Consider the following 144,179-nt stretch of genomic DNA (forward strand, 5'->3'; position numbering starts at 1 on the left):
AGCGATATTAAAAAATGGAAAAACAAAGTGTTACATATTGGGTGAAGATGGAGCTGGAGACATGAGGGCAGTAACAGGTAAAAGGGACAACAGAGGTTGACATGCCACTATTGCCTAGTAGAATGATCAGGGTAGTTTGCAGCAACCTAGAGCTTACACAGGTACAGACCTCACCTCCAAACATGTGCCCAGTCTTGTGATCTCCTTAACCCAAGGCTATGAAATGGACTTTCTGGACTATATGTCCTTGAAGAACCACTGAAGTCTGTGTTATCACTAGAGGTCATGTTGGTTGTCTTTGTTCCATGCTGCTGCCCCAGGTTATGATGAAGTCAGAGTTCCATGTGAACATATACAGTCTGTGTTGCTGTCTGATGCCTTGGTGATGTCATTGGGCTTTACTGCATTGGGTTGGAGGGCGTGAGGGGAGATCATGTTGATATGAGTAACATATAATGTGAAAAACCATATTGACATCCAAGGTCTCTGCTGCCCCTAAGGGACATGATTGGGTCAATGGTACAGATATGGCCAGAGCCATCTTGATGTCTGTGATCCATGTTATCACCCAAGACCATGTGTATGTCTGGGGTCTGTGCTGTCATGGGTTCATGCATGCCTGAAGCCATGTTGATGTATGCTGCCATGTTGCTAGGGGCATAATGTTACAAGTGGTATCGCTGCCATCTGATGTTGATATCTGTGATAAGGGCAATGTCTGGGTGTATCGACCTTCTACAGTTACACTCATGTTTATGGTCTGTGCTGTCACAAGAAACCACATGGAAGGCCACAACCTGTACTCCCACTAATTTAAAAAACAAGAAAGCAACCTTTGCAGTGATAATATTGACTATAGATGCAAAGTTAAGAGGGAAATGACAAGCTACCCACACCTCCACCCCAAGCCCCTGGAAAGAGAAACAACTTAAACAGGAAGCCATCAAAGAGAACTCTTTAAAAGTGTGACAAAGATACTAAAGAATAGATTGCCACAATCGATGACTTCTGGAATAGGTATGGGAGTAACATTACACAAATCTATTTAAGGGCAGGCCACTGAGAATTTGACCATGCTCCAGTGAATATATAGATGACACAAATTGGGCTTGGGTTTTTTTTTTTTTTTTCTATTTTTCTCTTTTCTTTCATATTTTTAAATTTTATTTTTATTTATTGTGGTGGGGTGGGGTAGGTAATAAAGGGGAGGAAAGGAATCTGGAAAGACTGAGAGTGAAGGTGATCAGGGTACAAAATGTGAAGATCCTATCTTAGGGTTTCATTGCTGTGAAGAGACACCATGACCACAGCAATTCTTGTAAAGAGCAGCATTTTGGGGAAGCTGGCTTACCAATTCAGAGGTTTAGTTCATTATTATCATGGAAGAAAAAAAATTGTGGCATACAGGTAGACATAGTGCTGGAGGAGCTAAGAGCTCTACACCTTGATCTGAAGGCAGCAGAATGAGACTATCTGGATGTAACGAGCATGTAAGAACTCAAAACCCACCTCCACAGCGGCACACTTCCCCTATAAGGCCATACCTTCTCTAATGAAGCCACAACTCCAATAGTGCCACCTCCCTATAGCCAAGTATTCAAATATATGACTTTATGGGAGGCAGGGAGAAGATACCCATTGAAACCATCACATTCCCAAAGAAGTAATAAAATATTATGTTGGAAAGAAGTTGATTATTAGTATCACTTTTAAAACTTCCTTTTCTGTACATGAATCGCTGCTATAATTTGTTTTTGTTATCCAGTGTTTCCTAATCATTAAAAAGTTAATTACATTTTTAAAAAGAAAATAAATATGTCAGCAAATATTAATTTTGTGAAAATGAATTGAATTATATCTCTTCATGAATCTGTTTTTTTCATAGCATCTCTACAATGTTCTGATTCTAAAGCATTCCTATGTAAACTAACAATAATTACATGATTCTTAGTTACTGTATATTTCATTACATTTAATTTGTCATCTTAGGTGTGAATGTTTACATGGTAGTAAGTTTTTGTACTTAACTATGTCTACACAAGATGTATTTTTGTTTGTGTTTATGAAGTATTTAAAACTAAAACATAAAATATATTTAAATTTTTATTTTAAATGTTTAAATTGTTGCTTATGGTAATTATATTCTACAAAGTTTCCATGAATAATGAATAAGCCAAATCCAAGCCTTCATGCTTTCACTCTTAAGGAAAATATAGGATTGTATTTCTGAGAGGCTCTGGTCACAGTTACATAAACTAACTCATACATGGGTATGCATACGGACACACACACACACACACACACACAATTTGTTTCTTATTGGGTTTTGATGGTGGTTGTGTTAGTACTGCTGTTGGTGCTGGTGGTGGTGGTATGGTGGTGATGGTGGTGGTAGTGTTTTTAAAGGCATTGTTTGTCCTTAACAATGAAAAGCAAGAAACACTCTACTTCATTCCTAGATTTTGCTGATCTAACACATCTGTTTATAAGGCACATCCCAGTATCCTTGTGCTTAGGAACATTGGACATCACTTTTTTTCTCCATTAATTTATTTATTCACATTACATCCTGACCACAGTTGAACCTCTTCTCCCAGTTCCCCCTCATAGAGTTCCTCCCTCATACCCTTCTCTTCTAAGAAGGTGGAGTGTTCCTTTTACCGACCCTGGCACATCAAGTCACAACAGGTCTGGGAAGAACATCTCTCACAGAGGTTAGGCAAGGCAGCCTGGTTAGGGGAACAAGATACACAGGCAGGTAGCAGACTGAGGAACACTTCTAGCTCTTGTTGTTGGGAGACCCTCATGAAAATCAAGCTGCTCTGCTACATATCTGTGAGGAGAGGAAATAGGTGCAGTTCATGTATGTTCTTTGGTCTGTGGTTCTGGGAGCCCTTCAGAGTCCAGGTTAGTTTGACTATATTGGTCTTCCTGCAGAGTTTCTATTCTCACCTAATCCCTAAATACTCCCACTAACTCTTCCAAAAGATTCCCTGAGCTCCATCTAATGTTTGGCTGTGGATCTCTTCATCTATTTCAGTCAGCTCCTGGGTGGATCCTCTTTGAGGTCAGTTATGCTAGCCTTCTGTCTGTAAGCAAAACTCGATCATTAATAGTGTTGGGGATTGGTTCTTGCTCCATGGGCTGCCATGCTACCTGTCAAGCACACTGCACATTTTACTTGGCTTGTTTAGTTATTTTGTAACTTCTTGAGTTTTTTTAATATATTTTTTAAATTAGCCCTGTGTCAAATGAGGGTTGGTAAAGATCTTTTCCTAATCTGTAGGCTGACATTTTTTTTCAATTGACATTGTTCTTTGACTTACAGAAGCTTTTCAGTTTCATGAAATCCCATTTTTTATTTGGATATTTTATTTATTTACATTTCAAATGTTATCCCCTTTACCAGTTTCCCCTATGCAAATCCCATGTTCCACCCTCCTTCCCCTGCTTCTATGAGGGTGCATCACTACCCAACTGCCCACCCATTCCCACCTCACCTCCCTGGCATTCACCTACAAATTGTTGATATTAGTGTCTGAGCTAGTAGTGATCTGTTCAGGAAGTTTTCTCCTATAGTAATATGTTCAAATCTATTCCCCACTTTCTCTTCAATCAGGTAGAATGTATCTGGGTTTACATTGAATTCTTTGATCCACTTAAACTAGAGTTTCCTGTAGAGTGATAAATATAGATCTATTTATATTCTTATAAATCCAGATATCCAGTTAGACTAGCACCATTTGTTGAATATGTTTTCTGTTTTCCATTGTATCATTTTGGCTTTTTGTCAAAAATCAAGAGTCTATAGATATGTAAATTTACTGTTAGGCCTTTGATCTAATTCCACAATGAATCTGTCAGCATCTTTACCAATACCATACATCTTTTATTATTTTTGCTCTGTATTACAGCTTAAATTCATGGGTGGTAATACCTCCAGAATTTTTTTGAATAGTACAGGATTGTTTTAGCTATTCTTGGTTTTTTGTCTTTCCATATAAAGTTGAGAATTGTCCTGTCATGAACTATTAAAGATATGTTGAGATTTAATGGGGATTGCATTGAATCTGTAGATTGCTAAAGATGGTCATTTTTACTATGTTAATCCTACTAATCCATGAGCATGGGAAATATTCCCATCTTCTGAGATCTTCAGTTTCTTTCTTAAGAGATTTGAATTTCTTGTCCTATTAACCAAGATCTTTCACTTCCTTGGTTAATATTATCTAAGTTCTTTATATTACTTGAGGCTAATCTGAAAGGTGTTGTTCCCTTGATTTCTTTCTCAGCCCATTTATCATTTGTATCAAAGAGGACTACTGATTTGTTGAGTTAATTTTGTAATCAACTCCTTTGCTGAAGGTGTTTATCAGCTGTAGCATTTCCTAGGTAGAATTTTGGGCTCAATAATGCATAATATCATAGCATTTTACCTTTCCAATTTATACCTCCTTAATCTCCCTTAGTTGTTTTACTGCTCTAGCTAGGACTTTAAATTATATTCAAGAGAAGTGGTGAAAGTGGACTGGCATGCTTTGTCTCTGATTTTCATGGAAGTGCATTAAGTTTCTCACCAATTAATTTGATGTTGGCTATTGGTTTGATATATGTTTTAGATTGTTTAGGTATGTACCTTGTATCCCTGATCTCCCAAAAACTTTTAACATAAAAGTGTGTTATATTTTCTCAAGGGACTCTAAGAGAGCACAAGTGTCAGTCCAAGCTGCTATACCCAGAAAAACTCTCAATCACCATAGATGGAAAGACTAAGATATTCCAAGACAAAACAAAATTTATACAATATCTGACCACAAACCCAGTACTACAGCGAATTATAGGTGGAAAACCCAATACAATGAAGGAAACTACATCCTAGTAAAACCAAGAAAATACCTAAGCAAGAAAACCAAAAGAAGAAAGAAACACAGGTACAATTCTACCTCTGAAAGCAAAAATAGCAGGAAACAGCAACCACTATTACTTAATATCTGTTAACATAAATGGACTCAACTCCCCAATAAAAAGACATAGGCTATCAGACTGGATACATAAACAAAACCCAGCATTTTGCTGCATACAGGAAACTCATCTCAGAGACAAAGACAGAGTAAAATGTTGGGAAAAAACTTCCAAGCAAATGGCTCCAAGAAGCAAGCTGGACTGTCCATTCTAATATCAAATAAAGTAGATTTTCAGCCAAAAGTTATCAAAAAAAATAAGGAAGGACACTTTTTACTCATTACAGGGGAAATTTGTCAGGAGGAGCTCTCAATCCTTAACTTATAAGCTCCAAATACAAAAGCATTTATATTCATAAAAAAAACCCTACTAAAGCTCAAAAATTACACTGCACACCACACAAGAATAGTGGGAGACCTCAATACCCCACTCTTACCAATGGAAAGATCATGGAAACATAAACATAAAAGGACACAGAAAAAATAAAAGAGGTTATGAACCAACTGGAATTACTAGATATCTACAAAACATATCATCCTAAAAAGAAAGAATACACCTTCTTCTCAGCACCTCACGAATCTTCTTGAAAATTGACCAGATAATTGGTCACAAAACGACTCTCAATAAATATAAGAAGTTTGAAATACTCCCATGCATCTTTATATATCACCATGGTCTATGGCTGCTCTTCAATAACTACAAAGACAACACAAAGCTCATATGCACATGGAAACTAAACAATGCTCTATTAAACAATAGCAGAGTCAAAGAAGAAATAAAGAAAGAAATTAAGGATTTTCTAGAAATCAATGAAAACAAAAACACAACATACCCAAAACTATGGGATCCAAGGTAACCAGTACTGAGAGCAAAACTCATAGTTCTGAGTGCTTCCAAAAAGAAACTGGAGAGAGCATACACTAGCAACTTGATAGCACAGTTCAAAGCTCTAAAACAATAGGAAGCAGATACACTGAAGAGGAGTAGACTGCAAGAAAAAACCAAGCTTAGGGCAGAAATAAACCAAATAGAAACAAAAAGAACCATTCAAAGAATCAACAAAACCAAGAGCTGGTTCTATGAGAAATTTAAGAAAGACTGATAAACGGTTAGCCAGACTAACTAGAGATCAAAGAGAGAGTATCCAAATTAACAAAATCAGAAATGAAAGTGGAGACATAATAACTGAAACTGAGAAAATTCAAGAAATCATCAGATCCTAATACAAAAGCCTACACTAAACTAAGCTGGAAAATCTTGAAAAAAGAGATGAATTCCAAGAAAGATACCAGATGCTAAAGTTAAACCAGGACCAGGTAAACCTTCTAAATAATCGCATAACACCTAAAGAAATATAAGCAGTCATCAAAAGCCTCCCAATCAAAAAAAAGTCCAGGTCCAGATGGGTTCAGTGCAGCATTCTATCAGACATTTATTGACAACCTACTACCTGATTTTTGACAAAGGAGCTGTAAACATTCAATGGAAAAAGGACAGCCTATTCAACAAATGGTGCTGGTCCAACTGGCACTCAGCATTCAGAAGAATGAAAATAGATTCTTTCTTATCTCCTTGTACAAAGCTCAAGTGTAAGTGGATCAAAGATCTTTACATTAAACCAGATACACTGAAACGATTAGAGGAGAAAGTAGGGAAAACCTTAGAACACATAGGCACAGGAGAAAATTTTGCTGAACAAAACACCAATGGCTCATGCTCTAAGGTCAAAGATTAACAAATGGGACTTAATGAGATTTCAAAGTTTCTTTAAGGCTAAGGACATTGTTAAGAAAACAAAATGGCAGCCAACAGAATGGAAAAGATCTTTACCAACTCCACATCAGATAGAGGCCTAATATCCAAGGTATACAAAGAACTCAAAAACTAGACACCAGAGAATCAAACAACCCTATTAGATAATGGGGTACCAAGCTAAACAAAAAGTTCTCAATTGAGAAATATCGAATGGCTGAGAAACATCTGAGGAAGTGCTCAATATCCTTAGCCATCAGGGAAATGCAAATCAAAACAACTTTGATATTCTACCTCACACCAGTCAGATTGGCCAAGATCCAAAACACAGATGACGACAGATTTTAGCAAGGTTGCAGAGAAAGAGGAACACTTCTCCACTGTTGGTGGGTTTGTAAACTGATGCAACCACTCTGGAAATCAGTCTGGCAATACCTCAGAAAATTGGACATAGTACTACCTTAAGACCCAGCTATTCCACTTCTGGGCATATACCCCAGAGACACTTTAATATACAACAAAGATACATGCACCACAATGTTCATAGCAGCTCTATTTATAATAGCCAGAAGCTGGAAAGAACCCAGATGTCCTTCAGTAGATGAATGGATACAAAAATTGTGGTACATTTACACAATGAAATACTACTCAGCTACCAGAAACAATGACTTAACCAAATTTTTAAGAAAATGGCTGCATCTAGAGAATATCATCCTGAGTGAGATAACCCAATCACAAAAGAACAGACATAATATGCAGTCACTGATAGTGGGATGCTAACCCCAGTGTCTTGCACTGCCCCTGAAACATCTCACAGACTGTGTGAAGTCCAAGAAAAAAAAAGAAAACAAAACAAAACAAAAGAAAAATAAAGTTTTGCTCAATCCTTACCCACCAAGAACACATTGACAAATTCCAGGTTACACTCTGTATTACATGTACTGTTTGCTCATTGTAAAAAAAATAAAAAATCTTTACCCACCAAGAGAACTTTGACTATTTCCAGGTTACATATTGTTTTACATGTACTTTATGCTCATTGTATCTAGTAAGATCTTAATCACACTATCAAACCTTTAAAAAAATAAAAACCAAGTACTGACAAAAATGTATTGTATACTTTTATGCAAAATGCCTAAAATCTGTACATTTATCTTTGTTTTTTCAAATAAAGTTGTAAAAAAAAAGCACTAGACTCCAAGTTATTTATTTGATTTTGTCAAAAATAGCTAATAATGAGAAATCTCTTTTTGAAAATCTCGTTGTTTTCCTTAGCAATTAGTCTAAATGAATACTTCTTATTTTTAATGATACTGTTCTATTATTTATATTTAACACAGATCACTTCTGTTACTAATAATCAATTTTATTTATTACTGATGTATTAATTATCAATTAAAACACAATGACAATATTATGGTTGAATCTTTAAGGGATTGGTACTGAATACTATATTATTAATTGCTTATAAGCATGTCCATAACTGTAAAGTTAGTAGAAAGATCACTTATGCTAATTTAGTACAACACATGACAAGGAAGGAACCTGAAGGCATGCAGTAAACTGGTTCTTTTATTAGTTAGAAAAATGAGAGTGTTTGGCTGTTGGTTTTGTGAGCCTTGATTTTAACTGAGAACAGTAGTGTAATATGTACAACTAATACTTTTAATTTTAAATATAATTGATCATATCATTATTTCTTGTAGACTCAATAGAAAAAAAAAATAGATTAGATTAATTATACAATGCATGTGAAAGAAAATAATATGTAATTATCAGAATGCCTGAAGTTGTTGAATCATGCATGAATGTCACTTCTGTTATATTTTAATGGATATATATTGAAGAACATGTAAGGGAAGATTTAACCTGGAAATAGTCAAAGTTTTCTTGGTGTATAAAAATTAAGCATAATGATTTTTCATTTTCTTTTTTTTGGTCTTTGTTTTTCTTGAGCTTCATATAATCTGTGAGTTGTTTTACATGTACTTTATGCTCATTGTAACTAGTAAGATTTTAATGCATACTATCAAACCTTTTAAAAACATCAAGTACTGACAAAAATGTATTAATACACTTTTATGCAAAAATGCTTAAAATCTGTACATTTATCTTTGTTTTTTAAAATAAAGTTGTTCAATTTAATAAAAAACTCATACACATATTTTCATCTTTTTCCCTGAAATTGTGATTAATAAGGTACAAGTATTAATAGTAAGCTAGAGGTCAGTTTCAATAGGAGACTAGAGATTTTTTTCTTCTCATTTTCTTTGTATTATCACATGTGAGTAACTTTTTTGATACTAAAGCATCTTTTAATTCTCACTAGTTTTTAAAGGTTGGGGCAGAAAACTTTAATGCTGTACTAAGTGTGGTTTTCTTGGAGCTGTAACAACTGTAATGCTTAGGAGGCCCATTTTCAGACACTCAATAAAGAGACAGTTTTAAAATACAGCTTTTTTAATACTATAGCTTGAACTGTTTATCATACATTTTTTTGCAGTAAAATAGAAGTCATATTTCAATAATTTATGACTCAAAACACTGAGAATTTTATCTTCTTTAACAGGTTTCAATAAAGTTAGACAAACTTTAAAAAAAGGGAGTAGATGGAAGGAAACAATCAAACTCAGGACTGAAATCAATAAATTAGAAACAATATAAAGAATCAACAAAAGCAAGAGTTTGTTCTTTGAGAAAATGAACAAAATAGTCAAACCCTTAGCCAAACTAACTGAAAGGCTGAGAGACAGTATCCAAGTTTACAAGATTAGAAGTGAAAAGGGAGACATAGCAATAGACACTGAGGAAATTCAAAGAATCATTATAGCTGACTTCAAAAGCCTATACTCCATAAAATTAGAAAATCTAAATGAAATGAATGATTTTCTAGATAGATACTACTTACAAAGGTTAAACCAAGATCTGGTAAACTATCTAAATAATCCTATAACCCCTAAGCAATTAGGGCAGTTATTAAAAGTCTCAAAATAAGTAATAAAAATTAACCCAGGGCCAGATACTTTTAGTGCATAATTCTACCACACTTTCAAAAAAGCCACTATTCATCAAACTACTGCACATAATAGAACCTGAAGGAACATTGCCAAACTCATTATATGAGGCTCCAGTCATCCTGATACCTAAAAAAACACAACGTCTCAAAAGGAGAATTTCAGAACAATTTCCCTTGTGACAATTGATACAAAAATAATATATAAAAATCTCACAAATTGAATACAAGAACACATCAAAGACTTTATCCACTATGATCAAATAGGCTTTATCCTAGGAATAAAAGTTGGTTCAAAATATTAAAGGCTGTCAATGTAATATATCATATAAATAAAGCAAATGAAAAAACCAACATGATCTTTCTTTTAGATGCTGACATGTCCCTTAACATAAATTTTTAACCACTTTATTTTAAAAAACAATGATAAATGTACAAATTGTAAGCATTTTTGCATAAAAGTATACGAATACATTTTTGTCAGTGCTTGGTTTTTTTTTTTAAAGGTTTGATAGTGTGCATTAAGATCTTACTTGTTACAATGAGCATAAAGTACATGTAAAACTGGATGTAACCTGGAATTAATCAAAGTTTTCTTGGTGTGTAAGGATTAAGCATAATGGTTTTTTCTTTTCTTTTTTTTTTTTTCTTTTCTTGAACTTTATATAGTCTGTGAGTTGTTTCTGGGGTGTTCAGAGCTTTTTGAGGTTAGTATCCAAATATCAGTGACTGCATATTTTGTCTCTTCTTTTGTGACTCGATTATCTCACTCAGGATGATATTCTCTAGATGCAGCCATTTTCTTAAGAGTTTCGTAAGGTCATTGTTTCTGATAGCTGAGTAGTACTCCATTGTGTAAAGGTACTACAATTTTTGCTACATTTTACATTCATCTACTGAAGGACATCTGGGTTCTTTCCAGCTTCTGGCTATTTTAAATAGAGCTGCTATGAACATTGTGGTGCATGTGTCTTTGTTGTATAATGGAGTGTCTCTGGGGTATATGGCCAGAAGTAAAATAACTGGATCTTCAGGTAGTACTATGTCCAATTTTCTGAGGAACTGCCAGACTAATTTCCAGATTGATTGTACCAGTTTACAACCCCACCAACAGTGAACAAGGGTTTGTCTTTCTTCACATCCTCGCAAGCATGTGCTGTCATCTGAGTTTGGGTCTTGGCCAATCTGACTGGTGTGAGTTGGAATCTCAGGGTTGATTTGATTTGCATTTCCCTGATGGCTAATGATATCGAGCGCTTCCTTGGATGCTTCTCAGCCATTCGATATTTCTCAATTGAGAACTTTTTGTTTAGTTCTGTACCCCATTTTTAATAGGGTTGTTTGGTTCCCTGGTGTCTAGCTTCTTAAGTTCTTTGTATAACTTGGATATTAGGCCTCTATCAGATGTGGGGTTGGCAAGGATCTTTTCCCACTCTGTTAGTTGCCATTTTGTTTTCTTGGCAGTGTCCTCCTTAGCCTTATATAAACTTTGCAATCTCATTAAGTCCCATTTGTTAATCTTTGACCTTAGAGCATGAGCCATTGGTGTTCTGTTTAGCAAATTTTCTCCTGTACCTATGTGTTCTAAGGCTTTCCCTACTTTTTCCTCTAATAGTTTCAGTGTATCTGGTTTAATGTGGAGATCTTTGATTCATTTGAACTTGAACTTTGTACAAGGAGATAAGAAAGAATCTATTTTCATTCTTCTGCATGCTAAGTGCCAGTTGGAAGAACACTATTTGTTGAATAGGCAGTCATTTTTCCATTGAATGTTTACAGCTCCTTTGTCAAAAATCAGGTGACCATATATGTGAGGGCTCATTTCTGGATCTTCTATTCTATTCCATTGATCCACATGCCTATTTCTATACCAGTACCATGCAGTTTTCAGCAGAATTGCCTTGTAATATAGCTTGAGGTCAGGGATAGTGATTCCTGCAGATGTTTTCTTGTTGTTGAGGATGGATTTCGCTATTCTAGGTCTTTGGTTGTTCCATATGAAATTGCACATTGATCTTTCCAACTCAGTGAAGAACTGGGTTGGAATTTTGATGGGGACTGCATTGAATCTGTAGATTGCTTTTTGTAAAATGGCCATTTTTAAAATGTTGATCCTTCCAATCCATGAGCATGGGAGATCTTTCCATTTTCTGAGATTTACCCCCATTTGCTTCTTTAGAGGTTTGAAGTTCTTGTCATACAGGTCCTTTACTTGCTTAATTAGAGTCACACCAAAGTATTTCATAGTTTTTGTGACTATTGTGAAGGGTACCTTTTCCCTAATTTCTTTCTCCACATGTTTGTCCATTGAGTATAGGAAGGCTACTGATTTGTTTGAGTTGATTTTATATCCAGCCACTTTGCTGAACTTGTTTATCAGCTGTAGGAGTTCACTGGTGGAATTTGTGGGGTCACTTAAGTACACTATCATGTCATCTGCAAAGAGGGATGTTTTTATCTCATCCTTTCCGATTTGTATCTCCTTGATCTCCTATTGCTGTCTAAGTGCTCCAGCCAGGACTTCCAGTACCATGTTGAATAGGTCGGGGGAGAGTGGGCAACCTTGTCGAATCCCTGATTTTAGTGGGATTGCTTCAAGTTTCCCACTGTTAAGTTTGATGTTGGCTGGTGGTTTGCTGTATATTGCTTTTATTATGTTTAGGTATGGGCCTTGGCTTCCTGTTCTTTCCAGGACTTTTAACATAAAGGTGTGTTGAATTTTGTCAAATGCTTTCTCAGCATCTAGGGATATGACCATGTGGTTGTTTTCTTTGATTTTGTTTGTATGGTGGATTACATTGATGGATTTCCATATATTAAACCATCTCTGCATCCCAGTGATAAAGCCTACTTGATCATGGTGAATGATCATTTTGATGTGTTCTTGGATTTGGTTTGCAAGGATTTTGTTGAGTATTTTTGCATCAGTGTTCATAAGTGAGATTGGTCTGAAGTTCTCTTTCCTTGTAGGGCCTTTGGTGGTTTAGGCATGAGGGTTATTGTAGCCTCAAAAAATTAGTTAGGTAGTATTCCATCTGATTCTATCTTGTGGAATAGTTTGGAGAGTATTGGTGTTATGTCCCTAATAAATGTCTGATAAAATTCTGCACTGAACCTGTCTGGACCTGGAATTTTTTTTTTTTTTTTTTTTTTTTTTTTTTTTTTTTTTTTTTTTTTTGGTTGTGAGACTTTTGATGACTTCTTCTATTACTTTCGGTGTTATGGGATTATTTAGATGGTTTACATGGTCCTGGTTTAACTTTAGAATCTTATATCTGTCTAGGAATTTGTCCATTTCCTCCCGATTTTCCAACTTTGTGGAGTATAGGTTTTTGTAGTAGGATCTGATGATTTCTTGAATTTCATCAGTTTCAGTTGTTATGTCTGCACTTTCCTTTCTGATTTTGTTGAATTGTATAGTCTCTCTTTGCCCTCTAGTTAGTCTGGCTAGGGGTTTATCAATCTTGTTGATTTTCTCAAAGAACCAGCTCTTGGTTTTTTTGATTTTTTCAATGGTTCTTTTTGTTTCTATTTGGTCTATTTCTGCCATAATTTTGATTATTTCTTGCCTTCTACTCTTCTTGGGTGTATCTGCTTCCTTTTGTTCTAGGGCTTTTAGCTGTGCTGTCAAGTTGCTGATGTATGCTCTCTCCAGTTTCTTTTTGGATGCACTTAGGGCAATGAGTTTTCCTCTCAGTACTGCTTTCATTGAATGCCATAGGTTTGGGTATGTTGTGTTTTCATTTTCATTGAATTCTAGAAAATCCTTAATTTCTTTCTTTATTTCTTCTTTGACCCTGCTATGGTTTAACAGAGCGTTGTCTAGTTTCCATGTGTATGTGGGCTTTTAGTTGTGTTTGTTGTTGTTAAAGACCAGCCATAGACCATGGTGATCTGAGAGGATGCATGGGAGTATTTCCATCTTCTCATATCGATTGAGGATCATTCTGTGTCCAATTATGTGGTTAATTTTCGAGAAGGTGCCATGGAGTGATGAGAAGAAGGTGTATTCTTTTGCTTTAGGAAGATATGTTCTGTAGATATTTATTAATTCCAGTTGGTTCAAAATCTCTGCTAGTTTTACAGTGTCCTTGTTCAGTTTCTGTTTCCATGATCTGTCCATTGGAGAGAGTGAGGTATTAAAGTCTCCCACTATTATTGTGTGGGGTGAAATGTATTTTTTGAGCTTTATTAGGGTTTCTTTTATGAATGTGGGTGCTTTTTTATTTGGAGCATATATGTTAAGGATTGAGAGTTCCTCCTGAGAGATTTTCCCGGTAATGAGTAAAAAGTCTCCTTCCTTATCTTTTTTGATAACTTTTGGTTGGAAATTTACTTTATTCGAATTAGAATAGCCACTCCAGCTTGCTTCTTAGGGCTGTTTGCTTGGAAGTTTTTATCCCAACCTTTTACTCTGAGATAGTGTCTGTCTTTGTCTCTGAGATGAGTTTCCTGTATGCAGCAAAAGGCTGGATTTTGTTTATGTATCCATTCTGATAGCCTATGTCTCTTTCTTGGGGAGTTGAGTCCATTTATGTTAATAGATATCAAGGAATAGTTGTTTCTGTTTCCTGCCATTATTGCTTTTGTGGGTTGAGTTTTGTCTGTGTCTTTTTCTTCTTTTGGTTTTCTTGCCTAGGAGTTTTCTTGTTTTTATTAGGATGTATTTCCCCTCATTGTATTGGGATTTCCACCTATAATTCATTGTAGTGCTGGATTTGTGGTCAGATATTGTGTAAATTTAGATTTGTCTTGAAATATCTTCATCTCTCCATCTATGGTGATTGATAGCTTTGCTGGGTATAGCAGCTTGGGCTGGCACTTGTGCTCTCTTAGGGTCTGCATGATGTCTGTCCAGGCTCTTCTAGCTTTCATAGTCTCTGTTGAGAAATCGGGTGTGATTCTGATTGGTCTGCCTTTATATGTTACCTGACCTTTTTCCCTTACTGCTTTTAGTATTCTTTCTTTGCTTTGGGCACTTGGTGTTTTGACTATTATGTGTAGGGAGGTATTTCTTTTCTGGTCCAACCTATTTGGAGTTCTGGAGGCTTCTTTTATGCTCGTGGTCATCTCATTCTTAAGGGTAGGGATGTTTTCTTCCAATATTTTGTTGAAGATATTTACTGTGCCTCTTAGTTGATACTCTTCTCCCTCTTCTATTCCTATTGTCCTTAGGTTCGGTCTTCTCATTGTGTCCAGGATATCCTGGACATTTTGGGTTAGGAGCTTTTTGTTATTTGCATCTTCTCTGGCTGTTTTGTCTATGTTTACAATGTTGTCTTCTGCCCCCGAGATTCTCTCTTCCATCTCTTCTAGTCTATTGGAAATGCTTGCTTCTGTGACTCTTGATTTCTTTTTTAGGTGTTCTACCTCTAGGGTTGTCTTTTTTAGTTTTTTCTTTATTGTGTCAATTTCCGTTTTAAATTCCCTCTTCCATTCCTTCATCTCTTTGGTTCTGTTTTCCTCTAGTTCTTTGAGTTCTTTGAGTGATTTTCTTGTTTTTTTTTAAGCTTCTTATTCTTTTTGTTTTTCCTCCTGTTCTTGTTTAAGTATCTCTATCAGCGTCTTGGGTTATGATTTCAGGTCTGCATCTTCTTTTTTGGAGTGTTTGGCATTCCAATGTTGGCTGTTATGGGAGAGCTGTGTTCTGGTTTTGCCAGGTTGTCTTGGTTTCTTTGGGATATACTCTTTTGCTTTCCTCTTGCCATCTTGTTGTCAGTGATATGTTCTTGCCTTTCCCTTGTATCTGGTCTGTGTCCCTGGATATCTACTGGTCCAGGTGGCTGATGGGCCAAGCCCTGTTCTGCGCCCCAATGTCACTGGGTGGAAACAGAGGATCCAATCTGTGTCTCTGGTCCCTGGATCAGGCAGAGCAGGGGCGTGCTTTCCGTGCGCACTCCACAGAGATCTCTCTGCTTCCTGGCACTGTATGAGTTTTAATAGACATTTCTAGAGGGGGCTTTCTGTTGTTAAATACTCTCCTAAGTTTCAGACTCTTATTGTTAATCACAAGGATTAAAGCCAGGAGCACTCACATGCTAAGGAATCCCCTAACTGCTGTGCCCCTTACCTAGTCCTTTATGTTTCTGTTTTGAAGGAGATTCACAAGGTCCTTAGACTGGTCTTGAACTTTTGGTCCTCTTGCTTCAGCTTTCCAAGTCGCTGGGATCACTGGCTTGGGTGAAACCTTTATTAAAGCCTATCCTAAGGGGCTTTTGAAAATGGGAAGAAGTAATTTGATGGTCCCAATCTCAGCTTCCATGCCAAGGCAATGTTTGAGCTTTCATCCCATTCTTTACTGTCCTCCCCACTGAGGATATTGAGGAGCTCTGTATAACAAAATAAATGCTTATTTTGTTTTAAACTTTCAGTGAGACATTTGCATCTTTTGAGAATGTGTTTAGTAGGCACTCCTCAAGTCCAAGTCCTGATAGTGTCTTGACACATAAAGCACAGGAGCAGGTGGCATCCCCAGGTCCATTTAAGGCTGACTTTTGTGCCAACTCTACTGAAAATATAAAAAGCAAATCCTGTCCCTAATTTAGAGCAAGGCTATACAGACTGTAGCAAAACCTCACTGATAGACATGAAAACTTAACATGTAGAAAATCATGTCTGTCCCCATGAAGATCACCAACTACTTGAAAAGTCAATTTTGACACTCTCCCTAAAAGTGTGGTATCCAGCTGACAGTTTAATCAGATTGTGTCTGTTGCTCAGGTGTACAGTTTTTGACTTAGTAACAGAAAATCATGCTAATAAGACTAGAATTAAAGGTATTCTTTGGATTCTGTCTTTTAATATTGCAGAGGAAAACCAGAAGTGGCTTCAAGTACAACAGAGATGCTGATGAGACCTTGCCTAATGTTCTCCAGCATCAATTGTTTGATATTCTGTGAGCTGTGTACATGAGTCTCACCCCACTCACTGTTTTTGTGCCAGTTTTCCACAGCCGCCTCTTCCAGCATCATAGTCCTCCTGATACTCATCCCGAACCTGACCCCCAGACCGTCCACGACCATACTGCCTGCTCTCCTTAAAGCCTGCATCCCAGTCTGTCTGTATGATCCTGTCATCCAGACGCGTTCCGTTTATGTACCCACATTGCATTCTCTGCATCTGCTCTTGAATAGTATTCCACAACACAGAATCCACACGCTGTTTTCTTCATTTTATCCAGACCCATGATGATCTTCTTTATATCACCACTTTTGCTGAAGAGTTCATAAATCTGTTCTTCGGTTTTATAAAAGGAAAGATTTCCAACATACAATGTACAGCTTTTCTTCAGTAACTTCTCTTGTTCTTCATTGTCACCCCAGAAGTGCTGGTCCCAGTACTCCCTGAGTTCCACGTAGGAGTCGCTGCGTAGCGCCTTCAGTAGGCCACCCAACATGATGCAGAAGCACAAGCCACGATGCGGCCACGGCCGGGAGGACCTTTTGGGTGTGTTTGCTTCTTTTTTTCTAGAATTTTTAGATGTGTTGATAAGCTGCAAGTATGGAATCTCTCTAATTTCTTTATGAAGGCACTTACCCTATAAATTTGGATATGTTTTACCCTTATTCCCATTATAGTCTAGAAAGTTTTTAATTTTTTTATTTCTTCTTTGACCCAGTAGCATTGAATAGAGAGTCCTTTAGTTTCAATGAGTTTTTAGGCTTTCTGTTCTTAAAATCCAGCTTTAATTCGTGGTGATCTGATAAGATGCAAGGGGTTATTTTAATCTTCTTTTATCTGTTGAGGCTTGGTTTGTAACTGAGTATATGATTTTTTTTTTTTTTTTTTTGTATGTTTGGGTGGAATGTTCTGTAGATATATCTGTTAGGTCAAAATGATTCATAATGTCTTCTAGTTTCATTATTTTTCTTTTTAGTTTCTGTTTTGATGATCTGTCCATTGGTGAGAGAGGAGTGTTGAATTCTCCCACTATTATTCTTTGAGGCTTGATGTTTAATTTAAGCTATCATGGTGTTTCTTTTATGAATGTGGATGCCCTTTCATTTGGGGCATAAATGTTTAGAATTAAGACATCATCTTGGTTAATTTTTCCTTTGATGAATATGAAATGTCTTTCTCCATCTCTTTTGATTACTTTTGGTTCAAACTCTATTTTATTAGATATTGAAATGTCTACCCCAGCTTGTTTCTTGTTTCCAAGCTGTTTGCTTAGAAAACACTTTCACAAACCTTTATCTAAGATAGTGTTTATCCTTATTACTAAAGTGTGCTTTTTACATGCAGCAGAATGATGGATCTTGTTTATGCATTCATTATGTAATCTGCTGGGTTTTTTTTTTTTTTTAATGGGAATGGAGTTTACTGATGTTTAAATATATTAAATACTAGTGGTTATTACTTCCTGTTATTTGATATTGGTGGTATTTGTGGATGCATGTATGCTTGCATGTTTCTCTTCTTTTGTTCTTATTTACAGTGTGAAACTATTTCTTATGTTTTATTAGTTATAGTTACTTTCCTTGTGTTGCAGTTTTCCTTCTAGTATCTTCTGTAGGTCTGGACTAATGGAAGAAACTAGTTACATTTAATTTTTTTATGGAATATCTTGTTTTCTCCATCTATGGTGACTGTTTTGCTGAATATAGTAGTATCAGGCAATGCCTGTGGTCTCTTAGGGTCTGCAAAACATCTGCCTAGATCCTTCTGGATTTTAGACTCTGTTAGAAAGTCAAATGTAACTCTTCATTTATATATACTTTACCTTTTACCCTTACAACTTTTAATATTCTTTACTTCTACTTTACATTTAGTAATTTGAGTATTTTGTGCTGGTAGGACAATTTTTGTTCAATCTAATTGGTGTTCTCTAAGCTTCTTCTAAATTCACAGGCATCTTTCTTTAGGTTGGGGAAATTGTCATCTATGACGTTGTTGAGAATATTTTGGGAGCTTTTGTGCTGCAAATCTTCTTCTTCTATCCCAGTTATTCTTAGATTTGTTTTTTCATACTGTCCCAAATTTCCTGGATGTTTTGTTTTGAAACACCTTAGATTTGGCATTTTCTTTGACTGATGTTTCAATTTATTTTATTGTATCTTCCATGCCTGAGATTGTCTCTTCCACCTTTTGTATTCTGTTGGTGTATAGCTCCTGTTCTCTTTCCTAGGTTTTCCATCTTCAAGATTGCCTTGGTTTGTGTTTTCTTTATTGCTTCTATTTTCTTTTTTTTTTCTTGGTCTTATTAATTTCCTTCACCTGTTTGATTCTATTTTCCTGTATTTCTTCAAGGGGCTATTTATTTATTCTTTAATGGTCACTATCCTTTTTATAAGATTAGATTTAAGGTCATTTTCTTGCTGCTTAAGTGTGTTAGTATATCCCAGATTTGCTATAGTAAGATAGCTGGGTTCTGGTGGCACCATTATTGCCCTAGCTTTTGTTTATTGTGTTCTTATAATAGCCTTTAGTCATCTGATTTTGCCTGGTGTTGGATGGCCTGGCAATTACAAATAGAGTTGCTAGTCCCTGATGACAGCAGGCCTCTAGTGTCTTAGGTGGCAGCTGGCCTCCAGGGGACTCAGAGGTGTGGCCCAGAAAATGGAGTGCAGTTCCAGGATTGTAAGTAGAGGCATTGAAGAAAACATGGAGTGTAGACCTCAGTGTTGCTGTTGTTGCTGGGGGACCCCAATGGAACTCCTTAATGATAGAGCTGCTCCCAAGTATGCAATGGCACAGGATTTTTGGTGTGTCTATTACCTTTGAGCCACAGTTCTATAAGTAATCCCCAATAAACCCTTTGGTTTTCCAAAATGGACTTCAATGAAATTTCCTTTGATATAAGTAGGCATTTCATTATGTCTGCCAAAGAAATGCCATGCAAGCTAGCAACAAATTAGCATTAGGGAGTAAGTAAATTTACAAATACATAGTTTATGGTTTATGAGGATTACTTATATTTTAAAATTATTTCTAGAAAATGTGTAAGTCATAACTGAAATATAGTGCTGTGAAAAGTTTAAAACATAGGAAAGAAATTTTTTCTCTTAATTTATCACTAAAGAAAATAACTAGAGTGTTAAATGAATTTTCACTACTTTTTTTAGAATCCTTAATATTAAGACCAGCAACTACATGTGTGTTCTGGTAAGTTGCATACCATCTCATTCTCATTAGCTATCTTCCAACTAAAATCTAAACACTTTATTTACCTTCCCAAAGAAATGTTTCCTTAAAAACTGTGCAAAGTGACTTTTAACATAGTAAATTTGAAATTATCTGGTCATTCTAAGAATAAAACTCAGGCAAATCAGCACAACAATCTCAATGCACTATACAATTTTGTCATCGGTGACTTCTCACTCATTTTAATTGGGCTGTATATTTAGTATTACAATCTGGCACATTTAAATTTAACATTACATTTGCTCTTATGCTATTTTAACAGGCACATTTAAGATTGGTTCATGGTTGTAGAATCTACTGCTAAGACATATTGAAGATGATGTCTTGTCAGATGGAAGAAGATAATAGATTTTTCATTTTGACACTTGTTTCGAGTTGCCCCAACACAAGCATATCTAGATTTTCTTTAGAGAATAGGGTTTGCTACTGTAATTTCTCTTTTTATCCTGTATGTTTTACTTACATACTGAATTATTTACAAGACTGACACCTGATTAAACCACATTTGGTATAAAGTATTACTTCCAGGAGCCAACTAAGAAGTAGTAAAACTGTTCCTGTGACTGCTGTAAAAAATGATATTGTTGTATCTAAAAGAAAATCAATCTACCTCATTTCACTATAATTGTGACTTAACAAGCAGGTTCCAGCAAAGTAGAATGTCAAGCTGACCTTCCACTGGGCTCCCTGGCTCTAAGAAAAATAGGAAAAGGTAACCAGCTTTGATTTCAACATAAAGTCCAGGCAAGATAGGAAAGAGCCAGGATACATTAGATACAAGTAGATTATTAGGTCAGAAATGTCTAAAATGCAGGTGAAGCATTATTTCAAGTGTAACCTGCCTTTTGAGTTAAAGATGTGCTTAAGATGCCTACCTTGGTAATTACCTAGAGAGATGCTTTTGTAACTTGACTGGTCATTTATTCTTAAAATTATGAACTAGTTGGCTTTTATAACTCTGCTTTAAAATGGCAAAATAATTTTACTTGGCCATGGAAAGAGACATCATTGATTTACTCTGCAATATTTCAGACTAGTGCCAAATTTCTTATGCATTTAAAATAGCTCTCAGACCTTTCATTTATAAGATAAATCTAAATTAAATATAGGATGATCAGGTATGATTTCTTTTCATTTGAAGATTTTATAATAAGAAAGGCACACCTTCTAATAGAAGATGACCATGTGCTACAGTTTGAAATCATCTTACTGGATATTCTGCTAATGCCTTTTATTATATTATAAAAATTTGATAAGTCTGGCTTCCCTTTTCTTTTCCAAGCATGTGATCTTATAAAGAAAGCTTATGTGATTGCAGTGTATGATTTAAAAAAATATCAAAGATATTCAAAGGTGTATCCAATTGATAAGAAATTTTTAAATAAATTCTTTCCTGTTTCACAATTTGCACAGAAAAACAAAGCTTATCTGCCTGCTTTGCAGTGGAAGACTTTCTAACACCATCTCAATATGATGAAAACATAATTATGCTCCCCACAAAGGATCATCAAATAGCTGGCCTCTGTAAAGTCATTGAGATAATATAAAGGTAATAAGTATGTGTTCACATATAACTCATTGTAAAATCATTAGAGCAGTTATTCCCAGTAATATTGTGAGCTTTGGTTCTGGGAGTAGAATTTGCCAAAGAATTAAAAGAAAAAAAGACAAAAGAAATGTTCTCTGAGTACCTACTCTCATAAAGGCCTGATTTTTCTATCATTTTGTTTCATGCATCCTGAAGCTTCAGAAATTGCTGAATTACCTCACTGAATAGTTCTTATAGTAGTCAAAACAAAATTTAATATAAAATGATAAGAAGAGATGTATAATACAAACCCACAGTTTATAACATTTTTCCACAAGGCTACTCAAGAGATCCCTTTGTACATATACTGTGTTTCTCTTCCTTCTTTGTCTCCACTGGTACATTTCAACAAGAATGATTAAAACATGCCTACAGGACTACTGAGTGTTCCAACCTTTGATTGTTTTCAACCCATTTATGGACAGAGCCAGCCCTTATGGACTTTTACCAAACCAAGAACACCAGTTTCAGAACTCACTGCTTCCTTGTTTAATTTAGCTAGAATCTGTTTTTCTTCAAGATTGTTTAACAGGTCCACCAAGTCACAGGCAGAGTGCCAATTTCTGCCTTGGGATCTTGGCTTCTATTCCATTCCCTAAGCCTGGGAGAATGATAGAGAAAGTAGCTTTAAATACTTGCTTCATTTTTTAAAAAAGAAACAATACAAATTGTAATAAAATAATTGCTTTTTATTTACTTATTAATTATGAATCACAGAAACAGGCTGACAGTGAATATAAATCTAAATAGTCAAATAGTAAAAGTGTCACATGAATGCTGACTTGCAATATATATGTAAGTTTATATCACTTCAAATAGTAACCAAAAACTATATAAGGACACAGTCCATGAAAAAGATTTTCAGCAGAGGATAATTTGTGAGATTTAATCTCTTTCAAAGGCATCATAATGATGAATTACAGATTAAAAAGAACACAGATCTAAGTGGAATTTATTTGGTTCCATTTCAACATGCTTTTTTTTCTCCTAACAGACTGTCTTTCAAATTGGATGAGAACTGAAAATTTAACCAAAATCAAGCTTCCAAGCAAAGTCTACTTAACTTAAATGTTATCCTAGCTTTGATCTAAGAACTTCAACTTTTATTTAACATTTTAAAAGAATTTCATATACATATATAATGTGATTTGATCAAATCCATTCCCTAACTTTTCTGTCTTAGTTAGGTTTGCCATTGTTATAAAGAGATACCATGACCAAGGCATCTCTTATAAAGAAAAGCATTTAATTGCGGCTGTCTTACAGTTATAGTCTATTAACATCACGGCAGGAAGCATAACAGCAAGCAGGCAGACAGGCTGGAGAAATTCTACATCTTGATCCAAAGGCAACCAGGAAGTAACTCTCATTCTAGGTAGGATGGAGTCTAAGCATTGGAGCCTCAAACCCCAACCCCACAGTGACACACTTCCTCCAACAAGGCCATACCTACTCCAACAATGCCACGGGTTCCTACCCATTTTTCCCCCTCCCCACCACCACTTTTTCCTCATAACTTAATGGAATTCCTCTGTTTTGTTTGTTTGTTGTAAGGTACTGAATCCACTAAGTATTCCTGTACATACATTGTATGGACCATCTACTGGAGCACATGTAACTTCTCTGAAAATGTATTACTGAAGAAAAATGATTTTTCCTCCCACAGCATCCATCAGTTGCTAATAGCTCACCAGCTAGCCTTCCCTGATCCATGATGAGATTTTTTGCTGACTTAATCTTGTGTAGATCTTGTCTATTCAGTTATTACTGCTGTGAGTTCATGTGTCCCAGGGCCCTGTCATACTCTCAAGTATTGTTCCATGCAAACATTACCTCTTACTCTTAAAGTATTTCTCTCTCCTCATTCTGGTTGATTAATGAGTCTTGGGGCAGTGGGTGTGATATAGATATCTACGTTAGAGCTAAGCATTCCATGGCATTTTATTTTCTGCTAACTGATCAGTTTGGGTCTCAGTGTTAATACAGCTACTGTACATAGAAACATCCTTGATAAATATTGGGAGATGTCTTAATCTACATGTTTAAATATGAGAATTAAAGAAGAGTTTATTACTATGTTCATAGCAAAATAGTATTATCTTATTCACTGGGGCCTATGACATAGCCATCAATGAGTTTTAAGCCTACTTACTGGTGACAGAGTTTCTTCTTTTGCAGGAGGCTTTGAATCCAACCAAGAAGTGATTAGATAGTCTTATAGCACCCATACTACTGTTGAAAAGGGAAAATGTGGGATCCAACTGTCCAACAACTTCAAAAGAGGTAACCTATACCTAAAATTCAGCTTTCTTTCTTTCTTTCTTTTTTTTTTTTTTTTTTTTTTTTTTTTTTTTTTTTTTGATGGCTTATATTGGAGACAGTTTTCTTCCACTAGCATAACTTCACTTAAACTAATTTATATGTCTGCCTATCTATCTATCTGTATGTATGTATGTATGTATGTATGTATTATGTATTACGTATTTTTATAGCAGTAAATATTAGAAGTGGTGAATCATTCCATGCACCATGCCACACTACCCCCAGCTACTCTCTGTCCCCAGCAGCGGCAGCCCTATTGGCTAGTCTCTGCTCTTGGCAATCTCTTTACTGCATACCCTGCTCAAATTCCTAGTATCTGTCCCCTCTGGTTAGAGTCACAATCCCCAGTAACCTGGTAAAATCAAAACTCCTAAAGCTTGTAATTTAATAATCAGATTTATATCAGTAGATTCTCAACTCACAAAACAGCCTCTTTTTTCTGCTTCTCTTCTTCCTCTCTCCAACTAGGAAGTACCACTACTCCTTGCCCATTGGTCCCCTGAAATCTTTTTCAATGCTCAGTCACAGGCCTTGCCTGATCTTGATCCTGCCCTCATCTGCACATAGACATCAACCACACATTTAGTAAGTTATTACAGTAGATTTTCATGTGATGTTTTCAAATGTCTATAATTTTAGCTATTATTCCCCACATTTCCTTCTCTACCTTGCCCAGTCATTCTACTCCCCCAATCTAATCCTTTCTCTTCTATCACTCCCCTTTCCTCTTTTCACACCACTTACATCCTTACATTTTCTTAATCCCAAACTAGTTCCAACTTTTTTATGGGTACTGAAATTTATACCAACATATCTAAATATTCAAATATAATTTTCAAATATGAAAAAGAATATGCTGCATTTTTCTGTCTGGACCTGGGTTACCTAAAAGTAGTTTTAATTTGCATTTCCCAAACATCTAAGAATATTGAACATACTTAAAAAATATTTCCCAGCCATCTGTATATACTCTTTTGAGAACTCTCCATTTATTTAGGCACATAGCCTCTGCCACAGAATCTAGCCTTATCCTTTGTGGCAACTCCTTTATTCTGATTCCATTATCATTCAGTTAACTAAAGAGAAAACAGAAGTCAAGAGAACTACCTAAGAAATTAAGCAATCTGTTATTATGTTAACAGGTAGAAGCTTGTCAGTACAAAAGAACTTGTGTCTGATGTGATAATATTGTCCAATTCTGGATCAATTACTGTTTTTAATGTGCTGTTCTGTTTGGCCTTGTTTTAAACCAAAACAATTTTACTTCTCCTGAAGCTATTAGTTAAAAATATTAAGGAATCCAGTACTAAAAGAGCTTCTATACAGCTAAGGAGACGATTGAGGGAAGAAAGTGCCCACAGAATATGAGACAATCTTTGTCAGCTATACATTTGACAGTGGTTTAATAGTCAAAATTTTAAAAAATAGTCAAGAAAACAACTTGATTTAAAAAATAGGCTAAGGATCTAAACAGAAAGTTCTTCATGAAAGAAATAAAAATGGTCTAAAATTCTTAAAAAATCATCATCTGCATCAATTAAAATACCAATGTTCTGTCTCTCTGTTTATCTGTCTCTCCGTCTTTGTCTCTTCCTCACCCCCTCTCTCTGAGTGTATGTGTGTGTGTGTGTGTGTGTGTGTGTGTGTTGTGTGTATTTTAGTGGTTACTATTACAATTTCCTCCAGTTTTCTCCTAGGACTTTAACTCTTTTATTTTCCTAAAACATCACCTCTAACCAGAGTTTAGAATAAAAGCTAGGCTTTTGAAAACTATGATCAGTTAGGTTTACCTACCACTCCCAAATATGCAAATTAAATAGATAAGTAATAGGGGAAAGCAGAGAGAAGAGCTTTATTCTATTTGGTCATACTGGGCAGAATAAATAAGGTATTTAATAAGCTCCTGTCTATTTTCACAGCATGCTGGTATGACCTATAAGTTTAAACTGAGGAAAAACTGAGGCAAAGATAATTAAGTAAATATAGTTAAGATGGTTAAGATGTGGTCTCAGTGATTGCTATATCAGATCAGGTTTCTTTAAGGTGGTCAGAACTCTCCTTGTAGCTATCATCTCTTGTCATTTCTGTGGTAAATCTAATTCCTACAAGAGGATCACTTCTACTTCATGAATAATTATTGTCCCTAGAAATAGAAGTGGTATCTGTTCCAGAAGGATAGACTTTTGGGGTAATCCCAGGTGACTAAATATTTAGATCAGTGACTTATCTGTGTGTCTTTGGCCAAAATAAAGGATATTGATAGGTATAAAATTAAGGCAACAACATCAAGCTTTCATTCTGCTTTTAGTTGACTTATAAGTGCAAACGAGGAGCCAACAATTTAGCAAAGCTTTTTTGCAAAGAGCCTCTTTCAACTTTCTTTTGAAGTGATTTGTGTATTTGTTCATTCCAGTGAAAGTGAATGACCTGAAATCTAGGATAGGACTACATGTCATTGTATATCCATTTTTTAGAGTCATGTGTAATAGATAGACCCAACCTAACTATAGCTGAATGGGACTTATTTATGTTCAGCAGATGTGTCAAGTTGACAACCAAGATTAGCCATTATACTTTGTATCCATTTATCTCTACTACAAATCTTTAAAGAGATAATAATTTTCAGGTATGAGCAAATGTCAGGGCAATCTCAGTCATCCTAATTGTGCTTTTGCCTCACCCGACTGAATGAAGCCTTTCCCCTAATCCTTACAATAGTGATCCAAGTTTTATTTTCTACATCATCTAATTATACATTTCTATTTTAACATTTCATGTTTAGTGCATAAAGGTTACTATAGAGCTTTATGAAAAAACACATTATAGTTGACTCACTGGGCCTAATACACAAATACCTTTTGTGTCTGCAAATAAAAAAATATGCATGGGATAATGAAATAAATGGATGCAGAGCACTGTCAGGGAGCATGACTTAATGATGCCATATATTGCATACCAGTACTTAAATGAAATGTATCATGAAAACACAATCTTCAGTGTAACAACAATTTATTCTTTCCATCTCTAGGATTGTTTTATGCAACATAGTCTTAAATTATTGGACTTTCATGAAGAAAGCATCTCCCATATCTTAAATTTTTAAAATATTTCCATCAGAGCCAGATAGAAACCTACAGTATTCTTTTTTAGTTCATTTGTACTTGTTTGAACTTTTTATGATTTTTATTTCATTCCCTGACCAGATTGCTTTACTCTGCTGGTGAAGTAAGATTTTTATTATAGGTTTTGGATGCGTGCTATCAACATAAAACCAAATCCAGAAGGTTCATCACATATCCAAAGAAATATGAATTTTCAACTTTCACTCAGCTTTTGCATAAGTGTAAGCTTTGGCTTTCATATTTGCAAGCATTCAGTACACATCAACTGTGATTGAAACATTAGTACATGTGGACTATCCATACTATGTATGGCCTTCTTGTTAAATTTTTTTTTATTTAAAACATGTTCATCATATGATTCCAGACTAAGTTCTGTTTTGAATTCAGTGGCTTCAGTTCATCTATTTAATGCATCTTCTGAGTTCAATAGCATCAGTTTATCTGTTTACTGCATTTCCTGACTGTTTGTCATGATGATCTTCTCATAAAATTTGCAACCTATTAGTTTGGGCTTGGTTTCAGCTTGATTTTTAAAATCCTATTGGACTCCAAAATGCCGTAGGTTATGAAATGAAGGTTGGGCCCTGCCTTAGCTGAGGTTCTGAGATATTTCAGTCATGTTTGGACTGGATTTTAAGGTTGATATCTCAGATCATGTTGCCTACACCACCCATGTAGTACAAATTTAGACCCTACACCAAAAAAAGGATTTAGCTCAACTATTCTAGTTCTCAAAAAGGTTGCTTTTCCCACCACTAGTCTCAGATAAATGGTAAGTTTGTTTATAATGTTTCTGTTGTTTGGTCTTTTTTAAAGATAAGAGGCTTGGAAGTTCTTGGGGATTAATATATTCAAGACTTAAGATTTTGTTCCTATTATTTCTCAAGATAAGAAACAACAAACTAGATATGGTTCTTTATGGGTCTTATCCTCAAGTCTGAAGAGAAAAATGTATGACACTCTGCATGGGAAACAATATCCATTTAGATGGATTGTTTGACAACTCTTGAGTAAAGTATTACAGAGAACATCACTAATATACACATTTGTTTTCATTTATCTATTAAGAAAATATGATTTTAAATGGAAAATATATATGTATTGTTAGCAAAGCAATAGTTATGACCCAAGAGGATCCTGAACCACAGTCCTGAAGCTACTCTTTTCTGCTCCTGTGGAAAGAAGGCTAGAAAAGGCAGTGCTTTTGAATTATGTGTTCTCCATTATTGGACATTCTGTATTTGCATTTCATTTATTTAAAATGCATTGATAAGCTTCAAATTCATGTTCATTCATAAACATGCAGAGGGAAGGAATAATTCTTACTTTCCTTTCAAGTACATTGTTACCAGAATGTGTCATCTTGCTTGGAATGCTAAGAGAAAATGCAATTTGAGGAGTCTATTTCACCTTACTTTTTTTTCTCTCTGTCATTTTTTTAATCAGATTATCTTGTTGGTAATTTCACTGTTAGAAATGGCTCTAAGCTTGTATTAAGCTGTTAGCATTTAAAGAGTTTATAAGGGCAGAAGACTATAATAAGTCTCTAGAAAAATGAATGCGACTGTTAAGGCAGACAGGCAGCACCCAAATTAACAAAATCAGAAATGAAATGGGAGACATAACAGACAATGAAGAAATTCAAAATATCATTAGCCTGTACTCTACATAATTGGAAAATTCTAAATGAAATGGATGATTTTATAGACAAATATCATTTACCAAAGTTAAATCAAGATTACTTAACCTAACTAAGAAGTCCTATATAAGCTCTAAGGAAATACAAGCAGTCATTAAAAGTCTAAAAACTAAGGAGAAGAAAAAAGCCCAGGGCCAGATGGTTGTAGAGCAGAATTCTACCACACTTTCAAAGAAAGGCTAATACCAATACTTCTCAAACTATTCCACCAAATAGAAACAAAAGGAACATTGCCAAACTCATTGTATGAGGCCACTGTCACCATAACACCTAAACCACACAAAGGCTCAACAAAGAAAGATAATTTCACACCAATTTCCCTTCTGACGATTGATGCAAAAATACTCAGTAAAATACTTGGAAACCAAATCCAAGAATATATCAAAGACATTATAAACCATAATTAAGTAAGCTTCATCCCCAAAATACAGGGGTGGTTCAATATATGAAAATCAGAAAACATAATTCACCATATGAATAAACTAAAAGAAAAGATAAGGAAAGAAGGAAGAAAAAAGGTAAGTAGGTGATTAGGTGGGGAGGTAGATGGAAGCATGGGTGTGTAGGTAGGTAGGTGGTTGGGTAGGTATATAATAAAGGAAATAGAAATAAAGAAAATAAGAAAAAGTTGAAGAATTGCAAAAGAGACTACCAATAAGCAGATAGTATTGCTAAGCGAAATGTAGGAATTTACAGACATATTTTCTGAGGTCAGGAAACTGAGCATTTTAGTGAGTGCTGCTGGGAATGCATTTTCAGTGGGTAATAACACATGAAAAATATTAAAAACACGAGACTGGTAGGTTTTCAGACCAGGCAACTGCAAATAAACTGAACATTCAAAATATGTGTTGTTTTATAAAAGTTCATTTGAAAGAGCTGATTTCTTTCTCTTTTTTTTCTTTTTTTATTAGATACTCTGTATTTACATTTGAGATGTTATCTCTTTACCCTGCTCCCATCTTCCCCTTCAGTTGCCTTCACAAAGGTAAACTCCCTTTTGATCCCCCTCTCCACCCCATTTCCTTGTCATTCCCCTACATTGGCAAAACTTGCTCTCTATGGAACAAAAGCCTGGAAGAGCTGATTTTTAATACTGATAAAACTGACATGCATTGTAAAAATGTTGGAACGTAAGTCTATTTATAATGCAAATAGTTTCAGATGCCTCTGGCTTTAAATCACTCACAGACTTTGAAATGAATTGTCAATTAGATAGTATTTTTAACTAATATATGGAAATGCACAATAAGCACGTTTATGTTTCATCAGCTAACCAGTCTGTAATCAATGGCTTAGTGTACCCTATTTCTACTAGGCATATAGACCCCTTATATGCTGGTTCAATGTTTTCAAATTCCTTCTGAAATAAAACTGAGGATGTTATTATATATCTATAACCTGAATTGTAATAACTGCAGAATAGAAGACACATTCTTGTCTCTTAAATTCAAATACATATAATATGTGAAATTTGGCACCAATAACTACCAGAAATCTGAAGACAATACCAATCATTAGCTAGAATGAGTATTTTCAGAGAGAAGCTAGTCATCTCTTGCATATGGTATTTAGTACCACATTTTCTAGTGAGACTCATTTCTATATTGTCATTTATTTCTTGAACAACAGGAATAATTATATATTAGTGCTCTATTCAGTTAGCAATCCCAACAATTGCATAATTCATCACATGTCTCTGCTTTTCATATCTTCTGAAAAGAGCAGTCCCCATGGGGCCCAATTTCAGTATCATTGAGACCCATGGTATTACGCTGTGCATAGTGAATGCTTTGTGTAAAAAAATAAATAAATAAAATAAAAATAAAAAGTCGACTAAACAAAGTACAAAAATAAAATTCATGGTCACAGAAATTTTAACAATAATTTTTTTTTCAAAAACAGTCATAGTCATGTTCAATTTAATTTTCCAGAAGTATGATTTAGGATTAGGCTTCTATTACTGTTTTTGAGAATGTTATGACTATATAAATAAATACTTGGTACTTAATTATAGTAACAAAAGCACTAAATGTTAGAATAACATGATCAAGAAAAGTGTGCATCCAATTACCACCCTGACAAGCTCTTCTCTTAAATACTTTTTTATGAATCGACAGCAAAGATAAATATAGCTACTAGAGCAGCACACCAGCAATACTCATGCACATATTCAAACACACAGAGTTTGTTTTGTTCTTGTGGTATTCATGACTTGACCCAAATACTAATTCAGGAAGCATCAGATATCCAGCGATAAGGATATTTGTTTTGAACCACATCCCCCATCCCCACCCCTGCAAGTAATCCATGCATGTATTCCTCCTGGGATGTCCACCTTTCAACCTAAAATGTGTTTGATATTAAGTTTTTCCAATCAGTGAGGACATTGTTGTGACTATATTTACATGACCTTTGCATTTCTCCATTTCCTGTGAAAGGCCTGGGGGACTTCATGAGTCTGCCATCTCAGTGCACTCAAAAATATTTGCTCCAAAAAATATAATTTTATAGTTCAAGAAATCTCTAAATTGAAATAAAAGGTAGATACATATCACAACTCAGAAGCATTCAGTTGTGGCAGAGTGCATCCAGAGGTTAAAAAGGCTTAGAGAAGCCCTGAGGCTCAAATGTCAAGAACTCCACATCCTGGAAAGCTAAATGCAGCAACTTATAGTTCATTTCACAATTTTGATGCCAACCAGTGAAAAGACCATGAATCAGAAGATTGATGCCAATAAAAGATGCCACTGTAGTCTTAAGTACAAAATAAAAAATATGCACATATAAATACACAAATAAAGATTCAGAAACAGACAAACAAAACCTACTCATTGTACATTATCAGTTGTTTGCTATTAAGAGCATCTGAAACATACCAAGCTTTCTGTTTAAGGACTGGGTTAAGAAAGGATGTCCTTTTTTACTCATGGACCTCTTCCTTCAAACAATGCTGGAAATCTGTAAGCTCAAGACTTTTCTGTTCCACTCATTGTAAAAGGGGAAAGTCAGAAATCCACAAGTACACATAAATATCATAAGCATGAGGACAGTAAAGACTGTTATTCTATCAAAAGGGTTTCCTACATGAAACTGCCATTGGATTTGGCGGTGTACCTGAATTCAGTAATTCAGTAATAACTGCCACTGAGTACTGAGGACACAGATAGTGCAGGGATGGCATTTTCAGGGTGCTTGTATTAAAAAGAAGACTCCTTCAATCAATATGAAGAATCTGGTTTATGGGAAAAAGATAAGAAATGGAAGATATGTGAAACAAGATTTTGAATCAGTCAAGACAGAGCAAGCAAACTAGATGAGCAGCAATAGTCATCTTACAAAAACATGATTTGCTAGGAGAAAAGAAATAAAGATAAAATGATATGTGTTAGACACTGAAAGGAGGGGATTACTTGAGAGGACTGGACATTAAGTGCCAAGAAAACATAAAAATTATTAGGTAGATAGGTAGCTATGTGGTGGTTAGATGACAGATAGAGAGGGAAAGGCTCACTCTGCCATCTATTCTTTCCAAACAATGAAATATCTCACATATGCAGAAGATTATGTCTGTGAACAGATGTGTCTCACAAGGGTTAGGGCGACAACTAAACAGGAAGGGCAATGAGAGCAATAAAAAAAAGGAAGAATGGATACTAGTTATAAGACTGTTAAATTCGAACTCTGAGTAGGATGCTGGTATGTGGCTTCATGCCTCACACTAGAGAACAGGTCAGAAGGCCAAGTGTTCTGAACATTAACCACACACACACACACACACACACACACACACACACACACACACACACATATGAGGCATCCATTGATGAACACATATCTTTTTGTGCTGTAGAAGGCACAAAAGAGCCCCAGATAGTTACAGATTGAACTTTCCCAAGCATAGAAAACAGGATTATTTTGTTGTGCAGGGACCTCAGCAGAAAGCAGGTTGGTGACCAATACCCTAAATATTCAGAAACCATTGTTGTCTGTGCAAATACATGCAGGTACTCAGGGCTAATTATTATTGAAACCGATGAGCAATTGTTCACTTTTTTCAACATTTTAATTGACTATTTACTAAATTTACATAATTCACCCAAATAATATTCACTTCCCAGATCAATTGACCCTTTATAATCTCTTGAACCCCCCCTTCCCCAAAAAGAAAAAAAGGCAAAAAAAAAAAAAAAAAAAAAAAAGTTCCAAGCCAAATTGGGGTTACTCGTAAATGCCCAGTGGAAAGCTCCTTAAAGAAACTGAGTATTTTATGCTTATAGTAACTGGTGGGATTTCAATGCATGTTATCAAACTGCTAAAAGAATTAAGTACTCAGAAAAAATATTCACATAGTGTTATGCCAAAATGCCTTTAAAATTTGTATATGGATCCCTCTTTCTTTTTTAAAATAAAGTTGTAAGAGAGAAAAAATAAAACACTGAGTCCTTCCCTACTCCTACCCATTTACCTCACTTTACATCATTAACTCCAGGGAAAGCATTTCTAATATAATGAATGGGTTTTTCACAACTTCTTCAAATTTGTGAGCTAGAACACCTTTCAGAGATATTTTCAGAAATTAAGAGTTTTATTTTGTTTTGTTTTGGTTTTTTTTTGTTGTTGTTGTTTTTTGTTTTTTGTTTTTTTGTACCAAGGAGAGAGAGGGAAGAGTGTGTACAAACATATCTGTTTTAAATAAATGTAATAGTGCAATGGAAAAAAGGACCATGGGGGAGTCTGGGGAGTCAAAAGAACTAAACACTGCGTTTCTAAAACTAGGAACATCTGACTCTTCAGGACATTTTTATCAGCTGAGAAGTTTGTGGATCTACATGCCAATGTGAAACCTCTCCCTACTGCCTTTAAATTCTGTCTCAGATTAAACCATGAAAAAAACATTGATGGTTCAAAAGTTTAGCAAATATCAGCACATTTTAAAGCTAGAATTTGTGTATTGTTTGTTTCAGTTTTCTTTTTTTATAAATTGAACAACTTTATTTTTTAAAAAAACAAAGATAAATGTGCAGATTTTAAGCATTTTTGCATAAAAGTATGTGAATACATTTTTGTCAGTACTTGATTTTTTTTAAAGGTTTGATAGTATGCTTTAAAATCTTAATAGTTACAATGAGCATAAAGTACATGTAAAACAAGGTGTAACCTGGAATTAGTCAAAGTTTTCTTGATGTGTAAAGATTAAGCATAATGGTTTTTCATTTTCTTTTATCTTTTTTTTTTGGCCTTTTTTTTTCTTGAACTTCATATAGTCTGTGGGTTGTTTCTGGGGTGTTCAGAGCTTTCTGGGGTTAGTATCCAATTATCAGTGACTGCATATTATATCTGTTCTTTTGTGACTGGGTTATCATACTCAGGATGATATTCTCTAGATGCAGCCATTTTCTTAAGAATTTCATAAAGTCATTGTTTCTAATAGCTGAGTAGTACTCCATTGTGTAAATGTACCACAATTTTGTATCCATTCATCTACTGAAGGACATCTGAGTTCTTTCCAGCTTCTGGCTATTATAAATAGAGCTGCTATGAACGTTGTGGTGCATGTGTCTTTGTTGTATGTTGGAGCTTCTCTGGGGTATGCCCAGAAGTGGAATAACAGGGTCTTCGGGTAGTACTATGTCCAATTTTCTGAGGAACCGCCAGACTGATTTCCAGAGTGATTGTACCAGTTTACAACCCCACCAACAGTGGAGAAGTGTTCCTCTTTGTCCGAATCCTTGCCAGCATCTGCTGTCATCTGAGTTTTGGATCCTGGTCAATCTGACTGGTATGAGGTGGAATCTCAGGGTTGTTTTGATTTGCATTTTCCTGATGGCTAATGATGTCGAGCACTTCCTTAGATGCTTCTCAGTCATTCGATATTCCTCAATTGAGAACTCTTTGTTTAGCTCTGTACCCCATTTTTAATAGGGTTGTTTGATTCTCTGGTGTCTAACTTCTTGAGTTCTTTGTATACCTTGGATATTAGGCCTATATCAGATGTGGGGTTGGTAAAGATCTTTTCTCAATCTGTTGTTTCGGTTTTCTGGGATCAGACCTTGTTATATAGTTTAGGCTGCTCTGGTACTCTCTCTATAAACCATAATTTTGGCCTCATAATTGTGACAATACTCCTGCCTTAGTCTAGAATTATAAACATGCACTTCTGATGATTATTTTAATCAGGAAGCTAACTCTTTTGTCTATAGAACAATGTTGTTGCACAAACTGCCACACTCCTTTGTATTAAGTTACTCTTTGATAGAACTATAAGGGATATGACAACCTACCCATGCTGGATTTTCTGTTTTGTTTTGTTTATTTTATAAGGAAATTTTTGAAACAGCTTCAGTCATTTGAGTCTTAGCCAATTTTTTTTTAGGTTTCCAGAATTTGGAAAGATCACTCAGAACTAATACTTAAATGACTCAAAAGCATTTTGTTTAAAGTCAGCACAATAAAAAGGTTATACTTTTCTGTGAATTCATGAAAGAAAGGAAATACCTTTTCCTGTAAAGTGCCACCATTAGGTTTTAGGCAGCCTTTTCCTGGTGTTGCACAAATACTACTGAGCTAAGCAGGATGTGAGGCAATGTGTTACCAAAAGAGAGGGTACATGAAACAGAGAGCCAGAAAACATCACTAGGTTTCTTTAGTCAAACTGTTTGAACTTGTTAGGCTTCTCTTCCTTATTTGGAAATGAGGAATAGGGGATAGATATTTCCTAAGACCACTTTCAGTTTTAAAACACTAGAAATGGTAAGACATGTCAGAGACCCTGAAATTTGAAGGATACTCATTTTGCTAACTATGGCCACTATCTTAGTTAGGCTTATTGTTGTGATGGCACTCCATGACCAAAAGGAACTTGGAAGGGATAGGATTATTTGGCTTACATATCCTAAACTACATCCAGGGAAGCCAAGGCATTAACTCTCACACAGGCAAAGAACCTAGAGGCAGGAGTAGATGCAGAGGCTCCAGAGAAATGCTATTTATTGGTTGTTCTTCATGGATCACTCAGCCTGATTTCTTGTAGCAGTCAGGACTATCAGCTCAAGATTAGCTTCTTGCACAATGGACTGGGCTTTTCTTCATTCCAGTGGCTAAGAACCAAATACCTATCTTTTTCCATTTTTTAGTAAGTAATACTTAGTGTTTCATCAATACAAGCAGCAGCAGTTACTGTATTTGGATGGTTGAAGGTAAAGGCATATGTTGAATAATTATCTGATCTGAGTTTATACAGTAAAAGAAAAATGGGATCTAGATAAAGATGCAGATGACTCCTTGGTCATCTTTGCTGTCCTGGCACCTGACCAAAATACTCAGCTTAATATATCTTACCCCAAAGCAATTTATCTGAGAGATGAACACATGCACATGGGAAAGAATAAATTAAAATGAGCCAGGAAAATAAATCTGGTTTCATCTGTTTGTTAAAGTTTTACATTCTGTTGAATCTTCTCTGAGATCTACTATACTCTGTAGGTTTCTAGTAGGTCACAGTGGCTCCCATACAGCTATCAGTTTCTAATACTTAACAGTAGGAACAACTCTGCAGTGGCCCTAAAGCTGTTGCTGTACCTCTTTGTGTTGCTGTGCCAGGAAAGGCTTTGTTAATCTCTTCTTGCATCTTGGGAGATTCCAACAGTTGACTGCTTTATAAACTTGCTTTACATGTAGTTGGGAAGAATGAGGAAGAGATGGAGAACAGAACCTGCCTGCCTTGTTTTGAAGTCTTCCCTATAATTTGCCCTGAGAAAGATCTGATGTTGAATCTGAGAATGTTTCAAAACTGAACTTTGATATATGGGGGATGTCTGAGCCTTCATGAGTATTTTCAGTTTTTTCATGGTGTGTTTTATACATGTTTCAGTATGGTGAGAAACCCCACTTGTGAGTTTAGAAAACAGTCCTGTGCTTAATTACAAAGTAATATTAATGACAGGTTATATTGAGCAAATATCTACCTTAGCAGATCTAAGTAACTGCTTGAAACATTCATATTTAAATCTAGGATTATTTTTCCAGAAACCCTCTTCTACCAATAGACAAGCCATCTGCAAGCCAGCACTCAAGCAAGAGCAAGACTCCTAGCTAGTCCTATTACTCATCTCTCCAGAACAACAGCTACAGACCATTTGCACAATGCAAATAAGATCACATCCTTCCCTACACTTCCTTGTATGATATATGAAACTCTGACTTCACTGCAGAACTAGCAGGTCAATCTACTCTCTTCTCCAGCCCCATCCTGGCATCAACACCAGATGAGCTTTCTTGTTCTCCACCAAAGTGATAATTGAATTTACTCCTGCTTGGAGGACAGGTGGTCTTTTAATAGGGGCGACCTGTTTGCCAGAAGCTTTCTTCTCAGCACAGGACAGTAGCCTTTGCTTCTTCTCTGGCTTTGTCTTTGGCCTGTAATTGTGAGCAAGCTTAAGCAGCTGAGTAGCTGTTTGCCTGTCTAGGGTCTGGGTGAACTGGTTAGTGGCAGGAGGTACTACATATAGCCTGATGTAGAGGGGGCATTTGATGAAGCATGTTAGATCTATTTTGAACTGGATATTCTGCCCAATGCCAAAATTCTTGGGCCTTTAATCAAACAAAGGACTAACAAATCTTTTGGTGTCCTGTTTCTTGATGATGGTGGGGGCTGAGGCCACCTTCTTCCCCTTGGCTTTCTTTCCTTTGGGCATCTTGCTTGGCTGGAGGAGAGAGCCCTTCCCACCTTTTAACCTACCCAAATCCATATTGTTGTTCTCTCTATCATTAGAATACAAATAGGCATCTAGAAATAAAATAAAATATTAGAATAGAAAAAAAAACAAACAACAATACGGAAACCAAAGAAAAATCATAAGGAATACATGTAGACACACACACACACACATGCAATTGCACACATTGAAATGCTATAAAAACACAAAAATATAGGCAAAACCTTGTTTGCACCTGTGCCTGGAGTGGACCAAGGGCTTTGGCTCCCCAGCCACTTCTACTACACCCAGAGAAAGCTTTACTTCCAGGAGCTCTGACACAACAGGATTTCAGGATAAAAGGATGCCAGAATCACATGATAAAAAAGACAGCTGGACTCCGAGGACATCAGAAACAGGAGGGACAGGCTCCAGTTAAAGACAGCAAAGGCAGTTAGTACTAGAGATAACCAGAGGGTGAGAGGAAAATGCAGGAACATAAGCAACCAAAACCAATGCTACTTGGAAATATCAGAATAAATTTCTCCCACGATACCAAGACATGGATACCCTAACACACCTGAAAAGCAAGATTCAGATTTAAAATACTATCTCATAAATATTATAGAAAATTTTAAGAGGGACATAAATAAATCCCTTAAGGAAATACAGGAAAACATGGGTAAACAAGTAGAAGCTGGTAGAGGAAACATAAATCTCTTAAGAAAATACAGAAAAATACAATCAAACAGGTGAAGGAATTCGAGAGAACTGTCCAGGATATAAAAAAATAGAAATATAAACATTAAAGAAAACACAAAAGGAAACAACCCTAGAGATGGAAAACCTAGAAAAGAGATCTGGAGTCATAGATGCAAGCATCACCAAGAGAATACAAGATTTAGAAAAGAGAATTTCAGGCATAGAAGATACCATAGAAGATATTGACACACCAGCCCCCCCCCAAAAAAAACCAAAAAGAAAAAACAAAAAGCTCCTCACTCAAAACATTCAAGAAATCCAGGACACAATAAAAAAAGCAAACCTAAGAACAATAGGAATAGAAGAGAGTAAAGATTCCCAAATCAAAGGACCAGTAAATATATTCAACAAAATTATAAAAGAAAACTTCTCTAACCTAAAGAAAGAGATGCTCATAAACATACAAGAAGTCTACAAAACACCAAACAGATGGGACCAGAAAAGAAATTCCTCTGTCACATAATAATTAAAACATCACATTTACAGAACAAAGAAAGAAAATTGAAAGCAGTAAGGGAAAAGAGCCAAGTAATATATACGAATGCATCAGAATTGCACCATATTCTCAACGGAGATTCTATCAAACAGAAGATCATGTGCTGAAGTCATAAAGACCACAAGAGAACAAAATGCTACTATACTCAGGGGAAAATCTCAATTACAATAGGAAAAACCAAGATATTCCATTACAAAACCAAATTTAAACATCAATCCAGCCCTACAGAGGATAACAGAAGGGAAACTTCAGAACAAGGAAGGAATCTAGACCACAGGAATAGCAAGAAACTAATCTCACAACAAACCTAAAAGAAGGGAATTACACAAGCATAATAATTCCACCACTAATAACAAAAAACAGGAAACAACAATGATTGGTTCTTAATATCTTTCAATATCAATGAACTCAATTACCCAATTGAAAAACTAACAATAACTTTATTTAATCAATTAAAATAGACTAACAGTCTAGATGCATAAACAGAATCCAGCATTTTGCTGGATACAGGAAATACACCTCAGTGAAAAACAGCAGACAATACCTCAAAGTAAAGTCTAGAAATAAAATTTTCAGGTTAATGGTCTCACAAAAACAAGCTGGAGTAGCAATTCTACTATCCAATAAAATAGATTTTCAACCAAAAGTTATCAAAAAATATGGGGGAAACCACTACATACTCACCAATGGAAGAAAAATCTACCAAGAGGAACACTCAATTCTGAACAACTATGCCCCAAATACAAAGATAACAACATTTTAAAAGAAACATTACTGAAAACTCCAAGCACAAAATGAACCTCACACAATAATAGTAAGAGACTAATAGCCTACTTTCACCAATGGGCAAATCATGGAAATAGAAACTAAACAGAGACACAGTAAAACTAACAGAAGTTAGGAACCAAATGGACTTAACATATATCTATAGAAAATTTCACCCTAAAACAAAAGAATATAACTTCTCAGCACTTCATGGTATCTTCCCAAAAACTAATCATATACGTGGACAGAAAACAAGCCTAAACCAATACAAGAAGATTGAAATAATCCCATGCATCCTATCATATCACCACAGGCTAAGGCTGGTCTTAAACAACAAAAGAGAAAGCAGAAAAACCATATATACATGGAAGCTGAAAAACACTCTACTCAGTGATAACTTAGTCAGAGAAGAAATAAAGAAAGAAATTAAAGACATTTTAGAATTTAATAAAAATGAAGGCACAGCATGCCCAAACTTACTGGGCAATGAAAGCAGTGCTAAGAGGAAAACTCATAGCCTTGAATGCCTCCACAAAGAAACTGAAGAGAGCATACACTAGCAGCTTAACATCACATTTGAAAGCTCTAGAAATAAAAGAAGCAAATACACCCAAGAGGAGTAGATAGCAAGAAATAATCAAACTCAGGACTGAAAACAACCAAATAGAAACAAAGCAAACTATACAAAAATCAATAAAACCAGAAACTGGTCTTTTGAGAAAGTAAACAAGATAGATAAACACTTAGTCAGACTAACCAGAACAGCACAGAAACAGTATCCAAATTAACAAAATCAGAAATGAAAATATAAACATAACAACAAAACTGATGAAAGAAAAAATTATTAGATCCTATCTCAAAAGCCTATATTTAACAGCACTGGAAAATCTAAATGAAATGGGTGATATTCCATATAAATACCAGTTACCAAAGTTAAATCAGAGTCAGATAAACTAGCTAAACAATCCCATATCTCCTAGGAACATAGAAACAGACATTAAAAAACATACCCATAGGACCATTCTCAACAATAAAATAACTTCTGGGGGAATCATCACCCCTGACCTTAAGTTATACTACAGAGCAATAGTAATAAAACTGAATGGTACTGGTACAGAGATAGGCAGGTGGATCAATGAAATAGAATTAAAGCCCGAGAAATGAACCCACACACCTTTGGTCACTTGATCTTTGACAAAAAAGCCAAAACCATCCAGTGAGGGAAAAAGAGAGCATTTTCAACAAATGGTGCTGATTCAGCTGGTGGTCAGCTTGTAGAAGAATGCAAATTGACCTATTCTTATTTCCTTGTATAAAGCTCAAGTTCACGTGGATAAAGAACCTCCACATAAAACCAGATGCAATAAATCTAATAGAAGAGAAAGTTGGGGGGAAAATCATCAAATGTACTGCATTAGTATTTCTCATTATTACTGAATATAAGTCACAATTTCTAAGACAATTAGAACTGTATTAGTCAGCATTATGTTACTGGGTGCAATACTTAGTGCATGCCATTTGTAAGGTAGAAGAGGGTTATTTATCTCAAAGTATGGGGATGATAAAGTCTAAGCTGCTTAACACGGACACTCTAGTAAAAACCATCTATTGGCAGCATTAGTTCATGGGCTGGCATCAATGGCACATATGTGTATCAGAGCAAGTAAGCAAGTACATTTTGAACAAAAGCTGGAGAAAGAAGCCAGGATTTCTTTCATTTACTATGACTCTGTGTGAATTCAGGAGATCACATAGGCATTTACCTCATGCTTCCAGTGACCTAAGTACCTCTTTTAGGCTTGGACTCCTAAAAGTTCTAACTCCTTGCAGTAGGACAGCTTTGATAACTAAATTACTAACACATGACACCTTAAGTGACAAAAATTAGGCTTTTATCAAAGCATAGTACATATTGTTTCACATTTAAATTTCTCTAAAATTGAGACGTGTCCCACACCTGAAAAAATACTATGAATTACATGATAGGATTTTTTTTAATTGATAGAAAGTTTTTATTGATAGAAATTTAAAAAAAATTCTTTAAGTTTATTTCTATTTAGTTTGATGTTGGCTCCTAGTTTGCTGCATATTGCTTTTTACTATGTTTAGTTATGGACCTTGATTTTCTGATTTTTCCAAGGCTTTTAACATGTAGGGGTATTGAGTTTTGTCACAGTCTTTCTCAGCATCTGATGAGATATATGGTCATGTGACTTTTCCTCTTTGAATTTTCTTATGTGGTGGATTACATTGATGAATTTCTATATATTGAACCATCCCTGCAACCCTAAGATGAAACCTAGTTGATCATGATAGATGATTGTTTTGATGTGTTCTTGGATTTAGTTTGCATGAATTTTATTGAGTAATTTTGCATTGATATGCATAAGGAAAATAGGTCTGAAGTTCTCTTTCTTTGTAGGGTCTTTGTGTTACAGTATGGTATAAGGGTAACTGTGACTTCAAAGAATGAATGGGTAGTGTTTCTTCTGTTTCTATTTTGTAAAATAATTTGAAGATTATTGATATTAGGTCTTCTTTGAAGGTCTGTTAGAATTCTGCACTAAACCCATCTGGTCCTGGTCCTTTTTTAGTTGGGAGATTTTTAATGACTACTTCTATTTCTTTAGGGCTTATGGGATTTTTAGATGGTATTTCTGATCCTGCTTTAACTTTGGTAATTTTTATCTGTCTAGAAAATTACACATTCATCTAGATTTTTCACTTTTGTTGAGTATAGGCTTTTATAATAGCATCTGATAATTTTTTAAATGTTCTCAGTTTCTGTTGTTATGCCTTCCTTTTTGTTTCTGATTTTGTTAATTTGGATACTGTCTCTGTGCCCTCTAGTCAGTCTGGCTAATGATTAATCCATCTTGTTTATTTTTCTCAAAGAACCAGCTCCTCGTTTTGTTGATTCTTTGTATAGTTCTTTTGCTTCTACTTGTTTGATTTCAGCTCTGAGCTTGATTGAATCCTGCCATCTACTCCTCTTGGGTATATTTGGTTCTTTTGGATCTAGAGCTTCCAGGTGTGCTGCCAAGCTGCCAGTGTATTCTCTCTCCAGTTTCTTTTTGGAGGCACTCGGAGCTATACATTTTCCTCATCTTTGTGTCCCATAAGTTTGTGTATGTTGTGGCTTCATTATCATTAAATTCTAAAAAGTCTTTAATTTCTTTCTTTGTTTCTTCCCTGTCCAAGTTATCCTTGAGTAGAGAGTTGTTCAGCTTCCATGTGAATGTGGGCTTTCTGATGTTTTTGTTGTTATTGAAGACCAGCCTTAGTCTGTGGTGATCTGATAGGATGCATGGAATATATCAATCTTTTTGTATCCAGACCTGTTTTGTGTTCTATTATATGGTTAATTTTAGAGAAGGTGTCATGAGGTGCTGAGAAGGTATGTTCTTTTGTTTTAGGATGAAATATTCAATAGATAGCTACTAAATCCATTTGGTTCATAACTTCTTTTAGTTTCACTGTGTCTGTTTATTTCCTGTTTCCATGATCTGTCCATTGATGAGAATGGGGTGTTGAACTATTATTGTGTGTGATGCAATGTGTGCTTTTTGCTTTAGTAAAGTTTCTTTTATGAATGTGGGTGCCCTTACATTTGGAGCATAGAGATTCAGAATTGAGAGTTCATCTTTGTAGACTTTTTCTTTGGTGAGTATAAGATATCTTTTCTTACCTTTTTATAACTTTTGGTTGAAAGTCCATATTATTTGATATTAGAATGGCTACTCCAGCTTGTTTCTTGGAACCATTTGCTCTGAAAATTTTTCCAAGCCTTTTACTATGAGGTAGTATTTGTCTTTGTCACTGACATGTATGCAGCAAAATGCTGGGTCTAGTTTATGTATCCAGTTTGGTAATCTATGTCTTTTTATTGAAGAATTGAGTCTATTGATTTTAAGAAATATTAAAGAATAGTGAATGTTGTTTTTGTTGTTGTTGTTAGAGGTGGAATTATGTTTGTGTAGCTATCATCTTTTGGAGTTGTTGAAAGAAAATTATTTTCTTGTTCTTTATGTGGTATAATTTCTATCCTTGTATGGGAGTTTTCAATCTGTTATCCTTTGTAGAGCTGAATTTGTAGAAAAATATTGCATACATTCATTTTTATCATGAAATATTTTGATTTTTCCATCTTTGGTAATTGAGAGTATTGCTGGATATAGTAGTCTGGGCTGACATTTGTATGTTTCTTAGGGTCTCTATGACATCTGCCCAGGATCTTCTTACTTTCAGAGTTTCTGTTGAGAAGTCTGGTGTAATTCTGATTAGTATTCCTTTATATTACTTGCCCTCTTTTCCTTAATGCTTTTAATATTCTTTCTTTGTTTTGTGCATTTGGTGCGTTGACTATTATGTGACAGCGGGAATTTCTTTCCTGGTCCTATCTATTGGAGTTCTGTAGACTTCCTGTGTTTTTATGGTCATCTCTTTCTTTAGGTTAGAAAAATTTTCTTCTATAATTTTGTTGAAGATATTTATTGGCCATTTAGGTTGGGAATCTTCACTCTCTTCTATACCTATGATCCTTAGGTTTGGTTTTTGTATTGTGTCCTGGATTTTCTGGCATTTTTAGGTTTGGAGCCTTTTTGATTGATTTTCTTTGACTATTTTGTCAATGTTTTTATGGTATCTTTTGTCCCTCAGATTCTTTCTTCTATCTCTTGTATTCTGTTTTTGATGCTTGCATCTATGACTCCTGATCTCTTTCCTAGGTTTTCTATCTCCAGTTTTGTCTATCTGTGTTATTTCTTTATTGTTTCTATTTCCATTTTTAGATTCGGAATGTATTTGTTCAATTCCTTCCCCTGTTTGTTTGTGTTTTTCTGTAATTTTTAAGTGATTTTTCTGTTTTCTCTTTAAGAGCCTGTACTTTCTTTATTTGTGTTCTTCTGTATTTCTTTAAGGAAGTTATTTATGTCCTTCTTAAAGTCTTCTATCATCATTATAAGATGTAATTTAAAATCCAAATCTTGCTTTTCTGGTGTCTTGGGGTATTCAGGACTTGCTATGGTGGGAGAAGTGGATTCTGATGATGCTAAGTAGCCTTGGTTTCTGTTGCTTAGGTTCTTGTGCTTGCCTCTCACCATCTGACTATCTCTAGTGTTAGTTGGTCTTGCTGTCTCTGACTAGAACCTGTCCCTCCTGTGAACCTGTGAAAGCAATCCTGGAAGACCATCTTTCTCTTGGCTACACTTGGATATGTAAGGCTGCAGGACATCCTCAGCTCCAGGGCGCAGATAGAGACCAGAAGGCAAATGACAGGATTTTTATTTCCATACATATTTATGTGGAATAAAATACACATGCATGTTATAACTAATGAAGTTTCATAGCTAATGAGATTCTATTATACCATTTTTCATAAAACCATTGAACTTTTGTTCAAATTCAACCTCCCTGTATAACTCTTGTTCAACTGATATAATATTTGGCCTTAAAACAAAAACTGAATTTCTTCAGCAATCATATCAAGAAAGCTTAGCTATTGAAGGTTCTTTGTGGAGTTGATAATGTCTGCTTGAAATGTGTGAACAATTACAATGTTGTGATTGTTGGAGCTAAATACTTCTTTGCTAGGTGGGAAAGTATTATTAACCTAATAATAATATTTTTCCTTTAAAACCAAGAGAATTTTAATACAAAAAAAAATCCCTTGAATGTTTTACAGACTCTTTGGATTTAGAATTGCATCTGAGTCTCATCAACCCTGCTTACCTTTAGGGGAAGGCTTCGTGGTTATTTATGATACCCAAAGGCAATAAAAAGCAAAAAAATAAATATATATTAATGGTTGCTGATGAACAATGTAAAAATTAAAACTGAGAAGAGAAAGTGTTTGATTTTGAAACATTGCCAGTACATTGTAAATCTTTACTGACTTCAGGATTTTGCAAAGACTGTAATCTTCCTCCCCCCCCCCCCCTTTTACATTGTTATTTGGCTTTGACTGCTTTCCATTCATTACTGGTTATCTTCATGTGGTTTTCTTCTGGGTAGCCTTCTTCAATATAATCTAACAGGTCAATAACTCTCAACTATATAAACTATCACATTTGTGTGAAGTAACATATAACTCCCTCGAGACCTTGTACTTCTAAAGAATGATGCAGCATTACATATCAAGGGTCTGTTGAATAGATGTTGTGGTTTGAATGAGAAATGTCTTCTATAGACAAGGCATCTGAATACTTGGTATATGGCATTATTTGCATGGTGGGTTATGGAACCTTTGAGACATACATACTTGCTGGGGTAGTTGTACATTGGGGGAAAGTTTTGAGAGCTTATAGTCTCACCTCACTTCCAGTTCACTTTCTCTGCTTCCTTTGAATAAATGGAAACGTGATCAGCTACCTTCCTGTTGCTATTGCCATTCCAGCTGTTTCCTGCTATGATTTCTACCACATTGAGTTCATATCATTTTGGAACTGTAAGCCAGTACAAATGATTTCATTTATAAGTTCATTTTGGTCACAGTATTTTTATCACAGCAATAAAAGAGCAAGTGATACTTATGCATGTCTAACCATCTGGTATGGGATAAAACAAATCCACAACTAACTCCTTTGGTACTCTCAGTTTTCTGAAGTTATATCCATGTAGGCTAAATCTGGGAGACAGATCCCTCCAATTATTTCTCAAGATTTGGTTGCCTCTTTGCCTGTAGCTTCACTGGCAAATTCTTCTGTTTTCACAAGGATTCACTACTACACAGGAAAAACACCATAAACTGCATCACAGGAAAAAAAAAAAAGAGTTCCTAGATTAACACAGATGGGAGAAGCCATCAAGTACCACCACACCCAAGATTCAAAGCAGCACCCACTAAACTAAATCACTCCTGTTTTGGAGATCAATTTGTCATCTGTTGGATTTTTTTAAAGATTTATTTATTTTATGTGAAAACACTCTCACTGTCTTCAGACAGACCAGAAAAGGGCATAATATCCCATTATAGATGGCTATGAGTCACCATGTGGTTGCTGGGAATTGAACTTAGGACCTCTAGAAGAGCATTCAGTGCTCTTAAGGGCTAAGCCATCTCTTCAGCCCTATCATTTGATTTTAACATTTTTTTCTTTAAGTACTCATGATTTCAATAGTTAACTAATTAAGTAGTGTATATTAATACTAAGAAGCTAAAGAAACACATACAGGTGTCTGTCTTTCATACTGGAAAACTGACATACTAGTATCCTTTTTTGTGATACTGAATCTCAAACCAAAACTGCCATGTTATGGAAAAACAATATCACAGAGTGTCTGAACCTACTTTGGCTCTCTAGAATGTGACCTTTCTAGTGGTATCTTTTTTCTCTATTAGTTTCAATTCTCATTAAGAGATGGTCTTTATTGAGGCAAGTACCTGATGTGCAATTGGTGTTTGTGCAATGATGAAAATCACTGTTAAAAAAGGCTTGATACAGATCCACATTTTAGACAGTATATAGAGTTTTCTTCTTGAGATTTCCTCACCAGTACACTCATGACTAATTGGTTGATAGTCACACGATAATTTCATCTTGCCAAACATGCAGTTCATGCCATGCTTTCAACAATCTTCACTTGTTCCTGCCCTCAGCAAATTTTAAGTTAAGTTTTAAATCTGTATGCGTAGATGTGTACCCAGAGTAGAATAAGAACAACATATTTAGTATTCCAAGATAAATATATAAACTTGATACCTACTTTTTAACAGACATCATTCATTTCTTCCCTGGCCTGCATGTTGAATTTATCCATAAAGGCTGGATGTTTTTTCCCAAGAACCAAGAAACAAGCTGATGTAATGTTCATTTTCAATTCAAACTTGGCATTGAAAAGTTAACAGAGTAAATTCTAGTTTCTGCCAAAGCTAATAAAAGCATGAGCTTTGCCAAATGCCCCTAAAATATATTGGGTAGGCCATGAACACACTAATTTAGTACTGTGTTAGAAACATAGGGAAGATTTCTGCTCCTAATACTCAAGAAAACTATTAACATGAAGTCCAGAAGGCCCTGTTACATGTAGTACACCTCAACCAAGCTGAAAAGTACAACACTCACTTGTTTTGGTCCTGGTTTGTAGATGAAACTATAACTATCTTCAGTCCAGTCTAATCCATCCAACAGAGAAATGCTTTCTTTTTTTTATTTCTTCAATTTTATTGGATATTCTCTGTATTTACATTTCAAATGTTGTACCCTCCCCCTCCCCTCTCTCTTTCCCCTAAACTTGCTTCCATGAAGGGATTCCCTCTCTCAATCACTTTTTCTACCTCAGTGCTTTTGCTGTTGATAGTGTTGTTCTCCCATGAGGGTACAAATCTTTTAGCTCTTTCAGTCCTTTCTCTAGCTTTTTCATTGTGGTCCCCATGTTCAGTCTGATGTTTAGCTGCAAGCATCTTCATCTGTATCTATATAAATGGATATAACAAAAGGAGAGCCTTTGAGGAGACATCTATGTCTGGTTTCTACCAGTAAACACTTCTTGGCATCAGCAATAGTGCTTGGGTTTGGTGGCTGTGTGTGGGGTGGTTCTCCAGGTGAGGCAGTCTCTGTAGATATTTTCTTCAATTCCTGCTCCTCTATTTGACCTTATATTTCCTCCCTTGTTTTGTTCAAAACTTTCAAAACCACTCCTATTCTCAATTTTTTTCCTGCAAGTCAATAGTGTGTCTTGAGGTAATTTTAACTAGTTTTCTTTGTGTGACTTCCTCCCATCATCAAAAAAAAAAAAGTTTAAATAAAAATCATGAGAAGGAAATCTTGAAATTATTCCGTTTAACTTTTTCTACCTCTTGGGAAAAAGAGATGTTTAAGAATCTAGAAGGAGAAAAGGGTGAGCTTTAGGGCGGTCTTTTAACTAATTGCATAGAACACAACAGTTCTTAGGATCTCCAAGCCAATTAAATAAAAAGGTGGCAGACCCCATAGCAAATCCATTTAGGGAATGGAGCTTTAATGGTTTGCATATGCTTGGCCCAGGGAGTGGCACTATTAGAAGGTGTGGCTTTGTTGGAGGAAGTGTGTCACTCTGGGGCTGGGCTTGGAGACACTCCTCCTAGCTTGCTGAGGATGCTTAGTCTGTTCCTAGCTTCCTTTGGATAAAGATGTAGAACTCTCAGCTTCTCCTGCACCATGTCTGCCTGGATGCTACCATGCTCTTGTCATGATGATAAAGGATTGCACTTCTAAATCTGTAAGCCAGCCTCAATTAAATGTTGTTATTTATAATACTTGCCTTGGTCATGGTGTCTGTTCACAGCAATAAAACCCTAACTAAGACAGGAGCTAATGTCACAGACATAGTTTGAAAATCAAGCCATCACAGGGGCAACTGCAGCTAAGAGTTTGAACATTGTTCAACCTCAGTCTGGATATCAGTAACAATGATTAAGTTTTATATCTGTGTATGAAGTGAGTAAGCAATGTTTGTTTATTTGTTTCATTTGTTTGTGACAGTTTCAAGAATATCTCATGCTTAAAAGTAACAATTACCCTCCAGTTGCTTATATTCCTGGCGAGGAAGGCATGTACATATCCTAGAGAACAGCAATTAACATGTACTTTATTCAGTATAATACTTTAAGGTAAAGTAGCAAAAGGCTATGACATTTGAGCATTAGCCTATTTAAAAGTGTTTTCTCTTCATATAGACTGAGGATGTAAGAGCACACCAATTTGTTGGTTATCAAGCACCAAATGATCAGTATAACTAATATGATACAGATTGAGCAACTTATGTTTAGGAAACTATCTGAATATATATGCAAGTGAGAACAGTCAATAAAAACAGAGACTATGAATTTAAGAGAAAACAAGGAGGAATATATGAGAGGGTTTGAACAGAGAAAAAGGAAGTGGCAAATAAATGATGTAATTATATTACAATATCAAAAATAAAAGAAAAAGTGTTTCTTAAAGCCTGGGAAGTTCAGTGTTTGAGTGCCTGCCAGGGAGACATGAGGCCTTGGTTTCAATCCTTATTTCTACCCCAAAAAATAAAATTAAGACCAAATGTTTTCCAGATTAATAAATTTAAATGTGGCATCACTGGATGAAAGGAATAAACTCAAGAGGCAAAAGGGAGATTCAAGAAGTAAAGAAGAGTCCAGCATCCATTAGGCCAAGAGGGTCTGAGGATTCTACAATTCCCATGCTCACATTCATTCATAGATACCTGGATTGAGGTAGTTAGAGTTCTGCCCAATATTTCTCTGTTGTCATTGTTCATTCTAAATCAGTATGATAAGGAAAGAACAAAAAGTCAATATCAATCTCTGGTCTTACTTGGAGAAGCTGGGACTAATGATATGACAATAATCAAAGGCCTCAGGGCTCAATAAAAGAGGAACCACCCTAGCTTAGTAGGCCTGAGCACTGAGTCTGTAATTCACTCTTCCTTCCCTCATGAGACAGATATGAAGGGTAGAAGCTTGGAGAGTACAAAATGAATGTAAAAGGACAGCTCACAGAAAGTTATAATCATTGGGTCCAGATGCTATCAGAACTGGGTGCTATCTTCATTTAGTTGCTTTATATTTTAAGTAATAGTTTTATTTATTATTCAACAACTTTATAAAATATATTTAGATAATATCTGTTCTCCTTCTCTGACTGTTTATAGAGACTTTTTCACCCTAGTCTGCAGTACTTGTGGAAGCTTTAACTTATCACAATAGATTCACCATAAAAGCCATTAACACAGGGACATTGGAAATGGCCTGAATATTTTCATGAGGATACATGCATTCCTCATGAAAGTGAACATTTTCTGATCAGAGGATATGATTTTAGTGTTTCTCAAGAGAGACAAAAAGAACAACAGCATCCGCCCCCCCAAAAAAAGGACAATAGCATCTACCATCAGAGAGGAAAATAAATTCACAGTTAATACAATGAGGAGACAGGCATGATTTGAGAACTCTGAATTCCTTTTAAAGTTGTAAATCAGTCTCATCAGTTTGTATACTCAAAGTAAAGGAAGATGGCAAGAGAGAGTTTTAAAGGCCAGCCTATTTACCAAAGCCTTGAGGCTGGGGCTCGGCCTGATAGAACAAGAACTATCAGCATTGAAGTATTTGAGAGTCACATCTGTCCACAAATTAAATTCCATAATATATTTGAAATATTTACTAAAATGAAAAATAAAATATGTTCAGAATTGGTAGTGTCAAAAGAAAAGTTTTTCTATACCAAAACTTTTGTATGAGACTATTTTTTTCTGAAAAAAAAAATTGATGGGTGCTTTTGTTGTCTTATTTGTTGGCTTGGTTAGTTTTGTTTTCTAAGATAAGGTATTGGAGCAGAGGGAGGGAGGGAACTACGTGGGAAAGGTGAAGGGGAGGAGCAAGGGAAAAGGGGAACATGATCAGGTATTTGGGGGATGAGCATAATAAATAAAAATATAGAACCTCAGGAGATGGGAAGTCGGGGGACTCTCTAGAATATACCAAAGACATGAGAGGTGAGAGAACCTCAAGATTCATAGGGCAAGACATTGGATGAAATGTCCAACAGTGAGGAGTGTAAACTTGTACAATTTGCCTCCAGTAGAAAGACAGGGCATCAAGTGAAGGAACGGGTTGCTATTCCTCATTCAAACATTCTGACCCAGAATTTTTCTTGCTTAAAAAAAATGCAGAAACAAAAATGGAGAAAAGACGGATGGAAAGGAGGTCCAGTGACAAGTTCCAAACTGGGACCCATCTCAAGGGGAGGCTTCAAGACCTGACACTATTACTGATACTATGATGTACTTACAGACAGGAGCCTAGCATGGCTGCCCTCTGAGAGTCCCAATAAGCAGCTGACTGAGACAAAAGCAGATACTTACACAAACAAATGATCAGAAGTCAGGCACCCCTGAGGTTGAATTAGGGAAAGGCTGGAAGAAGCTGAGGAGGAGGAGGGTGACCCCATAAGAAGACTAACAGTCTCAACTAACCTGGACCCCTGAGATCTTTAAGACACTGGGCCACCAAGCAGGCAGCATGTCCAAGACCCCCTGATACATATACAGCAGAGGACTGCCTTGTCTGGCCTTAGTGAGAGAAGATGCACCTGTTGTGGTAAATATAAAATGGTGGATAATCTTTTATCCTGCACTAGTGCTGCTGGCTCCCATGGGGCCACATGGTATTGCGGGTTATCTGTGTCTTAGCGGCTCTACATGGCCTTTAAGTAATCACAGACACTGACTTCTTTAGACTCAAGCATGATCCATTCTACCTGCCCTGGCCACTCCTGTCCCAGGTAGTCCATGACCTCCTCAGCATGTTGCTTTCACACACTGTCCTCCACTGCCCAGTAAAATCATGAATCCACAATCAATAATTTATCAAACAGATTTATATATTAAATTCTCAATCCACAATCCCCCTACACAATAATTTTACAGCCAATTAACAAAGATATAGACTACACACCTAGATAACATAAATCAACACATAGAAACCCTTAAAATAATTATAATAACCTTATTTATATAGAGATGGGCCAAAAGAAACATCCATGTCTACTTCCATATTGCCTCCTTTTTCTGCCACCCCACTTACTCTTCTTCTCTCTCTACCAGAATTCTGTCCCTGCCCATGAGCTACTGTCCAATCATGTATCACATTGACATCAGCCTACATCTAACCCTTGAAAGACTTGAGGTCCCAGGTCGGGGAGGACTGGAAGGGTATGGGGGTTATGGGAGTATATGGGGCATCCTCTTGGATCGGTGGGGAGGGGAATAAAATGAGGAACTGTTGGAGGGCAGAATGGGATGGGGATAATGACTAGACTGTAGTACAAGATTAAAGACTTTTTTTTAAAAAAAGATGTCAATTCATAAAAAGACAAGTTGGTAGATAGTTCTAACTTTAACATGGGAAGTCTTACAGACATTTTTAGCATGGAAAAGGTTTAGGAAAATATACAATAAAATAACTTTCTGTAGATTCTATCACTATACTACACAGGGTTGATAGATACATAGTAAAGTCACATGATAAAGTTGAACTAAGCACTGCAACATACAAGGTGCTGCCCCCCACCCCCAGCAACCCATGGGATGCAATTCAGACTGTGGAACAAGGTCACCGAGGTTATCCTTTCCTGAAGCCATGAGCAAATACTTAAGGAAAGCAGAGAAAATGGTGCTGCAGCTTCAGAGACTACGTCATTTCATCCTGTTCATCCCTAATATATCACCATTCATTTTATTGACTTTGCTAGCAGCCAAGCCTAATGTGTAACTAATATGAAATTTGAATTTTATGCCTAAACTGAAGACTTTCCTAAAAAAATTATCTTTGATCAGGTAAAGAATGATACTACCCAAAAATATATTCTGGAAAACTATAGACAACCATTTGTCCATGGCTAAATAATTTTCTCTTGGCAAATTTCTTTTGGAATTCCATAATATATACTATATATTAATAAAGTTATAATCTCAGACTGCAGAGATGGTTCAGTGGTTAAGAGAGATAGTTGCTCTTACAGTAGGCCAAGTTTTCTTCCCAGAACCCACGTCATGTGGCTCGTAATTTTCTGTTGCTACAATTGCAACATGTCTGCCTGATCTCAATGGTAACTTGTACACATATGGCATACACACAAACATACACACACACACACACACACACACACAAATAAAAATAACTTTTAAACTTAGATGAAAAGTTATCATTTTAAAGACAATAAATGGTTCAAGTTTTAATTTTGCCATATTGTACAAGAGAGAGAAACTTGTACTAAACCCAATCAGTCTACAGCAGCTATTACTAAGAACATAACTGGGCTAAGTTTCATACTGCTGTGGTCTAAAACAGAAATCTAAGTTGACTGAGAGTTCAGTGAACTTGAATCTTCATGGGGTTAAGTAAATTTATTCTTGCACTCACAGTGTAAAATGATATTAAGAAGACATCCTGAAGAAGCTGTCTTTTGGGAATTTTTGACTATGCTGTGAAGTCTTTCTCAGGTGATGTCTATGGGCTCTTCAGTCCAGAGTGTAAAATGAAATGAAGAATGTTTGCCTTCACACCCAAGCCTATATTTTTCTGATGACCTCAAAGTAGTCAAGATTAAGACAACAGAGGATTGGGGGTGGGGTTAGAAATAGAAAGAGCAATGGTGCAAATGAAGAACAGAATGGTGAGTTCAGGCTTACAACTAACATCCAGAGGACATGATTGGCTCTGCTTTGCTTGCACAGGATATAGAGAAGCAGCTAATGGCTGGAAGTCTGTTTGTTTTGATAGGAATTTCAATGCCTAAAACAATACCTGACCTCTAAATCCCTAGCAGGATGTGAACTAGGAGATCTGAACAGCTCTGACCACAGAAACTTTTCTGTACCCACTGCGGTGGCCAAGGATCAGGAAAAGCAACAAAGGAGTTCTAGGCAAAAGGGCAAAAATGATAACAAAAACAAAACAAAAAAATAATAAAAACAAGATTCATTATGGGATCAAAAGCAAAGAAAATAGTTCCTTTCCTGAACCTTTTATTTAGAGCACTAACCCCCCTTGTGAGGGCTTTATTTTTATGACCATATTACACATCATTTTTCAGTGACATGATATTGGTTGGGAATTAGGATTTTTAACATATAAATTTACAGTGGAGTATACTACTCAAGTATTCATTTTATTTCAGAAATGTACTTTTTTTCTTAATTCCAGAACTTTGGCTTAAAATTTAGGGATTATATTGCTATGAGAAAATTGGCAACTATCAACTTCTGTCAGGATACTCCTCAAGGTTAAGAGAAATATCCATGCATATTTTTTTTTGTATACATAGAATATATGTGTTTCTCAAGCAAGGGAGGGGCCATTGGTTTGTATTGTCTAGTTCATGATCCTGGATTTATTTGTATATTTGTATATTTGCTTTACTACTTAGAATGTGTGTAGATGTGCATATGTATACATGTGTGTGTATGTCCATACAAGCAGATGCATGCATATTTGTGGAAGTCAGACAAAACTTGTGACTCTGCATCATTTGGGTACCCAAATTCCATCTAGGGATAGAATTCCGATTGCCGTTTCAAGAGGTATCCTCCTGACAACAGTAGCACTTGAAATTGTATAGCTCATAAACCAATTTATACATTTCCTGTCTTATTTCATAGAACTTTAATGGAAGACATAAAATACATCATTTCATAAATGATGTCCAAAGATTTAAAATAACTTCTGTGTTTTTACCTTGACGTTTTTTTCATTAATTTATTCACCTTACATCCTGATCATTACTCCCTCTCTCCTCTTCTCCTAGTTCCACCCTTACAAATTTCTCCCCCATTGCTCCTTCTCTACTCTGAAGAGACTTGAAAGCCTCCCTTGTGTACCACCCATCTTGGGACATTAAGTCACAGCAAGACTAAGAATATCTTCCCACTGAGGCCTGATAAGGCAGTCCCTCTAGAGAAAGAGAATCCAATGATATTACTTTGACTTTATATACTATTTTAGTTTTTGCTAATGTGAATGAAAGAAAGCCCACAAAGCCTACCCATAAACTAAGTAACTTATTTTTATAGTCCTCTAATTCTCCTGGCAAGTCTAAAGGTATCTGTCAACCATCATACTAATTTTTTGCTTTTTGTTTTTCCAAGTTGTTTTTTATGAAGTTCTATTTGTTCCTGGCAAAAGAGATATTCATTTAGGACAAGTTACACTCTCCATTTATAAATTAATAGGCTGAACAAAATACAATAAGCATGGGTCTTACTTTCTATGAATTTGTGAAAGCCTATTTATTCATGAGGGAGAAACCAAATAATTATAATAACAATCACCAATATATATGTGAAGTATAGACAGATCACAAGCCACACACAGTATGAAATCTATCCACCAAAACACCTGGTAATATCACAGGAGTGTAAAGAAGAAAATATGTGTTCCTTCCTTAGGTGAGCCAAAATTTTAGTAACACATGGACAAGAAGAAGCTGTTGTCCCCATTTCATGAGTCAGGTCAGGTCATGAAAACACAACTCGTTTTACAGCATTCTCTTCACATTCTATCTTGTCTTTTTTATTCCAAACACCGAGAAATCAAGAGTACCTGCAAATTTTGCTAAGTCTCTTCCTTAGATAACTGTGGATTTTTAGCTACTCATCACAATGCTTGCCATGTATACACATCCTTCTATTCTTGATCGGAGATGATGTGTTTCCTTCTGATGTGTTCCTTCCAAAAAGTTAATAGTATTTTTATTTTATATGTTTTTAATTCTGGGAAGAGTTTGGTAAACACAAAAGTAGTGTTTTTTGTTGTTTATTTGTTTTGGTTTTGTTTGCTTGTTTGGATTTTGTTGGTTCGTTTGCTTGGACGGGTGTCTCAAATAAAGACTTTTGACTACTGAGAAATTACTCTAAAATGTCCATCTTACTCCTTACAACTGAAATTTTTAACACATTCCAAGGGAATTTAACATAGAAAAATAAAACACAAAACAAGAACAAATGGATACTAACCACAGAAAGCTCTGAACACCCCCAGAAACAACTCACAGGCCATATGAAGCTCAAGAAAAACAAAGGCCACAAACTGAAAGCCTCAGTCCTTCTTAGGAAAATAATGTATAGCACCCTCTTAGAGTGTGGTACACCTGGACCTTAAATCATTAATAATCCAAGAGCTAAGAATATATCCTCATGGTAATTTTTGGTATTCAAAGATAATTATGCTTAATCTATACTCACCAAGAAAACTGTTTTCATGTTACATTCTGTCCTACATGTACTTTATGCTTATGGTAACTAGTAAGATTTAAATGCATGCTATTAAACCTCTAAAAGAATTAAGTACTGACAAAAATATTCATATAGTGTTATGCCAAAATGCCTTCAAAAATCTGTATATGTATCCCTCTTTTTTTAATAAAGTTGTAAGAGAGAAAAAAATTCTTGACCAAATATAAAAAAAAAAAAAATAAGAACAAAATCTTACTAGCACTGAGCATTCTTTCTTCTTCTTTTTTCACATAGACAATTCACATAGAGCTAACTTTTAAATCTATGTACTTTACTTTAGGAACTCATACAGTTTTATGATTCCTTGTAAACCTCTTTAGTAAACAGATAAAGCCAATAAAATTACACACACCACACATTTGTTTTTTATACTGTTATATAACACATTTGTTTTTTATAATGTGTTAATTTTATAACCTATTAATGTTTGGCAAATGTAATTTCTGATTCATGTGAATTTGTTAGGACCACCCAAGTTTCCATCAATATAACACCACCCTATCTGATTGGGAAATGGAAAAGGAAAGTCTACAATTCTCTCATCTTAGTGAGGTTTTATGCCAAGGAAGAAAACTTGGAAGAAAACCAACCACAAACTCATGTTAGTAGGTTCTCATTAAATCCTTTTTGGAATTAATTTACTCAAAATAGTGATGTGATTGCAATTTTTGGAACTATATTTGAGTGCAAGATATATACGATCATTGTGGGACACAGAAGGTACTGAAGATTCACTGGGTCACATGAGTTTACCAACTTTTATCAACTCTATTCCTCCATCTTAGAAAATTGCTAATCTCCTTAACCTGACTTAAAACTGGATATTTTCATAAGGCTATTCATGACGTATAGGAACTTTCCAAAGCATGTTTTAAAGTGTACTCAAAAGCATCTCCTTGAAAAATGCTGTTAAATTACAAAGTGAGATTATGTTAGGTTATAAATAACACAAGACTTACAAGAAAAAAATCACAATGGAAAATGAGAGAAGAGGATTGGAGAAGAGAAAAGGTGAACAGAAAAGGGAAGAAGATGGGGTGAAAGAGAACAGAGGAGAAGAAAGGGGAATACAGGGATTAAAACAGGAAAGCATCATCCTTTAAGCTTGTGTAGGCCATGAAGGAAATTTAAGATAAACAGATAAAGTATAAATTTGATGACAATTTCAAGCAGATAAGCTACATTTAAATCAATATTTAAAAAGCATGTTATTTTTCTCTTGGGTGGGTGTCTTAGTCAGGGTTTCATTGTTGTGAAGACATACCATGATCAAGGTAACTCTTATAAGGAAATGTTCAATTGGTGGTGGCTTACAGTGTCAGAGGTTTTGCTCATTATCATTATGGTGAAAAGTGTGGCAGCATCCAGGCAGACATACTACTAGAGAAATATCTGAAAGTCCGATATCTTGATCTGAGGTAGCCTGGAGGAGACTGACTTCTGCAGGCAGCAAGAAAGAGGTGGTCTTTTTTACTGGGCAGAGATTGAGCATTAGGAGACTTCAAAAACATGCCTACATAGTTACACACTTCCTCCAACAAGGCCATACCTACTAATAGTTCCACTTCCCATGGGCCAAGCATATTCAAACCACCACAGTATAGAATGTCTCAAGTTGGATAAACTAGACACTTTTACTATTGGAATGTGTGCTAGTTAGTTTTCTATCATTGTAACAAAATACCAGATATAATTAACTTTAAAAGACCAAGATTTATTTTAACTCATGGTTTCAGAAGTTTCCATGAAGGGCATTTTTTCCTATTACTTTTTGACAGAGGACCAGAGTTGGGGAGTATAGATGAAGAAACTTCTCACCTCCTGGCATACAGAGAGATAAAATAACAAAAGAAGAAAATGTAGGTTCCATTGTCACTTTGAGTGTCTAAGACCTGTAATTGGACCCCCATCTCTTTAAGGTTCTAGCACTTTCCAGTGTCATCATACTAGGCCCTAGGTCCTTACTATTCATCTCTAGAAGAGCATTCAGATACAAATGGTAGCAGGACATGACCCAATTTATCAAAATAAATAACAATAGAAATAGGAATAGCTTGAGATACAGTTTTGAATTTTCATATTCAGACATATATGACCATAATCTTAATTATATTGTATCTTATATAGGAATTACTACATGTAAAGATCTCAGAAAGAGCCAGTTATATCATGTGAGCTAAGTGTCCCTTAGAAGGGACTTTCTGTGAGCTTACTTCAGACTGCTTAGTCATTCCCAGTTCAAACCGAATTGTTACTCATATACTACTCAATCTGAGTGTGTGAGCATCTTATAAAATATTTAGAGGTGGCTGTTGTATATTGCAAATCATATTTTATTTTGCTTCTATGCATTCTTCACTGTTGCATGAGATATTTGAGATCGATAACTATGTCACTCATTTCTATACTTAAAGTATCTAAATCATAGTAATTATTTATTAAATCTGAAGAAAGGAATTAATGATCTATAGGCCATTATATCAGTTGATTATGCTAACTTCAAAATAGATTATTTAAAGACATTTGAACTACTGTATTAAACATACATTAAAAAAAAAACTTTATCCTAATGACAGTGTCCTTTGCTTTACAGAAGTTTTGCAATTTTATGAGGTCCCATTTATCAATTCTTGATCCTAGATCATAAGACATTGGTGTACTGTCAGGAAATTTCTCCTCTATCCATGTTTACAAGGCTCTTTCCACTTCCATTTCCATAAGTTTCAGTGTATCTATCTGTTTTTTTTTTTTTTATTGATTCTCTGTTTTTTTTCTTTTTTTTTATTTTTTATTTTTTTATTTATTTTTAAACGACTTTATTTTGCAAAACAAAGATAAATGTAAAGATTTTAAACATTTTTTGCTTAAAATTATACATTTTTGTCAGTACTGTTTTTTCAGACATTAAAATAAATTTTACATAAAACCATGTGAATATGTTTTTTAGTCAGTGCTTGATTTTTTTCAAGGGCTTGACAGTATGCATTGAAAACCTACTACTTGCAATAAGCGTAAAGTACATGCAAAACAAAACGCAACATGGAAATAGTCAAAGTCTTCTTGTTTTGTGAATATATGTATATTTTCTGTTTTCTTTATTTCTTGGTCTTCATACAGTCTGTGAGTTGTTTCTGGGGGACTGCAAGCCTCTGGGGTTAGCATCCCACTATCAGTGACTGCATATTATGTCTGTTCTTTTGTGACTGGATTATCTCACTCAGGATGATCTTCTCTAGATGCAGCCATTTTCTTAAGAATTTGGTTAAGTCATTGTTTCTGGTGGCTGAGTAGTATTCCATTGTGTATATGTACCACAATTTTTGTATCCATTCGTCTTCTGAAAGACATCTGGGTTCCTTCCAGCTTCTGGCTATTATAAATAGAGCCGCTATGAACATTGTGGTGCATATATCTTTGTTGTGTATTAAAGTGTCTCTGGGGTATATGCCCAGAAGTGGAATAGCTGGGTCTTCAGGTAGTACTATATCCAATTTTCTGAGGTATCGCCAGACAGATTTCCAGAGTGGTTGTATTAGCTTGGAACCCCACCAACAGTGGAGAAGTGTTCCTCTTTCTCCGCAGCCTCGCCAGCATCTGCTGTCATCTGAGTTTTGGATCTTGGCCAATCTGAATGGTGTGAGGTGGAATCTTAGGGTTGTTTTGATTTGCATTTCCCTGATGGCTAAGGATGTCGAGCACTTCCTCAGAGGTTTTTCGGCCATTCGGTGTTCCTCAACTGAAAATGATTTGTTTAGCTCTGTACCCCATTTTAAATAGGGTTATTTGATTCTCTGGTGTCTAGCTTTTTGAGTTCCTTGTACACCTTGGATATTAGGCCTCTATCTGACGTGGTGTTGGTAAAGATCTTTTCCCATTCTGTTGGTTGCCGTTTTGTTTTCTTGACGATGTCTTTAGCCTTACAGAAACTTTGCAATCTCATTAAGTCCCATTTATTAATCTTTGACCTTAGAGCTTGAGCCATTGGTGTTTTGTTCAGGAAATTTTATCCTGTGCCTATGTGTTCTAAGGTTTTCCCTACTTTCTCATCTAATAGTTTCAGTGTATCTGGTTTAATGTGGAGATCTTTAATCCACTTACACTTGAGCTTTGTACAAGGAGATAAGAACGGGTCTATTTTCATTCTTTTGCATATTGAGTGCCAGTTGGACCAGCACCATTTGTTGAATAGGCTGTCCTTTTTTCATTGAATGTTTACTGCTCCTTTGTCAAAAATCAGGTGACCATATACATGAGGGCTCATTTCTGGATTTTCTATTCTATTCCATTGATCCACTTGCCTATTTCTGTACCAGTACCATGCAGTTTTCAACACAATTGCCTTATAATATAGCTTGAGGTCAGGGATAGTGATTCCCGCAGATGTTTTTTTATTGTTGAGGATGGATTTCGCTATTCTAGGTCTTTTGTTATTCCATATGAAATTGCACATTGATCTTTCCAATTGCAGGAAGAACTGGGTTGGAATTTTGATGGGGATTGCATTGAATCTGTAGATTGCTTTTGGTAGGATGGCCATTTTTAAGATGTTGATCTTTCCAATCCATGAGCATGGGAGATCTTTCCATTTTCTGAGATCCTCCTCAATTTCTTTCTTTAGAGGTTTGAAGTTCTTGTCATACAGGTCCTTCACTTCCTTAGTTAGAGTCACACCAAGGTATTTCATAGTTTTTGTAACAATTGTGAAGGGTACCTTTTCCCTAATTTCTTTCTCCACATGTTTGTCCTTTGAGTATAGGAAGGCTACTGATTTGTTTGAGTTAATTTTGTATCCGGCCACTTTGCTGAACTTGTTTATCAGTTGTAGGAGTTCTCTGGTGGAATTTTTGGGGTCACTCAAGTACACTATCATGTCATCGGCAAAGAGTGATGTTTTTATCTCTTCCTTTCTGATTTGTATCCCCTTGATCTCCTTTTGCTGTCTAATTGCTTTAGCCAGGACTTCCAGTACTATGTTGAATAGGTAGGGAGAGAGTGGGCAGCCTTGTCGAGTCCCTGATTTTAGTGGGATTGCTTCAAGATTCTCGCCATTAAGTTTGATGTTGGCTGTTGGTTTGCTGTATATTGCTTTTATTATGTTTAAATATGGGCCTTGGATACCTATTCTTTCCAGGACTTTTAACATGAAGGGGTATTGGATTTTGTCGAATGCTTTCTCAGCATCTAGTGAGATGACCATGTGATTTTGGTCTTTAAGTTTGTTTATATGGTGGATTACATTGATGGATTTCCTTATGTTAAACCATCCCTGCATCCCAGGGATGAAGCCTACTTGGTCATGATGAATGATGGTTTTGATGTGTTCTCCGATTCGGTTTGCAAGGTTTTTGTTGAGTATTTTTGCATCAATGTTCATAAGTGAGATTGGTCTGAAGTTCTCTTTCCTTGTAGGGTCTTTGTGTGGCTTAGGTACGAGGGTTATTGTAGCCTCAAAAAATGAGTTGGGTAATATTCCATCTGATTCTATCTTTTGGAATAGTTTGGCGAATATTGGTGTTATATCCCTAATAAATGTCTGATAAAATTCTGCACAGAACCCGTCTGGACCTGGGCTTTTTTTGGTTGGGAGGCTTTTGATGACTTCTTCTATTTCTTTAGGTGTTATAGGGTTATTTAGATGGTTTACTTGGTCCTGGTTAAACTTTGGGACCTTGTATCTGTCTAGGAATTCGTCCGTTTCCTCCAGATTTTCCAATTTTGTGGAGTATAAGTTTTTGTAGTAGGATCTGATAATTTCTTGAATTTCCTTAGTTTCAGTTGTTATGTCACCACTTTCCTTTCTGATTTTGTTAATTTGGATACTCTCTCTTTGCCCTTTAGTTAGTCTGGCTAGGGGTTTATCAATCTTGTTGATTTTCTCAAAGAACCAACTCTTTGTTTTGTTGATTTTTTCAATGGTTCTTTTTGTTTCTATTTGGTCTATTTCTGCCCTAATTTTGATTATTTCTTGCTGTCTACTCTTTTTGGGTATATCTGCTTCCTTTTGTTCTAGGGCTATTAGCTGTGCTGTCAGGTTGCTGATGTGAGCTCTCTCCAGTTTCTTCTTGGAAGCACTTAGGGCTATGAGTTTTCCTCTCAATACTGCTTTCATTGCATCCCATAGGTTTGGGTATGTTGTGTTATCGTTTTCGTTGAATTCTAGAAAGTCCTTAATTTCTTTCTTTATTTCTTCTTTGACCCTGCTATCCTTTAACTGAGCGTTGTTTAGTTTCCATGTGTATGTGGGCTTTTTGTTGTCTTTGTTGTTGTTAAAGACCAGCCGTAGACCATTGTGATCTGAGAGGATGCATGGGAGTATTTCAATCTTCTTATATCGATGAAGGCTCATTCTGTGTCCAATTATGTGGTCAATTTTCGAGAAGGTGCCATGGGGTGGTGAGAAGAATATGTATTCTTTTACTTTAGGATAGTATGTTCTGTATATATCTATTAATTCTAGTTGGTTCAAAGTCTCTGCTAGTTTTGCAGTGTCCTTGTTCAGTTTCTGTTTCCCTGATCTGTCCATTGGTGAGAGTGGGGTATTAAAGTCTCCCACTATTATTGTGTGGGGTGAAATATATTCTTTGAGCTTTAGTAGAGTTTCTTTTATGAATGTGGGTGATTTTTTATTTGGAGCATATATGTTAAGGATTAAGAGTTCCTCCTGACAGATATCCCCGGTAATGAGTAAAAAGTGTCCTTCTTTATCTTTTTTGATAACTTTTGGTTGGAAATTTACTTTATTCGATATTAGAATAGCCACTCCAGCTTGCTTCTTGGAGCTGTTTGCTTGGAAGTTTTTTTCCCATCCTTTTACTCTGAGATAGTGTCTTTCTCTGTCTCTGAGATGAGTTTCCTGTATGCAGCAAAAGGCTGGATTTTGTTTATGTATCCAGTCTGATAGTCTATGTCTCTTTATTGGGGAGTTGAGACCATTTATGTTAATAGATATCAAGGAATAATTGTTTCTGTTTCCTGCCATTTTTGCTTTTTTGGGTTGAGTTGTGTCTGTGTTTTTTTCTTCTTTTAGTTTTCTTGTTTAGGAGTTTTCTTGTTTTTGCTAGGCTGTATTTTTCCTCCTTGTATTGGGTTTTCCACCTATAATTCGTTGTAGTGCTGTGTTTGTGGTCAGATATTCTGTGAATTTTGATTTGTCTTGAAATATCTTTGTCTCTCCATCGATGGTGATTGATAGTTTTGCTGGGTATAGCAGCTTGGGCTGGCACTTGTGCTCTCTTAAGGAGTGCATGATGTCTGTCCAGGCTCTTCTAGCTTTCATAGTCTCTGTTGAGAAATCGGGTGTGAGTCTGATTGGTCTGCCTTTATATGTTACCTGACCTTTTTCCCTTACTGCTTTTAGTATTCTTTCTTTACTTTGGGCACTTGATGTTTTTACTATTATGTGTCGGGAGGTATTTCTTTTCTGGTCCAACCTATTTGGAGTTCTGAAGGCTTCTTTTATGCTCGTGGTCATCTCATTCTTGAGGGTAGGGAAGTTTTCTTCTATGATTTTGTTGAAGATATTTACTGTGCCTCTTAGTTGATACTCTTCTCCCTCTTCTATTCCTATTATCCTTAGGTTCGGTCTTCTCATTGTGTCTTGTATTTCCTGGACATTTTGGGTAAGGAGCTTTTTGTTTTTTGCATCTTCTCTGGCTGTTTTGTCTATGTTTGCAATGTTGTCTTCTGCCCCCGAGATTCTCTCCTCGATCTCTTGTAATGTGTTGGAAATGCTTGCTTCTGTGACTCCTGATTTCTTTTTTTGGTGTTCTGACTCTAGGTTTATCTCTTTTAGCGCTTTCTTTATTGTGTCAATTTCTGTTTTAATTTCCCTCTTCCATTCCTTTATTTCTTTGGTTCTGTTTTCCTCTCGCTCTTTGAGTTCTTTGAGTGTTTTTCTTGTTTCTTCTTTAAAAGCTTCTGAATCTTTTTGCTTTTCCTTCCTTTCTTGTCTAAGTAACTCTATCAGCGTCTTGAGGCATGATTTCAGGTCTGTGTCTTCTTTCTCTGGAGTGTTTGGAATTCCGATGTTTGCTACTATCGGAGAGCGGGGTTCTGGTGTTGCTAGATTGTCTTGGTTTCCTTGGGATATACTCTTTCACTTTTCTCTTGCCATTTTGTTGTCAGTGATATGTTCTTGCCTTTCCCTTGTATCTGGTCTGTGTCCCTGGTACACTTTCCGTGTGCACTCCTCAGAGATCTCTCTATTCCCCGGCGGCCCAGGTTCCAGGTGGCAGCTGGGCCAGGCTCCGCTCTGCGTACTGAAGTCGCCTCCGGGTGGGAACAGAAGTTCCTAAGATCTGTTCCCGTTCCCAGTTGCTCAGCCTGTACAAGCCGCCTTTCCGGCTGGCAGTTGGGCCAGGCTCTGCTCTGTGTCCTGAAGTCGTCTCCAGGTGGGAACAGAAGTTCCTAAGATCTGTTCCCGGTCACTGGATCAGGGAGGACAGGGCAGGTCAGGGCAGGGGGTGCCCTTTCCGTGTGCACTCCGCAGAGATCTCTCTGCTCCCCCGCAGCCTAGGTCTCCCACTCACCAGTTGCTCAGCCTGTACGAGCCACCTTTCCGGCTGGCGCTTGGGCCAGGCTCTGCTCTGCGTCCTGAAGTCATCTCCGGGTGGGAACAGAAGTTCCTAAGATCTGTTCCAGGTCACAGTTGCTCAGCCTGTACCTCTATCTGGTTTTATACTGAGGTCCTTGATCCACTTGGACTTGAGATTTTTACAAGGCAATAAGAATAGATCAATTTTCATTCTTATACATGCTGATCTCCAGTTGAACCATTACAATTTTTCAAAAATGCTGTCATTTTGCCACTGAATGATATTTAGCTCCTCTGTCAAAGATCAAGTGACCACAGGTGTGTGGGTTGATTGATGGATCTTCAATTCTATTCCATTGATCTATGTGCCTGTCTCTGTACCAGTACCATACAGTTTTTATCATTATTGCTCTGTAATACAGCTTGAGGTCAAGGATGGCGATTCCCCTAGGAGTTCTATTATTATTGAGAATAAAGTTTGCTCTTCTGTTTTTTTTGTTTGTTTGTTTGTTTGTTTGTTACTCCAAAAGAATTTGAAAATTGATCTTTCTAATTCTATGAAGAATTGAGTTGGAATTTTGATGTAGATGGCATTTCATCTTTAGATTAATTTCAGCAAGATGGCCATTTTTTTTTCTTAAGAAAGTACCATCAACTTTGTGTTTGGTGTTATCAATAGAACAATGGTAGAAGAAACAAATTGCATACAGCACATCATCTGCTAACAAAGTGCAAACGTTGATGGAGCAACAACAAAATCCTGCCTGTGCCACCAGCCTGGCCACACAGTACGGGCACAAGCTCAAGGCTTTAGTGCTCATGGCAAGGAGCGATAATGGAAGACATCTCAGAAGACAGGATCCATAAAGGGGACTTGATTTGACTGTGAATGTGGAGGAGAATTCCAACATCTGACAGCTGGGCTGGGCTGACGGCTTCCTCTTCTTCTGGCTTTGGAATCAATACTGCCCATTTCAGGGAAGTAATTTCTACAGAAGCAATTCTTCAGCCATACTACTTTCTGGCTTAGAAACACTATATGCCATCTGCTGTTCTTTGATAGCCAAATTCTCTGTAACTGACCTCAATGTAAACTTATTGGTCTAGAAGGTTCTTAAGGTCATTTACAAACTGAATCCATGAATTCACCATCGAAGTTTTACCCGAGGCTTCCCCGAATCCTCCTCTCTCCACACCCTGGTTTCGCTTAACAGACCCCTTGTGGAATACAGTGGATGCATTCTTGTGTTAAAATTCACATTTTAAATTCAGATAAAAGTCTCAGGACAGCAGACTGAAATAGTGATCCTGGTGTATGAGTGTTGCCAGCAATCTCCATGTAGAAGACTTGATTGATGAATGGTCACATGCATCCTTGGCACAAGCTTCTGATATTTCTCTCTGTGTTGTTCACGGAGGAGCACACGAGGGAAGAAGGAATGCATGGTTTCTTCTTTTTTTTTTTTTTAACAACTTTATTTTACAAAACAAAGATAAATGTACAGATTTTAAGCATTGTTTGCATAAAATTATATAATACATTTTTGTCAGTACTTTTTTTCAGATTTTAAAATAATTTTTACATAAAACTGTATGAATATATTTTTTAGTCAGTACTTGATTTTTTAAAGGTTTCATAGTATGCATTGAAAACTTAATAGTTACAATGAGCATAAAGTACATGTAAAACAAAATGTAACATGGAAATAGTCAAAGTTTTCTTGTTGTATAGAGATTTTTTTGTTTTGTTTTGTTTTGTTTTCTTTATTTCTTGGACTTCATACAGTCTGTGAGTTGTTTCTGGGGCAGTGTGAGCCTCTGGGGTTAGCATCCCATTATCAGTGACTGCATATTATGTCTGTTCTTTTGTGACTGGGTTATCTCACTCAGAATGATATTCTCTAGATGCAGCTATTTTCTTAAGAATTTGGTCAAGTCATTGTTTCTGGTGGCTGAGTAGTATTCCATTGTGTAAATGTACCACAATTTTTGTATCCATTCATCTTCTGAAGGCCATTTTTACTATATTAATCCTGTCAATCTATGATCATGGGAGATCATTTCATCCTCTGAGATATTTTTGACTTATTTTTTTCACAGACTCAAAGTTCTTGTAATACAGTTCTTTCACTTGCTTGCTTTGAGTCTCACATTGTATATTGTTTGTGACTATTGTGAAAAGTGTTGTTTCCCTAATTTATTTCTCAGACTGTTTATCTTTTAAGTAGAAGAAGGCTATTGATTTGTTTGAGTTAATTTTATATCCAGCCACTTTGCTGAAACTGTTTATCAGCTATAGGAATTCTCTGGTGAAATATTGGGGGTCATGTAATTATACTATTACATCATCTGCAAGTAGTGATATTTTGATTTCATCTTTTCCAATTTGTATCCTTTTGATCTCTTTCTGTTGTCTAATTTCTCTGGCTAGGACTCCCAGTGCAATATTGAATAGGTAGGAGAGAGTAAGCAGCCTTATCTACTCCCTAGTTTAAATGGGATTGCTTCATGTTTCTCTCGATTTAGTTTGATGTCATCTAATGGTTAGCTATGTATTGCTTTGCTATGTTTAGGTATGGGCCTTGAATTCCTGATCTTTCTGAGACTTTTACTATGACAGAGTGTTGAAAATGGCAATAAACACATTGGGAAAATATCTTTACTAACCTTACATCTAATGAAGAATTAATATCCAATATGTACAATACACTCAAGAAGTTAGTTTTTAGAGAATCAAATATCTTTTTTTAAAAAACATGGGGTACAGAGCTAAACAAGTAATTCTCAACTGTAGAATATTGAATAGCTGAGAAGAACAAAAAGAAATGGTCAGCATTCTTAATCATCAAGGAAATGCAAATCAAAACAACCATGAGATTCCACCTCACACCAGTCAGAAAGGTTAAGATCAAAACTCAGATGACAGCAGATGCTAGTGAGGATCTGGAGAAAGAGGAATACTCCTTCATTATTGGTGGAATTTGGAAATCAGTCTGGGGGCTCCTCAGATAACTGGGCATAGTACTACCCGAGGACCCAGCTATACCACTCCTGGGCTTCTGGGCATACCCAAAAGATGCTCCAACATATAACAAGGGCACATACTCTACTGTGTTTATAGCAGCCTTATTTATAATAACCAGAAACTGGAAAGAACCCAGATGTTTTTCAACAGAGGAATGGATACATAAAATGTGATACATTTACACAATGGAGTACTACTCAACTATCAAAATCAATAGTTTTACGAAATTCTTAAGTGAATGAATGGAAATTGAAAATATCATTTTGAATGAAGTATCCCAGTCACCAAAGAACATGTATGTTATACACTCACTGATAACTGGATATTATCCCAAAAGTTTGGAATATCCAAAATATAATTCACAGACCACATGAAGCTCAGGAAGAAGGAAGACCAAAGTGTGGATGTTTCAGTCCTTTTTAGAATGGGGAACAAAATACTCACAGGAGGAAATGCAGAGACTAAGTATGGAGTAGAGACTGAAGAAAAGGTCATTCAGAAACTGTCCTACCTGAGGATCTATAGCATATCCATCCACCAAACTCAGACATATTGAAGATACCAAAAAGTTCATGGGGACAGAAGCCTGGTATAACTGTCTCCTAAGAGGCTTTGCCAGAGCTTTACAAATATAATCACAGCCAACCATTGGACTGAGAATCGGGTCCCCAATGGAGGAGTTAGAAAAATGACTGAAAGAGCTGAAGGCATTTGCAACCTTATTTGAAGAACACCAATATCAAACTCACCAGAGCTCCCAGGGACTAAATTACCACCCAAAGAGTACACATTGAGGGACCCATGGCTTCAGCTGCATATGTAGCAGATAATAGCCAAGTCAGGCATCAGTGGAAGGAGAGTCCCTTGGTCCTATCAAATCTTGGTGCCCCGATGTAGGGAAATGCTATAGTGGGGAGGCAGGAGGAGTGTGTATGGGAAGAGCATCCTCATAGAAGCAGAGGGAGGTAGATGGGATCTGAAGGAGAAAGCATGAAAGTGAATAATATTTGAAATGTAAGTAAAATTTCCAATAAAAGAAAAAATAATTAAAAATAATACTTTTTTAAAAAGTCAATTTTTTTTAAATCTTAGGACAACTTAGGAGCAGTAAATATGATATATATGAAAGTGCCTTAACAAAACTAAAATTCACAATAGAGTCCATTACATATTATCTTATGTAAAAAGTTTAGAAATACAGAATTGCTTGTGGCCTTTCTTTTCTCATGTCTTTAGCCCAAAGGGTGACATTTGGAACACGGCTTTTCTCAATTGCTTGGTGTTGTCTTGTGTCACTGTTCAGTTTCCATGTTCCATGAAAGTCATAATAAGACTATGACTGGGCATTTATTCCAGCAAATACTGCAACATGCTTTACCTGTCAGCTTGTTTAATCTTTGAATTGTGTGTGTGTGTGTGTGTGTGTGTGTGTGTGTGTGTGTGTGTGTGCGTGTTAGTTACTAAGAACACCCTTGTTTTGTTTTAGAGTTAAAGAGAATTAAGAAATGCACAAATCATTTAGGTAACTTTCCCAGAAACAGTCAAAGCTTGTGACAAGTATGACTACTGAAGTCCTGTGCCCTGGTTTCAGATTTCACACCTTAAACCCTAACCCTAACCCTAACCCTATACCATTGCCTGCCTATCCAGTATAAGGAATTTCTAAATGGCTCCTGTTGTAGGCAGGCAGTGTAGAGTGTGCTCCTTGCTCTCTTAGAAGATCAGCAATATCCCTCACTGGGTTGCTCCGCACATGAATGATCTATTATCTTCAGCTATGATGTCTACTTAACCTTAACTAAAGCCATTCAATATTTTGAGATAAGAATTTTTATTGGTGCTTGTTTGTTTCACCATTTTAATTTCCTTAAAAACACCATTACTCTATTTAATTAGCTCCATTTGGATGTAAAAGCCTGAGAGAAAAATGATATAATGAGAACACAGTTATTGCTGTGAGCACTTATTCACCTAATCATATATATGGACAAAAGGGCCTTCCTGCCGTTGAAACCCAGAAATAACTATATGGAAATCTTAACAAAGCAGCTGTTACTTCCCACTGAGAGACTACCATGATTAAAAGTCTATCAAAGTCCTTCAAAAATCTACCTTGATAAAAGGTTTTTTACATCAAGATAAGGCAGTTTTGAACTCAACATTCATCAAGTGCTATCATTACATAAAACCTAACTAAAACTCCTTTCCTTTGTACAGCTCAATGATTGAGATCCTTCTACATGTGCCAGGCATTATGCTAGAGAATGAGAATGCAGCAGCCCACAGTAAATACCCCTTCCTTCCTGGGACTTTATACATATCAGGAGAAAATCTAAATTCAATGATGCCTTTCTTTTATACCAGCACACATGAGACAGAAGCATGAGGACCACTTAATGTACTGCCCATTCATCTGGCTAACATGACACCAGCCCAGGCTACACATTAAGAACAAGCAAGCAAAAACAAAACAAAGAACAATATAGTAACAAATTGGTACATTATTACAGTTGGGAAAGGTCCTATGCATGTGCAAAGAGTGCAAGGAAAGTATAGGGCACAGAAATCTAAGCTAGAAGATAAGCCATATAGTTGGCACTGTATATGTTCATATTTTGGTTTTGCTACATTACACAATGGTAATAATTTTATACTAAGGTTGAAAAGGAAAAAACTGTGAGAAACAGAAACAGTTACCAACCCTTTTAAAAGTGATGCTGTCACAATTTCCCATAGTCCATACACCCAGAGACACTGTTGGAATAACAGCAAAGGCCAATTAATAAAAGCTATTTCTGATCAAGAGAATAGAATTTCTAGCCTGGGTCAAGATCTTACATTACAGGTATGTTGGTTAGTCAGGATCCAAGAGCCACCCGTAGGGAAGAAGTTTCTTCGCCTGAAACTGTGCTAAAGAGATAGGTAGAATTACTTTTTCGTTAATAAGATGTTGTACCCTTCCTTTCCAGAATCCCTGCTCATAGGAAAGTAGCTTACCCAGCTGGATCCACTCAGCTTTATGAGTCTGTCTTTGTTTCCAAATTATTCACAAGAGCTTAACTTCTCCTTATCATTATCTCTTTTCTAATAGTGCTTTTCTTAACAATTTGAATTTCCCTATATTTGGGGCTTCCTCATACTTTCTCCAAAGCTTCCCTCCCCACCTGGCTGCCATGTGTATCTGTGACCTCTATATTGATGTAAATATCATAGCTTTTTCCTTCTCTCCTGAAGGCACCTGCCTGTAGTGTTTTGTTTTGTTTTGTTTTTTACTTTAATAAAAATTTCTTGAAGGTTTTTGTTTTAATCCATTCTTAAATTCTTGTATTAATGAGAACAAGAACCTTAACAGAGAGTCCAAATTTCCCCTGTATCATCTGGCAGGCTAAATGGGACCCCAAGATTCTAGACACAATAAGGCAGTTTCAGTGAGGATGCAAGATACAGTTTGCCCATGTGAAACATTTTCCAGTGAAACATTTGCCAGTACTAATATGACCTGATCCAGTTCAAACTTGTTATCTGGAATCCTTGGTAACTTCACCTATGACTCTTGACTCAGAGTTTGCTGACAAAGCTACAAAGTCAGTAATTAAAGGAAATACTGATAACGATATATTATGATTTTCTATGAACTGTGAAAAATGATAGACTCCAGGGTTTCTTTTCAAAAAACCAGACAAGCCTTATCCAGGCAAAATCTTATGAGTTCTAAGCCTGAAATTATATTTAGGTAGTCCACGGGTTTTTGGTAACAAAAGTTTCTAACAACCTGCCTAATAGAAACCAAATGAATACCTTGATGAACTGTGCATATCTTAAAATGGTAGATTCTCTAAATTTGAAAAAGCATAACTCAGGCTACAGTGGTGATTCAGCACTTAAGGATGCTGACTGATCTTTATAGGACCTGGGTTTGGTTCTCAGCACCCACATTGAGCAAAACATAACCATTTGTAGTAGCTCCAGTTCCAGAGAATCAAATCCCCTCATCACCACCATGGGCACCTGTGTTCATGTGGTACATATAAACTTACTTGGACACACACACACAACATACAACATACAACATACAATATACACAGAGAGGCAGAGAAAAACAGACAATCACAGAGACATACATAGAAACACACACAAAGAGAGAAAGAGACAGTAACACAGAGAGATGGAGACAAAAACACTGTAAATAACATTTTCATTGTCTTCTAAAGAGTATGGTACATGTACCATACCTAAGAGCAATAGTATTGTATTGCCTAATTTCCAAAATTGCTTTATCTTCTTTGCAAGTGAAATCATGGTAGAATAAAAATAATGGAAAGTTTCTGAACATAAATTCTGTCATGAGAACCAATAAGAGACTTCTACCCTTAAAAGGTTTCAAATTCTGACTTCAGTAGATTCAACATGCTTTCTTGACTAAGCACCCCAGAAGCCAGTTGCCATGTTCTTCTGTCCTCCATAATGGATGTTTACTTTCTTCTTTTCCACAGGAACCAGGATTTTTACATTTTGAATTTACCTATTAAAATGGGTTAGAGTAATCACTCACTACCTCGGTTGTTATACTAATAAATATAAGCAAGGAGGATTTAGGTATGAGGGGGCACATTGGTCATAGTATATTCCCTAAATGGAATAAAATGTTTGATAATCATTACATTATATGTTTGTGAACTATTTTCATGTACTAATGACAAGAAAATATGCAAAAGCTTCACAACAATACAAATTATGAAAACCATTCACCCAACATAGTAGGACAGAAACTATATGCTCCAGAAGAACATGTCCATCTTGTTCTCAGAATTCAGCCCAAGCCACACCTAAGCTCATGTGGGATACTTTAGTAAAGAACATATTATTTATATGTGATACAGAAAAAAATCACTGATTACCCTCTAACTAATCAGGTATATTTGGCTGAACAGCAAAATAAAGACATTTTAGCTAATATGAGTTGACTCTTGAGTCAGTGCTACATTTAAACATGTAAATACCCCCAAAGGAATTAACTCTTATTTGCTCATAGTGCAAATATCAAATACAGAAACTGACAGATAAGAGAGTAATATTTTCTTTTTCTAAATTTTATAGTTTTCCAAATTACTAAGCTTTAGACAAGACCAAAAAAATAGTTATGTCCTGTGATGTCCATATAAACATTCAATTTATCCAGACCCCAAAGATTACCCATGATTTTGTTTGTAGTATATACTAGCTTCTGCTAAAGAAACTCTGCACTTTGCCCACTGGACTGTTTCCCGATATGTCACTACACCTTGAGTTTTCCTTCTTTCATGTATTAACATCTGCCATGACAATACCTTGGATGGTCTATAAGATATTTATAATAATTCTGGAAGTTTTCAGTTCAAGTTCAAAACACAACATCTATACATCTATCTTACAATGATAGCTAAAACTGACCTTGGTCCCACAAATGCACAAATTATTTTCACATTCAGCCAAGTTACCTTGTACTACTAATTATTTCTTTATACGATAAGAAGAAACATGATATCATTAAAGTCAAACTTTTGCAGGTATGGAAGGAGGTTACAAATTAATCAGGGCAACTGATTATGTGGAGAAAGAGAAAGATGAAGGTACTGATCTAAGTCAGTAATTGAAAAAGGTATAGACATGTTTTTTCCATATTTTGTTCAGTGAATTTCCTAATATAGTTGTAAGTGTATTTCAATGTAAGTCTCTTCATCTTAATTTGAATTTGCTATCACATTTTATGTTCATAACATTTCAATTTAAATGTGGTGTTTTATGCTTATCACAATTATGTAACTGATTTACATATTCAATTAAGCTTGTTTAGACTCAGAATGACATGTGCTTTTACTTAACAAGGGAAACCAGTAAGAATGAAGAATCCAAGGATGATGAGAAAACCCTCTAGGGACTGAAAATTTGCTGTAAATACTTCTAAGCTCATCTGCACAATGATCTGGGAATTATACAGCCTTTAGAAATCTATCTCTTTCCATTCTTCTTAAAAATGGACAACTTGGACTTGTTGATGAGTTGCCAGAGCATTCCAGTTTGGTTCTTGTGAAGAAAGTTTTCATCTGTCACACTGGAACACCCCACTATTTCTAGGAACTGTGTGTGGAACAAAACTTTTTCGTGACATGTCTAAAATTAGTCATTCTTGTAAGATTAAGGGAAAGTTTTGCAAAGGTTTTCCCATTCAGATAATAACTCTCCTGGCAGAAAGGATTTACAATTCTTTGAGGATGTTCAAATAAGTACCAACTTACAGTGCCAGATCAAAGCATGTCTTCATAAAATTGATGGTGGGGCATACTCCATGGAGATAGTCTGGGAGAGACAAAACCTCTGTACTGAAGAACTTTGCCTAACCTCCCGTTGTCTTTAAATTTCAGTTGATTCCATTTATCTTTGAAACCAAGATAAAGTTTTTTCATCTCATCTTCCAAGCTTTACTTCTGTGTTTGCATATTAAAAACATGATGCTTAGGAACACAATAGACTCCTCCTAGTTCCCCATAACTCTTCTCAAGACAATGCAGAACGCTCTTGTTAAGTAATCAAGTATTCCCTCCAGCTGTTTTATTTTCTATTATCCCAAACACCAGAGGATTGTTTTGTTTGGTAAAAATTGTCCATTCTAGCCCTTATAGCTCTCAAGTCATTTCCTATCTTCTATAACAGAAATATTCAGTCAAATTTTATATTGAAAGGCTTAATAAGTAGACAATGTTAGATACACAGAAAGTGCTACCCAGCTAAAGTGACTGTTTGTGAAAGTGTGGCCTTGGCAATAAAAGCAAAAGCCCAGACTTTACAACATTACATTTTATGAGGATACAAGACCATGAAACTAATGGCATCATTAACTACAAAAGGGACATTATGGATGACTACCCTGTCTGATCATGCAGCTGTCTTCATATCTTCAGCCTCTACCATATTAACACATCCGAGTAGCTTGAACATATTCCCTTTTTATTTCAGATGTTTTATTTCTGACAATGGCTATTACGTTGTCAGTGATGTGTATTCTGAATAAGACTTCAAGCTTCACCAGAGCAGATTTGGAACTTAAATACAGTCAAACTCAAGTGTTGCAGAACTGTTTAGCATGAATGTCAATGATGTTTTGAAAGTACTCTTATCATATGATAAGGAATTTCATGTGATCAAAACATCTGTATGGTTGAAAATTTTGACTGACAAAGTTTCTGATCCAAATACTGATTAGAACTCCAAGGCCAAATGGCAGGTATTGTTTTATCTTATAATAAATGTCAAATTTAAAAAGTAAATCAGCAGTAAAAAGTGCTGAGAAAATTATACTAATATTTTTGTTTCTATTCAATGTGTTTGGGAAAGTGCACTTGACTTAAAGTGGATACTCCTCACTCATGTATGCCTACGACATGCATTTAAAAATTCTTTATGATTTTTTTCTGTCTAGAACCATAATAACTTCTCCCTACTAAGAAGCTTATAAAAAAAATAGAATGCTGTCTGATTCATTGAGTAAGAAGTCGTTTTTCAGTTTTTACCTGTACAGATTTCGAATTATTTTCAGATTTTTCTTGTTTTTCCAGTTGCTTAAGCATGGGCTTTGCTGTCTACACTTTAAGAAGTCATCTTTCATACTACATAAACAATATGACTTTCTTCACTTACTCTAGCTGCCATCAAGTAAAACAATAGAAGAGGTTGTATAAACACAAAGGCTCCTTGTCATCTGTTTTCACTGAAAACCAACATTTTGCATAATATTAGGTGTAGGACTAAAATTTAGCAGAATGGTAGCTCCTGGGTTGTCTATAGAGAAAACTCAGTGGTGGACAGGTTTTTGGAAGAGGAAACCAATTGCTTCATTCTGAAGCTACACTACATAGCAAACACACTTTGTTTCACTTAGATTGGTTATATTATTAAATTCAAAAAAGGAGACTTGGAGAGGCCTACTCTTGGAGATTTATGATGGGCTACAACCCCACCTCACCTAAGCACTATAGCTTGGCATTGCCACTGCTAACATCCTGAGAAGCTCAGCTACCCAAGTCTGTGTTTGTTTAAGAAATGAGAGTCAGGTCAAGTCCTCTGCCCACCCACATGGTTCTGCAATTTCACATTTCCTTATGAAATGACTTGGAGGTTCGAGCTGGATCCTGCCCTGGCTCTCTTGCCAGACAATAATACTTCCTGCACAAACCTCATACCTAGTACAGCACAGAGCTGCCTTGGTAAACTGTTAACACATGTGATGGAGAGATTCTGTATTGTACTGTAATAAATTATTTCTTTCTATTAGCCTCATCTTTCGGGCATCTTTTAAATTTTCATTTATTTGTAATGCTGTTTTCTGATAATTTCTTAGTCCTAGGGACAATCAGTATGTTATATATGCTTTAAAACTTTGATTTTCTCCTGAATTTTAAGAAGCATAGATTATTTTTGCTAATTTCTGCCCTTTACAGGCCTAACTTTTCTCTGTAAATATATTTTTATTCGAACTCAATTGCACAGGAATCTGCTTCCCTGCAATGGAAAGAAGTCAGTGTGCTATGGACTGCAGCTTGTTTTGATAGCTGGTAACTTTAAACCAAAGGGACATTACTATTATCAAAACAAAAGCAGCTTTTCTTAGAAATTGAATCTGACATGGTCTTTTTTACCCTTTACCCAACACTGCTTTCTTACTGCCTGAAGTTGTATCTCTTGACTGCAGGCAATATCTCTAGATTTTACTAAAGCCATTTTCCTTTAAATCTCATAGGTCATCTATAGAAAGATAAGATCAGTGCCTTAAGCAGAGATTCTGTGTGATTTTCTATTCTTTGGATAGGGTAGGGAGAAAGGGCTGGTACACATTCCAAACCCCATCCCAACAGCCAGGTATACCCCACCCTCAGTTACCTGGCAACAGCCAGGTATACCCCACCCTCAGTTACCTGGCAATAGCCCGGTATGCTCTGCCCCAGGGACCTGACACTATAAAAGAGGCTGCTTGCTCCCTCTTCTCTCTCTTGCTCTCTCTTGTTCTTCCTCTTACAACCTTACCCCTCCTCTTTCCCTTCCCTTCTCCCTTTCACTCCATGTGCTCATGGCCATCCTCAACTCCTCACTTCTTTATTCCTCTATTCTCTTCCCACCCCCACTCTCTCCCTCCCTCCCTCCCTCCCTCTCTCCCTCCTTCCTTCCCTCCCTCCCTTCTTCCCTCAGCCGCTCACTCTGCCTCTACTACCCTCTTAACTCCCCCATGACCTGAATAAACTCTATTCTGTACTATACTTTTTCGAGTGGCTGGTCCCTTAGGGGGAAGGGATTTCAAACATGGGTCTCCAGAGGCATCTCCCTTGTGCTCAGGCCTCGCCCACTCTTTTCATCCTTTTCCTAACATTGGTGCTGAAATCCGGGGAAGCCATCTTTTAACATCGGTGCCCGGTGTGAGGAGATTAGATTTCCTCACGACCGAATATCTTTTTCCATTCACACATATGTTCAATTTGAACCACATGGAAGAACACTAAGTTCTGGTAATGTCTGCAGAGTATTTTACCTGGGCAGGTAATAAGGATTAAAAACCCAGTGAAAGGAGCAACTTGTGGGTGGGAGACCTGGGCTGCCGGGGAGCAGAGAGATCTCTGCGGAGTGCACACGGAAAGTGCACCCCCTGCCTTGCCCTGCCCTGCCTTGCCCGATCCAGCGACTGGGAACAGAAAATTAGAAGTTCTGTTTCCACCCAGAGGCGACTTCAGGACACAGAGCGGAGCCCAGCCCATCAGCTACCTGGAATGGCAGCTCGTAAAGGCTGAACAACTGGTGAGTGGGAGACCTAGGCTGCAGGGGAGCAGAGAGATCTCTGCGGAGTGCACACAGAAAGTGCACCCCCTGCCTTGCCCTGCCCTGTCATGCCTGATCCAGCGACCAGAAACAGAACGTTGGAACTTCTGTTCACACCCAACTACTCTAGGCATAGAACAGGGCTCGGCCCATCTGACACCTGGACCAGTGGAGAACCAGGGACACAGACAAGAAAAGAGGGAAAGGCAAGAACATATCACTGACAACTAAATGGCAAGAGGAAAGAGAAAGAGTATATCTTAAGGAAACCAAGACAATCTAGCAACACCAGAACCCAGCTCTCCCATAACAGCAAACATCGGAATTCCAAACACTCCAGAAAAAGAAGACACAGACCTGAAATCATACCTCAAGATGCTGATAGAGATACTTAAACAAGAAAGGGAAAAAAAGCAAAAAGATTCAATGGCTTTTAAAAAAGAAACAAGAAAAACACTCAAAGAACTCAAACAAGTAGAGGAAAACAGAACCAAAGAAATAAAGGAATGGAAGAGGGAAATTAAAACAGAAATTGACACAATAAAGAAAACGCTAAAAGAGATAACCCTAGAGTCAGAACACCAAAAAAGGAAATCAGGAGTCACAGAAGCAAGCATTTCCAAAAGATTCCAAGAGATCGAAGAGAGAATATCAGGGGCAGAAAACAACATTGCAAACATAGACAAAACAGCCAGAGAAGATGCAAAAAACAAAAAGCTCCTAACCCAAAATGTCCAGGAAATCCAAGACACAATGAGAAGACCGAACCTAAGGATAATAGGAATAGAAGAGGGAGAAGAGTATCAACTAAGAGGCACAGTAAATATCTTCAACAAAATCATAGAAAAAAACTTCCCTACCCTTAAGAATGAGATGACCAGGAGCATAAAAGAAGCCTTCAAAACTCCAAATAGGTTGGACCAGAAAAGAAATACCTCCCTACACATAATAGTAAAAACATCAAGTGCCCAAAGTAAAGAAAGAATACTAAAAGCAGTAAGGGAAAAAGGTCAGGTAACATATAAAGGCAGGCCAATCAGACGCACACCCGATTTCTCAACAGAGACTATGAAAGCTAGAAGAGCCTGGACAGACATCATGCACTCCTTAAGAGAGCAAAAGTGCCAGCCCAAGCTGCTATACCCAGCAAAACTATCAATCACCATCTATGGAGAGATGAAGATATTTCAAGACAAATCAAAATTCACAGAATATCTGACCACAAACCCGGCACTACAACGAATTATAGGTGGAAAACCCAATACAATGAGGGAAAATACAGGCTAGTAAAAACAAGAAAACTCCTAAACAAGAAAACTAAAAGAAGAAAAAAACACAGACACAACTCAACCCAAAAAAGCAATAATGGCAGGAAACAGAAACAACCATTCCTTGATATCTATTAACATAAATGGTCTCAACTTCCGAATAAAGAGACATAGACTATCAGACTGGATACATAAACAAAATCCAGCCTTTTGCTGCATACAGGAAACTCATCACAGAGACAGAGACAGACACTATCACAGAGTAAAAGGGTAAGAAAAAAACTTCCAAGCAAAGAGCTCCAAGAAGCAAGCTGGAGTGGCTATTCTAATATCAAATAAAGTAAATTTCCAACCAAAAGTTATCAAAAAAGATAAGGAAAGACACCTTTTACTCATACCGGAAAAATCTGTCAGGAGGAACTCTCAATTCTTAACATATATGCTCCAAATAGAAAAGCACCCACATTCATAAAAGAAACCTTACTAAAGCTCAAAAAATACATTTCACCCCACACAATAATAGTGGGAGACTTTAATACCCCACTCTCAGCAATGGACAGATCATGGAAACAGAAACTGAACAAGGACACTGCAAAACTAGCAGAGACTTTGAACCAACTAGAATTAATAGATATATACAGAACATATTATCCTAAAGTAAAAGAATACACCTTCTTCTCACCACCCCATGGCACCTTCTCGAAAATTGACCACATAATTGGACACAGAAGGGGCCTCCATCAATATAAGAAGATTGAAATACTTCCATGCATCCTCTCAGATCACCATGGTCTACGGCTGGTCTTTAACAACAACAAAGACAACAAAAAGCCCACATACACATGGAAACTAAACAACGCTCTGTCAAAGGATAGCAGGGTCAAAGAAGAAATAAAGAAAGAAATTAAGGACTTTCTAGAATTCAACGAAAACGATAACACAACATACCCAAACCTATGGGACGCAATGAAAGCAGTATTGAGAGGAAAACTCATAGCCCTAAGTGCTTCCAAAAAGAAACTGGAGAGAGCTCACATCAGCAACCTGACAGCACAGCTAATAGCCCTAGAACAAAAGGAAGCAGATATACCCAAAAAGAGTAGACGGCAAGAAATAATCAAAATTAGGGCAGAAATAGACCAAATAGAAACAAAAAGAACCATTGAAAAAATCAACAGAACAAAGATTTGGTTCTTTGAGAAAATCAACAAGATTGATAAACCCCTAGCCAGACTAACTAAAGGGCAAAGAGAGAGTATGCAAATTAACAAAATCAGAAAGGAAAGTGGTGACATAACAACTGAAACTAAGGAAATTCAAGAAATCATCAGATCCTACTACAAAAACTTATACTCCACAAAATTGGAAAATCTGGAGGAAATGGACGAATTCCTAGACAGATACAAGGTCCCAAAGTTTAACCAGGACCAAGTAAACCATCTAAATAACCCTATAACACCTAAAGAAATAGAAGAAGTCATCAAAAGCCTCCCAACCAAAAAAAGCCCGGGTCCGGACGGGTTCAGTGCAGAATTTTATCAGACATTTATTGGGGATATAACACCAATATTCGCCAAACTATTCCAAAAGATAGAATCAGATGGAGTATTACCCAACTCATTTTTTGAGGCTACAATAACCCTCATACCTAAGCCACACAAAGACCCTACAAGGAAAAAGAACTTCAGACCAATCTCACTTATGAACATTGATGCAAAAATACTCAACAAAATACTTGCAAACCGAATCCAAGAACACATCAAAACAATCATTCACCATGACCAAGTAGGCTTCATCCCTGGAATGCAAGGATGGTTTAACATAAGGAAATCCACCAATGTAATCCACCATATAAACAAACTCAAAGATCAAAATCACATGGTCATCTCACTAGATGCTGAGAAAGCATTCGACAAAATCCAACACCCCTTCATGTTAAAAGTCCTAGAAAGAACAGGAATCCAAGGTCCATACTTAAACATAATCAAAGCAATATACAGAAAACCAACAGCCAACATCAAACTGAATGGCGGGAAACTTGAAACAATCCCACTAAAATCAGGGACTCGACAAGGCTGCCCACTTTCCCCCTACCTATTCAACATAATACTGGAAGTCCTGGCTGGAGCAATTAGACAGCAAAAGGAGATCAAGGGGATACAAATCGGAAAGTAAGAGATAAAAACATCACTCTTTGCCGATGACATGATAGTGTACTTGAGTGACCCCAAAAATTCCACCAGAGAACTCCTACAGCTGATAAACAAGTTCAGCAAAGTGGCCGGATACAAAATTAACTCAAACAAATCAGTAGCCTTCCTATACTCAAAGGACAAACATGTGGAGAAAGAAATTAGGGAAAAGGTACACTTCACAATCATCACAAAAACTGTGAAATACCTTGGTGTGACACTAACTAAGCAAGTGAAGGTCCTGTATGACAAGAACTTCAAACCTCTAAAGAAAGAAATTGAAGAGGATCTCAGAAAATGGAAAGATCTCCCATGCTCATGGATTGAAAAAATCAACATCTTAAAAATGGCCATCATACCAAAAGCAATCTACAGATTCAGTGCAATCCCCATCAAAATTCCAACCCCGTTCTTCATGGAATTGGAAAGATCAATGTGCAATTTTATATGGGATAACAAAAGACCTAGAATAGTGAAATCCATCCTCAACAACAAAAACAATCTGCGGGAATCACTATCCCTGACCTCAACCTATAATACAAGGCAATTGTGCTGAAAACTGCATGGTACTGGTACAGAAATAGGCATGTGGATTAATGGAATAGAATAGAAGATCCAGAAATGAGCCCTCATGTACATGGTCACCTGATTTTTGACAAAGGAGCAGTAAACATTCAATGGAAAATGGACAGCCTATTCAACTAATGGTGCTGGTCCAACTGGCACTCAGCATGCAAAAGAATGAAAATAGACCCTTTCTTATGTCCTTGTACAAAGCTCAAGTGTAAGTGGATCAAAGATCTCCACATTAAACCAGATACACTGAAACTATTAGATGAGAAAGTAGGAAAAACCTTAGAAGACATAGGCGCAGGAGAAAATTTCCTGAACAAAACACCAATGGCTCAAGCTCTAAGGTCAAAGATTAACAAATAGGACTTAATGAGATTGCAAAGTCTGTAAGGCTAAGGACATTGTCAAGAAAACAAAACGGCAGCCAACAGAATGGGAAAAGATCTTTACCAACACCACATCATATAGAGGCCTAATATCCAAGGTGTGCAAGGAACTCAAAAAGCTAGACACCAGAGAATCAAATAACCCTATTAAAAAATGGGGTTCAGAGCTAAACAAAACGTTTTCATTTGAGGAACACCAAATGGCCAAGAAACATCTGAGGAAGAGCTCGACATCCTTAGCCATCAGGGAAATGCAAATCAAAACAACCCTGAGATTCCACCTCACACCAGTCAGATTGGCCAAGATCCAAAACTCAGATGACAGCAGATGCTGGCGAGGCTTCGGAGAAAGAGGAACACTTCTTCACTGTTGGTGGGGTTGCAAGCTAATACTACCACTCTGGAAATCTGTCTGGTGATACCTCAGAAAATTTGATATAGTACTACCTGAAGACCCAAGCTATTCCACTTCTGGGCATATACCCCAGAGACACTTTAATACACAACAAAGATATATGCACCACAGTGCTCATAGCGGCTCTATTTATAATAGCCAGAAGCTGGAAGGAACCCAGATGTCCTTCTGAAGATGAATGGATACAAAAATTGTGGTACATATACACAATGGAATACTACTCAGCCACCAGAAACAATGACTTAACCAAATTCTTAAAAAAATGGCTGCATCTAGAGAATATCATTCTGAGTGAGATAACCCAGTCACAAAAGAACAGACATAATATGCAGTCACTGATAGTGGGATGCTAACCCCAGAGGCTTGCACTCCTTCAGAAACAACTCACAGACTGTATGAAGTCCAAGAAAAAAAGAAAACAAAACAAAAAAAAATATTTACAAAACAAGAAAACTTTAACTATTTCCATGTTACATTTTGTTTTACATGTACTTTAGCTCATTGTAACTATTAAGTTTTCAAGGAATACTATCAAACATTGAAAAAAATCAAGTACTGACTAAAAAATATATTCATATAGTTTTATGTAAAAATTATGTTAAAATCTGAAAAAAGTACTGACAAAAATGTATAATTTTAAACAAAAAATGTTTAAAATCTGTACATTTATCTTTGTTTTGTAAAATAAAGTTGTTTTTAAAAAAACCCAGTGAAAGTGATTTTCCTGTTAAATGTGCTGGATTTCTTAAAATATTTCTAAGTTAGAAATGTAAGCAGAAACAGACATTAACAGTAGTCAAACTCTTTGCAAAAGAGGCCTCATTGATGCTGAAGCCTTCTACTAAATAACATCAGGAGAAGTTTGATTGCTTCAGGAATGATGGGGCTCTGTGCGTGAGACCTCATCATTGTCATTAGCTGCTAGATGTGTTGATAACCTAATTGTCCTGCTCTGCTTCTCCTAAGCATGAAAACCAGACCACAGGGCAGGAGGTCTGTACCAGCAGTTCAGCTTCTGCCAAGCATGTATGAATTTCTTAGTCCAACTCCAGTAGTAAAAAAAGAAATAAAATGATAATATATAACAAATACAAAATATGCCATATTGGCAAGATGTATGTATTTCCTGTTTCCTAAAGTTTCTCTAAAATTATACTAGAGAAAAAAAAGAAAGATTATCAAAACAAAAAGACAAAATATATGAAACTCAATGAATGAAACAATTCAATTAGCCTTAGATAATAAAAAACTGGAATTTTACTGAAGTATCTGAGCAAGAGAGTTGTATCACTAAGAAAATTCATCTGTATAGTGAGATACCCACATAAAAAAGCTTATTAATCTTGAATGGTTTCACGGGTTTGTAGGCTCCAGATTTGTTAGGACAGAACAGTGTAAAAATCAAGGCTGAGAAAAAGAGGTATTGATTTTAGATGGAAAAAAAATTGTCTTGACCTCACATAAATAAGTGCCACCCTACCCCCATCAACACCTCCCAGGAGACCAGAGCTTTATTCTTTTTAGACAGTGCCTGGAAATATTCCACCCATCCTTGCCACACAGAGAACTCCAATGAGGCAACCATTTGTATGTTGCTGGGTCACTTCCTCAAAATATACTGTACCCATGGGAGCCACCAAGCATTTATCACATGTCACTGCTGTCCTTGCCAAAAACTGAAGAAGGAAAAAAATGTTCCCATAAGGCTTTCTCATTTGTAAAATGGAGTTCTACTTTCTACCAAGTCCCAGACATGAGGCTTTATTTCAGGAAGAAAGACTTATTATAAAATTAAAAATTAAGAGAAAATTAGATTAACGTGAAAGTGTAAATACATATTTCTTATCTTCCTCAGTATACACTATTTTCTCCTTACCTATTTCTCTCAAAAGCTGAAGAATTTTTTGTGGGGGGGGGGGGGGGGCATATAACTTAGTTGTGTCAAACCCAGATCTCAAATGGTCAGGTATTGTGAGTTCTAACCATCTGTATCCTGAAGAGAGTTTAACATTGGCTATCTAGAATATTTTTGTTAACATTAATTTTGTTTCAACTTTTACTAGAGATGTGGTAGTATAAGCAAGGCTTATGTAGATGTCATTTCACTTCCAACTATGTATCTAGATTCCAAAGTCTGTGGAAAACTTTTCTACTCTTGGTGATCGAGACCATATAATAGACCATATGCTCCAAATTTTCTAGATTTCCAAGGATATTTAATAAACAACATGCACAACAACTGTAACAGGTAGCTCATGAATAGGGTGTAAGTTACAATTTCCTTTTCAATTTGCTTGCTGTACATCTAACTTTTATCAGCTGAGTACAGTACTCCTCTACATATCCAAGAGTTATTGTTCACTCCCTGACCTCCAAGACAATTACAATGAGGCTATAAAAATCTTCTGTATAACTTATGCCTTTATGTGAAATTATTTATCACATGACCACAGGTGTCCTTGAGGAAGCTAGGCTATACTAAATATGCCTGGGCCATGGTATTAAGTAATCTTTCCTTAAGCATTTGTTTATTCTAAAAGTTTTGTCATTAAACTCATTTGTATATGAGAGCCCCAAGGGTCCAGTCCTATTGGTATTCCTGTGGAGTTTCTATTTCCTTTAGGACATGCCAGTCTTCCCCATATTTTTCCATAAGAGTCCCCAAGTTCCACCCACTGTTTCATTGTCAGCTGGTGAATGGAGCCTCTCAGAGTACAGCCATGCTAGATTCATTTCTACAAGCATAACAGAGTATTATTAATAGTGTTAGGGATTGCTGCTTGCCCATAGGATGTGTCTCAAGTTGGGCTGGTTATTGGCTGGCTACTCCCTCAGTCTCTGCTCCATCCCTAATCCCTGCATTTCTTGTAGGCTGGATAAATTTGGGGTTGAAGTTTTGTTGGTTGCTGTCTCTATTGCTCCAGTGGGGTTCCTGCCTGGCTACTAGAGGTGGCCTCTTCAGGTTCCATATCCCCAATGTTGTGTGTTTAAGCTCACTTCACCCACATGTATTATTGGATACCTCCTTTTCCCCAGGACATTGTTTCATCCTGGAGTTGCTGCCTTCCTCCATTCTCATGGCTATCTGGCCATCTCTCCTGTCCCTCACCACACCTAATCCTGGAAGCACACACACACACACACACACACACACTCATACACACTGCCATTCCTATTCATATTTTTATCCCCTTACCTACCCAGTTTCCTCTATCTAGCTGCCTCTTTATGACTATTTTATTCCCTCTTCTAAGTGAGATTCAACAGGTTGGACCTAGTCCTCTCCACACATTTGTAATAGATGTGCAGCTTGATCTTCATGTAGGTCACAAACTGGAGCAAGGACTATTCTAAAAGCTGTTACCCATTCTTGGGATATGTTCTTCTAGCTGGGCTGCCTTGTCTGGCCTCTGTGAGAGAGGATGTGCCTTGAGGTATTAGGGTGAGGGTGATACTTGGGGGTGTACCCTCTCAGAGGAAAAGAGGAGGGAAGAGGATTGTAAGAGTTACAGGGGATGCTGTGCCAAATACTTTTTTGTGTTTTCTGCTATCGCAGATTTGATTTGAATCTAGAATGCTCACTATTGACTCATATTTGGAGTACTTGGTCCTCAGCTAAGAACACAATTTTGAAGGCTGTGAAACTTTTAGGAGGCATAAATTACTAACAGAAGAGAATCACTAGCAGCAGGGTAGTGATTGAATAGGTATACATTCTTTTGTCTGGCCTGGGATTTGTGCTTTCTGATCCACAAAGGTGTAAGGATTCTCTGCCCTTCCACCATAATTCCTGTGGCAATGTCTTCCCCACTGCCATAGGCTAGAAATAACTCTTGAAATTATGAGCCAAAATAAACCTTTTCTTTTATGTTATTTCTTTCCAGTATGCAAAGTATTATAGAAAGACTTCTTACAGACTAAATGCTCATTGCTAGCAGTCTCAAGACTTTTGTGACTAAAATATCTTTTCAGTTGGTTAAATAAGCTGATCACAAATGCTTGACATACTCCAGCATTCAAATCACTCACAACTTTTGAATTTTTTCTATACCTTCTACCAAGGAATTTTTGCTATCTCAACTTTATTTAAAATAGACTACATTTTGATCCAGGTTTTACCCATCCAGCCAATAAAACACATCTATTGAACAGACTGATACATTAAATCAGATGTAGAGTTCTTCTTTCTACCTCAGAAGTCTTCCCACACATCGTTTTCAAGATTTAACTAAAAAATATTTTCCAGTTCTTTCCATTAGTTGGACATAAAATTATCTTCTAGATTGAGCTTTGGATCTGGTTTCGTTTATGTTCTCTAACCCAAATTTAGCGATGATTTTGCAAATAAGAAGGTACATACAAGTCTTTAAACTGGGGAATTGACTTCTCTTGCATGAGAGGTTTTCTTTTTATCTTTTCTTTCTTTTTTGTTATTTAACAAAAAGTGACTTTATTATCTTCACATCAGTGGTTAAATAACATTATCAGATATAAAATTTGTAAAGACTATAGCTGGTGAGGGAAGCCCACAAAAGCCCTGACTCAAGATGGTCTTTGTTCCTTCTGACATACAGTATACTCTGTGAAGTCTCCCTTTTATCCCTTTTAATCCCAATCTAGGCTTACATGGTTGTCCTGTTTTTTTCATATGAACTCTAACCATTGGTCAATTTGTGCTTCCAAATTTTGAATTTAATTTTCAACATTGCAGCTCGAAAAGAAACTGAATTACTTAGCTATAATGATAGAAAGTTTCTGAGATTTTGCTCATGTCTTGATCAAGAATTTTGACTTTGATCTGCTCTTTATTTTTCTTAATTACATTAGAAATAAACACTTGACTCTATCTTGTCTTAGGAACTTGCAGACCTTAATTCTGTTTTCGCATTACCTCCATGTACAACCTTAAAGATTTTCCTTTAATAAAAATCTCATGAGTAGAATCTACAAGTTGAAATTTATTCTTTTGCCACTGAATGATGTAAATTACCAGACACTCACTGAGCATTAAGTGGAGTTGTTGCTGATTTTAATCTCAATTTAACCACAGATAAGATCTTTATCTCCCTGGAGGCCACTGGCCTGATTCCTAGTCACAATTGCCATCCTTGTTTATAAATATTTCAAACATACTTTGGTTGTTTTTTTTTTTCCAAAATCAAATGAACAGACAGGTTACTAGCAGTTCAAAGGAACATCAGAAGTTCTAGAGAATCAGGATCAGAAAAATAAAATGAAGCAACAATGGCACTGAGTGAAGACAAAGGTCCCAGTCTGGGATGCACATGGGTAAGATGTGCTCACCCTGCTAAGAAGTTGTAATCTGGTACAACCACTCTGGAAATCAGTCTGGCAATTCCTCAGAAAATTGGACATAGTGAAACCTGAAGACCCAGTTATTCCACTTCTGGGCATATACCCCAAAGATGCTCCAACATCCAATAAGGACACATGCTCCACCATGTTCATAGCAGCCTTATTTATAATAGCCAGAAGCTGGAAAGAACCCAGATGTCCTTCAGTAGATGAATGGATATAGAAATTGTGTTATATTTACACAGTGGAGTACTACTCAGCTATCAGAAACAATGACTTTATGAAATTCTTAAGAAAATGGATGCATCTAGAGAATATCATCCTGAGTGAGGTAAGCCAATCACAAAAGAACAGACATAATATGCAGTCAGTGATAATTGGATACTAGCCCCAGAAAGCTCTGAATACCCAAGAAACAACTCACAGACCATATAAAGCCCAAAAAAAAGAAAGACCAAAATATGGAAGCCTCAGTCCTTCTTAGAAAAAAAAAGTAAGTGTATAGTACCCTCTCAGAGTGTGGTACACCTAGACCTTAAATCATTAATAACTCAAGACCTAAGAAGTTAGCCTTGTGGCAACTTTTGGAATTTAAAACTCATTGTGTTTAATCTTTGCACACCAAGAAAACTTTGACTATTTCCATGTTACATTTTGTTTTATATGTACTTTATGCTCATTGTAATTAGTAAGATTTCAATACATACTATCAAACCTTTAAAAAAAATCAAGTACTGACAAAAATATATTCATATAGTTTTATGCCAAAATGCTTTTAAAAATTTGTACATGTATTTCTGTTTTTTTTAATAAAGTTGGGGGGAGTAACTAGGCTTTTCTGTGACTGTGCTTCATCCTCATACCCACCCTCTTCCTCATCCTCAAATCATGGATGCCTTAGGGAGCCAAAACAATCTACCTGGCTTTTCTTTCCCACAGTACGATGGATTCACTCCTAGAAGAAATGGCATACAAATATGACTAGCAAATTAACCAATATAAAAATCCAGCTATGTGTTGAGAAATAGGCTTAAAATTAATAATAAGTAATATTTGATGCACCTGATCACTTACGAGTTTTGAATAGTTTAAAAAACTGACAAGATCTCCACAAGTTTGTTAATTTTTCTAAATATTTTGTTTCCATTTCTTTTTCAACAAAGTATGAATCTGTGTTTCTTGTAAGCAACTATGGCTTGTCCTGTGGCTTATTAAGGATTTCTGGAGGTTTAGTTAAATAATGTCTCTATGTATTCAACAAATGACTCCTTACCTGTTTTGTTATACATTTGCTTCTTTATACATATTTCTTCTAGTTTAGAATGTCAACAGTCCTTCTAAAAGATCTATTAGTAATGGCAACTGTATCTGCCATAGGGAAGACCACCTTTGAAAAATTAATAGCCACCTTGCTTTGAAATTTAACTGGACAGGTATATCCAATAGGATTCCATCACATATTAGAAACAAGCACAGTTCCAGAGAAACTTAGAAAAAGGATCACTATTTTGTCATCACAGATTACATACAAAATACACCCCAATGATCTCAGAAATAAGACCACCTATCATCAGGCCTGTGAACTAAGGTGCAGGTATCTCAAAGCAGCCTAGTAGTACTAACTGTAAAACTTCTTCAGACTGAAATGTTAGCCTTGATTTGGTCAAATAGGAGACTGACTTGATTTTACATGAACTCTTCTTTCTTGTAATAGTATAAGAGTAATAGAAATCAAAATCATTTGATGTAGGTAGCATTGCTATTATCAATTTATCATCTTACTTCATAGAGGTATCATCTGTCACTCAGCTCCTTAATGACAACTGTATTTTTCTTCACATATGTTATTTCCATTATCTGAAAAACAATTAAGATGATTGTTCCTCCACAGAGTTGTTAGAAAAATCAAGAACATTTTTAATATAGAGAAATATAAACAATAGTAATTTTTTGCTGTCACCATAACTAACAAAATTCCAAATAAAATATATTCTAGTATTTATTTCTCCTTTTCTGTATTTTAGAAACCATTTAATTATGTCCTTATAATCATCCCTCTGAGATGGTTACAATGATAAATAGATATTTTAATTTTACCAAGAAAAGACTAAAACAAAGAAACATTGAGTAGCATTTAGAATGGGTCTTTCCATCTCAGTTATCCCAATCAAGACAATTCCTCACACATACATCCAAAGAATCTTGTTCTTAAGAGATAGCCCACGAAAATGTGCCAATAAAATTTATAAATGCAATGTATTCTAGTAGTGGTGTTTTGGTATTTATAAAAGCTATCTTATGAAAGCTTTTCAGCATTAAATGCCATCCTTTATACTGAATTCTCTACATCTACATGAATATTAAATAAGTTTTAGAAACTCATTACATATTTCCTAGATGTTTCAACTCAAAGTACTTTTACCAAATGCTAGTTCTACATCTGGCTCAATACTGTACTACAAATCCAATAAAGAATACATGGCTAAAACCTTCAGAGAGTTCACATTCTCCAAAGACCCGTAGTCAGAATCACCTATTCATGGTATTATCAAGTAGTAGTTTGAGCTAGAATTAAAACATAAATAATTATAAAAGAATAGCATAGAAAATGCTATGATTCAGAGACTTGGCACACAGATTTAAATTAGGTTTTCTGGTGAGCATTAACTATTACAATAGCCCGCAAACCTCACCCCTTTCACTGTTAGAAAGGATAACTTTCATTAATAATGTCAGGAATTGGTACTTGCCCCTGGCATGGGTTTCAAGTTGGGTCAGTTATTGGTTGGCTATTCCTTCAATCTCTGCTCCATCTTTGACCCTGTATTCCTTTTAGACAGAACAAATTTGGGGTGGAAAGTTTTGTGAGTGGATTGGTGTTCTTGTCCCTCCACTGGGGTCCTGCCTGGCTACAGGAGATGGCCTGTTCAGGTTCCATGTCCTCACTATTAGGCATCTCTGCAAAGGTTACCCACTTTGTCTCCTGGAAGCTCCCCCCCATCCTAGATCTTTAGGATTACACCCCCTTCCCACTGGCAACTACAGATATCCATTCTTTCTTTTGGCCCTAGAGTTATCTCTCCCATCTCCCCACACCTGATTGTGCTTCCCCCATTCCCTTCTCCATCCCTTTCACCATGTTCCTTCTCTCCCTCTGCCATTTATGGTTATTTTATTCCCATTCTAGATGGGATTCAATCATGAGCCTTCTTGTTTAACTTCTTGAGGTCTATGGGGTGTATCATGGGTATTCTGTACGTTATGATAAGCACTTATCAGTGAGTACATATTATGTCCTTTTGGGTGTGAATTACCTCACTCAAGATGATATTTTCTAGTTCCATTCATTTGCCTCCAAAATTCATGATGCCCATGTTTTTAATAGCTGAATAGTATTCCACTGTGCAAAGGAACCACATTTTCTCTATCCATTCTTTGCTGAAAGGACATCTGGGTTGTTTCCAGTTTCTGTCTATTATGAATAAAGCTGCCATGAACATAGTGGAGCACATGCCTTTCTGGTATGTTGAAGCACCTTTCAGGTATATGCCCAGGAGTGTTGTAGCTGGGCCTTTCGGTAGGACTATTTCCAGTTTTCTGAGAAAACACCAGATTGATTTCAAGAGTGGTTGTATTATTAGTGGTATTCTGTTATGCTTGCAGACTGGAGCCTAGCATAACTGTGCTCTGAGAGGTTCCAAATAGCAACTGACTGAAACAGATGTAGAGACCCACAGCTAAACTTTGGATGGAGGTCAGGGACTCTTGTGGAAGAGTTATGGGAAGATATTGGAGGCCCTGAAGAGGATAGGAACCCCACTGGAAGACCAATAGAGACAACAAACCCAGATCCCTGGGATTTCTCAGAGATTGGGTCACCAACCAAAAAGCATGTACAAGCTGGAACAAGACCCCTGGCACTTATGCAATAGAAACGCAGCTTAGTCTCCTCTAACAACTAGAAAAGAGGCTCTCCCTAAAACTATAAAATAATGACTATACTTTCTATTTTTCTGTAATATATTTGTCTGCATGTCTAATATCCTGCTATCAAATGCTTAGCACTTATTTTCTGTGGTACCTGCTCCCTAACATGGCTGCTTTGTCTGGCCTCAGTAGTAGAGGATGTGCCTAATATGGCAGAAACTTGATGAGTCAGAGTTGATGGGACAGGGTCTCTGTGAGAAGAGAACAAGGAGGTGGGCATCATTTAGGATGTAAATTATTAATTTATTTAAAATTAAAAGAAAAAAAGCTTTCTAAAATCAAACTCACACCATGCTGCTGCTCTTCCCAAGTACATTAAAGTCTGTCCACTATGTGCTAAATGTCCATTCATTTCAGACCCCTCTATATATGCCCACATGAATTTATTTTCTGAATCTGGAATCTTTTCCTGATGAATATTCTCAGTACTTCATGAAGAACATGTGTAAATAGCATTTTTTTTACAGTGTCACTCATGGAAATACCATTATTTCTTCTACTACTTTTTTCTTTTACTCTGACACTTAGAGTGTAATAATAAGTCACTCAGCAAGCATTAATTTTAGCTGTGCTTCAGAAGGTTTCTTATTTTTATATCAGGCATCATGAATGAAGTAAACAAATATACTATTAAATAATAGAATAATAGCTATACTTTTTATTTTTCCAAAATGTATTTGTCTACATGGTTCTTACCCTGCTATTCTAATGTTTAGCCATTACTTATTTTCTGATACTTCTTCATTAAGCCATCAACATCTTGAGGCAGCATCTTATGTTTGCTGGCAGCCAAGGCCCTTTATCTGTGATAAATATCTGTAACCACTATCAAATCCTGAAGCTACATGAAGTCCTTTCTTTTTTATGTTTCTGTCCCCTAAATCCCACTGAGTATGTGGAAACCAACAGATAAATAATACATTTTCTTTGATAAATAAATAGCATTTGTTAAATACTATATTCATTTTAAATATTATGTATTCCTTTCTTTTCTACTATGTGTAAAGTTACTTAAATATAGCAATTGCAAACCATCCATCTTTAAAATTCTAAGATATCATATAGAAGCATTCAAAAAATCTATATGAAGTAAATGTGCAAAAATTGAGTGAAGAAATCTTAAATATGAAAAGTTTAACACTGGGCTTAACTTTTTAGACTTTAGCAAATAAGTATTGGGGGAAAATATTTAAATCATTGTCTAAGGTGTATACAGTGACAGAGGTTTAATCCATATGAGGTAAGTAAGGATTCTACCAACTGAACTATAGTCCAAATCCTCCATTGTAACTTTTTGAAAAATTTTATTACCAATATACCACTTTCTCTTCTACAACAATGTACACATATTCTTATTTGTTCTTGTCCTTCCCTCTATTTGCTATTTTGTCGGATATTTTATAACAGTTCACCCTAACAGTTTTATCATGACAAGAAAATATTATTTTCGTCACATTTACCTTATAACTAATTATGCTAAAAATCTTTCACATACTCATTTGCTATGTATTTGTCTTATTTGGTCAATATAAAGTATAATAAACAAAGCAGTATTCTCTTTTTTCCATTTTTAATTGGATATTCTCTGCATTTACATTTCAGATATTATCCCCTTTTCCCAAAACTATCCCCTTTCCCCCTCCCATTGCCTTCATGAGGGTCCTCTCTCACCCATTCTCTCCCACCTCAGCACACTGGCATTCCTTTACACTGGAAAAATAAACCTTCACTGGACCAAAGGTCTCTCCTCCCATTGATGCCAGAGAATGTTATCCTCTGCTGCATACGTACCTGGGGCCATGAGTGTCTATGTGGAAACTCATTGGTTAGTGTTTTAGTCCCTGGGAGCTTTAGTGGGTTTGGTTAATTGACAGTTTTGTTTTTCTCAAAGGGTTGCAGACCCTTTCTGCTCCCTTGGTCCTTTCTCTAGCTTCTTCATTGGAGTCCTCGTGTTCTGTCTGATAGTTAGCTGTATTCTTAATGTAAGTCAAGATACAGTGTATAAGTGATCTTTGAAAGTTAGAATTTTCATATCTGTCTTGTCTTAAAAATCCATAAAATTATTAATTCTCCAAACAGAGGTAGATTATCATAAATCTACCCTCTAATGAGTTTTACACTGTCGTGGATATTTTCAATATTTATCTCTCTTATTTTCTCATGTTAAGTGGATACTCCACTGAAATTTAAAAACCACCATGTATATCATTATACACGCCTGGGATGCACAGGACTGGCATTTTTTCAGAATAGTCTGAGGATTCAAAGTAATATGCATGTGGTCATTCAGTAATCTCCAAACAGGCTCTGTGATGTAGAGCACAATTATTACAAACTATATATTATAATTATAAATTGTACACCTAAGTAAACATAAGTAGAGAGGACAAGGGACTGGTAGAAGTAGAATGCCTTAGTTACTTTTCTGTTGCTGTGATTTAAAAGAAAAAAAACTTGGCAAAGCAAATAAGGAAAGGTGCTGTTCATTTGAGCTTCCACTTCAAGATATACTCCACCACAATGGAAAAGTAAAGGCACCAGGAACTTTGAGTAGTTGGTCACATGGTATCTATATATAGGCAGGAAGAAAAGATAAATGTATGACTACCTTAGCTCACTTTCTCCTTGTTATTCTGTGTGCAAACCAAGTCTAGGGTATGGTGTCACCCACAGTGAGCAAGTCTTCCCTTATACATTTTCTTCACTAAGATAGTCTCCTACAGATATGCTTGAGAAACCAATCCCCTTGATTCTAGATCTCACCAACTTGACAGCTGAGATTAACCTTTACACACAGTCTAGACCCTGCTTACAAACAGTCTAGACCCAAACAAACATAGAGATTTTCTACAGGTCTTGTGATTTTTAATCCATTTCTGTGTATTTTGGATATAGCACAACATCCAACAAACAGCAATAACTCAACAAATGTCAGATTTGTGAATGAGTAAGTAGGTAAATGGATGCATAGATGAATGGATGGATAGCAGCAATCCCATGCAAAGTCCCATATATCAAGATATCAACCAAATTTAACAAAACAAAACATTTGGTTCACAAAAGTGTTGATACTTTGATTTATAGAACAAGTTGGAGGAATACCTTATTTCTCTAGTAGAAACAAGGTCAAGGTGAAGAATAAACCAGTGAAGAGCAATGTTAAAATATGAAATTCTGATATTAAAAGTGAAAAGGTCCAAGAGGAAACAGAAACTAAGATGCATCTTTGGTAAATGCTATGATGATATAAACAACAAACTGGAAAAAATAAAATGTTCTAAGCAATAGAACTTGATTTTAAGTCCCTCCTTCAATAAAAATAATCCTTTTTAACTTCACAAATTTTTTATAAACTTTATTCTCAAATAGTGTTTATTCTTGATGCACAGGTAGAGGTATAATCCAGGAAGTGATAAAAGACTGCTTGGCAGAGGAACAGATGTCTGAAATCCACATTTATCATTTTGATGGTTTTATAAAGCCAGTTTTAAAAGCCTTAATGGCATAAACTTTGAAAGGACTTAAACTTTGTCAGAACTCATTTGGACTTAGAAACTAAACTTTTCTTTGTGTGAATTGTGTGATATATTTGTCTTACAGTAATAAAGTAAATAGGTACAAAATTCACCCAACCTTCATTACATCCTGTCCAGTCTTTTTCATTAATATAAAATAATCCCTTGTAGGATTTTCCTTATTTCTAACTGTTCACAAATGACTTGGCCTCGTCAATTCTGATCATGGATGATTAATCTTACAAAAGTCTTGCTATGTAGACATATTACGTTATATGGCTTTTTCACACTGGAAGGAAATTATGCAAGTGAAAGACAAGAATTGAAAAGTTATGTGACCCAAACCATGTGCTAGAGAACTGTGCAAATTTCCAGAGTGGAAGCAAGAAATAAGTGCCAGATTCCAACCACACATGGCTGTGAAAGTTTTCAAAGGAAAATTCCAAGAAGCCAAAATTCTACTGTTTCCTTTGTAGTTGTTTGAAAATAAAGTAAGCAGCTGGTATCCCTTTAGTTGTATGTCTGAAAGTATGCAGCCGTGTGGCAAATTACTTCCTGGGATGAATAAATAATGTTCCTCTTAAAATCATTAAGACATTAGATCTTATAGAGGTTCCTAGAAATAGAAGAACTTCCTATTTTCAAGTGAAATACAGCTTAACTTTCTTAGAAAAAAGAAATTATGTTATGAAACACAAGTAGAAAGTCTAAAATACTTACAGATGCTTCCTGAGTGATAGTGGCTCCTTCTTAAGTCAATTATCACGTATTAAACACTTTGCATTCCAAACAAAGATCCTTACAATAGTATCTTAAAGAGGACCTCATCTGTATTTCAGAGTTGAGGACTGGAGTCTCAGAGACATAAAACCATTGTTTATACTTAGTACTTATACACCGCGGACCAGAACTTATAACTAGATCATTCTAGTTCCAAAGTGAGTTCTTCACATCATGCCACAACTGACTGCACTCTGCCTCTTCATGCTATACATGAAATTATTTTCTCCAATCCAGGACATAATCTTATCTATCTATCCCCTTTAAATGTATTTAAATTGAAAGAGACAGTTTATTTCTAAAATCTTAGTGATGGCTCATAATTGAAGAAAGTAAAAATAGTTTGAAAGCTATAAGCCAGTTCCACAAAAATAAAAAAGTCTTATTAATATATTCTCTACGACCTTTTAAAACTACCTATTTTGACTTTGTATTATACAGCATTGAGATGAGTCTTGTTTTATAAGTCTTGTTTGTTTTTATACTCTTTTTCTTGTTCTATATTTGTAAAATATATTGTTAGCATTTTTCACTTACAAATGTGACCTCCCAATGTAGAAGTTGAGCATCCATGATCCTAAAATATAAAACCATTTTGAATATTTATCACATTATTTATTAGCAGTAGTGATATCATGGTGTGATTGAAAAGTCATAAGAAAACTTTCAAGAGTCAGCTCTCTTCTTCCACCATATGGGAAACTCAAGAGCCACTGTTAGCTTCAGTAGTCAACATAAACCCAGAGCCATATTGTAAGAGGGAATATCCACTAAGGAACAGCAACAGATTGACATGTGGCATCATCTTGATTGTTAATTGACATGGAAGGCCCAGCCCACTGTGAATGGTAACACCCCTGGGCAGGTAGGCCTGAGATATAAAAAAATGGGAGGGGGAGGGAAGTGAGGGAGGGAGGGAGGTAGGGAGGGAGTAAAGAAAGAACAAGTTTCAGGGAACATCCATGGTCTCCAGATTCCTGCCTTGAACTCCTGACATGTCTGTCCTCAGTGATAAACTATAACATAGCACAATGCACATGTAATATTCTCACACTCTGTTTTAGTTACAAACTTTGCTGAGGTTTTTGCTTTTGTTGTGAGGGGTCATTTATTTTTGTTCCCATACAGTATTTAATTATGTGAATATCCAATGCTTGGTGAATTCATTTGCTTATCAGTTGTTATTTAGACTGCTTCCAGTTTTGTTCTGTTAGAAATAGTCCCTTTTATAAAACTCTCTCTTGCTAAACTTAAATGAGAATTTCTACAGTTTGATTGCTTGACAGAAATTGGAGTCTTTGTGGATTATGTTTCTTTAGGTCATACACAGTTGTTTTCCCATTACTGCATGTAGAATTCACACACTGGCTTTCTCTAGCATCTTGGGACTTTCTTACTTGTTCTGTGTGTATGGTGAGGCTTTCAAGCATCCTGTGTTCATCATTTTATTCATGTGAGAGCTTTTAAAAAACACATTAAGATAATCTTGTCAGGTACCTGTAGGTTTACACTAAAAATGTCCTAGTGAGCTTATTTTCAACCTATGTGATCATCTTTTCTAACTTTACTGATATTTATCACAGCATTTTTTGCAGATATCAAGGCATTTACCAAAATAATTTTTTAATCCTTTAGGTTTCTATTTCTAAGTTATAGTTAGGGATATTCCCCTGTCAGCTTTTTCCCGAATTTTCTCTAGAATTGTTGAAATATAATTCTCAAAGTTTGAGTGCCTAGAAAGTCCACAACACTGTGTTCTGATATGTGAAATGATCAGTCCAATTCAGCTAGTTAACAAGTTCATCACTGTACACTGTTACTTAAGTGTGGGAGACAGAACATCTAACACTAGTCCACTTTACTTCCAAATTTCTATCTGTTAACCATGTAAAGAACTGTTCTTAGTATAACTGTTGATAAACAGATATTTTATAACATTTGACATTGCATATGTCATCACAATTCTTTATGCTTCTTTGCCTTCTCTCTCAAAATCTCTGGAATAATAAAATTTTCCAAATTCATCTTCCCCTCTGCCATTTAATGGTTCTATTCTCTACCTGAATCTTTTTGGCCACTATCTTAGAATATTTCTATGAAAACTTTGATATTATAATCACCTACCTAAGCCATGAGGCCACTTTCAAACTATAGGCTAACTTGGAGAGTGTTTCAATTAATTCCTTTTTAATATAAAAATACTTGATATTCTTAGTGATTTAGAGATAAAGGAAAATAAATTTGGTGCAAACTTGTCTTGATTTGACTCTAGAAATAAGTGTGCTATAAGCTGAGGAGCAGGTTTGCTTCTTCTTCAGTTTATGTGCTCCGTTTCACAATGTAAAAGATGCATTAATGTAGCTGGCAAGGTATGAAAGCAATTCATACATAGTAGTGGGAATGATGTCAATGTAGTAAACCAAGATCTATCTGATGCAGGCAAAAGTCAGTTGAAAAGATAAACATTGAATATGTGTAGGGATGATGACAGATGTAGCCTGCTAGGTCTTGATGAAAACCACCCTGGACATTCAAATCTAATTTGATACCACAGAAGAAATAGGGACACAGTGAGTGGCTACTTATAGCAATATCATTCTGTTTTCTCTTCAGACTGGGTAACCTTGGCAAATAGCCATCATATTCTTATTTCAGAAGTGTCTTCTTTATTTAATAATGGAAAAATGTCCAACAGTTAGAATGCTTTCTTGTCAATTAAAGTCACAACTGTTTTTTGTTTGTTTATTTGTTTTGTTTTTGCTTTGTATCCTTTAATAACTAGTGAATTGAAGACAGGCATACAAACTTTGCAGCATTAGCATGATCTTTAATTTTCATGTTGACAGTTGATAAAGAATAACATTGTACAAGAAGGCCAGTAGAGAATGAACCATGAAATCTAAAACTTAAAATTTAAGAAATAAAATCAATTAGTAATACAATTGCCCCAAAACTATACTTTAATATAGCATTTAGTATGGTATTACTAAGTAGCTGTAACAATAAAATGTGTTTAAAAGATGAATATTTAATTTTGACCTTTTGTATGAATTAACAAATTGCGTAAGAGACTTTAAAATTTATGAATTGCAAGATGCAGGGGCACTCTCCCTACTGAGCCACAGGTGAGCTCAAACTCTCTCTCCACTATCTGGGGAGAGACCTCTAGGAACTCTCAGGGCACAGGGATTGTAGTGCAGTTTGGGATCAGACTGGACCAGCCTCCATCTCTACCCAGAGAGACAAGAAGAACAGGCACACTGCCATCAGTATATGCAGCCTGCCCACTGAGAGCTGAGCACCCAGAGAAGATGCAAGAACACTCTCCCTCTTGAGCCCACCGGTGAGCCCACACTCCCTCTCTCTACTGACTATATGGAGAGAGACCTCTGGGAACTCTCAGGACATAGGAATCACGGTAACACTTGGATCTGTACTATTCAGGCCTCTATTTGCACCCAGAGCTAGAGCTGGCCCATCATCATCAGAACTCACAGCCTGCCCATAGAGAGCTGAAGACCCAAAATCGATCTCCCTCTGGAGCCCACAACCCACAGACACACAAGAAAGACAAGCTCTATTCAGAGACAAGAAGAACAACTAACATCAAAGATAAGAAGATGGCAAGAGGCAAGCACAAGAATCTAAGCAACAGAAACCAAGACAACATGGCAACATCAAACCCAGATCTCCCACCACAGCAACTAGTGTATATCCCAACACACCATATAAGCAAGATTTGGACTTAAAATCATACCTCATGTTGATGATAGAGGGCCTGGAGAAGCACATGAATAACTCCCTTAAAGAAATACAGAAAAACACAGAAAAATAAATACAAGCCCTTAGAGAAACACAGGAAAACACAAGCAAACAGATGAAGGAATTTAACAAAACCTTCCAGGATCTAACAACAGAAATGGAAATAATAAAGAGAACACAAAAAGAAACAACTGTGCAGATAGAAAACCTAGGAATGTGGTCAGGAGTCAGAGACACAAGCATCACCAACAGAATACAAGAGATGGAAGATAGTATTTCAGGGGCAAAATATACCATAGAAAACATTAACACAACAGTCAGAGAATATGTAAAATTTTAAAAACTCCCAATCCCAAACATTCAGAAAATCCAGGCCACAATGAGAAGACCAAACCTAAGGATAATAGGTGTAGGAGAGAATGAAGACTCCCAACTGAAAGGACCACTAAATATTCTCAACAAAATTATAGAAGAAAACTTCCCTAACCTAAAGAAAGAGATGACAATGAACATACAAGAACCCTACAGAACCCCAAGTAGATTGGATAAGAAAAGAAATTCCTCCTGATACATAATTGTCAAAACACTAAATGTTCAAAACAAAGAAAGTATACTAAAATCAGTAAGGGGAAAAGGACAGGTAACCTATGAAGGCAGACTGATCAGAATTATACCAGACTCCTTAACCAAGACTGTGAAAGTTCAAAGATCCTGGACAAACATCAAACAGAGCCTACAAAAAAATAAATACCAGCCCAGGTTACTATAGCCATCATAACTCAGTTACTATAGATGGAGACAAGACCAAATTTACAGAATATCTGTTCACAAATCTAGCCCTACAAAGGATAATAGATTTAAAAAAAACCTCTAACACAAGGACGGAAACTACAGCCTAAGAAAAGAAAAAAAATAATCCTCTTGCAACAAAACCAAAAGAAGAAAGGTACACAAACATAATTCTACCTCTAACAACAAAATTAACAAAAAATAACAATCATTATTCCTTAATATCTCTTAGTATCTCTTAACATCAAAGCTCAGTTCCCCGATAAAAAGACATAGACTATCAGAATGGATACGAAAACAGGACCCAACATTGTGCTGCATACAGGAAACTCATCTCGGCAGCAAAGACAGGCACTACCTCAGAGTAAAAGATTGGGAAAAATCATTCCAAGAAAATGGTATCTAGAAACAAGCTGGATTAGCCATCCAAATACCGAGTAAAATAGATTTTTCAACCAAAAGTCATCAAAAAAGATAAGGAAGAACACTTTTTACTCATCAGAGGTAAAATCTATCAAGATGAACTCTCAATCCTGAACATCTATGCTCCAAATACAAGGGTATCCACATTCATAAAAGAAACTTCAAGCATATATTGCACCACACACAATAATAATGGGAGAATTCAATACCCCACTCTCATCAATGAACAGATCATAGAAGCAGAAACTGAACAGAGATACAGTGAAACTAACAGAGTTTATGAACCAAATGGACTTAACAGACATCTATAAAGTATTTCATCCAAAAAATAAAAGATTATACCTTCTTCTCAGCACCTTACAGCACCTGCTCCAAAAATGACCATATAGTCAGTCACAAAACAGGCCTCAACAGATTTAAGAACATCAAAATAATCCCATGAATCCTATCAGATCACCATGGACTAAAGCTGATCTTCACAACAAAAAGCCCACATACACATAGAAGCTGAACAACACTCTACTGAACAATAACTTGGTCAAGGAAGAAATAAAGAAAGAAATCAAAAACGTTTTAGTATTTAACAAAAATGGAAGGCACAACATTCCCAAACTTATGGGACACAATTAAAGCAGTGCTAAGAAGAAAACTCATAGTTATGAGTGCCTCCAAAAAGAAACTAGAGAGAGCATACACTAACAGCTTGACAGCACACCTGAAAGCTCTAAAACAACAAGAAGCAGATACACTGAAGAAGAGTAGACTGCAAGAAATAATCAAACCCAGAACTGAAATTAACCAAGTAGAAACAAAAAGAACTATACAAAGAATCAACACAACCAGGAGCCAGTTCTTTGAGAAAATCAAAAAGTTTGATAAACTCTTAGTCAGACTACAGAGAGGGTGCAGTGAGAGGCTCTTTTTCCCAGTGTAGGGGAATGCCAAGGTGCTGAGGTGGGAGAGGGAGGTTGGGAGAAGGAGAACCTTCATAAAGCAATGGTAGGGGGAGGGGAGATGGAATTAATGGAAAGGGGATAACATCTAAAATGTAAATGCAGAGAATATCCAAAAAAAAAAAGAAATTAAACAGTAATAGGAAAACAATAGTTGATAAAATATAAAGTTATTTTGGAAATGTGCTCTAATAAAAGTTATTTAAATTAAAAAAAATTTATGAGTTGCTCTCACTACAGTCTCCTTACCATCCTCCCTTAGCAGTGATTGAACAAGGCACTTGAATCTCCATTTGCGCTGTATGTGAGTAATCTATAGACCTCAAGATCTATAAACAAGAAACGTACCTACCATGATCATGATTCTGTTTTATAGCTCATATTCCTTTGGCTGGATGTGTACCCCACTTCCCAATAGCCTAGGAAGCTATGCCTTTCACTATCATCATGCATTCCTTGCCCATGTTCTCCTTCACTGTCCACACATAATACTAATATTCACTAGAACAACTGACAACCCAATGCCCCAAATACTCATACTTCTGATTCACAAATGTGAGCACACTTTGTGTTCAGTGGATTCAATGAATGCTAGATCTGCAAATCCAAAAGGAGCACTTTTTCTAGTAACAATAATGTTTTTCTGAGGATTATGAAAAGATGACGCAGAGAAGGAAGAAGAAATATAAGAAACAGAGAAGTGTAGGGCTTTATTCCATGTGTGTTTTTTAAAAGCATCAAGAAAACACCTGTCATTGGCAGATGGCCATATAACAGTGGAAACTGGTGTCTAAATTTGAAAATATTGATAATTCACGTCACTTAAAATGCCATCTACATAAAGGTATTATATATAGTGACATGTTTCTGCTTGTGCAGTCATATTCAATCCTAAAAACCATTGTTTCCATTCCCCTGAGCTGAACTATGAGAGTTTTGTTTGGTAGGCTACTGAAGCCACAAAAGTGTACTCCTCTTAGTGGATTCTATTAGTGGAGATTGAATCTCTGAGCAAGACAATGATAAAAGTCAACATTAGTGAACACATCAGAGAATATAAGGTTGAGATTGAGCAGAGCTTTGTTATCTTTGATCATGAAAGGCCATGATTAAGTAAACCTCAAGCACCACAAGAAAGACAGCTTCAACAATCAATCCTCTTGCTTTCATTCCACTAACTGTTACTAGAAAATTCCATTTCCAAGAGTCATAGGTTCTAACTTTGGGTTTTGAAAACAGTTGGCTCTTAGCATTATTTTTCTATCTTAAAATGAGAAATAACATAAAATCTACTTTTAGATCCTCACCCCTTTAAAAATAAAAAAGTATGTAAAGTAGCTGTTTTCTCAAATACAAATCTACCATTTAATGAACAGAAACCTATCTATTAAGGTCGGAATTAGATTCAAGAACTACAAAGCAAGAAAAGCTATACTTAGAAAATGTATAAAAATGCCTCAAAGAACAGAACTAATGCTGGTCAACCAGAAATGATAGGACATTTTCAGGCAACAGCAAATATTCATTTTATTGAAATTATGAACAAAATCCCAGATGTTCCATAGATAATTGGCAGGAAAGGGAGCTAAACATGTAAGTCTTTATGACTCCCTTCCTTTCCTTACACACTCTTACGTTTTGACGTGTTACATGCACACAATTTGGCCCCCAATTCCTTGTTGATTTGTCAACATTAATCTCCTCCTAGAAGGTGATCCATAAGGCTTGTGTTCATAAAATATCTTCTAAGGGAATGAAACAAAATTAAAAACTTGCAGAACAAATGAGACAGAAAATTTAATGGAGACCAAGAACAGCTGAGATCCAGAGACACAGGCCTGGTGAGACTGCACTGTGAGTAGCCAGGGCACAGAGAGCTCTGGGCCGAGCGCATGAAAATCACACCCCCCATAGGTCAAGGGAGCAGGAACTCTGCTATAGGGACTTGGTTTTCAACCAGAGAGTCAGCACATGCAGAAAAAATGCTCAGGCCATTAGCCACTGGGAACAGCAGAGATCCAGGGACACAGATCAGGTACATGGGAGAGAAGGAAACCAATCACTGACAACAAGACCACATATAATCACAGACAAGAATATGGCAAGAGGAAAGCGAAAGAGTATATCACAAGGAAACCAAAACAACCTGGCAACACCAGAACCAAGCTCTCCCATCAAAGCAAACTGCAGATTGCCAAACACTCCAGAAAATGAAGACTCAGACCCGAAATCATACCTCAAGATGATGGTAGAGATCCTTAAACAAGAAGGGGATGAAAAGCATAAAGAAATAGAAGCTTTTAAAGAGGAAACAAGAAAAACACTCAAAGAAATCAAAGGATTAGAGGAAAACAGAACCAAAGAGATAAAGGAATTGAAGAATGTATTTAAAATGGAAATGGAAACAATAAAGAAAACACTAAAAGAGACAACCCTGAAGGTAGAAAACCTAAAAAAGAAATCAGGAGTCACATATGCAAGCATCTCCAACAGACTTTAAGAGATGAAAGAAAGAATCTTGGGGGCCAAAGACAAGATTGAAAACATAGACAAAACAGTCAGAGAAGATGCAAAATCCAAAAAGCTCCTAACCCAAAATGTCCAGGAGATCCAGGACACAATGAGTAGAGTAAACCTAAGGATAATAGGAATAGAAGAGGGCGAAGAATATCAACTAAGAGGCACAGTAAATATCTTCAAAAAAAAAAAGAAAACTTCTCTACCCTTAAGAATGAGATGACCATGAGCATAAAAGAAGCCTACAGAACTCCAAATAGAGTGGACAAGAAAAGAAATTTTTCCCAACACATAATAGTTAAAAGGCCAAATGCAAAAGCAAAGAAAGAATACTAAAAGCAGTAATGGAAAAAGGTCACGTAAAATATAAAGGCAGACCAATCAGAATCACACCCGACTTCTCAACAGGAAATATGAAAGCTAGAAGATCTTGGACAGACATTATGCAGACCCTAAGAGAACACAACTGTCAGCCCAAGCTGCTATACCCAGCAAAACTCTCAATCACCATAGATGGAGATATCAAGATATTCCAAGACAAAACTAAATTTACACAATATCTGACCACAAACCCAGCACTACAACAAATTACAGGTGGAAAACACAATACAAGGAGGGAAACAACATTCTAGTAAAAACAAGAAAATACCTAAAGCAAGAAAACCAAAGAAAAAAGACACACAGGACAATTCTAAATCTAAAAGCAAAAAAAAAAAAAAAAAAAAAAAAAAAAAAAAAAAAAAAAAACAGAAACACCAACCACTATTCTTCAATATCTTTTAACATAAATAAACTCAATTCCCCGATAAAAAGATATAGGCTATCAGACTGGATACATAAACAGAATCCAGTATTTTGGAGCATACAAGAAACTCATATCAGAGACAAAGACAGACACTATCTCAGAGTAAAATGTTGGGAAAAAAACTTCCAAGCAAACTGTCCCAAGAAGCAAGCTGGAGTGGCCATTCTAATATTGAATAAAGAATATTTTCAACCAAAAGTTATCGAAAAGACAAAGAAGGACACTTTATACACAATACAGGGAAAATTTGTCAGGAGGAACTCTCAATCCTTAACATATATGTTTCAAATACAATAGCACCCATATTCATAAAAGAAACACTACTAAAGCTCAAAAAATACATTGCACCCCACACAATAATAATGGGAGACTTCAACACTCCACTCTCATAAATGGACAGATCATGGAAACAGAAAAACAAGGACACAGTGAAACTAGCAGAGGTTATGAACCAATTGGAATTAGTAGATATCTACAGAACATATCTTCCTAAAACAAAAGATTACAACTTCTTCTCAGCACCTCACCACAGCTTCTAAAAAACTGACCATATAATCAGTCACAAAACAAGCCTCAATAGATATAAGAAGATTGAAATACTCCATGCATCCAATCAGATCACCATAGTCTAAGGCTGTTCTTTAATAACCACAAAGACAACATATTCACATGGAAACTAAAGAATGATCTATTAAACGATAGCATGGTCAAAGAAGGAATAAAGAAAAAATTAAGAATTTTCTAGAATTCATTGAAAACAAAAACACAACACACCCAAATCAATGGGATTCAATGAAAGCAGTACTGAGAGGAAAACTCATACCTCTGAGTGCTTCCAAAAAGAAACTGGAGAGAGCGTACACTAGCAACTTGACAGCACAGTAGAAAGCTCTAGATAAAAAGGAAGCAGATACACACAAGAGGAGTAAACGGCTAAAAATAATCAAACTCAGAACATAAATTGGCCCAATAGAAACAAAAAGAACCACTAAAAGAATCAACAAAACCAAGAGCTGTTTCTTTGAGAAAATTAACAAGATTGATAAACCCTTAGCCAGACTAACTAGAGGGCAGAGAGAGAGTATCCAAATTAACAAAATCTGAAAGGAAAGTGGGGACATAAAAATAGAAACTGAGGAAATACAAGAAATCATCAGATCTTACTACAAAAGCCTATACTCAACAAATCTGGAAAATCTGGAGGAAATGGATGAATTCCTAGACAAATACCAGGACCAGGTATAATCCAATAACACCTAAAGAAATAGAAACAGTCATCAAAAGCCTCCCAACCAAGAAAAAAAAAGCACAGGTCCAGATTGGTTCAATGCAGAATTCTATCAGACATTTACTGGCCACCTAATACCAATACTCTCCAAACTATTCCACAAAATAGAATCAGATGGAACACTACCTAACTCCTTTTTCAAGGCCACAATAACCCTCATTCTGAAACCACAAAAAGACCCAAGGAAAGAGAACTTCAGACCAATCTCACTTATGAACATTGTTGCAAAAATACACAACAAAATCTTTGCAGACCAAATCCAAGAATACATCAAAACAATCATTCACCATGATCAAGTAGGCTGCATCCCTGGGATGCAGAGATGGTCTAATATACGGAAATCCATCAATATAATCTAACATATAAACAAACTCAAAAAAAAAAAAAAACCACATGGTCATCTCACTAGATGCTGAGAAAGCATTTGACAAAATTCAACACCCCTTCATGTTCAAAGTCTTGGAAAGAACAGGAATCCAAGGCCCATATCTAAACATAATAAAAGTAATATAAAGCAAACCAATGGCCAACATCAAACTTAACAGTGAGAAACTTGAAGCAATTCCACTAAAATCAGTGACTAGACGAGGCTGCACACTCTCCCCCTACCTATTCAACATAGTACTGGAAGTCCTGGCCAGAGCAATTAGACAGCAAAAGGAAATCAAAGGGATACAAATTGGAAAGGAAGAAATAAAAGAATCGCTGTTTGCAGATGACATGATAGTGTATGTAAGTTACCCCCAAAATTCCACCAGAGAACTTACACAGCTGATAAGAAAGTTCAGCATTGTGGCAGGATATAAAATTAACTCAAACTAATCAGTAGCCTTCCTCTATTCAAAGGATAAGCATGCAGAGAAAGAAATTAGGGTAAAGATACCCTTCATAATAGTCACAAACAATATGAAATACCTTGGTATAACTCTAACTAAGCAAGTGGAGGACCTATATGACAAGAACTTCAAGCCTCTAAAGAAGGAAATTGAGGAAGATCTCAGAAAATGGAAAGATCTCCCATGCTCATGGATTGGAAGGATCAACATTGTAAAAATGGCCATCTTACCAAAAGCAATCTACAGATTCAATGAAATCCCCATCAAAATTCCAACCCTATTCTTCATAAAGTTGGAAAGAACAATGTGCAATTTCGTCTGGAATAACAAAAGACCTAGAATAGCAAAATCCATCCTCAACAACAAGAAAACATCTCCAGGAATCACAATTCCTGACTTCAAACTGTATTACTAGGTAATTGTGGTAAAAACTGCATGGTACTGGTACAGAAATAGGCACGTGGATCAATGAAATAGAATAGAAGATCCAGAAATGAGCCCTCACATATATGGTCACCTGATTTTTGACAAAGGAGCTGTAAACATTCAGTGGAAGAAGAACAGCCTCTTCAACAAATAGTGTTGGTCCAACTGGTACTCAGCATGCAGAAGAATGAATATAGACCCTTCCTTATCTCCTTGTACAAAGCTCAAGTGAGAGTGGATCAAACATCTCCACATTAAACCCGGTACACTGAAACTATTAGATGAGAAAGTTGAGAAAACCTTAGAACACATAGGAACAGGAGAAAATTTCCTGAATGGAACACCAATGGCTGGTGCTCTAAAGTCAAAGATTGACAAATGGGACTTAATGAGATTGCAAAGTTTCTGTAAGGCTAAGGCCACTGCCAAGAAAACAAAATGTCAGTTAACAGACTGGGAAATGATCTTTACCAACCTCACATCTGATAGAGGCCTAATATCCAACGTATACAAAGAACTCAAGATGTTAGACACCAGAGAATCAAACAACCCTATTTAAAAATGGGGTACAGAGCTAAACAAAACATTCTCAATTGAATATGGAATGGCTGAGAAGCCTCTAAGGAAGTGCTCGACATCATTAGCTTTAGGAAATGCCAATCAAAACAACCCTAAGTTTTCACCTTACACCAACCTGAATGTCTAAGATCAAAAATTCAGATGACAGCAGATGCTGGTGAGGATGCAGAGAAAGAGGAACATTTTCCACTGTTGGTGGGGTTGTAAACTGGTACAACAACTCTGAAAATCTCTAAATGGATGCATCTAGAGAATATCATCCTGAGTGAGACAACCCAGTCACAAAAGAACAGACATAATATGTAATCACTGATAATTGAATACTAACCCCAGAATGTTCTGAACACCCCAGAATCAACTCACAGACTATATGAAGTTCAAGAAAAAACAAAGGCCAAACAAAAAAAGGAAGAAAATGAATAACCATTATGCTTAACCTATACATACCAAGAAAATTTTGACTATTTCCAGGTTACATCTTGTTTTACATGTACTTTATACTAATTGTAACTAGTAAGATTTTAATGCACACTATCAAACCTTTAAAAAAATCAAGTACTGACAAAAATGTGTTTGTATACTTTTATGCATAAATGCTTAAAATCTGTAAAAAATATTAAAAGAAAATTGAATTTAAAGAGGAGAAGATAAAGAAGCAGAAGAAATTAAAATTACAAGTAGACTATTTCTTTGTTTAAAAAAGCAACATTCAATCATAATATGAAGCCCAGTTCCAATGAATACATCTACATAACAATTCCTGTATCTAAAACTCAGGGAACAATTTTAAATAGGGTTACAGAAAGATTGTAAGAGCCCCCAAATCACAGAGTTCGCTATGAGATTATGCTTCTTAAGCATGTCAAATGCTCTACCTATTATGGCTTACCAATAAGATTGCCTCATGCTTAATGAGAGATCAAAAACAATGTAGATGCCATAAACCCACTGGCCTCAACCTCACATAAAATACTATAGGCAACTAAGTAAAGCTGAATGTAGAAGAAATCATTTTTCCCCAGCCCAGGAACTGGTTATCAAATACTAACAGGTCAATCCTAAAAACACATACCTGAAAGTAACATTATACAGAATATAACAGGGTGCAATATATATTTAGGAACATATTTAAAAATAGAGGCCACGAATTTGGAAAAGAACAAGGAGGGTTTAGAGTTTGAAAAAAGTGGTAATTATAATCTCAAAAAAGTTTTATAAGTTTTTAAAATTAAATGTATGGAAGGTGCTTTGGCTCAGTTGATAGAACACTTGTTTATGTACCCAAAGCCCTGATTTCTGTCCTAACACCATTTATACTAGGTTTTGTGGCATATACCTTTAATGCCACTACTGGGGAAATAGAGGGAGAAAGATCAGAAGTTCCATGTCATCACTGGCCACACATGGAACTCAAAGCCAGCTCAAGCACAAAACTGTACCTCTAACAAACAAACCCAAATGAAACAGAAGCCTTGTCTTTTTACCTTGCCAATCCCGACCCAGCATGTCACTCATTTTTTAGTCTTTTCTGAGAGTGTTTTTTTTAAGTTAATACCTAATATTTTTTCCTTAATGTCTATGAATATTTCATATCTTCCATAACTGTTTAGATATCTACTTTTCTCTTTCACTCAGGTGCATGTGAATGTAGCACACTCTAGTCCCTAAGTTTCAGTAGTAGCCCATTTCCTTATAGGAACTATCCAATCCAAGGCTCCTGTCTCAGCACTGTGGCTTTTCCTTGTCTTTCAGTTTAGAATATTTCTCTCATTATTTTCTAAATTTAAATAAGGTTTAAGAATGGTCTTAAAAACATTTTCTCCACATACAGCTTGAAGTGTCTGAAGAACCAGCCTTCCCCCATTTTAGCCTAAAAAGCCATATTATAGTAAAAACAACTAGACTCATTGCTGATTATGACTAGACCTCTGTTTCTCAAGAATTGGGCTATGCCTCACCTGTAAGCTTAACTATAATCATGTCTTTCTTTCAAAAAGTTAATAACCATTTTGCAACCTGTGATGGTTTGTATGTGCTCTGCTCAGGGAGTGGTACTAATAGAAGATGTGACCCTCTTGGAGTAAGTGTAGTCTTGTTGGAGTAGGTGTGTCACTGTGGGTATGGGCTTTAAGACCCTCATCCTAGCTGCTTGAAAGCATAGTCTGCTACCAGTCTTCAGATAAATATGTAAGACACTCAGCTCCTCCTGTAGCATTCCTGCCAAGATACTGCCATATTCTCACATGATAATGAACTGAACCTCTGAACTTGTAAACCAGCCCCCATTAAATGTCCTTATAAAATTGCCTTGGTCATGCTCTCTGTTCACAGCAGTAAAACCATAAATAAGACACAGCTCTACCTTTGTTTTAAAGGGATTCTTGGGTTGGAGAGAAGGCTCAGTGGTTAAGAGCAATGATTGTTCTTTCAGATGTCCTGAGTTCAATTGCCAGCAACCATATGGTGGCTCACCTCACAGCCATCTGTAATGAGATCTGATGCACTCTTCTGGTGTGTCTGAATACAACTACAGTGTGTGTGTGTATATATATATATATATATATATATATATATATATATATATATATATATATATATATATATATATTATAAATAAATAAGTTTAAAGGTTCTTATGGCTACCTTGTTATAACCGACTTTTGTTTTGACCACCTTGCAATCATGTCTTTGTTTCAGGAGGTCATAATGACTAACTTCTTGTGCTTTAGGTTCTGCTCCTGTAAACCGACCTATTTTGTCAAATCCTCCATTTGGAACTATACCAACCAAAGTTATAAAAACCATATATTCAAACCTTATTTCTAAAAATCCCAATTTTGGACTAGTCAGTCCTGGGTGCACATCTAGAAAAGTTCATTTTAATTAGGCAATTATGAATTCAGTCTTTCTCCTCACAATTTTCAGCTCTAGAAATGTCCACCAAATGTGATGTAAATATGCTTTAACATGAGGTTTACAGCAACTCTGCAAACATCATACTTTTACCCTTTGCCTAATTTCCTAGAAGCAGAACCAGTCACTCAGGCAGTAATGTGGTTTAAGTAACACCTCTACCACACTGTTCTTTTACCCTGGAAAGCCACAGGAGCAGGTGATACCACAAATTTATTTTTAGGCTCTATATGCCTAAAATTCTAGTGTTCAAGTGACTAAGGCAAAAGAATCACACATTTTAGGCCAGTATGAGCTACATAGTGAGGCTCTTCTAAGCATAGGGAAAATAAGGTTGCTTTTTAAATAGTGATAATCAGAAAACAATTGCATTATACAATAAGTGCATGCATTAGTCTGTTCAGATATTCATTATAAAGTACTATAGACAATGTACTACATAGTTTAACATCAATTTGACACAGGATAGTTTAAAAAATGGAAATATCAACTGAGAAATGGCTTCATAGGATTGGGATGTAGGAAAGACTGTGGACTATTTTCTTAATTAGATATTGATACTAGAGGGCCCCTCAGCTGGTTGTGTTGAATTATATGGAGAAGCAGGTTGAACAAATGACGATAAGCAAAGTCAGTAACCCACACCCTATAAACACTCTGTGTCAGTTTCCACCTCCACATTCCTACCCATTTCATTTCCTGCCTAAACTTCATTTAATAACATGGTATGATGTGGAAGTATAAGCCAAATAGCCCCTTGTCTCCCCAAGTTGCTTTGCTCATGTTATTTTATCACAACAAGTGTAAAAATAACTAAGACACAGCACATGATCTAATCATTGAGATTTTTCTCACTGCTTTAGTAACTAGAATTCTGGATCAAAGTACTACCAAGGATCATTTCTACCCTAGAGTGCAAACTGCTGTATTTTTTCATATCCTCTGGGAATTCGTAAAAAAGTGAGAGATGCCATTTGTTTAGAAGGTTAGTTTTTAATGGACAAGAGCACGACTCTTATAACCTTCTTTGCCATAATTATAAAGACTCCAGATAGATAGTTACACCCAAAGTTAGGGCTTCAGCTTATGAATTTGCTCAAGGATTATAATTCATTACATAAAAGCAAATTTTAATAATGAGATTTATGAAGATAAATGCAAATGGTGGAAGAGAATGAAGAGAATTGTGGTAGCTCAGTGGTCAGGATGAACTCTTTGGAGAAGTGACATTTGAGACACAGTAGGAGAAACAGTTGACAAAGAAGCCAGCAAAGACATTGAAGAGTAGTAACCTTCCAAGAAGCAGTAATTACAAACATAAATGCACTCTAACAAACCAACAAATGCTGAAATCCAACATTGTTGAGAAGTAATGAACCAAATCAGATCATGGGATTTGTAAATAGATTCATCATTGGGATATCTGAGTCTTTGTAGTTTGTTTCTTTCGAGGACAAGCTATTAGGAAAAAGTCTACAAAATGGCAATTTTCACTCACACACCAGAACATAGTTGTCTGGATGCTAGTGGAAGGCAAAGCTGGGAAATCTAGAGAGGAGACAGATAAGACTATGTGTAACTCGGATAGGTACATAGGAATGCAGATGGCATTAAGGAATTGGTTAGGTATATATTAAGAGGGCAGGATGAGGAGCCTGATGATCTGTAGGTTAAGATTTTGAAGAAGAGACCAGCATATTAATTGTTGCATTGGCTTGGCATCTGCATATCTTGATAATTCAAATAAATATTTATTGGGTGGGAAGATTTTGATAGATATTTAGAAGTAGTTTTATATGTACTTTATGCTCATTGTAACTAGTGAGATTTCAATGCATATTATCAAACCTTTAACAAATCAAGTACTGACAAAATATAGTCAGATAGTTTTATGCCAAAATGCTTTTAAAAATTTGTACATGTATTTTAGTGTTTCTATAAAATAAAGTTGGAAAAAAATTAATAATTAATTAATTAAAATGAAAATGACTTTAAAATACAAGCCTAAATATTGATTCCAATATTTGGTTTATGAACTTCACTTTCAAAAGAAAGAATGACCAGAGATGTAAATTTAAGAATGTAGCTTGCTGACTTTTCCATGAAGCCATATTTCTAGATATAATATGTAAAAATAATCAAGGAGGATTTCAACTTAATACCTGTGAAAGGAAAGAAAAAAAAGCCACATTGGACAGAGATGAAGGTTGAGCTATAATTCAACACAGGAGTTTTAAATATAGAATAAGCCTCCTGAAGTCTTTGGAATTAGAAAAGAAGGCACACATCCAAGGCACATCACTTGGCTTAGCCATTTACTATTAGATGTGCTATGAAAAAAAAAATGTGATCTTGAGTGTGATGGCCCTCTTATGGTGAGGCAATCCCTGAACATGACTGACTTCACCAAACTATTTGTGGGACAGCCTGGCCACAGCTGACAAAGGTCTCCTTTATTGTTGAGAGGCACATTCCATCCTTCCATACCATTACCCACTTGTTATGTAGGAAATGAATGAATTAAAATCAACTCACATTAGTTACCAAATGAGATTGTTTTGAGAAAATAGATAGCTAAGGTGAGGATGACAATATTCAATAACTATGTAACATGCAGGAACAATTTTCCCAGATCAGGCCTGGACTCTGTAATTAAACATAAAATCAAAGCTCCAGCTCCTGGGAGGTCCTAGGTCTTTCTAAGTTGATGGCAAACAAAAGTCTTTGTATCATTTGAGGCTTCTCTGAGCAGAGATGGATTAAAAGAGAGAAATAATAAGGCATCATCTTGATCTTCTTGGAATATGTAATTTGAAGAAATTAAAATATCAAAAGTTGACTTCTGTGTCTATATTTTGTTTAATAGAAATAGTGATCACATCCAAAGAGACAATGGGAGTTCTGGCAAATCCTACTAAAAGTAATATATCAGAATCCTACCCAGTTATGCACCAGCAACTCTAATTTTTGTTCTACTTTTCCCTGAGTATATTAGGGAAGACTTTATCTAGACCAGGATTGGACCACCCAGATGCTCTGAGCAAGGGTGTCCCTGAGTTGACATTTTTGTTCTCCCTTTATATATCTGTCTCATTTTTAGTTCTTTTGTCCTTTTTGTTTTTCCTGAATTTTTGAAAGTAACTGCACTGCTTGACTTCATAATATGTCATACCAATCAAAAGAAACCAAACCCAGCATCATTTGAAGGCTTTAATGCCACTGTTGTTCCCTCTTTTAAGGTCAGATAGTCAATGATAGGTCTCCTGTGGGGTTTCGAACCATAATCACAGGGGTTAGATCTGTTGAGCACCTCTTGTCCATAAATAATGAAGTGCTGTAGTGGTCACAGTAGTCAGTTAAAAACCAGGGAGGGCAGACTGTCTGTTGGGGGTTTCAGTGTTATTCCACAATGTTTAAAACCAATGTCAAAATCAAACCACTAGGAGAATTCCACCCATGCTTGTGGATTTCTACAGTAGCACACATGTGATAGGAGATGCTGTAAAGTGGAATTTAAGTTGCAAACATGAAACCAAAAAAAAAAAAAAAAATTAGGGGTTGGAGCTATATTATTCAAATAAGTTTATTATCATGCCTGTTTAAAATCTCTTTGAATAATATATACGACCCCTAAATTTTAGAATCAAACTATATTTTATTAGCCTTCTGTGTAGGTTTTCTCCATTATATCTTCTTAGAAAAGTCCCATTCTTGAATTTCTATGCTTTCCCCCAGAACAGAAAATTTTGGTTCAAAATCCCTGAATCACATTAGACTGCCATAATCTTGCTACTTTACTTTTACCCCCTGTAGGTTCCCCAACTGAAACCCCCACCCTTCCATACATGATGCACAATCTTGACTCTGATTGATTTCCTAACCGAGTCAGTAAAATGAAAGCAGGTGATTATCATGGCAGGAGTTCTAAGCATCAGCATTATGGAAACCTAGTAATATCTCTGGTCAGTGAGCTCTCATGGTGATCAGCAGTCAGGTAATCAGTCCATATCCTGGCTGGAAAAGCTACATGCAGAAAGTACAGGTATGAGATGGGGGAACAGGTTGGGGGAAAGAAGCCTGCCAGCACACAGACTGTGCCTTCAGAGGACACCACCTCCTACTGCTACTTCACATTCGCACGAAAGTGAATAGGGAGAGTAACAGTAGCAAATGGCAAATACAGATGATAAAACCCCATCTCTATGTGTGTCCCCCAGGCAAACAGCTTTTCTTTTGTCATCCCTTCTGTCAACATATACCATTCTTAGGAGACTGGAGGGGGTGTCAGGAATAGTATAAGCCTGCTTTGTGTCCTATATTCATCTCCAGAGTATGCTTTGTTAATGTTAGCTATTTTCTCACAGCTCCATTAAAGTTCCACTGAAGGTGACACTAAACCTCCTAAAGATTAACCTCAACCTTCTTTCCCCAGAATTCCCTTTTCAAAAACTACTGATAGACCATAGCCATAATTTCATTCTTTCCTTTGAGCTTTCTGCATGCTCTCTTCTCTCTGAAATTATTAATAAGTGGCTGAGTTCTTAGAGCCGCTGTTTTCCACTTAGGAGTAGTCACACCAATGTCTGGTTTAACATGAGGCCCACTCCACAAGAGGGAGCTCATACCCAACAGTGCTTGGATGGCCAGACTCTAGAGAGTGGATAACCCAAAGAACTAATGTAGAATCAAACACAACTGGTCTAGTGAAAAAAAAATCAATGAAATGACTCCAAATTATATTTAGCTATACTCACAGATCATCACTTTTCATCAGAGTGGCTTCTTCTGGCAGCAGATAGGAGTAAACACAGAGGCCCACAGCCAGAGAGAATTTGGCGGGGGAAAGTCTAAATTGGAGGTCTTCATTGTGTCCCTCCACTGGAATCCCACAGAAGAAGGATGAGAAAACACTGTAGGAATCACAGAGAACAAAGAACCAGGAGAATCAGAACCAGAAGAATCAGAACCAGGAGAACATGGTTTATTCAGCTTCTCTAAAAACTCAGATAACTTTTATAAGTAGAGGTACCTTACTTGGATCCCTCTAGTACTTCAAGTAATGACACAGAGGTTCTTAGGCCTTTTGGTAAGTCTCCCAGCTACCTTTTAAACTTAGCCTGACTATTCTAGCCCTTGACCCTACCTCTCTGCGCTGCTCCGGTTCATGTCTGTTCCCTTCTGTGTCTGGTTCAATCCTCTCATTTCAGTCTGCATCTTCTGAAGCACTCTCTACTCGAAATTCTACTCTTGCACTTCCTGACCCAGCTATTCATCATCAGCAGTAATACAATGGCTAATACATCTTTTAGATTGCCTTTAGGCAGGTGAGGGAGGACAAACGTTTACAAAACAACCTCCCCACTCCCATGATGAGCCATAGAAATGACAGTCCCAAAATCCTGCCAGCACCTATTTCTTTGGTGCTACAGAATTAACAATTAAAAATACAAAGACACACCTTAATACAATTTAAAGAAGGTCACACCAGCATCTTTGCTTACAATTCCCTAACTATCTCAAAGAGATCCATGCTTTCTACCTGATTCCGTGACTACTTCCTAACTCCTCTGGAATTATCTCTATTTCAGTTTTAACGTCAATATTTTTAGAAATCCACATAAGTCCATAAGGATATTTCAATTCAAGGAATTCTTAATCAAGTTTCAGGTTCTCATTTTAATCTCCCAGAATTTGCATCAGAGAATTGTGATGCCAGGAGAATCCTGGTGCTGACACACTATGTTGACAGTGAATGACATGTTTGTTTTGTTTGTTTCTAGGCAAAATGAGTTGATGTTCTTTGCGTTGTCTGTTTTCCCCAGTTTCTCTAAGAATACCAAAGCTGTCATATTACTAACAATCAATGAGAGCAAACGGTATTAAATGACTTTTAGACTCTGTGATTAATAAAGAGATTATCTTGATATTTTTTATCTGTCTAGGATTATAATTGGACATGAGTTTGTATTACTTAGTAATCTTATTCATCATATTGGAAAGTGGTATAGTAATTGTACATGAGCCCATAGTGTTTCTTTTCATAAATCTTGTATTAAAATAGAACAAGAAATTGGAATCTACCTAAATGTCTGTCAACGGGTAAATGGAATATTAAAAAGAAGATTATCTATATTCACAATAGAATGTTATCTGGCTATAAAAATATCTGAAATCTGCAGGAAAATGAAAACTTCATGTTCACTTATATATAAATCCTACCTTGCAGTGTGTGTGTATGTGCATGCATGTGTGTGTGTGAATGCACATGTGCACACATGTGTGTCTAAATAAATTGGGGTAATTGTGAGAAAACTATTAGAAAGTAGGCCAAAAGGGAGTTAAAAGAGATGCTGAGGAAGGTAACCATGCAGAAGGGCTGTGGCTGCATAAACCACATCTTGCACCTCAATGCAGGTAAAGGACAGTTTGTTCTTGAGCCAAATATCAGTGTCCAATGAACACAGATTCAGGTAACCACAATTTCATGTCCCAACTTGGCAGCAGCTTCATGAAGTGTTTATAGTAATAGAAAGAGCAAAGACACCTATAAACCAACATACTTTTCAAACAGATTGGTGGAAACATTAAGGAGGTGGCTGCAAGGAAGCAGAGAAGTCTTAGCTACCGGCCTCAAATGGTATCTTATGGTAAAAACTACAATTTTGGGCTGGAGAGATGGCTCGGTGGTTAAGAGTATTGACTACTCTTCCAAAGGTCCTGAGTTCAAATTCCAGAAACCACATGGTGGCTCACAACTATTTGTAATAAGATCTGATGCCTTCTGTTGTATTTGAAGTCAGCTACAGTGTACTTATATATAAAAAAATAAATCTTTAAAAAAACTACAATTTTGATAAAAAGTTCTAAAAAGTTTTTATTTGTCAGTTACAATATGTTAGGTCTACCAGAGAGGTGCACAAAGAATACTATTTAGGGGATAAAAACAGCCCAAGATAAACTGTAGTTTGTCTCTGGACCCATATTATTCTAATCTCTTTATAATCATTGAGGTCAGTTAATCTCTTTTGTAGAAGGTATCAGTTTAGAAATACAACTTCTTTCTGGAATTTGCTTCCACAGGTCAATTGTGTCATGGAAAGAGACAGGTGTTGGTGTCTTGGAGTGTCTGTGTGAGGTAAGGAGGGAGGTGAAAAACTTTGCTAAGTGGCACATTAGTAATTTTAATATGCCATAATAATATCTAATCCATGTATGCCATTAAAAATAAAATAAAAATTATTTCTCAAAAATATATCTAAAATCCTAAATCCATTCAAGACACAAATAAATATATTATTAATTTTGTAGAAAAGCAATTTCTCTTCATTTCTTCATCTGCACAAACTGAGCCCTTCATAAAGAAAAGCCATTACAAAATATTTATTCTTAGAAAAATGTTAAGTAAGGTACCTATACTTGTAAAAGTATCTGGATTTTTAGAAAAACTGAAGAAAAATCTAAATAACATAAAGACTAGTTTGCAAACTGGCCTTCAGGTCAGTCTTCACAGAACAATGTTTTTTCTATAGAAGCTGGCCCTAGCCAGGATCTACCTCTTTCCATGGAGGCTGGGATTTTACCTTGGCATCTGAAGAGCCACATAATCGACGGATATATTTACACAAGTGAACCCAGGTCTGTGGTTTATATTGTGGGAGAGAATATGACTACTCCTATCAACTGTAGAGATGTTTAATATAGTAACTTGAGCTCTGGGAACAAGATATCACTGCTATTGCTAAAGACTGAATTTGGGGGTTCTTGTTTCACAACTGTGCTTCTGTCTCAAGAAGACTTGATTGACTGTGAGCAAACAGCTTGCTTTTCTTAGATGAACTCATTACGACTGAAGGTAGGATAAAAGTTTAATGTGAGCATTTTAAATGTTATAGCCTTGAAAGCTATCATGAATAACTACTCTTTATGAGTATTGCATTGGAAAGATTGTTTTGTTTCATTTTCCTCCTACAGGTATGTTAATCTGGTTCAGGGGTGCATCCCTTTTCTTTTCTTTTCTTTTCTTTTCTTTTGTGAGTGTTAATAATTTCACAAGAACCTGTGGATTCTTCTGCCTTCTTCCCAGTGGCATGAGCATATAGTCACCTGCTCCCCAGTCATAAGTTCAAAATTTGTCATCTCAAACAGAGTCCTATTTGCCCCCCCCCCTTTTGCTGTAGATTAAATCTGTAGCATGCAAGATGGAACTTTAAATCTGGAAGTAAACAATATATCAGATGAAGAAGAAAATACATTTTTGAATAACTGTTTTTCTGGTTTCTTAGGAAGGATGTAACCACCACCACCACCCCCAGAGTACTATCTCTGGAAAAGAAATGTGTGATGAAGCACTTGAATAGCAGGTCCAGTGCTTTGAAATGCTAGTACACAGCCCAGATTTTCCTTGTTGCCAGGTAAGAAAGGTAACCCTACTGGTAACTAGCCAGGCAGAGGGCCAAAAGTAAGCCCTGCCCTCCTTAACTGAACTTGGTGTTCTGACACTGCTCATTATCCAGGGCTTTTCAGAACTTCAGTTGCTGACAGAGCAAATTTTTGCCTTAATCCTACATTATAATTATGTTTTACTTAAAATTATTGTTTATTCTGTCTCCTGCCTTTTTCAAGCAAAATGAAGCCTACTCCAATTATTATCAAGTTTTCTTTGGATCTCCTCCAAGCTCCCCAAGTTAGCTTTTGTCTGTCTTTGTTTTAAATATAATGTCTCTTATAATATTTGAATGTATCAAAAATCATGAAAGTAATAGTTAAATAAATACAATACATGATCTCCAAAGACATGACTCTTATTTGACCATGTGATTGATGGTAGTCTAAGTTTTGAAAGTCATTCATAGTCTTTCCAATTTTTAAAAGAACAAACATTTAGAAATATTGTGTGTGTGTGTGTGTGTGTGTGTATGAAACACGTAAAGGTCAGAGGTATCTGTGGAACTCACTTTCTCATTCTACCAAGTAGGTTCAAGGACCAAACTCAGGATATCAGACATGGCAGAACATCATATAACCCTGGTATCAGCTGTAGGAAGGACCCATTTAAGTAAGTCTATTCCTTCCTTTCTGCCTAGAGGCCGAAAATACAATAGTAGGGCAGCACATGTACCTTGGTGCTTATCTATGGTGTTCTGTAAAGTTGCAAATCCACAAACCCTGGTTCAGTAACTCATATAAGTTTCTAGCTTGTCCCAGAGATATACCCCTACCCCGTTCTAGTTGTCTCTCCCAGTACTCCCTTCTTTGGTCCTCCCCCAACCTGATTTTTCTGTTCCTATCCCCATCCCCATTCAATCCTTCCTCTTCTATCCATGAATAATGTTTATTCTATTTCCTCGTCTCAAGAAAATCCATTCATTCCCTCCTTCTTACTTATATTCTTTGGGTCTGTGGATTGTAGTGTGGTTATTCTTACAGCTAATATCTTCTTATAAGTGATTACATTCCAAGTTTATCTTTCTGAGTCTGGGTTACCTCACTTAGGATGATGCTTTCTGGTTCCATCCATTTGCCTGCAAAATTCATGATGTCTTTGTTTTTAATAGTTGAGTAAATTGTGTAAATGTACTACATATTCTTTATCCATTCTTTGTCTGAGGGACATGCAGGTTGTTTCCAATTTCTGGTTATTATGAATAAAGCTGCTACAAACATAGTTGAGGAGGTGTTCTTGTGGTAGGATAGAGCATCTTTTAGGTATATACCCAAAAGTTGTATAGCTGTGATTTCATGTATATCGATTTCCAATATTCTGAGGAACAGCCATTTTTATTTCCATAGTAACTGTAAAAGTTTGCACTCCTATCAGCAATGGAGAATTGTTCCCCTTGATCCACATCCTCACCAGCATAAGATGTCACTTAGATTATTTATCTTAACTATTCTGATAGGTGTAAGATGAAATATCCATCATTTTGATTAGCATTTCACTGATGGCTAAGGATATTGACCACTTCTTAAAGTATTTCTCAGCAATTCCTCTGTCAAGAATTTTCCGCTTAGAACTTCCTCCATTTTTATTGGGTGATTTAGTATGTTGATGCCTAGTTTCTTTGACTTTCTCATCTTTTGAGGTTATATATATATATATATATATATATATATATATATATATATATATATATATATATTCAGTCCTCTGTCAGATGTAGAGTTAATGAAGATCTTTTCCCATTTTGTTGGCTGCTGGTGAAACCACTGTTAGTAACTGAGGTATTCCACACTAAACGTCCCAACATATTTATTAAGAAGTTAGAAACTATATAACAGTCAGAACAAGACACATGTTATATTAGTAAGCAGTCCTCAGATCTCAAAAGCTTAAAGCAATAAATTAGTTCCTAGATAAGTTGCAATGTTCAGTGTGAGTTGACATGTATATTTTGTACATGGTACTCTTATTTCTACATGATCTTCATCCAGGACATAGATTCACAGAGGATCTCTCTCATACATGTTGCCAGTATTACAGAAGCAAGGAAATCTGAAGGTGTTTCTTCCCATGACTAATGTCCCCTTGGCTCATTTCACTACTCACAGCAACTCACATGGCCACAGTAAAATTAGCAGTATGAAAAGTAAATGTTCCCATAGAGAGGAGCTCCAAAGCTTTCAATAAGAATACCTTGAATCCTTTCAAGCCAAAAGAAGAAGCAATCTGTAACAGGAAAGATCTCAACATCAAATAAGAGATGGCCATGACCTAATTGAGCATAGTACTTTATAACTATCATAACTTGACTCTTCTGTAAATCTCATACAAGTGGTAGGAAAACAGGCTTTAAGTTGTCAGTTAAGGCAACTGAGTCAGCAATTAAAACTAAAATATCAGCATCATTTTGAGAGAAAATTGAAGAAAAGACATAGCTCCTGATGATGCAGAGTCACCTGCTACCTTCCTACTTGTTCATCAAATGCCATGACAACACACCCAAAGTTTGACCCTGTTTACTGAGGTGTCTGATCCTTAAAAAGAGCACAATGAACCACACTTTTGTTTTCATTCCAGCTAGGGAAATAGTATATACCAGTAACAAATGTTTACCATAATCATGCCCTCTTACAGTAAGAAATTTGAAGGTACCTCATCATGAAGGTTCCTGGCCTGTGAAAGGAAAGTCTTTCCTCTACCTCACTGGGGTAGAAAATCAGAAAATTGACTAGCACATCATCAACTACTATCCTAGGCACTAGTTTAAATAACTAAATTATTGGTTTTTCTTTCTGCTATAATAAATGTGGAATGTTAACAAATAAGGAATCTTATATAGATATGTGATCCTATGATAAAATAAGCTAGGAAACATTAAATATTATACCCTTTTACAAACAATAAGACAAACAAAAATGCTCACTTCAGAAAGTATATATCCCTACAGTGTAGTGACAGCTACCCTTGTCACAGAACTGTAGGCAGGTTTCTGACTATTATCTGTCAAGCCTATCTATTCACCCTGTAGTTCAGTGGCATGCATCTTTAGAAATTCATTATCTTGCAGCAAATGTGTCTTTCTTTTTTTTTTTTTTTACAACATTATACAACACCTAAAAACAGTTTCCCACAACTCTGGTGGCTTTATATAACACAGAATTGAAATGAAAAGAATAATCAGAAAAGAATTTATTATCAGCTCATTCCAAGCAAAAGAATGAAAAAAACCATACAATTTCCAACTCTATTAACCAAAAAGGAAACAAAAGCATTTTTTTAACAAAAGCATTTTTATCCAAGATAGAAAGGATGACACAGAGTCCAATAAAATAGATTTATGGTGAGATGCATTAAATGGCTGCATTTGAATTGTCAGACTGAAACCAGCACATTTTAATATTTTATTTTATGGAAAGGAAAGTATTTCAGTACAATAAAACCAGGGGGTATACATTCCAAGCCTGTGCTGGTGACTGACTAGACTGTAAACTCATATGAAGTGCACCTTTATTTTTGTCTCAGTAAAGAAGCTTTCTTAGTCACATGCAAATTGCATGCCCTAAATGCAAACTGCATGCCTGGCAAAAGCATCCTGACAGTACAAACTGTGGATAGAACAGCTAACTATTCTCACATGTTGCTATTGGGTATGAAGGAATAAAGCCACATTGAATAATAGTTGGACAATAACTTATTGCCACACCTTATCTATCTTATCTATCACACAAACACAAAATTCCAAACTAGGCTTTTACCCTAGAAAGATTAATAAATAATTCCTAGTCCATAACATCAATATTCAAAATATATCAGAATTGACCACTAAACAATACCCATGAATCAATACATAGATAAGTATGTTATTGTCTGTCTATGCTATGGGAATATTGTTCTCCAATAAAAACAGACTGCTGATACACACAACAACATAAATGAGTATTAAACAAAGTGAAAATACAAAACCACAAAAGACTGTACACTGAGTAATTTTATTTATATGAATCTAAAGCAGGGCAAACTATTATAAAAATGTCATTAAACTGAAAGGGATGAGGTAATGTTATAAGTGTCCTGTCTTGATTATGAGGTTAACTCTAAGACTATATAATTAGTTCCAGATATGACCCCCACTAATTTCCATTCAGAGGCCCAGGATGGGGAGGTTACAGGATATCTGAGAGGGGGATATAGAGACTGAAGTGGCCATCTCCTGTAGCCAGATAGTACTTCCAGAGGAGGGAGGGAGACATTGATGTATCCACAAAGCCTTCAACCCAAAATTTATCCTGCCTACAAAATATGAAAGAATAAAGAAACTAGGAGAACAGGAACTGATGACTGCTAAATGAGAGACCCATCCCATGTGAGAGAGCATACTCCTAACACTATTAATGATACTCTGCTATGCTTGCAGACAAGGACCTAGCATAACTGTCTCCTGAGAGGCTTCATATAGCAAAGGATGAGGCAGATGCAGAAACTCAAGCCAAACAACAGGTGGAGCCTAGAGAGTCTTGTGGAAGAGTTGGGGATAGAATTTTGCGTACCAGGGGGATCAAGGACATCACAAGAAGACCTACAGAGTTAACTAACCTGGGGGCTCACAGAGACTGGGCCACCAACCAGGGAACATTTAGGGGCTGGACTGAGGTCCCCTACTCATTTGTACCAAATGGACAGCTTGGTCTTCATATGGGTCCCATAGCAAGATGAGCAGGAGCTATCTCATTCTCGGTTCCCTGCCATTGCATTCCGTTTCCCCTACCTGGACTGTCTGGTTGGGCCTTGGTGGGAGAGGATGTGCCTAGTCCTGCTGAGACTAGATGTTTGAGAGTGAATTGGTACCCAAGAGGGACTCCCCTTTCTCCAATGGGGCAATGGGTGGAGGGAATTGGAGGAGAGAAGGGAAGGGCTGTGACCGGGATGTAAAGTGAATAAAAAAATAAAAAAGTATTCTTATTCTCAAATTTAGTCTTTATTTCTATTCACAATGTTTCTCTTTTTCTTTTCTTTTCTTTTCCCTTTTTCTTTTTTTTCTATTTTTTTAAATAATCATTTCATTCTTTTACATCGAAAAATAAAATCCCACTTCCCAGTTACCCTCCCACAAGCCCCACTCCACCTCATATTTTCCCTCTCCTCCTTTTCCTTTGCCTCTATGAGGATGCTCACCTTCCTACCCACCAACTCCTGCCTCACCACTCCAGCAACCCCTTACACTGGGGCATCAAACCTCCACAAAATCAAGGGCCTCCCTTCTCACTGCTGTCAGACAAGGCCATACTGTGCTACATATGTATCTGGAGCCATCGATCCCTCCCTGTGCAGTTTTTAGTTGGTGGTCTGATCATGGGAGCACTGGGTAGTCCAGCCGGCCGATTTTGTTCTCCCTATGTTGTTGCAATCTTTCTCTGCTCCTCCAGTCCTTCTGCCACCTCCCCTACCAGGGTCCTTGAACTCAGTCTGATAGTTGGCTCCAAGCTTCCACATCTATATTGGTCAGTTGCTGGCCGAACCTCACAAGGAACAGCCATACCAGGTTCCTATCAGCAAACACCTCTTGGCAAAAGCCAACAGTGTTCCCGGTTTGGTGTCTACAGAAAGGATGGATCCCCAGGTAGGGAAGTCCACAGATGGCTCTTCCTTCTGTCTCTGCTCCATTTTTTTGTCCCTGTTCTTCCTTTGGACAGTAACATTTCTGGTCTAAAAACTTTGAGGAGATGGGTGAGTGGCTCCTCCATCAACCACAGGACCATGCTTATTAGAAGTAATACATGCAGATTCTATCTCCCTTTCTCTGCATATCCCCAAAGTCATCCCCTTTGGGTTCTGGCAGCCTCTTACTTCTCTGGTGTCTGGGACCCTCCAGTGGTTATCCCCAGTTCCTTATCCCTCACTACTACATATTTTGATTTCTTGACCCTCTGTGCCTCTTCCCTGTCCCCTCTATTACCTAATACTGCTCCCCCCAATTTCTTTCTTCATCCTCTCTCCTTCCCAGGTTTCCCTTCCCTCCACCTCCTGCGATCATCCCCTCCCCCCAATAGAGGACTGAAGCATACTCCTTCTTCCTTAGCTCCTTAGTTTGTGGGTTATATCATGGGCATTGTGAGCTTATGAGTTATTATCTCCTTATCGGTGTGTGGTGTTTTTTGTTTGTTTGTTTGTTTGTTTGGGTTTTTTGTTGTTGTTGAGTTATGTCATTCAGAATGATATTTTCTAGTTTTATTCATTTTCCTGAGAATTTTATGAAGTCATTGTTTTTAGTAGCTGAGTAGTACTCCATTGTGTAAATGTACCACATTTTCTGTATTCATTCTTCTGTTGAGGGACATCTGGGTTCTTTCCAGCTTCTGGCTATTATGAATAAGGTTGTTATAAACATTGTAGAACATGTTGGAGCATCTTTTGGGTATATGCCCAGTAGTGGTATAGCTGAGTCTTCAGGTAGAATTATTTCCAATTTTCTCAGGAACCATGAAATTGATTTCCAAAGTGATTATTACCAGGTTGCAGTCCCACCAGCAACAGAGGAATATATTCCTCTTTCTTCACATCCTTACCAGTGTCTGCCGTCACCTTCATTTTTTTATCTTAGCCATTCTGATCATTGTGAGGTGGAATCTCAGGGTCATTTTGATTTGCGTTACCTTAATAATTAAGGATGTTGAACATTTCTTTAAATACGTCTCAGTCATTTGAAATTTCTCAGTTGATAATTCTCTGTTTAGCTCTGTGCTCCATTTTTAAAATAGTATTATTTGGTTCTCTGGAGTATAATTTCTTGAGTTCTTTGTATATTTTGGATATTAGCCCTCTACTGGATGTAAGGTTGGTAAAGATCTTTTCCTAATCTGTGCGTTACTGCTTTGTCTAATTGACAGTGCCCTTTGCTTTACAGAAGCTTCTCAGAGGTCCCATTTGACAGTTGTTGATTGTAGAGCATAAGCAATTGGTGTTCTGTTCAGGAAATTTTCTCCTGTGCCCATGTGTTAAAGAAACTATAAAATTAAAAAGTTCACCAACATTAAAAAGTATATATAATTAGTAAATCTTATTGTATTAAAGTTATATTTGAGTAACTTCTGGAGAAACTTCCCAAACATAATCAAATATAATATAATGATGCCTTTTAAAAACTCAAGACAAACAAGGGCTACAATGTGAGACCATGTTTCTTTTTTTTTTTAAACGACTTTATTTTACAAAACAAAGATAAATGTAAAGATTTTAAACATTTTTTGCTTAAAATTATACATTTTTGTCAGTACTGTTTTTTCAGATATTAAATAATTTTTACATAAAACTATGTGAATATATTTTTTAGTCAGTACTTGATTTTTTCGAAGGCTTGACAGTATGCATTGAAAACCTAATAGTTACCATGAGCGTAAAGTACATGCAAAACAAAACGCAATATGGAAATAGTCAAAGTCTTCTTGTTTTGTAAATATTTTTTTTTGTTTTCTTTATTTCTTGGACTTCATACAGTCTGTGAGTTGTTTCTGGGGGAGTGCAAGCCTCTGGGGTTAGCATACCAATATCAGTGACTGCATATTATGTCTGTTCTTTTGTGACTGGGCTATCTCACTCAGGATGATACTCTCCAGATGCAGCCATTTTCTTAAGAATTTGGTTAAGTCATTGTTTCTGGTGGCTGAGTAGTATTCCATTGTGTAAATGTACCACAATTTTTGTATCCATTCATCTTCTGAAGGACATCTGGGTTCTTTCCAGCTTCTGGCTATTATAAATAGAGCTGCTATGAACATTGTGGTGCATATATCTTTGTTGTGTATTAAAGTGTCTCTGGGGTATATGTCCAGAAGTGGAATAGCTGGGTCTTCAGGTAGTACTATATCCAATTTTTTGAGGTATCGCCAGACTTATTTCCAGAGTGGTTGTATTAGTTTGCAACCCCACCAACAGTCATCTGATTTTTGAGACCATGTTTTAAAAACCCTAAATTAATAAATTTATATATTAATAAATTTATGTAATCTATCAATGCATATTTTAATCATATATCAAATTAAATTTTTTGGAATTCATACCAATTTTAAAATGTTTATATATTTATACGTTATGAGAGAACATTTGTGGGTGGAGAAATAACTCAGCAGTTAAGAGCTCCTCCTGTTCATGCAGAAGAGTCAGGTTTATTTCCTGTCACCCACATCACCTTCTTCTGGCTTCCATGCACATGATAAACATACATCCATGTGGGCAAACACTCATACACATACTACAGGGAGAATAAAAAGAAAGAATATTTAGTAGGACAAGTGAGAATAATAAAGATGTTGGTAGTCTGTGGATGTTTATATAGAAGTAGGATTCTTTGAAAAAATAAAGCATGACACATTATATAAAATACTAGAAACCAGCAACTACCTAAACTTAAAAATTACACATTTGCAAGATAAAAGTGTAGACTTTTGTGGACTTTTACAGAGTCCCCGCCTATGCCCAGCAAGAATCTTATTTAATGGTAACAGCTTCACTAATTAGGTAACAATAAAATATTGAGTTCTACTGTTTTAACTATATTATGCAAACACAGGTAGTTTAAATTTATTATAAGGCAAAACTGCCTTGAAAACCAAACCACCACAGTCAAGAATGTCTAATACAACCAGAGCATCTAAGAATATATATTGATCAACATTTTCCCCCTGTAGAGGCTGTGTCCATGGTGGAGGTGTTGCTGTTATATACATGCTTATGCTATTTGATTTTTTACTCCCAGTATCAAAATCTCAACTCTATTTTCAAAATTATTTCTGAATAACACTAAATAAAAAAATGTAATTTCCCCAGCAAGAAAGTAATAAGAAAAATGCAGAGGAAATGTCATTTCCAGGCCACTCACCCAGAGCTACATAAAATATTTCAAGAAACCTACCTCAGGGTCTCAGAAATGCATGAGGTTTCTCTTTTCTTTCTCTTCTTTCTTGAAAATAAGTATCAATCATTTTGCCTACATAATCTTTTAAATCACTCCACACTAAGATAAATTACAACATCTCTTTCCCCCTGCCCTCTGCTCTCATTTCCTTTTGTAATTCCCCCTGGTCATCTTTTTCTACTGCCTACTAGACAGGTAAACATAATTAAGTCTTCCAGAAAGTTTCAGGTATCCAGAGAGACCTGACAGTTCCTGAGGGGTTTCCTTTCTTTCCTATGAGTCTGATGAGCAACCGAACCATAGAAAGATTCATCTAGACTTTCATATAACCCTAGAATACTTTCCTCTTCTTTCTAAACACAGAAATATACTTTATTATACACAAAGCTAATTCAAAGTTAGCATTGTGTATTTCTCCTACCTAATGAAATATATTATAAAAATGAAAAAATGCTAGTATTAACTGGTCTGCATTATCTATAATATCAGATGCCCACTTCTGAACAATATGCTCTTAAGAGGAATCAATCCATTTTGTCAGCAAGTCATGACAGGGAATCACAAGGAAAGTCAGAATTTTCCAAAACAGTCTGTTTGAATGTTTTAAATGTGTTTAATAATCTTTAGTACTAAGACCAATGTAATCAGTAATGCCTTACATTTATATGATATTGTGAAGTTTCTGATATGGTGCATATGTGAGCCTCAGGCTACCTGAGAAGCAGACATGCTGTATCTATGATTGTATTTACTAAGTAACTGAGACACAAAGCTGTGATGCTTAGTGATTACCTTCATTAGGCTACTCACCTTGTATTCAAACCAAATCCATAAAGATATAAAGACTTAAAAGGAAGTATTTTTAGATCCTCCAGATAGTCTTCCCTGGAGCTACATTTATACATAAGACCTATGGTATTCTCTGTACATTTCTTCTCACTCTTTCATGGTGATATATTTTATTTTATAGACTGTTTCCTTATTTGAGTCCCTAATGGATTATGAGTCATATAAAGGAAAGGCCCTGCCACTCTTAGTGACTTCATACACTAGTTATTCATACAAAGATTCACTAAAAGTATTCATATATTAAAATTTTCTTGACTAAGTGAACAAATACATAGCTGATTTTCCAACAGAAGTAACTGATGAATATATTTGTTGTTTTTCTCATGGCTGTGACAAATACCCCCAAAAAGCAATTTACCCACCTACCCCTATGGCAGGGAAGTCATGGAGAAATCTGAAGCAGCTGGTCACATTGCATCCTCAGGTAGGAAACAGAAAGATGTAAATGTTTATGTTCAGCTAACTTTCCCATTTTATTCACTTGGGGACACCGTCCCATGCAATGGTACTACTCACAATTGGTGCTGGGTGGGATCTTACTAATTTAGAAACTCCCTCACAAACATATCTAGAGATTTATATCCCAAGGGATTCTATATTCTGTCAAATTGACAATGAGTGTTAACCACCATAATGGAAAGGGGAAAAAAGCAGAGAAAGAACCTAAAAATTAGCATCTCTTCCATAAGCACCAAAGACTTGAGGTCTGTAACAAAGGATAAAAGAAGAGAACAGACAATTAAAATCCACCAATTGAGACCACAGAGACACACGGTTGCTGTGATATCAAGCAGTTGCAACGGATCAGATTCATGCAACCTAGCCTAGTCATTCTCTGGTACCCACAATCCCATTTTTGTCTTCAAGTGGCAAGCTCATTGTATCTGCTGTGCCTCACAGTGTCAGCAGCTCTGTTTCTACTATTGAAACTCCACTGTGTTCCAGGTGAGATTAAGCCTAGTTAAAAAGATTTAACCATCTATGAGCTCATGGTGTTTCTTTCAGAGATTTGTTTCATTCCTTACTGTTTAATATTTCTTTTCAACTTTGTAAATGATGTGGCTATTTACTATCTTGACTAGGAATTTATCTAAAACTTCTGTTCCATTGGATAGCTCTTCCTTCCTTTGATAAATAACATAAAAATGTGCTAAAAATGCACATTCTGTCACTGCTGGGAAATACTTTTCATAAATAACTCTTCTGACTGATCAATTCTATTTTGTGCCTTCTATGTGAAAATCATCCAAAGTGAGGGCATCAGACTCATCAACAGGCAGTATTTTGTTTTTTTCTGTTTTCCTAGAACACTTATGCTATCTACTGCTCAAACATTAACCCAAAATGTAATTTGATATATGGAGATTGAAAGAGTAGAGAAAAGAACACTGTGGATTATGTCTTGCATAGTCATTCATACTAATAAGCTTGGGCTTCTTTGATTAGACAATATATAATTGTCAAAAAAAATCAGGCAAAAAATGTCATGAATCAATTCTACTTTTAGTAAGTTGGGAACTATAATATCAGTAAAAGAAGGAAATATGCAATTATGTAATTTCCATAGACAATGTAAAACAATCAGGAAAAAATCAATTTTAAAGAATATGTTTCCTTTTATAAGACCTTAAAAGAATGCACTTGGGTTTTGTTCCTTCTTTTTATTTTTATTTGTTGTTTCTGTGTTGAATTAAAAAAAAACATGTAAATGGCACATGAAAATAGACTGATAAATCCAGTTCCCCAACTGCACTGTTAATTGCTTTATGAGAGCAGAAACGGGGATTTAAGTGTCTTTATTGTTTTGTTCCATTGTTTTAAGTTTTTCCTTTATATTCTGTTTTTTTTTTTTCAACTTCTCATATTATCTCAGCTCATATTTGAATTGATTAACTGAAATTAAGTATTGGAGAATACTTAAAATACACATTTCTTTCTCTAATTGATAAAGAAAACATTTTTGGATTTAAGTAATTTAGTAAAATCAGGCTTATTAAAAAGACTGAAAGCAAAGAGAAGAACTAACTCAGAACTAAGAGAAACGCTGCAGATAAAATACACATACTCCCTTACCTATCTTCTTTCTATGCTACCTCTACCTATATAGAATTCATACACTCCATTACCCACCTTCATTTTATTCTGCCTCCTGAAGTTTGCCCTTTAAAATACTCTCTTGGTCTTTAAAGAAATTTTTTTTCTAATATGTTAAGTTTCAGATTTGATATTGACACTTAAAGACTCAGAAAACTGCCTCTATTATCATCTTTAGAAAGAAATTATGAGACGCTGAAACAGCTGTCCATGGAAAAGAACACTGCAATGGACATTCCTGGAATAAAAGAACCACTCACTCTTGAAGAACATCCAGGCTCAAGGTGAGCAGGTAGCTAACATCTATAGATTGCTCTTTAGCTGCACACTATCTATACAGAAGGCCAGAATATTGTGAGAGAAGCAGACATAGAACTGGAGATGTGTAAAGGTGAGTATAATTTTTCAAACTGTCAGAAACAATAGAGAGGGGAAAATTGGCATCTGCCAGAAATGAGCACCTACACTAGATGTCCAATCAAAGTAATAAGCTAAAACTTCATACACAAATAAACAGTAAGGCAGACTCAGCAAAGGGTGTGTGTGTGTGTGTGTGTGAGAGAGAGAGAGAGAGAGAGAGAGAGAGAGAGAGAGAGAGAGAGAGAGAGAGAGAGACAGAGAGACAGAGAGAGAGAGAGAGAAAGAGAGAGAGACAGAGACAGAGACAGAGAAAGACAGAGAGACAGACAGAGAGAGAGATGCTGGATGATAATTTGAGAGGAAGTAAGAGTGGTATCTAAGGGTTTGAAGGGAGGACTGAGAAGAGGGGACATAATATCATGATATGTTTTAATTAAAATATGTTTTTAAAACAATAAAAGTGACTTGAGAATTTAACCCATTTTTTTCACATCATGCCACCTGCCTTGTGACATCTGTCAGTGCTGGCAGCCAGGACCCAAAAACTACAACTAGAACTTATACTCAGCATGTAATGAAACAAAAGAAAAAGGTAATAATATCAAAACTATGAGTTACAGACTGAAGCTCGGGCTGCTTAAACAGTACCATCCCAGAGAGGAACAGCAATAGAATGCATGTTTTCAGGTTCATTTCTGGTTAAATGAAATAAATTTCAATAGGCTTAGAAGCCAGTTGGTTGGTCAATGGGTGTGCCATATCCTGAACACATTGTTTATATATATTTGCAATTTCTAATAGCTATCAAAAAAGTAAAAGTCTTCACCACATGCTTTAAATTGTATTGAATATTGAAATCATGGACAGTAATCTCAAATATACTAAGTTCTGGAATTGTAACTGGTAGAATGTTGCCACTGTAGTTAAGAAATATCTATTTGGCACACTGTTTCCTTCAGCACCAACAATAATAGCTGCAGAAAATAATTTGTTCAATGTAATGATTGAGTCAGTATATGTCTCAATTGGTTCATTGGACATTTTACTCGGTCTTCCCTTAAGTTCCTCAAAGTATTTGAAGACTTAAAGATTCTGGCAACATTCCATCTTCCTGAAACAACCCCAGCAAGAGTCACTATAACATAAAGTTAGCAGAACAAATTTAAACTTTTCAGTCAAAATAACAAAAACAACAACAAAAAACATTCAAAACACAATAGCAGTTGGACAATTTGTGATCTTAAACAAGCTTTCTGAATGTCAGTGTCTTCATATTTAAGACAGAAATAATGAAATACAGTTTGGATCATGAATAGAAGGGTTAAATAAGGCAGCAGTAGGAAACTTCTCAACACCAATGCTTATAGTCCAGCAAGAGTCCTGCTTAACACCATTCAACTCCTGACACCAAGCATCTCAATCTGGGTTTTGTTTCCTTCTGGTATTTACACTGTATTTATGTATCTGGTATGTAAATGGATCTATGTATCAGATTAATAGATATGCAGCAAAGTGTCTGTTTATACCTTCAAAATATCATTAATGCACTTTTGATTAAGAACTGTTTTATAAGGGTACAGTCTGCAAGTGTCATTGTTTTCTTCTGCACTCTGGAAGAGATTCAAATAAATAGGTTTGTTAACATTAATGAAAATTACTTACCATTCAGTGTTGTATTGCATTGCTTTAATCTTTACAAAACACGAAAGGGTTCCCTGAAGCTTTTCAAATCAACCATTAATATAACAAGATAAAAATGAATTTCCTTTATGTTTAATAAATGGATCACTGGACAATTTGTTCCAGAATAACTATTTACATAATGATATCCTGAAAATGGCTTTGCTTTGATTGCTTTAACAGGTGCTTCTGACAACTTGAATTTATCAGATAATTACGTAACTCATCACATCTGTTTGGTTTTTTGAACATGGCCATAAATGCACTCTGTATAAATGGGAAGGGTTTTTAGGATTCACTAAAGAAAAGAAAATATGTAAATACGTAGCATTTGGGATATAAAGCTCTTTCATATGACAGAATAATAGGAAAGCTGTTTTTATTTTTGATATTTCATGAGTTCTAAATGTACTAGCAATTTCTTACAGAGGATTATCATCATAAACATAACTTTATAATTCTCACACTCACACTTTGCATTTTGTTTATACTCAACATCATTAAATAGGACTCATTTCAGTGCTGTTGGCTACTAAGCCCATGACCTAAGCAAACTTACAATTTATTCCAAGAACAGGATGGCTCTGCTCTAAGTCATTTGGCAGAGACCAGGATTTTAATGACCTTAAGCAAGCAGGGCAGACAGCCACATTGCCTGAGAACTCCAGAGGTTTTCTACAGTTTATTCTTGTTGAAATAAGCTAAGGCAAAAGCTTTGGCAGCAATCTAAACACAGGGGCAAAGGGTTTCAAGTGGCTATTTTTCTGCATGTAACTCTTTATGGTTGGTTATAAAGGAGAGTGTTTATCAAAGCTTTGCCTGGGATAAAGTCTGATAGTTTCCCCCTGGATACAGCACAAAGGAAGGAGTCCTTGGCTGGCATTTGTCTCCTCTAATCTGGCCTTATAAGAACATGGAGAGCAAGTGAGTGGCTGTGTGGTGGGGGTAGAAAAGAACCTTGTACAAAGATGATGGCCCATCTGTCTTTTTCTTTGGGGATTTTGTTCAAAGAAAGATATGACATCAGGGAAAATGATCACCAAATATCTATCTTTTCCTCCCTTAAGAGACATCTGTACTAGCTGATGTGCTCATCACTGTGACAAAATGCCTGAGAGAAATATCTTAGGAGAAGAAAGATTTATTCTGAGTCTCAAATAAAAAGGAGATAAGAGACCACAGTGGTGGGAAAGATGCGGCAGTGGCAGTGGAGAGATTTCCAATCTAGTCATGTTAAAATGAAGATCAGCCATCATAATGTCCAGTGGTCAAACAGTAATGAATATGTTAGGCATTTTTGGATTTTAAGCAATGAGCTTGGAAGCAAAATATGCTCCTTATGTCCTCTGACTTCTGTACTTAAAGTCATTAAAGGAACTTCTAGCAACAAAGTCATACTGGACTGAGGAAAGCAATTTTACATAATTGCTAACCTATCTCACCTGCCTTGCATCCAGTGTTACTGTTGTAAGATGCTAGCATTTATACTTCTCAGTACCATTCTCCCATCTGTCTATTACAACAGACAACAAGGGATCAGAGCTTGCAAAACAGTTACACATTGTATTCATATAGTTGTGCTTACATATGTGTGTGTGTGTGTGTGTGTGTGTGTGTGTGTAATCAATAATCAAAGAAAAAGAGGCTATCAATCTGAGAATAAATAGGAATGGGAGAGTTGATGGAGGGTTCTTGAGAAATACCAGACAGAAAAAACAGAAGGAGATAAAATTAAAATATTCTATTCTGATTAAATTATTTTAAGAAACGTATGTCTGCTTAAAGTTATAAAAAATGAATGAAAAATACTACAGCTGAACTTTAAAATATTCAAAAATATTGAAATCTTTAATAGAAACATGACAAAAATAGTTTACAAATATAATAATTAAAAATTGAGGCACCCATTTCCACAACACCCAGAGGAAGCCAGACTACAAAGTGCTCTAACACACCCAGTACCACAGGTGAGGAGGCCACACAACTTCCCCAATACCCGGAGTAACTGGGACCCCTGGTGTCCTTGGTTTTTTTTATTTTTTTATTTTTATTTTTATTTATTTTTTTTTTTTTTTTTTTTTTTTTTTTTTTTTTTGCTGTGAACAGACACAATGACCAATGCAAGTTTTATAAAGAACAACATATAATTGGGACTGGCTTACAGGTTCAGAGGTTTAGTCCATTATCATCAAGGTGGGAACATGGCAGTGTCCAGGCAGGCATGGTACGGGAGGAGCTGAGAGTTCTACATCTTCATCCGAAAGAATAAAGAAACAGACTGAGCATCCTCAGGCAGCTAGGAAAAGGATCGCCAAGCATAACCCCAGACTGACACACTTTCTCCAACAAGGCCACATCTTTTAATAGGGCCACTCCCTGGGCCAACCATACCCAAACCATCATACCAGGGATCCAGGGAAGGGGCAAGGGTTCCTTAAAGTTTAACCTGCACCCAGAGAAGAACTGGGGCACTAACTCTGCACTCACTCCTACAACATCCAGAGCAACCCCAACTTCCAGGTGCTCTGAAATGCCCAGGATCACAGGATCACAGAGGAAACTCAACTCCCAGGAGATCATACACACCCAGTAGCACCGGATGTCTAACACAATCAAGATCACAGTTGAGGTCACAATATTTTTCCCAACACCTAGCATAACTAGGATCCCCATGGGAACCCGAGAAGCACAAGCCCACCCAGCCAAAGGAACCAGTCTCTTCAAGTTTGTACCTGTGCTCAGAGTAAGCCCAGGGCTCTGACTCTCAACCAACCCACTCCTGCAATACCCAGAGAAAGATTGACTCCCAGGAGCTCTGACATACTCAGGATCTCAGGAGCACAGGATTCCAGAATCACAGAATCACAGAGACAGCTGGACTCTGAGGAGTTCTGACACAATCAGGATCACAGGAGGAACAGGCTCTAGTGAGAGACAGCAAGGGCAGGAAGCATTAGAGATAACCAGATGGTAAGAGGCAAGCATAAGAACAAAAGCAACTGAAAACAAGGCTACATGGCAGCATGAGTACCCAGTTATCCCACCACAGGAAGTCCAACATACCCCATCACACTGGAAAAGCAAAATTCTGATTTAAAAATCACATCTCATGAAGATTATAAAGCGCCTTAAAAAGGACATTAATATTTCCATTAAAAAAATACAGGAGAATGTAGGTAAACAGGTAGAAACTCTTAAAAAGGAAACTCAAAAATCCCTTATAGAATTACAGGAAAACACAGTCAAAGAAGTGAAACAATTAAACAAAACCACCCAGCATCTAAAAATAAAAGTAGAAACAATAAAAAAAATCAAAAAGAAAGACAACCCTGGAGATAGAAAAAGTAGGAAAGAGATCAAGAGTCATAAATGCAGCCATTGCCAACAGAATACAAGAGATAGAAGAGGGAATATCAAGTGCAGAAGATACAGTAGAAAACATTGACACAAAGGTCAGAGAAAAGGCAAAAGGGAAAAAGCTCCTAACACAAAGCATTGAGATATCCAGGACAGAATGAAGAGACCAAACATAAGGAAAATAGGTATAGAAGAGAGCACAGATTCCCAACTTAAAGGGTCATTATATATGTTCAACAAAATTATAGAAAAAAATTCCTAACCTACAGAAATAGATGTTCATGAACAGACAAGAAGCCTACAAAACACCAAATAGACTGGACCAGAAAAGAAATTCCTCCAGTCACATAATAATCAAAACACCAACTACCCAAAACAAGATGATTAAAAGCAGTAAGAGGAAAAGGGCAAGTGACATATAAAGACAGACCTATCAGAATTACACCAGACTTTCTCACCAAAGACTAAAAGCCAGAAGATCTGGACATATGTCATGCAGATCTTAAGAGAATACAAATGCCAGCCCAGCTACTAAAGCTAGCAAAACTCTCAATTACCATAGATGTAGAAACCAAGATATTCCATGACAAGAACAAATTTATACAATGTATTTCACAAATCCAGCCCTACAAAGGATAATAGACAGAAAACAGCAAAACAAGGAGGGAAACTACACCCTAGAAAAAGCAAGGAAGTAATCTTCTTTCAAAAAACCCAAAAGAAGATAGCCACCCAAACATAATTACACCTCTAAAAACAAAAAATAACAGGAACCAAGAATCATTTTTCCTTAATATCTCTTAATATCAATTAACTCAAGTCCACAATAAAAAGACATAGACTAACAGACTAGGTATGTAAACAGGACCTAGCATTTTGCTATATACAGGAAAAGCACCTCAGTAACAAAGACAGACACTACCTCAGAGTAAAAGGCTAGAAAAAAAATTCCAAGAAAATGGTTCAAAGAAACAAGCTGGAGTAGCCATTCTAATATTGAATAAAATTGAAATTCAACTAAAAGTTATCAAAAATGATAAGGATATACACTTTATACTCATCAAAGGAAAATTTTGCCAAAATTAACTCTCAATTCTAAACATCTATGTTCCAAATGCAAGGGCACCAACATTCATAAAAGAAATTTTACTAAAGCACAAAGCATACATTGTACCTCACACAATAATAGTAAGAGATTTCAACAATCCACTCTCATCAATGGACAGATCATGGAAACAGAAACTGAACAGAAACACAGTAAAACTAACAGAAATTATGAACCAAATGGACTTAACAGACATCTATAGGACAATTTAATGCCAAAACAAAACAATATACCTTTCATCAGGACCTCAGGGTACCTTCCCCAAAATTGACCATATAATCAGTCACAAAACAGGCCACAATAGATATAAGAAGACTCAATTAATCCCATGAATCCTATCACATCACCACAGTCTAAGTCTAGACTTCAATAACAAAACCAACACAAAGCCAACATACACATGTAAACTGAATGACTCTTTATTTAATAACTTGGTCAAGGAAGAAACAAAGAAATTAAAGATTTTTTTAGAATTTAATGAAAATGAAGGTACAACATACCAAAACTTGTGGGACACAATGAAAGCAGTCTGAAGAGGAAAACTTATAGTTCTGAGTGCCCTAAAGAAACTGAAAAGAGCATATACCAGTAGTTTGGCAGCACACCTGAAGAATCAAATACACCCAAGAGGAGTAGACAGCTGAAAATAATCAAGCTCCAGGCTGATATCAACTCAATAGAAACAAAAAGAGCTATACAAATAATCAACAAAACCAGCATCTGGTTCTTTGAGAAAATCAACAAGGTAGACACACCCTTAGCCAGACTAACCAGTGGGCACAGAGACATTATCCAAATTAACAAAATCAGAAATTAAAAGAGAGACATAAGAACAGAAACCGAGGAAATTCAAAAATCATCAGATCCTACTACAAAAGCCTATTCTCAACAAAAACGAAAATTCTGAAGGAAACAATTTTCTAGACAAATACAAGGTAGCAAAGTTAAATCAAGATCAGATGAATTGTTTCAACATTCCCATTACCCTTAAAGAAATTGAAGCTGTCATTAAAACTCTCCCAACAAAAAGCTGCCCAGGACGAGATGAGTTTAGTGCAGAAATCTATCAGACCTTCAAAGAAGACAAACTACCAATAGTCTTCAAACTATTCCACAAAAGAGAAACAGAAGCAACACTACCCAATTAGTTCTATGAAGCCACAATTAAGCTCATAACTAAACCACACAAAGGCCCAACAAAGAAAGAAAACGTGAAACCAATTTCCCTTTTGAATATCAATGTAAAAATATTCAATAAAATTCTTGCAAACCGAATCCAAAAACATGTCAAAACAATCATATATCATGATGCAATAGGCTACATCCCAAGAATGCAGGGAAGGTTCAATATACAAAAATCTATCAACATAATCCACTATATAAGCAAACTCAAAAAAAATTCAAAAACAAAAAACCCACATGATTACCTCATTAGAAGTTGAAAAAAAATTTCACAAAATTCAACACCCCTTCATGTTAAAAGTTCTGAAAAGATCAGGAATTCAAGGCCCATACCTAAACATAGTAATAGCAATATACAGCAAACCAGTAGCCAACATCAAACTAAATTGTGAGAAAATTAGAGCAATTCCACTAAAATCAGGGACTAGACATGGCTGCCCACTCTCCCCTACCTATTCAATATAGTACTTGAAGTCCTAGACAGAGCAATTAGACAACAAAAGGTGGTCAAAGGGATACAAATTTTTTAAGTAATCAAAATATCACTATTTGCAGATGATATGATAGTATACTTAAGTGAACCCCAAAATTTTCCTAGAGAACTCCTGCTGCTGCTAAACAACTTCAGCCAAGTAGCTGGAAATGAAATGAATTCAAACAAATCAGTAGCCTTCCTCTGCTTAAAGGATAAATAGGCTGAGAAAGAAATTAGGGAAATGACACCCTTCATAATAGTCACAAATAATATAAAATACCTTGTGATTCTAACCAAACAAGTGAAAGATCTGTATGACAAGAACTTCTAGTATCTGAAGAAAAAAAAATATCGAAAAAGATCTTAGAAGATTGAAAGATCTCCCATGCTCATGGATTAGAAGGATTAATAGAGTAATGGTTCAAATGGAGGTCAGCATGTAAAAGAATGCAAATTGATCCATTCTTATCGCTTTGTACAAAGCTCAATTCCAAGTGGACCAAGGACCTCCACATAAAACTAAGTACACTAAAACTAATGAAAGAAAAAGTGGCGAAGAACCTTTAACGTATGGGCACAGGAGAAAATTTCCTAAACAGAACAATGGCTTATGCAACCCATGACTTCAGCTGCATACATAGCAGAGAATGGCCTTGCTGGGAGAAGAGACCTTTAGTCCTATGAAGACTAGATACTCTAGTGTAGGGGAATGCTGGGGCAGGGAGTTGGGAGTGGATGGGTGTGAGTGGAGTAACAACCTCAGAATCAGGGGGAGGGGTGATGTTATAGAAGGTTTCAAGAGGGAAAACCAGGAAAAGGGATAACATTTTAAAATGTAAATAAAAACATTCAATAAATGAAACAAACTAAAATTTGAAAGAAACATACAACTTTTGAATGAATATTTTTGGGTACTGTAAGCTGAAAATTGATGAAACAACTAACAAAGGAGAAACAACTCCTCCATTTCTGGAAACCCCCCCCCCCACTGTCTCATCCAAAGGCTGTTTATCTTGGAAAAATAAATTGAAATCATGATCACTTGTCTCATTTGAGCTAAAATACTTCCATTTAGGCCAGAGATATTTTATTTTGGGAAACATTCCCAAAGATTAGGTGATGTACATACAATTTAGAATATACAAACATATATATGCATATATGTACTAGCTCATATTAACTATCTAATAATAATAATAATAATAATAATAATAATAATTTTAAAAGAGCTATTTATTTTATGTATATACAAGTATACTGTAGCTGTCTTCAGACACTCTAGAAGAGGGCATCACATCCCATTACAGATGGTTGTAAGTCACATGTGGTTACTTGGAATTGAACTCAGGACCTCTGCAAGAACAGTAAGTCCTTTTAATCACTAAGCTGTCTCTTCAGCACAAGTAATAAATTTTTAATCACTCAGGAATATATGTTTCTGAGAGAAATAGATAATACAGATTATTGTTATGGATAGATATAGATACAATTCCAAGTAACAGAAATAACAGTAAAGCTGTTATTATTTCAAAGACTTACAAACTTATAAATTGGAAAATACATGTGAAAGCAAGTGCAACTCTAATGAAAATGATAAAAAAAAGTCTTTCTGAAGGTCTATTTTATTAGTTTATCTTATGGATAAGTGTGTATGACTATGTATGCATTGATGTGTGGTACTAAACTCAAGAGTCCAGAGGTCTGATGCCCTGCAGTTTACATTACACGTATTTGTGAACTACCCAATGTGCATACTGGAAACTAAACTTTCAGGTTCTCTAGAAGAATAATAGGCATTCATAACCAACTAGTCCTGCCTCCAATTCCCTCAAAAGTGTTTTAATGACATATATTCTACATTTTCTTTTAAAATGTATTAAATTCTGCAGATAAAAAGATAAAACATTGACTAAAAGGAGGAAACATAAAGAACTTCCACAATAGCCAAAGATATTTATTGAAAACAAAGTGCTTGAGAGAAACAGGCACATTCAGAAGGCATCTCAGGCCATTCAACTACTCTACAGACAACTACTTTTACCGTTTGAAATGTCTTATTCCTAATTTCCCTCTTCCCAATGGGATCTCATTCCTAGACTATGTATAGGCTCTTTTTCCTCTACCCATATTCTACTGCTGATTGTCTTCAGCACTCAGTCCCTAGCCCTTCCAATTTCCTAAACTACATATTCTCCCAAAGCTATCCCATTGATTTCCATGACTTTCAATTCTATTCATATATCTCATATTTATAAGTCTTTTCCTGATATCCCCACTGATTATGTATACATGTTTGTATGTATGTATACATGTTTGTATGTATGTATACATGTTTGTATGTATGTATATATGTATGTATGTATGTATGGATGTATGTATGTATGTATGTATGTATGTATTATGACTTTCAAGTCCTCCTTTACCTACTGACTGTGTTATAAAGTTGATCAATGTCTTTGAAGTTGCTTAACAACCTTCCATGGTTTTCAGTTGCAAATCAAATGCATATGTTGGCTAGCACAGTGCAAAAAATTTTCCAGTTAGTCCACCTCTAGCATTCACATTTAATTTTCTGTAATTAAGCAATAATAAATTACTAACAGTGATCCAAAGACACTATATATTCCCAAAAACTTTAGCGTATTTTGATATGTACATACTGTCCACACCATGGACTTTGCTATACACATCCTGATTATCATCTTCTGCTTTTGTAGGTCTGAGGTACAAAACCAAAATTTTGGTTTATCCTTAACCCACAATAAATAAGGCCCCTGTAAGGTTACATTCTTTCATCACAGTTTATTTCATTTCCTTAAGAATATCTGTCAGTTCCAAATGGTTACAAAATTCCTTTGAAGCAAATTCGGGTCTCTTGCTCTGTTCAAATCTATATCATCAGAGTCAAGTGCATACTCCAGTAGGTATTCCTTCCTTTACTTTGTAATGAATAAAGGATAAATATTATGAATAGGTTGTAAGTAGAGCACTGGGAAACAAAACAGGTAAGCAGGAGTCCTGTTGTAAAATACTGATAATGCCATACATAAACATATAAAACTTCTGTAGAAATATGGGTACCTACGTGCAGAGCATATAGAGCCCTTGAAGGCAGGACAAAGTGGCAGATTTGAGGTGGCTGCCTAGGAAGATCCCAGAGAGCTTATATAGCTTTTAGAATGACACTCAAGAAAGTTTTCCTAAGTCGTACTCCACATATTTCCTTTGAAGAGTCCATGTTATAAATTAAAACATGACTTAAATTTTAAAAAATTACAAATTAAAATTGACCATTTTCTTCTGAACACTAAATTGACCTGTAATGTTGGAGCAACAATGCCTCTGTGTATAGTGGTTATATTTTTTTATTGTCTCCTTCTCCCATAAAAGTCCAGAAGTATTTTTCCATCCTATCTCTAACTTCTTTTCAATGCATGCTCTACATCCCAGAAACAAGGGTCTACAAAGTCCACGACTCCTGAAATAATCTTGTGCCAGTTGAACAAGGTCACATCTTCTTATTGTCAGTTTAATTAAATATCTCTCAACTGTGAAGCTTTTATGATTTTTGCCATTATTTTCACAAATTAACTGTTACTTTTCCTGTTCAGTCAAATATGTATATAATTGTACACAATTGCCTTATATCTGCAATATGACATTGCAGAACAAAATGGCTTATGTTCCTATGCTACTGCAATTTATTTTACCCAAGACCATCCTACTGTTCAAAATGCAGATACTCAGGTTGCAAACCAGCTCTTAGACAACATGTAACAGTAGAATCCAGTTTATTTTTATCACAGTTAAGTTGAAGTATGACACTAGATGCCTAATACGTTAACCCTGGAGATTTTCAAAACAGGCTTGAGAAAAGGACAAGTGAACTTTTAGTGTTTGGAGCACCAAAACCCACAACTTAATAGTGTATTGCCATCAAGATGTCACTGTGGCTTGGGAATTTATATCAGAGTTCCCAGTAGGTAACCCAGACAGTGCATTAAATTTATGGACCATCAAATACCATCAAGAGCCATAAAATGGTGAAAGGCACGCTGATGCATACTTAGAGTTTTGGACAGAAAATGTTATAAAGTATTCTGAAAAAAATGAGAATCTTTTGAATAAAAATCACTATAACTAGACACACCAGAATTATTTGACTGCATTCAAATATTTGTTTTCATTCCAACATAGTTGCTTCTCCCTGTACTTCCTACATAAATCTATATATGGGATTAAGCTAACTCTGACAGTCAGCTGGTAAAGTTATCTTTTGAAGAAAATTGTGAAAGCTCAGATTAAGAAAAAGAACGTATATGGTTGGGGTAATTACATGCTCTAAGTATAACTCTATATATTAGTGAGAAGTGGTTCAAGGTGAGAACAGCAGAAGCCAGAGAAGAATAGAGATCAACCACCCACTCTCTTCCTTTAGGAGAAGTCACATGAAAACACTATGAGTTTTCTCTGTCACCAGGGCCAAGAGTGTCTCATTCCTTGGAGGTCTAAGAAAGCAGTGAA

General features: G+C 36.2%; 1 pseudogene across 1 annotated transcript; it reads right to left on the reverse strand.

Annotated features, from left to right (window-relative positions):
* Positions 1-16,651: 16,651 nt before the first annotated feature.
* Positions 16,652-17,123, reverse strand: LOC308437653 (nuclear cap-binding protein subunit 2-like; annotated as a pseudogene). Its single transcript has one exon. The product of its transcript is annotated as a nuclear cap-binding protein subunit 2-like (transcript).
* Positions 17,124-144,179: the final 127,056 nt, after the last annotated feature.

This window comes from Micromys minutus, assembly GCF_963924665.1.
Source record: "Micromys minutus genome assembly, chromosome: 26".
Taxonomy (NCBI): Eukaryota; Metazoa; Chordata; class Mammalia; order Rodentia; family Muridae; genus Micromys; species Micromys minutus.